At 43.8% G+C, this 110,017-nt stretch overlaps 3 protein-coding genes and 1 long non-coding RNA gene across 8 annotated transcripts; 2 read left to right on the forward strand and 2 right to left on the reverse strand.

The window, feature by feature from the left end:
- Nucleotides 1-4,175: 4,175 nt before the first annotated feature.
- NCKAP1L (NCK associated protein 1 like) lies at nucleotides 4,176-46,058 on the reverse strand. The gene is made up of 31 exons (XM_047741672.1): nucleotides 45,880-46,058; nucleotides 44,731-44,841; nucleotides 43,718-43,810; nucleotides 36,962-37,018; nucleotides 36,361-36,503; nucleotides 35,275-35,365; nucleotides 35,047-35,184; nucleotides 34,195-34,243; nucleotides 33,940-34,096; nucleotides 30,595-30,651; nucleotides 30,230-30,326; nucleotides 29,550-29,659; nucleotides 29,050-29,182; nucleotides 28,579-28,660; nucleotides 28,339-28,397; nucleotides 27,705-27,850; nucleotides 26,469-26,601; nucleotides 26,065-26,184; nucleotides 23,381-23,526; nucleotides 22,923-23,054; nucleotides 21,588-21,806; nucleotides 19,381-19,511; nucleotides 16,149-16,246; nucleotides 15,934-16,027; nucleotides 15,687-15,769; nucleotides 15,307-15,387; nucleotides 12,656-12,749; nucleotides 11,662-11,778; nucleotides 11,172-11,281; nucleotides 9,083-9,172; nucleotides 4,176-5,590 (listed from the first exon to the last, which is right to left on the reverse strand). The coding sequence occupies exons 1-31, from the start codon at nucleotides 45,979-45,981 to the stop codon at nucleotides 5,459-5,461; spliced, it is 3,405 nt and encodes a 1,134-aa protein (XP_047597628.1). The 5' UTR covers nucleotides 45,982-46,058; the 3' UTR covers nucleotides 4,176-5,458.
- A 4,168-nt stretch (nucleotides 46,059-50,226) lies between these two features.
- LOC125107444 (gametocyte-specific factor 1-like) lies at nucleotides 50,227-55,535 on the forward strand. 3 transcript variants are annotated; one of them, XM_047742561.1, is made up of 8 exons: nucleotides 50,227-50,421; nucleotides 50,503-50,552; nucleotides 51,835-51,946; nucleotides 52,193-52,313; nucleotides 52,478-52,579; nucleotides 53,531-53,597; nucleotides 54,384-54,454; nucleotides 55,393-55,535. In XM_047742561.1, the coding sequence occupies exons 3-8, from the start codon at nucleotides 51,854-51,856 to the stop codon at nucleotides 55,404-55,406; spliced, it is 468 nt and encodes a 155-aa protein (XP_047598517.1). In that variant the 5' UTR covers nucleotides 50,227-50,421; nucleotides 50,503-50,552; nucleotides 51,835-51,853; the 3' UTR covers nucleotides 55,407-55,535. The 3 variants fall into 3 exon arrangements, with proteins under 3 accessions (XP_047598517.1, XP_047598516.1, XP_047598515.1); XM_047742560.1 differs by lacking the exon at nucleotides 50,503-50,552; XM_047742559.1 differs by having other exon boundaries at nucleotides 50,227-50,552; nucleotides 55,393-55,534.
- An 8,800-nt stretch (nucleotides 55,536-64,335) lies between these two features.
- On the forward strand, nucleotides 64,336-81,189 carry GTSF1 (gametocyte specific factor 1). 3 transcript variants are annotated; one of them, XM_047741916.1, is made up of 11 exons: nucleotides 64,355-64,425; nucleotides 64,696-64,832; nucleotides 64,950-65,065; nucleotides 66,280-66,324; nucleotides 72,014-72,114; nucleotides 74,369-74,495; nucleotides 74,937-75,020; nucleotides 75,480-75,543; nucleotides 77,159-77,253; nucleotides 78,619-78,651; nucleotides 80,968-81,189. In XM_047741916.1, exons 3-10 carry the CDS (start codon nucleotides 65,062-65,064, stop codon nucleotides 78,633-78,635), a joined length of 537 nt encoding a protein of 178 aa, XP_047597872.1. In that variant the 5' UTR covers nucleotides 64,355-64,425; nucleotides 64,696-64,832; nucleotides 64,950-65,061; the 3' UTR covers nucleotides 78,636-78,651; nucleotides 80,968-81,189. The 3 variants fall into 3 exon arrangements, with proteins under 3 accessions (XP_047597873.1, XP_047597872.1, XP_047597874.1); XM_047741918.1 differs by lacking the exon at nucleotides 64,950-65,065; XM_047741917.1 differs by lacking the exons at nucleotides 64,696-64,832; nucleotides 64,950-65,065 and having other exon boundaries at nucleotides 64,336-64,425; nucleotides 80,968-81,187.
- Nucleotides 81,190-84,172: 2,983 nt separating this feature from the next.
- On the reverse strand, nucleotides 84,173-109,585 carry LOC125106597 (uncharacterized). The gene is made up of 3 exons (XR_007129362.1): nucleotides 109,461-109,585; nucleotides 108,709-108,811; nucleotides 84,173-84,496 (listed from the first exon to the last, which is right to left on the reverse strand). It is a non-coding gene; the product is annotated as an uncharacterized LOC125106597 (long non-coding RNA).
- Nucleotides 109,586-110,017: the final 432 nt, after the last annotated feature.

A 110,017-nucleotide genomic window follows, 5' to 3' on the forward strand; every position in this document is an offset into this window, starting at 1 on the left:
GGCTGGACAGAGAGGTATCAGCAGAACCAGCTCCCAGCAAGCGCCCAGGAAGAAGGAGACGGCAGAGTTAGAGATGGACAGAAAGCGGAAAGAGTGTGGGACTCCCCTGTCTCTGTCCACCTAGCTTCTGCGTCCCTTTCCCCTCCATGCCTAAGAACCCCAGCCAAGACAAAGCTGCAGCCAGACCCCAGTCAGACTCCTCCTACACAATCCAGGTCTCAAACTCTTGAGAGCAACCACCTCCCTTAACAACTGAGAAAGAATGGGCTGGAAACTACAAAAGAATTGCAAATTAGAATCAAAGCTAATGAGCTGCCCAAATTAGGTAGGCATTTAAACAAAAAGAGGTGGAAAAGAGGCGGGAGATGTACTTCCAGAGGGATCTCGACAGGTCTTGTCAACACGGTGGCATATCCCACCCTAATCTCCCAGGCCCCCAACTCCTAACCCATCTTAAGGGAAGGAAAATTCACCGAAACAAAAGTTATTCATGAAAGATACTTTGGAGTCCCTCTAGTCTGACCCCCTCCATTTAACGAGTGGGAAAACTAAGCCCAGAAAAACGATGTGGTCCCCGCAGAGAATAAGCAGCAAAGCCAGAGCCAAGCCTCCTAACCTTTTTCTTGTGCTTTTCCATCCTGTGGCTCTCTTTCTCCTTCTTTAGTCACCAGTCCTGGTGTTTAACCTCAACCTCATCCTTCTTGCAGCAATTTAATCCCATGTCTGCTTTACCCTACCTCTACACAGATAAAAACCAGATATGTCTGCTCCATCCATAGGCTCAAAAGACCACGATTTTTCTCTCCCTGTTCTCTGGTCCCAACTCCCTCTCTCTTCCAGGCGGCTTCTGGCAGCCTCGTTGGTCTCCTTTTCGCCTTCCAAACTGCCCCTGCCCCTTGGAGACCCTTCCGTCTTCACTCCCCCAGCCCCACAATTCCTCCCAACTAGCTTTTGAGTTTGATAGGGACCAAAAATGATGCTTTGGCAGCAGTGACGGATGGATGTGATGTGCCTCCCACGGGAATGCTATTTAAAGGGGCGGCCTCACAATCCTCTCCTTCCAAAGTGACAAGAGAAAAAGCCTGCTCCTCAATCTCTCCAGAGCTGCAAACTCAGCTCAAGTTAACTTCTGACTTCCTCAACCCGCAGCCTGGCCTGTGCTCCCGCTTCCTATTCAGGTGGGAGGGAGAGGACTTGACAACTCACTGAGGTGTGGGGGCTGAGGGGGGATTCATCTTCGTTTCTTTTGATGACAGGTACTTAGGAGGAGCAGGAGGCCCTGTGGGGGGAGAACTGGAAGAACACTCCTCCCCCAACCTCGTGAGTGCATTTCAGCCATGTGCCTGCTTCTTCTCGGAGTCGAACTTTGTTGTAGAAGAACAGAGAGAGGCACAAGGACCTATGCGAGGGAAATCTTAGCCTTAGCTGGGACCTCGTTCCCTCTTGGGCCCCAGGGCTCAAATCAAAGCTGTTCTAGTCCTCCCAGGCAAAGGGCCACCAGGTAAGATCCCCTGGGCCTGGCCCAGCCCCACCTGCCCACGGAACTGAACACCATCATAAGAGGAGCAGTGTTTGCATTGCCTGCAGGAAAGGGAGCTCCTGGGCAAGCATCTCACCCCAGGCCTGGTGGGAGGGATAATTCCAGCTCATTGCCGCAAACAAGTTAATGGAGATTTTAATGAAAACACTGCACTAATGAAAATGCTGAGGCTAGAACTTACTCTCTGCCTGCAAGACAAAACAATTGGAGTCAGAATTTCTCCGATAGTCATTCCTCATTTCCTTTTAAGGCCTGAATAAAACAAGCTGGGGATCTGAGAGCCTGTTTATGGGTGATTGTGTCCCCAGCTGTCAGGGGTCAGAGATCAGGGAAGCGTACTGCCGAAAATGCCAATGGGTCCCATCACCACATCTGTCCCTTCAGCTCAAGACATTCACCTTTTGTTTCAGGTGGTAATGAAGCAGGAGAACTGAGGTTCTTGTCTCACGGAGTTGAAAAATGAATCTCACCTGACCAAGGAGAGGGAGTAAAGTGATAGGTTTTATTGAGTGAGGATACAGAGAGCTCTCAGGAGAGAGAAGGGTCCAGGCCACTGAGGGCTTTTAGGGTTGGTCTTTTATTGAAGGCTAACCAGGGAACTTCAATCCTTTTAACATCTCTACTGATAGCATCACCAAGTAAGGACTAGTGATAACACCTTCAATGGCTTACTTCCTTTTTAGGGTCTGGTAATTCTTTGTTGGTCACAAGTAGCTGTTATAAGAAGACCCCACCTCTGACAACTGGGACAGGATGGTCTGGTTTGTTCCCTTTAGCTTCCTTACAACTTCCACATTTGGGGGATTTTTCTGTAAGCCTGATTCCGTAGACCACTACCTATCTCTCCCTGCCTAGCCCCGCCTGTCCCTTACTCAGTAAAGCCACCATGCCCTCACCTTCTATTTGCTCATTCTAGAGTCTCTGGATTCTAACGACCAAGTCTTCCCAGATGAAGAGGCAGTCTGGTCAGGTAGAAAATGTCTAGGATTGAGATCAGGCTTGAGTCCCGGTTCTCGATGTACTGCTAAACATGTGACCTTCATTAAATCATTAAACATCTCTGAATCTATTTACTGGCCTAAAATAGGGAAGCCTTCCCCAGCTATCTTGCAGAATTGTCATAAAGGATGCGAGAACACTTTGAAAAAGTATACATAACAGAGAAATGTGTGTGTGATTACATATTTGTAAAAAGATATCAGGTCCAATGACAACATCTTAGAAAAGGAGAACAGATTTCTACTGCCAAGGGTTAGGGAAGGGGAAGGGGATGTGATTGTAAAAAAGCAACATGAGGGATCCTTGTGGCTCTTGACTGTGTTGGTGACAGATGCACAAACCTACATGGGAAAAGCTGTACAGGGATGCCTGGGTGGCTCAGTCATTTAAGCATCTGTCTTCAGCTTGGGTCGTGATCTCCGGGTCCTGGGATCGAACCCCACGATCAAGCCCCATATCCCCACACATCAGTGTCCCTGCTCTACCTCTCCCTCCCTCTCTGTCCCTCTCACTCTGTGCTCTCGCTCTCACTCATTCTCTCTCAAATAAATAAATAAATAAAATCTTTTAAAAAAGAAAAGAAAAAAAGAAAAAGCTGTACAGAACTAAATACATATACACAGAGGAATGAGTATAAGTAAAGCTGGGAAAATCTGTATTAGATCATGAATTGTATCAAAGTCAATATCCTGTTTATGATAGTATACTATAGTTATCCAAGAGGTTAACTACGGGAGAAACTGGTAAAGGTACATAAGATCTCTCTGTGTTCTTTTTCTTTTCTTTTCTTTTACGTTGAAGTATGGTTGACACGCAGTGTTTCTGTGTTATTTCTTACAAGTGCATGTGGGTTAGCCACCTCAATAAAAAAAAAAAATGTTTTGAAGTAAGTTTTATGCCCAACGTGGGGCTTGAACTCACAACCTTGAGATCAAGAGTCACAGGCACTATCCACTGAGCCAGCCAGGCACCCCCTCTCGATAAAAATTTTAATTAAAAAAAAAAAGTATCTGGGGCACCTGGGTGGCTCAGTGGGTTAAAGCCTCTGCCTTCGGCTCAGGTCATGGTCTCAGGATCCTGGGATTGAGCCCCGCATCAGGCTCTCTGCTCAGCAGGGAGCCTGCTTCCTCCTCTCTCTCTCTCTCTCTCTCTCTCTGCCTACTTGTGATCTCTGTCAAATAAATAAATAAAAATCTTTAAAAAAAAAAAAAAAAGGATCATATCTACCCTCTAGTCCCCTGCAGAAACTTATGCTATCCCCTGGGAGGCTTCTCTCAAGTAGCTTTCCATGTGCATGGAACAGAGGTCTCCATTTCCTCAAGAACAAGATCCCAGCAGAGAGGGGAGGGTCTAGGAGGAGTCGTTCAGATGCTTCTGAGCCTTCCCCTGCTCATCAACTTTGCCCTCGGTCTCAAAAGGCCTGACCCTGAATCACTCCTTTAGAACATAATGGCCTTTCCATAGCAAGGAAGGCCAACCAGCTGATGTCATGAAGCTGGATGCTCTGTTGTTTCTATCCTAAAGAGCAGACAATCGTTGCTAAGAAAAGCTTTGTGTATCGATTATGAGTCCCAAGTTTAAAAAGTATTGACTGAGCCTGGGTCTTGAGAAATAAAGATCAAACATGAATACAAAGTCCCAAAACAGCTATCAAATGGCTTTAATGAACCCTAGATGGTTTTGCTGAAAACAAACAATTGCTTCCTTTTTTATCATGCAAATATGGACATGACCCTAATTAATCAGCTAGTTAATTATATTTGCGCACTTCAACAACTCTCAACCTGTGACACAGGATCTGTTGCTCCAGTCCTCCCTGGCCATGAGTGCACCAAAATGATGGATGGGGCCACTGTTTCCTGCCATGGAGTTAACTAAATCAGCTTTAGTGCTATCTTGAATGCCCCAGGCATTGTGACACTTGAAATTCTAATTAGTGCAGAAAAGGGCCAAGTTGAAACAGCTTGTACTCCCTCAAGTATACCCACTTTCAGGGCCCTATAATCTAATGAGGTCTATAAAGTTTAAGATCTAGAAGAGAAATCCCTGCCTGGAGCAACAGCTGTACCCAGGATGACAAGGGGATTTGGGTTAAATTAGTGGCTCCAGATAGGAGGGAGAGTACCCCCAAATGATCTGGGAGGAAGACCCACATGACTCTGATCCAATTAGTTGTCATGTGACCTCGTATCAGCTAGACTGACCCTCTGCTCTGCGTTGTAGTGATGGCAAAGAAAAAGCAGACGGGGTTCCAGCGAAACAGATGGAAGAACTTACTGGTTCCCCACAAGGTGTGGGAGAGCAGGTGAGGGGGGGTGGGGCCAGTGATAACCTCTCACTGCCCATGGAGGCAGTAGAGCTGGGGGCAGAGGACAAGACCCACGACTCCTAAGAGCCCCACAAAGGAAAAAGGGAGTTCCTTTGCTGCTGCTTTGCAGTAGGAGCAAGCTGAATGTTTGCCGAACACATTTGGAAAAGGAAGAGAGGAGATAATCGTCCTAATGAATGTGCAGGAGACAATAGCAGCTCCAGTGGGAGGATTATAAGCTCATTATGGTTTAATATGATGATTGATCATCTCTGCCCGCCAGCATTAGCCTAGAATCGTGATGAAGGTCGAGAGACCCATGCCAGTCAGAGCTCAAGTGCTAGTCACCACAAGAGAAAACATACTTGCATGTCACTCGTGCTTTTCATGGTAAAAATTCACACACGTGGTCCCCAATTCCCTCACTTTTCCAATAAACTGTCCTTCACCCCCACCCCCAGCCCCACTCCCAGCCAGCCTGACCCATTTCTCTATGATTTCTCAGCCCTGGACTATTCCTCCATATGTCTATTCATCAGCTCTGACTCCTGAGCCCATCCCTTGAGAAAACAGATGTAGCTTCATGAGTCTAGGTAGGTCCAAAGGGTCCTTCAGTGGGTACTGGCTGCCACTCGGTTCAGATGGAAGGCCCGGGATACTTCCCTGTAGGCATTTCGAAGTAGGACATAAGGGAAACAGGACTCCAACATGTCCAGGGTCAGGAAGGAGGACTCCTCCACTACCTGGAAAAGAACAGGTCAAGAGATGAGAACCACAGCTAGCATATAACTCTGTGATACCCTGTTCCTTCACTCAGTTCCCTGGGCCCTTGGAGGACCTTAAAGTTATGAGTGAACAACGTTCTAAATCATACACCCCCTTCTTCCCACACTTGGTTTAGCTTTAGGAAAGCAATGTGGCCTCTTCAGCTTCATTATAATGGCCCCTGGGCCCCTTATCAGGGTTATATGAAGGACTCAGGAGCAGAAGGAAGGAAAGAATCACTTCTCTGCTGGCAGAAAGACTCCCATTCTCTCCCATTCTGGATGCCAAACCAAATGTGGCAGGCAGCAAGTAAGGTTGGATTAAAGTGCTAATAACAAAGCTTTGCAGAGAAGGAAACAATCACCATGGCAGGCCAAGAAAGAAGGGCCTGGAATCCACATGGGTCCTCTTGTGCTGGGTCTCAGTATCCTCCCTCCCTCAGTACGGTGCTTTGGGAGCAGTAAGGATGCTGCATAAAGGAGCAGGCATGATTAATTAGTTTAATTAGAAGCCTGTGTGCTGTGGTAATCCCAGCAGCCCCCACAGCCAAGCAGAAAGATAGCTAGAGATGCCTGGATAAGACTGAGAGTAGCAGTGGAGGGCAGGGGTTGGGGGACATATTAGCAAAGAGCCCCACAACCTAGCATTGTGCTAGAGGGTCCCATCCCTGAGGAAGGAACAGGGTGTGCTTCCCTCAGTGCCCTCCTCATCCACGCAGTTGTGGGACTAAAAAACACACACTGGAGAGAAATGTCCCATATCCTCTGGCAATTCACACAGATGGGCCCTCCCCAAAATGTCTGGTGTTTCAAATCCTGAAAATTCACTCAAAGAAAATTTACCTTATGGACTCTAACATGCTTGTCTCTCTTTCAAGTTTTAAAATGTCGGAGATTCTGCTATTCTCAAATACAGGCACACACGATACACACATCAGCCTCAGAGGAACAGGCACTGCAGACTGAAGGAAAAGTCTGCCAGGATGGGTAGCTCAGAACTTAGGCTGGTTAACAGAAGGAATTTCTGGCCAGGCAAGACTTTCAAACCTTAAGCCAGGAGAGAAATAAGGTCTGTTTTCTGGGATATGACCCTCAGGTACAAGGAAATGAGTGATGGCTTCAAGAAGAATCCACAGGCCCAAGACTTCCTAGTGTTTGCTCCATTAAGCACGGAAAATCACAAGGCTCCTAACTGGAGGAAATTCACAGCAGTGGAAACAGCCCTACAGCAAAAGCTGAGCAACTTAGGTTCTTGGCCCAAATCTGCCCACAGATTTTGGGGGAGACCTTGAATGTCGTCTTTCCTTCCCTCTCCTCAGTTCCTTCACCTATCAGTTGTAAGGACTGGACTAACAGCCAGGATCTGATCTCATCCTGACATCTAGGATTCCACAATTCTCAGAGAATCATCTCCTCTCCGGATGTAACCATGCCAGGAAGCAGCCGGCCGCCCTGGGGCATGGGCACTGCCCAGGCTTCACAGCCAAGACAGAAAGACCCCAGGGAGAAAAGGGCCTGGCCAGGAGCTGGTACTACATGAGTCGCCTCTTAACTCAGAATACAGTTCCTTCCCCTGTTTTTCTGTAAGAAAATATTTGCATTTAAATTGCTTTGCAGCAGCTAGTCTCCAGGTCTCTCCCTCTCACAAAAAATGCCTGGTCCTAGCTCTGTCCCAGCTACTCTGCAGCCTCACCATGATGCCACCAGGGGCAGATACCCTCCCACATGTGAGGGGGGAGGAGAGCGACAAAGGAGGAGGAGGCAGGCCTGAGCGGCAACACAGAATCACCACCTCCAACCTTACAGAGGTGAAAACTGCCCAAGGAAAGGAAGGAGCACAACTAAATCATCCAGAAACTAAAACGAGCAGCAGAGAGAAGGGACTAACATTCACTGAGCATCTATTACGTCCTAGGCACTTTCACATATATTTTCTTATGAATCCTAACCACTTCATCACAAGGATTATTGCCCACTTTTATGGATAAAAAACCAGAGTCTCAGGAAGGTTAATTAGCTTGCCCAAGACCATGCTGCTCCAAAGATTGTGCCCTATCTAGCATACTCCTGGCATTTGGCCTCATCTGTCTCCACTGTGTTCTCTCCCCTTACCGCACACCCCCACCCAGCCCTCACGTCCATTCTCCTCTTGTTTCCATTATAATCCTTAGTCAGTCCAATCACGGCCTTTCTCCAGCTGTGTCTAGCTGAGACACAGCTCCTACTCGATGCCTGCGCACTTACAGGAGACCCAGAGGGAGGCCCAGGCTTGCCTGTGCCTAACATCTGTGGGCCTGGCAGAGAGTGCAAATGGGAAGCCTACGTAGCATGGGACTAAATAAATCAGACAAACTAGTTTGTTCTTTTTCTTCACAATCTCCCTTTATAATTTCATGAAAGGCCAGGTTTGAATTCAGAATTCTTAGGACTCCTCAGAGTTCTCCGAGAACAAGATGGAGTGGACCAGCCCGGTTTGTGGGGCGTTTATGGACATATTCGGAATTCCCATCTGCACCTCTGAACTCCAGCCATAGGTCCCTTGGCACTAGGGGTACAGGCACCAGCAGCACTGCCTGCCTCAGCAGGATGGACTCGGGGAAGAAGCTCGGCACCAATTCTGTGTAAGCCCTGCAGATAGGCTGCAGCCACTTAGCGGAGAATTCCGAGGTCCTAGAAATCTTTAGTGTGGACTTCCGGGTGGAGCACCGGCTTCAGATGGGCATAGCCTGTCCCCGCAGGCCGGAGGAGGGCCTCTGAAACACAAGGGCGGGAGTCCCTCCTCACTGTATCTCAGTGCCGCACGAACCTGGAGACTCAGACTTCTAGAGCGAAAAAGTGAGTAAGCGTGTTGAAGAGGAAAACAGGGTCATGAGGAAAAGATTTTTTTAAGTTAACTGAGTCAGAGTTCCCAGAACTTTCTGCCAAAGTAGCAAAAAGCCCACAGCTTGGGAGGAAAGAGATAGCAGGAGCTGCCTGATTCACGGCCCACCTGGCTCTCTGTCTTGCAGCTCTTCACTGAAAATTCCTTCCCTCTTCTGAGCCCCCATCTCCCCTCCCCCAGTTCAGCTCTGTGTTATTCAGCACCATCTCTCCACAGTACTTTTTAAGGACAAGATATGCTGCGGTAGGGAGTGGTCAAGTAAAATCAAACACGAAGTGGACCAGCAGTCACCAATGAGGGACACAGCTGCCCCAGCAGGTCAGACTTGAGAAAAAAGGGCCCAGTCAGCCAGGGGCCAGGAAGGCCCTATACTGCAGAGAAAGTCATCGAAGACTCTACCTTGGGAGTATAGGACAAGTCTGGAATGTTAACCAGAATGTGAGGCCTAAACCCAGAGAGTCAGGTAGATTTCAGTTCTGACTTCATGATTTTGAGTGATGACAATGGCAGAGACCCAGAAACCCTCAAAAGGGGTCCCCCTCTGGCCTTTGCTCTCTCTGTTCCCAGACCAACTTAAACCAGATACATACCAAGCGCATGAGCAGAGAAATGGATTCCCGATTTCGGGTTTTAAGCTTGTCAGTCTCCTGGCCCAGCTGCAAGAGGCTGACAGAGGCCACCTGTAGGGGAAGAATTTGTAAGAAAGCAGATTTTTATGGAGGTCAGAGTAGGACAGCCTCTGGCTACAGGAAGTTAAGAAAAGATCAAGGAGGGGAGTTAAGAAGTGCGGGGATGTTCCTGGAAACTCCCAGTGGAAAAGGAGCAAACCCCTCAGCTTGAGAGCCACACATTGCCTGTAAACCAGGCAGGGCAGACAGCAGCAGGTTGCCACGGCTGCTGGGGGAGAGATCGGCTGCTGGGGGAGAGATCGAAAGGGCTGAGCACAGAACCTAGAGCAAAGGCAGGAGCTTAATCTCTTTTCCTAGGCAGCCTTCAGATAGCAGTGTCATCAAGCTGTTTACAGCTGACTCCCCACAGGACTAGAGACAGGGCTGAGCCTCTGATTCAAAAGCAGAGCTCTTCGAATTCTCCTCCTGTCAACTCCCAAGTGGCTGTCCCCCTCCCATTCACCTCCAGGCCCCCAACAGATCAAATAGGGAGGAAGAGACATGATTAACTGTACCCCAGGCTCAGGTTACTCTCATTTTGCAAACAAACAGGGCAAATGGGAAAAGGGAGAGGCGGGTCCCTTCTCAACCCATCTTAGAGATCTGCTGTGAATATTCTTCATATCTAAGAGGCTCAGAACCCATTCAGATTGGCTGGCTGGCCCCATTTAAATGGAGACCCTCTAACTCAGCTTCCAGCATAATGGTATGATTCCGGAGAGAATATGATCTAGTGTGTTTGCTCCTAAAAGGAGACAAAGGAGGCCCTAGTTCTTAAGTCAGTCCCATGCCTTGCAAAGGAGTAAGCTCCCCATTCTGAGAATGCTCAAGCTGGCAGTGGGTAATGGACCATGTATCAAAAGTGTATGGATGGAATTCCTCCATGGAGGACTAGGATGGAAAACTCCAGGGCCTCTTTCAACAATGGAAAGAGATTACTTATTCTGTGTTTTTCCAGAGGCAAAACTAAGATCAATGGTGATAGCTACAGGGAGTCAAACTTTGGCTAAAAATGTTTTTTAAAACAATTTTTTTCTCGAATAAATTGGACTGTGACCTACTGTAGAATCAGCTGCCTGTTTAAAAGCTCCAGTCCTAGAAATGGAGACCAGGGGTTCTCAAAGTAAGATCCCAGGATGAACAGTATCAGCATCCCCTGGGAACTTGGAAATCAAATTTTCCAGCCCCACCTCAAATCTACTGAATCAGAAATTCAGCAGTGATTCTGATTTATGCTCCAATTTGAGAATGTGGAAAAAGTTTGACTTTTCTGTCAAGATTAGAGTTGGAAAGGGCCTTAAAGGCTTTAAAACTCAGCGTCTCCAACTTGATCGTGCAGCTGATCTCTGGGAGACTTTATTAAAAACAGAGGCCTGGGGCACCTGGGTGGCTCAGTCGGTTAAGCCTCTGACTCTTCATCTTGGCTCAGGATCATGAGCTCGGGTCACGAATTTATTAATAAAAGTAAACAATTATCTATTTTTATTTAAAAATCAATTAATTTTTAGAAAAACAGAGGCCTGGACACCTTACCCTGGGATATTCTAATTCAGTACATCTGGCATAAGGATCAGGAATCTCTATTTCAACAAGCTCCCTGGGATAGTCTAAGGCACCCCAACGTAGTGAATCATAGATTCAGTTTAACCTCCCTATTTAATAAATGGGCAAAATGAGATCCCAAAAGTTTGGTTCTTCAGAGGTCACATGCATCTTAGCAGCAGATCCGGAACTAGAACTCAGATTCGCTGGCTCAGTCCAATGCTCTTTCCAAGTAGTCCGGCAAAGGCTGAAACACCAGCTCTCAGGGAATTTAGAAGAAACTCCGGCCTTTCACTGAGTGGCCACTCACTCACTGAATGAATTAGGTGGGAGGTTAGACTCCAAGACCCACTCAACAAGGGCTCTCTATGGACTGAAGTCACACCAGTTCCCGCTGGACTTTGCAATCTTCCATTTCATCCCCAAAGACTTTAGAACCTCCCATGCCTTATAGCCTAGGGCCACTCACCACCAGAAACTCCTTGAGGTGAGTTTCAATGTTCTTGTTGTAGAGTGTGAAGAGGGCAGCAGACACCTGGATGATGGCTTTGGTCAAGCAGTGAATATTGTTGTTGTAACCTAGGTTATGATTGACAGGAGAGAGAAACAAAAGGGAATACAGTGAGCTGCCCCAGGCTGAGCCCAGCTGGTCGTCTCTCTATTTTCCAGGCTAGGCCACCCCTGTTTGACACCAAAAGCACTAGGAGGAGTGTGGGGAATGATATACCTAAGAAATATGAGGACATGGTTAGGATATTAGAAGGATATTCCTAAAAATTTCCACTGGAATTGAATTTTACGGATAGTTCATTCTCAAGTATTTCTTGAAACAGAACTTTTTATACCCGAGTCAGAAGCCTAGATTCTCCAGGTAAATGTCTCCATCTCATCTCCCTACCCCAGGAGACTGACCTAAATAGTACTGGTCACTCAAACTACTCAGAGTCGTCCTTACTTACCATCTGTCTCAATACTGTAGAAGGAAGAGGGGTCAGTGGCCAGGAGTGGGAGGGAAACTGCAAGAAAGATCAAGAGCAGGCAGGCCACCTTATATTCTTCCTCAGGGGATGAAGTATCTGGTAAGATGGAAAAAAGAAAAGAGAGAAGTAAGGTCAGCAAACAGGAGTTATCTTCTACAGAGACCCTACTTACAGAACTGTGGGAGTCACATAAGGAAACATCTATGAAACACTTTCAAAAGCACTCCAGGCAAGTCATTGCTGAAGGGGACAGGATTAACCCACCACTTACCATGAGGGGCCCAATCCTAGAGGCCTCCTCTGGTGACTGGAGCAGAGCTCTTAGAGAAGGGCTCTGCGGACAAGCAGTCAGAGTTCACTGTCAGCTGCCGGATGGGGTGGAGGGAAAGGCAGAAAAGAGAGGAAAGAGGCTCACAAAACCAAGACAGAAGGGCTAGTCCAGCAGTTTAGAAAGGGCTTAATGCCAGCCCCTTGGTTTCATCCCATTCTGAGTGCGTGTAAGAAATGTGAAATGTCAGAGACAATGGGAGACCAGGGGAAGAAGTGAGTAGGGTCAGGGTGATTCTGTGGGAAGGGAGGGTACCAGATCACTCTGGGGAACCTAGATGTATACCACACAGCTCAGCCTGAAATCTTATGTGACTGCGGATGGCTTTCTCATGGTTTCATTTGCATTAACCTGATTTCCCCTACTAGATTATAAGTTCCTCTGAGGCCTTGTCGAGCATCAAAGAGACCTTCATTTAAAATTTTTTAGCCAACTGACAGGTCCATTGGTTGGAACCTGGCTAGGGGTCTAAATTGCCTCTCTAAGTATTTTCTGGGGGTTAGGGACTACATTTTCAGTCTTTCTTTAGCTCCCAGTTTATGTGCTCAGAATTCACAATCCTAAATAAAGGCTTCTTTGACATTGACATTTGCCCACCTAGAAATACAGCCCAAGCCCTCCCTTGCCCAGTTCCCCCAATTTTACCGGCTTTCAGATTGGCAATAGCAGCCACCAGGGCTGGGTCAATGTCACAGCCCACTCCTGCAGCAGAAGCCAGCTCAAAGACACTCAGGGTCACCTAGTAGAGAAGAAAACAACATTCTACACAGGATTCCCAGGAGAGAAGTGTTTCACAGAAGCTAGAGGGAGCTGGGGATTCCTGGATCACAGATCCTAGACTTCTGGTGTGCTATCATTTTATCTAGGTATTCCTTTCATGGCTTTCCATAACCTACAGCAGAAAGGCACAAATGCTTTTGTTCAGCATTGAGATACCCCATAGTACCCATTGACTTGCCATTTTTCCCTCAGATGCTTCCTACAATCCACCTGGCCCGGGTCACCGATGCACTGTCTTCAAACTACACCTTACTTCCTGACTTCCAGACTTTGGTTCATGTGCGTCCCTCTTCCACAGTGTCCCTTCCTGTCCTCTACTTATAGCTAGGTGACACCCGTCCTTTGAGGCTTAACTCAAATCTCATAGGGTCTGTGAAGCCCTCCTCGAACACCTCAGCCCAAACCCATCTCTCCCTCCTTTAGTGGCACCACTGGCTTAGCGTGGCTCACACAGTGGCCTGGTGTGAGCAGTTAGTTTTTCAGACAGGAGCAGAGACCTATGGCTCGTCTCACCACCTAGAAAACAATCCTTTAAAACCTCATGGCCGGGGCGCCTGGGTGGCTCAGTGGATTAAAGCCTCTGCCTTCACTTCAGCTCAGGTCATGATCCCAGGGTCCTGGGATTGAGTGCACTGGGCTCTCTGCTCAGCAGGGAGCCTGCTTCCCTCTCTCTCTCTGTCTGCCTCTCTGCCTACTTGTGATCTGTATTTGTCAAATAAATAAATAAAATCTTTAAAAAAACAAAAACAAAAACAAAAAAATCTCATGGCCTCCGAGGGGAGAAAAAGGCCTTGGAGTGAGAAGCTCTGGGTTCAAATCCCAGGAGGACCACTTTATAAATGTGTGAACTTAGCTAAAAATTACTTCACCTCTTTGAGCCTCAATTTTCTCATCTGTAAAACTGGGATGATAATCCCTCACAGAGTTGTTATAGAGATTAAACTAGACCACTTGTATAAAACATCTACCCTACACACTCAAAGTCACTAATAGACCAATAAACCTTATTCCTTTCCTCCATCTACACATAAAAGGCAAAGCTTTGCCACATTCCACACTGCCCTTTATTTTAAATTCCCTTTAGCTAAATGACCGTGCTCATGGTAACCGTGGCTGGGGAGATCAGGGATCTGATCCACAACCTGTGTGATGTTCTGAGAAAGAAAGGGATGACTGAAGGGGGTATTGTTTTCTCTTTCCCTGATCTTCACATTCCTCTCAGGCATAACAGAATCTCTGATGGACAGGCCACCATCCCCCCCTTCTCTGCTCCAACCTGCTTATTTTCACAAGCAGGCAGAGCCTAAAACTTAGTGCTGCCCAGGAGATATGGGTAGACAAGCTCTTGACAGTCTAGATCATTCGTTCCCAGCATCGGCAGCCGCCAGAAAGCCAGGTTCACCATGTCAGAAGGGGCAGCCATTCAAACCCACACAGCTCCCATGACTGCTTCACCCTTAACATCGGGCAGAGAGAGGGGGAGATTTCACAGATTTTTTGATCTCAAGGTAAAGAAGTTTTTCCTCAATACCTAATTTTTTTAAAAGATTTTATTTCTTTATTTGACAGAGAGATTGAGAGAGAGCGCAAGCAGGCAGAGCAGAAGGCAGAGGGAGAGGGAAAAGCAGGCCCTCTGCTGAGCAGGGAGCCCAATGTGGGGCTCAATCCCAGGACCCTGGGATCATGACCTGAGCCAAAGGCAGCCACTTAACCAACTGAGCCACCCAGGCACCCCTCTCAATATCTAATTTTAATTCTTTCTGCTAACCAGTTCCCTCTTAATCATAGGCCTCTCTCTGTTAAAGGAATCAGTTGTAAGAGAAGTGACCTGTTCTATGCCTTTGAACACTCTTGTTCCCAGCCTTTGGCTATATATCCTACCTAAAAGACTTGTTTGTTTGAGGTGATTCAAAAGACAGAAAGATACAGCAGATGTGTGGGAGGCACAGAAAAATGGTTGTTTACTCAGTGTGCCTGAAGAAGCCCTTCCTTCTTACATCTCTGTAGTAAAGGGGGCCTGAGCCAGGTGACCCTGATATAGAGGAACCAAAAGGTTTTAGAGCAAAGAGAAAGGAAGGGCCAGGAAAAAAGGCAACTCTGAGGGCAGGCAGGGTGGGTGGGGATGGAAGCAATACATCTTTTTACAAAGAAGTACCTAAGCTCCTCACTGAAGAGGGGGTTAGTATCTAATTTGCACACTTTAGGGGGAAACCTACAGATACTATCCTAGATCTTAGCTTTTTCCAGCAATGTTTCCCCACCTCCCACAGGTCAGCCAGGCTTCCACATCTCACCAACCCCTCATGTGTCCCCAGCTCTGGCCTCTCTCTCCAAGAATATTGTCTGACTAGTGCTCCTCACTCCACAAAATCTCTCCCAGTGCTTTCGTATTCAAATGCTGCCTCGTCTCCCTATAGTATCCCTCAGAGCCACCCCATGCCCTTACAAAAGCCCTGGATACATCCTTTTCAACAACAAAATCTCCTAAGTGGATCCTACCTCGCACTGTCCCGTACCTTGATGTCTGTGTCTGGAGTGACAAACTCCTTCAGGCATTCAATGGGACCCATAAGAAATGGGCAGTGGGAGGAGAACACCTGGAAGAGAGAGAAGATAAAGAGTCCCCAGGACAGGGCCCATACCTTCAGAGATAGATGGAAACAAACAAAAAAAGGGCCGAGACTTAGGTGAGGACCCCGCCAGCCTCCCACACTGTCCCTCTTAGCCTCCCGCTAGGTTTCTGCACTCGTCTATCCCAGGAGATCTTCTAGGACCTCTACCAAATTAAGTTCCTCCTTTCTCCTCAATGCTCACCATACATTTCCACGACTTGTCATACCAACCCCTCCCTCAGAGGCGTCTGTGATTCTGGGGTGGCCCCTTCTCCCCAGCTCACCTCCTGAAGTCCCTCTTGGGCCATGGCCCTAAAAGTAAGGATAACTCCAATGATGGTCATGCGCTTCAGCACGTTATCAGCCCCTGAGGAGAATGGAGAGCATTGGAAACGTAGAACTTAGAACTTAGAACTTAGAACTGATAGCTTTGCTTCTGCGGACCCAGCCCAGCCCCCAGATCTCCTCCCCAGACCCCTGTCATCTGCAATGCCATTCCACAGTTCCTTCTCCCATCAGGGAGGTGCTCACCTGTCAGCTGGGGCAGCAGAGAAGCCATCAAATCAGCCTTGCTGAAGTTGGATCTGATCTGAACAAGTACATCCATGTTTTCCACCACCAGCTTCTGCAGCCAGGACATAGAGACATTAAGCAGGAAAAGATGAAACCGTGATATCTCTTCTCACCCACCCCCCACCTCCATCTCCTACTCCTATCCCTTGCCCCAGGCCTGGCTTCCACAGTACCTTCAGTTCCACGATCTGAGAGGTCACATGCCACATCAGGTTTTCACTCAGGAACTTCATGCCATAGGGGCCCAGGAGTTCAGCCAAGGCCCGCATCTCTGCAAGAGAGTTACAGAGGTCCGGGAGGGGGGCTTCAGGGGGCACTGGGATGTTGACAACACAGGTAGAGAGTACTCTGAACATTGACAATGACTTTCATCCAGGAAAGAAAGTGGGAAGTTGGGGAGCAAAAGTGGCCTGAAGTCCTGCGAAATTATTCTGGTGACAGGTCTGGTCTGCCTGTGAGACGAATCAGCTTCTCCCCTCTGGTACTCACACAAAGATTTACCACAAGTGATATTTACTTTACATTCTTCCAGGAATCTACACTTTTCCAAGTCCCTTCCTGTGGTACCTGGGTTGCTCTTGCTGGGCTAGCTGTACTAACTTTATAAGTTGTAAGACCTTAAACAAGTCACTGACCCTATCTGAGCCTCAGTTTACTTCTCTGTAAAATGAAAAAGTTAGTATTTGCCCTGAATATTTCACAGAGTTGATATGAGAGTAAATAAGATACCATTATAAAAACCTTAGAAACTTATAGATAGGGCGTGTGGGTGGCTCAGTGGGTTAAGCTGCTGCCGTTGGCTCAGGTCATGATCTCAGGGTCCTGGGACAGATTCCCACATTGGGCTCTCTGCTCAGCGGGGAGCCTGCTTCCTCGTCTCTCTCTGCCTGCCTCTCTGCCTACTTGTGATCTCTCTCTCTGTCAAATAAATAAATAAAATCTTAAAAAAAAAAGAAACATAGATATTTATGATTAAAGGATTGTCATTATGATAATTATTGACAGCCCTCTGAAGTATATGGCACATCATTCTGGTTTAACAGACATGGGAGAGTTAATTAAGTGCTTGTCCAAGGTCACTTACCCAGGTTAAGGGCTGGTACCTGAAACCTACCGTGATGTCCTACTGCCCCTTACTGTAGATACCACAACTGGTTCCTTATCTAAAGTCTGGGGTCTTCGATATTCCCCACCTCTGCTTCCCTCACTGTCCAAATTTTCCTCTCCTTGAGCTACCTTTTCTTTTTTGTAATCAACACACATCTCCAGAATCCCAGTTGTTTTTTCCTCTGAATCCCTCCTCCTCTAGTCTGCCCAGATGTGTTATCTGTCCCTACCCACCCTGTCTCTGGCCGTTTGTGAATTAAATGAAACCTGCCTGGGGAAATCCCTTGTTAGAAACACTAGAGGGGCGCCTGGGTGGCTCAATGGGTTAAGCCTCTGCCTTCGGGCTCAGGTCATGATCTCAGGGTCCTGGGATGGAGCCCCGCATTGGGCTTCTGCTCAGCAGAGAGCCTACTTACCCTTCTCTCTCTGTCTCTCTGCCTACCTATGATCTCTCTCTCTCTCTCTGTCAAATAAATAAAATCTTTAAAAAAAAAAAGAAAAAAAAAGAAAGAAAGAAAGAAACACTAGAGACAAATCCAAATAGGAAGGAGCTCGTGGATGATCTTTGGCCGTGGGCCATCCCAGGAGAGAAAACCATAAGAGACCAAAAGTAACCTCAAGAGACCAGTAGCAGAAAAGTGAGTTTAATATAGTTAATGAGAGGTCAGAGGGGGAAGACATCAAGGCTCACCCTCTAGTCCTTGAAGTCAGGCCCAGTTGATCTTGGTCTCTACCAAGAACAGAGGAAGTGGAACTGGTGAGAGCCCTATCTGGATGAAATACTACCCATAGGCCTCTCCTATTTACAGTAGGAAGAACTGAGTTGAGAACTAGAAAAAACACTTCCCACCTGGTCAACTTGCTAATGTTAAAATGGCTGACAGAGAGGAAGAGGAGCAGAACTGCCTGCTCTAGAGAGAAGACACACGGATCCCCCAGCTCAGATCCACCAGTGTTCCTTACTCTAGTCTTCTCAACTCCAGGCTTGCAACCCTGGGGCATCCTTCTCTTTCCATCTATCTATTTTTACAGTAGCATTGCCCCATCACCATGGTAACTCAGGGAAATTGGGGTGGGGGTGGTAGAAGGGGGAACCAGCTTTACCTCCTGCTGCTCATCAGTTGTCAGCAAGACCTAAAGCTGATTTTAGATGCTGCCTACAGTTTGTGGGTGGAGTTGATGAGAGGGGACATCTGAAAGCTCCAACGGGCAAAGAGTAGGGTCTGCTTACTAATGGAGTCCGACTGAGGGTAAGAGGGTGACCGAGTTGGACAACAGAGCTGTGTACTCTTCCATAACACCTCCCCCCGACCAAGGAAGGGAAGAATGGAGAAGGCAGGGTCATGGAAACATCCCCCACATGCCCCAGACACCATGCAGGATCCATGACTTATATGGAGGTGAGAGGAAGGTGGAAGCAGTACAACAGTTCATCAATCAGTTGGTAAAACAAATCCATTGAAAGGGATTTTAAAGAGGGCTGCCAGCCCTCTTTAAAAAAGAGAACTCATTCACTCCACAATCCTTTCCCACTGGCCTTGAGACACCAAAGCACTTCTACACGTTGGGAGGCAGCACTACATATAACTAAGCACCCAGGTTCCAGAACTTGACTGCCTTGAGTTGAAATCCCAGTTCTACCATTTATGAATGGGTGACTTTAAGCAAACTCCTTCAGCTCTCTGGGTCTCCGTGTCCTCGTCTGTAAAATGACGGTAATGAGAGTACCTATCTCAAAGCCATTGTGAGGATTAAAGGAACTAACACATGTGAACCATTCAGAACTTAGCCCACAATGAACATCATCTATTATTTTATCATCATTGTTACACATTAGCAATCTAAGCTCTGGCTAAGTAAGGCCCTAAAATTTATCCCTAAGATAGAAGATGCCATGACCTCAGACCTCTATTTAATAATTCCAAATATCAGAATGTCCGCCTTAATTCATCCTTTACACCTCATTATATGCCCCACTCTTTATTCTGTGTAGAAATGGAAAATATTCACCACCCTTCTAAAAATAAACCCTTTCAGTGACTTGAGTGCCCTTGTCTAGCTCCTACACCTCCCCTCATTTTCCCTCTCCACATGCCACCCGCAGGCCACTCCTCAATTCTGGGTCTCACTTAGAATTCCCTTTATTGTCCCTAACATGTAATCTCACAGAGATGCCAAGGAGCATACAGAATGAGCCTCTGGGAAGGTAGGAGAATTTAGATGAGTTCTGTAGGCTGAGGTCCTGTACTGAGGGGAAAGGCTCAGCTCCTTGACAAGGAGACCAGGCCCTGGACTCACCAGAGATGTCAGAGAACTCCTCTGCGCTGAAGTTCTGCTCCCCCTCTCTGGGAAGGCTGATGAAGGCCTGCATGGCTGGGGAGAGGATGATGGTCCCACTGCTCGCCTGTCGAAGCAGACTTTCTAGGTACCTACAGGATTGGCCAAGAAAACACACAAGATTAGCATTCAATCCTTTCTCCATCGCTCCCTACCACTGTCACTGGGCTCAGGAAGAGAAACTCTGCCAAAGGCTGGGGTGGGGAGAAGAGACTCAAAGAAGACAGTAAAACACTCTAATTATCACCCCAAGCTATTGGCTCAAAAACAACTAGCAGTAATGTAATTCCGCTTCTCCTCCAATCTACAGGGTATTTCACTGGGCTGTCAAATGTAACAGTGGGCACTCCCTCCCTCAGCCCCTGCTCTTTTTCCAACTGTTCTCGCCCCTCACCCTTGGCCCTTTCTCTGTCAGGTAAGACAAGCCCAAACTGACCAAAAAAAAAAAAAAAAAAATCCTACTAATTGGGGTCCTTTGAAACATACTTAGCCTCAACCTCCCCAGTGAGAACATTGGACAGAGAACCTAGGATTCTGGAAGCAGATACTAAGTCAGACCTCCTGCACAGACAGAAGCCTCGTGAACACTGGGCATCTGGTCTCCAGATATTTCCCCCTGATCTCCAGGCAAGCTGAAACGCCCTTCAGACCCCAGGGGTTCGGGGTCATGATCCCAGGGTACTGGGCTCGAGCCCCACATCGGCCTCCCTGCTTCTCCCTCTCCCACTCCCCCTGCTTGCGCTCCCTCTCTGACTGTGTCTCTCTCTGTCAAATAAATAAATAAAATCTTTAAAATTAAAAAAAAAAAAAATGGAAAGGCCTCCAGCCACTGTCAGCAAAGGAGGGCATGGCCAACCAGGGCCACTCACCCAGCCACTAGCTCTGGGCCCAGGTCCTACAGAAGTCACAAGCTAACCAGGGGTGGGCCAAACCCAGCCATCAAAGGTGAGCTTATTTTTTCTTTTAATTTGAATTTGTTGTCGAAATTTTGAAACTGGGAGATTTTACATTACAAATAAGGTTTTAGTGGGGCAGTGATCAGGTGGAAGTAGGAGGTGGCCACCTGCCAGTCTTTCCCCAGCTCAGGGGGTTATCATCCGCTGGGCTCCTGCTGAGCTGATATTGGAATGAGAGCGCCACCCAGTGGCTTGGGAAGGTAGGACTCCAGCTCCTTTCCATCCTTAAAACCTCAAAGGAAATATTGCTAATTCCTACCTTCTCTCACTTTGGAGAGGAGGGCCCCTTCCTATTTTTTTTTTTAAGATTTTATTTATTCATTTGACAGACAGATATCACAAGTAGGCAGAAAGGCAGGCTGAGACAGAGGAGGAAGCAGGCTCCCTGCCGCGCAGAGAGCCCGATGTGGGGCTCGATCCCAGGACCCCGGGATCACGACCCGAACCGAAGGCAGAGGCTTTAACCCACTGAGCCACCCAGGTGCCCCGGCCCCTTCCTATTTTAAAAGCAATCTGTTAGACTTGACATGGTCATGTCAGAGGTGAGGCAATAGTATTCTGGAGATACGGTGTTAGATAGTCTTCAGGGAGAGAAGCTGAACAAAAAGAGAAATAAAAGAACTTCAGAAAGAGGAAGAGAGAGCATTTGAAATTAAAACAGTGAGAATCCAGAAAAGGAAGATTAGGAACTGGAGCTTAAGAGGAAAAAGGTCAGGGGCGCCTGGGTGGCTCCCGTCAGTTAAGCGTCCAGCTGTTGATTTCAGCTCAGGTCTTGATCTCAGGGTCATGATCTCAGGTCATGGGATCCAACACTGGATTGGACCACATGTTCAGCGGGGAGTCTGCTTGGGACTCTTCCCCTCTCCCTCTGCCCCTCCCCGCACTTGCACCAAAGTACTAGTGCACGTGCTCGCGCTCTCTCTCTCTCTCTCTCTCTGAAATAAATAAATAAATCTAAAAAAACGAGTGGGGGAGGACAAAGTTCAAATTTCTGCAGAGTAGATGAACGGATGTTACACGGAAGGTCCCCTGTGGACAGAAGGGGATCTGGGTTTGCCCTCCCGCTTATTGCTCTAGTCCTCAAGCAGAAAGAAGCCTATGTTTGGGGGCTGTGACCCTGGGAGCTAAAATGCCTGGACCAAGTTCTGACCATGTAATGAAAAAAGTGCTAACAAAGAGGTAAGGAGGTGGAAGAGGATAAGCAACACTGACCAGTTCGTGTAGAGAGTGGTGATCGTCTGTTCCCCACAAGAATCCAGTGGCTGTGTCTGCTGGAGGAGGGCATTGCGGATGACTCTGGAAACATCAACACCCACAAACTGGGCCAGTGTCTGTATGAAACTGATATATGCTTTGACTCCTGCCAGCAGCTCAGAAGGCCTTGCGATCTCCTGGGTCGTGGCGTTGTAGCCCGCCAGCCACACAATGGCTCTGGGTGACAAAAATCATAATCACAATCACAATATCAAACACGGTAACGGCACATTTCTGCTGCTTCCAGGCACGGTGCTGTGATTTAACTACAAATAGGATCTCCTTTAAATCTCATAGCAACCCAATAAGGTAGGCACTTTTATCATTCCTGCTCCACTCAAACCCTGCCCAGGTCCCCCCTCCCACTCAGAATAAAAGTCAAAGTACTTACGATGACACAGAAACACCTACACAGTGTGCCACTCTCCCAACCTCTTTAACCTCACATACGACCCATCTGCCCCTGGCTGCTTCTGCTCCAGGCCTACTGGCCTCCCCTGTGTCCCTGGAACATCCCAGGCAGGCTCCCACCTCAGAGCATTTGCACTGGCTAGTTCCTCTATCTAGAATGCTCTTTTCCCAGATAGTCACACACTTGGCTTCCTCAGTTCCTTCAGGAGTTTACTCAAATGTCACTTTCTCAAGCGGGCCTTCCCTGGCAGCTTGAGGGAATATACTACATATTTCAAAACAAAACATAGAAGACTAGGGGATTATTCAAAATAATTCTTCCACTCATTTCCCTAATTGCTAACTGTAGTGCTCAAATCCAGTATCAGAAATGTTCCTCCTACCTCAGGGAGGGTAGTGAAAAGGGAGGCACAGTGGAAGGAAGGGAATCTATTTTATCAAAATCTATATATGTCAGGAAATTTATACTCATTATGTATTACCTTTAATTTTATACCAATGCTCAATTACAAGGTAATTCTCATTATACGGTAAATATCATTATCCTTATTTACAAGGTTGGAAACTAAGGCTCAAACAAGTCAGAATCCTTTCTGCAGTGTCTTTCCCGAGGGCCAGGATGTCAACACAGTTCTGCTGACTGCAAAACCCCCTCTCACTCTACTAACCCAGTGGTGATCAGTTCTGGTTGTCCCCCAAAACCTCCTGTAGAAAGTCTCAGATGCTTTTTGTTAGTTGGATAAATATAGATAAATAAATAAAGATACTTGAGGCCTATGCCAGATCAGCCACATCAGAATGACCACCAAGATGAATCGAACAGAATCCAGCTTTCAGAATGATCCTACTAGGCCAGCATAGAAGACAAGGAAAGAATGGTACCTGTTGAGTCTGGCCTCCAGATGGCTGCTGAGATACTCAGAAGGGAAGATGGTATGTTCAAACACAGAGAAGCTGTGTACATGATTCATTGTCAGTGCCAATTCTGTCAAGTTTAAGTGTAGCTTGTCCATGCTGGGAAATTGAGAAAGTAAAATGAGCCTTGATTACGAAAGGCCCGTCAAAATGAGCCTTGATGAGCGCCAGGGTCTGGCACTACCTGCTTATATCTGGGAAGGATATGTGACCCTCAGACCCTTCCATCTTCTAGGACTCCTAGACCAGTACACACCGATACTGCCTTTAAAGGCAAAGGAGAAAATTCACATGTAAGTGCCTTCCCCTCTGTCTGTCGTTCCTCACCACCACCTCCACGTTCCCTTGCTGTACCTCCTTCCCTCTTCCTTGCTCTCCCTTCTTTGAGGAGAGCCACCTTGGCCCTCAAGGGTCCAGGTCCTCACTTGGTGACAATGCAGCGATTCTTCCGGTGACTCTCAGCTCCTGGCTTGTCCCTCTCAGGCTCTCCTTTCCTGGGGTTCTGTTTCTGCTTCATTGTTTTCTTATTCTTGGCCTTGCTGATGGTAGTAGCACAGTGCTTAGGTAGAAGCTGTAGGAACAGGCACAAGTGAGTAGAGAAATGAGATTCCTTCGTAGAACTGTCAAGAAGCCCATCTAACAGGCCCTCCACTAATCTCTCTTTTTTCATTTTTCTGCCTTTCTCTTTCTTTGCTTCCAGCATCTCTTCCTCCAAGGGGGGTCCATTTGAACTGCACACACTTCTTTCAGTTTTTCCTAAATATCCCTCATGGTTAGGGCTCAAAGGCTCAAAATGGCAGTGTCTTTTATGGATCAGATCATCAAGTCCCCACCCACATCCTGGAAGAGAGTCCTTCCTTATGGAAAAATTCAAGTAAAAGGATAGGATCTAAGAGCTCCACTCAACTGCACTTTCTCGGATCTTTCAACCTGAGGAGAGAGTTGTTTTGTTTGTATGGAATGACCATCTACATTTCCATATATTCCATCCCATGGAGTCAGCTACCCATTCTACCACAGTTCTCCAGAGACTCAAAGCTCACCACATGACCAGAACTCTTTTTCCATTTATTTATTTTTTTTTTTTTTTACAAGATAGCATATTTCTTGCTAGGCAGTTTTTTTTTTTTTAAGATTTTATTTATTTATTTGGCAGAGAGAGAGAGAGATCACAAGTAGGCAGAGAGGCAGGCAGAGAGAGAGGGGGAAACAGGCTCCCTGCTGAGCAGAGAGCCCGATGCGGGGCTCAGTCCCAGGACCCTGAGATCATAACCTGAGCCAAAGGCAGAGGCTTAACCTACTGAACCACCCAGACGCCCCTCTTGCTGGGTAGTTTAAACACCAATTCTGTATCCCTTCTCTTAACCAAGATACCCAGTCAGCTGCACAGAAAACGTAAGATAGAATTACATATTCCAGTATCTTTTTCAAGGTAATCATCTTAAACTCTCTCCATTTAACCCAATGCTGCTGAGCATGTGCAGAACATGTCTAGAAACTCCCCACTCAGGATTACTCACAGAACAGCATAAGAGCCATGAGAAAACTGGTTTTGTTACTTCACAGTCACACTAAAAGATGTGACACTAAAGATATGTCAACCCTGAAATGGTGCCAAAATATCTGCGGTCATTTCTGAACGTAGTAAAAGACATAACCCCATTAGTAATGGCAACATCACCAATTACTTATTGGAAATGATAACTATGGAGGGAGCAACACTCACTTGGTTGAAAAAGTTCTGGTGTGTGAGAAAATAATTACTCATATCATGTTTTCATCATCCTTGATGGAGCACTGAGCAAATCTCTTTAAGTGTGTCCCTTGCATGTAGTAGGTATTCAAATTGAGTGATGAATATACTCATAATCATACTTACTTGCCTATCTTCTTTGCATTCCTTATTTAAATTTCTTTCTTTTTTTTTTTTTAAAGATTTTATTTATTTATTTGACAGAGAGAGATCACAAGCAGGCAGAGAGGCAAGCAGAGAGACAGGAGGAAGCAGGCTCCCTGCTGAGCAGAGAGCCCGATGCGGGACTCGATCCCAGGACTCCGAGATCATGACCTGAGCCGAAGGCAGCGGCTCAACCCACTGAGCCACCCAGGCGCCCTTTAAATTTCTTTCTAATATGTATTTGTATTCCTTTTTCCCTTAAATCAGGACATTCCCCCAAGGGCACGGATTGTGTCACTTCCTTCTGGGGCCCATCCTAAAATCCAGCACAGAGCTTAGAGCCCAGTAAGTACCAAATAATATAGCAGCTAACATCTACTGAGAGCCGTGTACTAAATATTTAACATGCTCGACTTCATTTCATCTCTAGGATATCTCTATGAAGGTTCTATTTTTATGCACATTTTACATATGAGAAGATGGAAAGGTTATGTAAGTAATAATATTAACTGCCCATATGTATACACAACACGCATGCACACACACGCACACACACACACACATCCTGGCTCATCCTTCTCCCAAAGTTGCTACAAAGCCTGACTCAAACCCAGGAAGGGTGGGTAGTCTAGGAAACCTAGAAGACTCCAGGGCAATAGCAGAAGAAGCTCCTCGTTTTCAAATTTTCTGAAATTTAGATTGAGTTCATCATGACCAGGTGCTATGAGTCAGTCAAGGAAAGGGAGAGAGGGGAAAAGAAGCAGTTAAGGACCAGAAAGTAGTCCTGAGGATAAACACAGAGGAGGGGCCTGGAAATGTTCACAGGGCCCCAGATTAGGGTACAGATGGACAGAAAGGGGAGAGAAGATGTGATGTCAGGGGCCACTGTCCTAACTATGTGTACACAGGGCAGAGAGAGGAGGGGAATGAAGTCAGAACGTTAACTCATCTCCCAGAAGTCTTCAAATGAGAGCACAGATTTTGCTGGTGTATAGCTGTTCAAATAAGAGTATTTTTAGACACCTCTATCTAGTCCTGAGGGAGTAAAGGAGTAAAGACTGAAGGGTTACACCAAGAAAAGAAACCTGCCATAAACTCAAGTACACAAAAGCCCTAGCCCTACTTGGGAGACAGGGCTAGAGAACTTGGTGTTTGAGAAGAAGACAAGGGAAACAGAGGGAAACTGAAATAGAGACAGAACTCTGAGCCTACCTGCTCACTCAGGTTTCGTTGTTCAGCACAGATCTCCAGGACACAGTTGCTGGTCTGCTTGGCCAGCTCTTCCAGGAAGGAGTTGCAGTGATGAAGGCCGTGGTTCTTCAGGTGGGGGTACTTTGAGAAAGAGGAAGCAAGGAAGAAATTGTCATCACCAAAACAGCCACTTCTTCCTCATAATCTGCTCTCATCCCCTGGCCTGAGCTGCCACTCCTTCTACAGAAGAAGAAACTCAGACGCAGATAGGACACATTCTACATCAAGCTGAGATATTTAGGGACACATTTCACATACCTATGTACCCTTCTTATGACCAAAACCAGCATTTGGAATTATGTTTTTGGGAATAAGGATGAAATGTGATTAGAGGGATGGTAGAGCTTGGATTCCAGGGAACCCACCTCCTCTGGGCACATCTCGTGAGTGCAGTGGACAAAATGAGCGCAAATCAGGGGGAAAGCAATGGCATAACGCAACATGGTAGGCTCCTCCAGGGTCATGGCAAACATCTTCTCAAAGGTGCGGAGATGGAAGCTGCAGAGAAAGGGGAAGGAGACTTAGAACCAGGGGTTAGGTGCTGATCCCTTCCAGGTGGAAAGAATATTCATTCTTTCAGCAAATATTTACTGATCTTTACCCCTCCCTCTTTCATTTCCATACTCTTTGTTTTTTCTAAGTAAGGTCTATGCCCACCATGGGATTTGAACTCATGAACCGGAGAACAAGAGTCATATGCTCTACTGACTGAGCCAGCCAGGTGCCCTACATTTCCCTACTCTTAACATAGACATGAAACCAAGAAACCTAACAGTTTTAGACCTTTATTCTGGACCCCATGGCAGTTTGGAGCGGATCTTCGCTCCCCTATACAAAATTTGCTATTCTTCCCTCAGAACCTCTCTACCATTTGGGCCATTCTTCCTAATTTAGAAATCCTTCAGTAATAATAATCCACATCCCTCCCAAAAATTGCCCACTCAGGCTTCAGAAAACTTTCTCAGGTTAATTCCATGATACTAATCTTTCCTCAACCCTATATCCTCTCTACATCATGCACTCTTTATATACTTTCTTATGTTTGCAATTAATATGTTGATGTCCTTTTCACATGTGAGTGTTGTATCTCCCCACCTACACTGCAGAAAGCAGAGTCAACATATTGTGCTGCTTGTTTGATCTGCCAAAGGATACAGTTATGTACAACAGTGGACACTTGATAAATGCTGAATGATACCTAAGAAGACAAACTAAGTTTCATCCTCCAAAGGCCCTATTCTCCAGCTCTCTCAATTATTTTCAGCTCTCTCTACTAAAATTCCACATTTTCCATGTCTCTTTTAAATCACAATGTCCCAAGAATAAAAAGAAGCTGAAGAAGTTTCCAAAGATAATAATGTGGGAAAAGCCACACTAATGAATTATCCCAAGTAATTATCCTAAAGAAAGCCAAAACAAAAAGAAGCCATCCTCAAATTCCTATCACTTAGTAGAAGCTGGAATGAGAGAGTTGGAGCATCTGTCTGTAAGGAGACCCCAAAGATAAAAGGTTTTCCCATCTATAGGAAGGAACGCTATTCTCCACAGAGGCCAGGGAAGAGATCAGGTCAAATGATAAAGAGCTTGGAGGAAGGACATACCAGAAAGTAGACAAGTCAGAAGTTTCCACCAGTGTGTTCTCTACTGAGTCCAGCATTCGGGAGTGAAAAACAATGAGGTTCATCACCTTGGCTAAATCAGCGTTCTCGTGCAGGTGCAAGGGAGCCTTAGCCACACTGGTATATGCCTATGGTTGGTGTTAGGAAAAGAATGGAGAAGAACAACATCAATGAAAAGAACTGTCCACTTGGAACCACAGTTTGGCTAGGGTTTGTCCTGCCAATCAGCAGTTTTCTTTCTTTCTTTCTTTCTTTCTTTCTTTCTTTCTTTCTTTCTTTCTTTCTTTCTTTCTTTCTTTTTAGATTTTATTTATTTATTTGAAATGGAGGGAGAGAGAGTGAAGGAGAGCATAAACAGGGGTAGTGGCAGGCAGAGGCAGAGGGAAAAGCAGGCTCCCCACTGAGCCGAGAACCTGATGTAGGGCTTGATCTTGGGACCCTAGGATCATGACCAGAGCCAAACGCAGATGCTTAATCAACTGAACAAGGTGCCCTTCAACCAGCAGTTTTCAATGTTGAATCACTCTATACAGTAGAGATTAGGAAATAAAATAGAAGGGATTGTTGGGGAGGGAGAACTCTCAGAATGGAGAACCATTAACAAGAATAGACCTACCTGTAGACGGAACCAGTCCAGCCTCAAACCAGAGAATTCAAATTTCTCTCCACTCTCAACTGCAAGAAAAACAGAAGTTCAAAAGAAAATAAGAAAACAGCACCCTATATCCAACTCCACAGAATGGTAGGTCCTTTTCAAAGTCATCTTGTCCCTTTCCCTGGCTTGGGATCAATATTTCTAGAACAATAGATGTTTGCTCTTATATAGACCTCTCCTCCTCCACGACCCTCCAGTTACCTTGTTTGAGATTCAGGGAGGAGAGAGTACTGACGAATGAGGACATTATAATGGACTCCTCCTCAGGACACACAGACAGGTTCTAAAAGAGAAGTTGGAGTTGCCATCAAGCAGGTAGAGTTTCCACCAGGATAGAATCAAGGACCAGAATTCTCACTCCGTGCATGAAGATACAAGAGCTGCTAAGCACCACAGAGAAAGAGCTAAGCAAGAGGCTTCCCCGTCTTGCTAAACCCAATTTCTCTTTATTTTTCTCTCCTATTTCTATGTAGCTTCATGTAGGAGGGGAAAAAAAAGACTGCGGAGATTATTCGTGGTTTTTTTTTTTTTTCTCTTTTACCAAATGTAGAGAAGAAAATCGGGCTTTTTGACACACAATCTACAGAGCATGAGACTCAGCCAGGGTGGACCCCAAGGGGAAATGACTGGGCATCACCCTGACCTTTCCAAAGTAGAGGCAACTGAACTTACTTGAATGACATCGCTCAGCACAAGAGCATCAAATCTAGCCAGGTACTGAAGGTGGTATTGCTGTATCACTTTGATGTGTCTTCGGACCAGAGCCCTGATCTCCTCCAACAGGAAAAGCAGTTCTGCAATGCTCCTACGAAGTCAAAGGTGAGAACAGGGAGATTAAGAGACTAGAAATATCGGGCGCCTGGGTGGCTCAGCGGGTTGAGCCGCTGCCTTCTGCTCAGGTCATGATCTCAGGGTCCTGGGATCGAGTCCCGCATCGGGCTCTCTGCTCAGCAGGGAGCCTGCTTCCCTTCCTCTCTCTCTGCCTGCCTCTCTGCCTGCTTGTGATCTTGTCTGTCAAATAAATAAATAAAATCTTAAAAAAAAAAAAAGAGAGACTAGAAATATCAACTGAGACAAAGGCAATGCAGACACTGAGACCTCCCAGGTCATTTGATGTCTCCCTTTCCCTGGGCCATCTAAGGTCAAGATTCTTAACCATGTTGAGTACTAACGAGTCAGCATAGTCCTCAGGGGTCTTTGTCTTGGTGACGTTTTCTGTGTGGCGAACCAGCCAGGTTACCTCATCACGGATGAAGGACAGGGCCATGAAAACATAAAGGGCCTAAGGAGAGGACAGGGACTATGAGAATTTTCAACCTGAAAAACAGATTTCAAAGCACAAAGAACTATCATGACAAAACATGGATGGATACTATTGTGTAGCCAACCCCAGCAATAGTGTCCAATAATGAACACAGAGACCCGCAAAAAAAAAACATAGGAAACAGAATCAGATATGGTCATATGTTGACATTAGTGCACAGTCGATTCTTTTTCATCCCTATTAAATCTTAGAAATATTTACTAGGCATTTAGGTGATTTGAAAAAAAAAAAAAAGCAGCAAGCTCTGTCTTCAATTAGTTCATGTTCAAATAGAGGATAAGACAAGTACACAAATAGCTATGATATACTACCCCCTGATTGTGCCCAAAAAAGAGATCCTAGAACTTTCAGGGGGACTCCCAGAAGATTCAAAGGAATCAGCATATACATATACAAACAGATCACGAAAGCCTCAGAAATACAAAAACTCCTGAATACCAAGTCATTCCACACCGCCACCCACTCCACACACACACAGAGACTTTTATCATTGGCCGTTATCCCCCAGTCAACATTTCTCTTTCTTGCCTTGGGACCCAGCAGTCCTGGCTCATCGGTTAACACACTCTCCAGCTCCTTCACAGCCATCCGCAGAAACTGGCGTCGTTGACAGTGAAACTGGCCACTAAGAAAAGAAAGTGGAAGCTAGAGACTAATGCCTCTCCCATCCTTAAAAATCCTCCTAAGGCATTTAGGAAGGGGGGTCAGGTAGGAAGAACGTTCAGTGCCACAGTTAGACTTGGTAAGAAAACATAAGAATCTGTGGGGCAGCAGCAAGTTCTTGGGTTGAAGCAATAAAGCTGTACAGAACCCGGGGGTGGCTTACGTGAGAACAAAGGTCCAGAGAGATTCCTATTCCATCCCCTCTTGGAGGGCCCATTCCCCACCTTTACCTGTTCGCAATTACATGTTCCTTGCTTTCCTTGATGTCTGCCACTCTCTTGCCATACCTGAGGATTGACACAAACACAGCAGCGTGGGCCACACTACTGATTAGAGGCCTTGTCCCACCTTCCCAGTCCTAAGAGATTCCAAATCACAGCCTATGTAGGGCAAGCAAGGGCAGCCCTCACTGACAGGATCTGTGCAAACCCAGCTGTCCCCCCAGCCCCTTGTTAAGAGACTCACAGAGCTTAGAGATTATCCTATTCTCTACACTGTTTTGTAGATAAGAAAATAACCTCTAGGAAAGAGAAATGACTTGCCAGAAGTTACACAGGGTTTTAGTGGCAAAGCTGGGACTGGACTTCTAGTCCCGTGCTCCTGCCTTATTGTCAGGCCAAAGTCCTCTTCCAGGTTTGAGGGAAATAAAAGAGGCAGAGCATAAATATGACATAGGCCCTGCCCTTAAGGAAGAGAAGTTACTCCAGCTCTCCGCTGGGTCCCATCCATCTCCTCCTAGAATTTTCCCTTATCAGTGATCTCTTTGACACTTTAATCTCTCCGTCTTGGCTGGTTGATCCTCTTCTTCCAACACAGGAGTTCAAAGCCTCCCTCATCCTGAAAGACCCTCACTTGACCCCGACCATCTCCTGAACTTTCCCATTCTCCCACACTACCAAACTCCTCCAAAGAGATCCCTAAATGCTTTTTACTTCGTCACCCTTCACTGACTCCTGAATCCCACGAGGCCTTTGACACTAAAAAACTGCTCTCTCTAAAGTCCATGTGAACAGCTGAATCACTAAATGGCCTTTACGTTGTTTGCTGTTTGTCTGTTATGTTTGACTCTCCTGACCATGTCTCTTTTTTCTCCTAGTGATCCTGCTCAAAACTCCCACATTACCTTAGGCTCTGTGTGCTCCCTATGTTCCTTCTATCTGTCTCCTCTTGTGGGCATCACTGTTGCCAGTGCATTAGTCAAACTTCATAACCTGTCTTTTCCCTTCTCCAAACTACTCCCTATTGACCTTGGCACAGAATCAAAGAAATGTAGGGTTGGAAAGTATCTTAATTAAATCAGGATTCAACTCCATGGCATTCCTGGGAGATAGTTATTTCAACCTCTACATGGTATGATGGAAAGCAACAGGATTAAGAGTCAAAAAATCTGGAGTTATTTCCTAGTTCCATATTAACTGAGTGACATTGAGATTGAGCTCCATTGTCTCATCTACTAAATAAAATTTAATACTTATACCTGAATATAAGTAACATGAACATCAAATTAGATCATTTATGCCAAACAACTCCCGATGCTATGAATCTTAACATGTTAGTTGTCGTTCTTCAAACATGTCTTCCATTCCTTAAAAGCAATAATCATTAGAAAGTGTTTTAGGTATGGGGCACCTGGGTGGCTCAGTGGGTTAAGCCTCTGCCTTCGGCTCAGGTCATGATCTCAGGTTCCTGGGATCGAGCCCCGCATCGGGCTCTCTGCTCAGTGGGGAGCCTGCTTGCCCCTCTCTTTCTGTTTGCCTCTCTGCCTACTTGTCATCTGTCTCTCTCTCTGTCAAATAAATAAATAAAATCTTTTAAAAAAAAAGTTTTATAGGGCACCTGGGCGGCTCAGTGGGTTAAGCCGCTGCCTTCAGCTCAGGTCATGATCTCAGGGTCCTGGAATCGAGGTCCGCATCGGGCTCTCTGCTCAGCAGAGAGCCTGCTTCCCTTCCTCTCTCTCTGCCTGCCTCTCTGCCTACTTGTGATCTCTGTCTGTCAAATAAATAAATAAAATCTTAAAAAAAAATAAAATAAAAATAAAAAAATTAAAAAATTAAAAAAAGTTTTATAGGTATGTAGTTATGGATACAGATATAGACCCAAATCCACTCCTGTAACTTCTAATTATTAATCCTAGATTTACTCTCTCTTAACACTGACAATGGTTTATTTAATGATTATACCCAGCTGTTGAGTGTATGAGGAATAAGTATTCTCACAGACTATAGATAATACATCTGTTTGGAAGGCAATTTGGTAGGAGCTATTAGAATTTGAAATATGACTGGGTGGCTCAGTCAGGTAAGTGTCTGACTTCAGCTCAGGTCATGATGTTGAGGTTCTGGGATTGAGCCCCACACCAGACTCCCTGCTCAGTGGGGAGTCTGCTTGTCCCTCTGCCCCTCCCCCTGCTTGTACATGCGCTCTCTCTCTCTCTCTCAAATAAATGGAATCTTTTTTAAAAAATAAAATAAAATTGGGGCGCCTGGGTGGCTCAGTGGGTTAAGCCACTGCCTTCGGCTCAGGTCATGATCTCAGGGTCCTGGGATCGAGTCCCGCATCAGGCTCTCTGCTCAGCAGGGAGCCTGCTTCCCTCTCTCTCTGCCTGCTTCTCTGTCTACTTGTGATCTCTCTCTGTCAAATAAATAAATAAAATATTTAAAAAATAAAATAAAATTTGAAATATGCATACCCTTTACCCTAGCAATTCCACTTCTGAGAATCTACCTAATAGAAATGTTCACAAAGATACATGTCTAAGAATGTTCATTACAGCATTTTTTGTAACGATATTTTTAAAAAAGGAAACAATCTCAACTATGTCTCAATTTAAAAACAAAGAAAGAAAAGTGGAAATAGTTCAAATGTGCATCATAGGGGATTAGGTAAATAAATTATGCTTCAACCTCATAACAGAATACTATGCAACTGTTAAAAAGAATAAGATAATTGTCTACAGACTGATATGCACAGATATCCAAAATAGAGTAAGTGAAAAAAATCAAACTGCAGAATGTAACACAGAGCGTGGATCCTCTCCTCTTTAAATATTGCTTCTATAAGGTTGAAAACACATGCACAGCTTTACATGTGTATATATACACAGAAGCATCTGGAGGACATATGCCAAACTATTCTGGGAGATGAGACTATAGACAACTTCCACTTTGTATTTTGTACACGTTTGAATTTTAGTTTACAACTATAAAAAAACAATAAAGGTATTTGACCCCTTCCTCAATCCAACACCTTTCTCTTTATAGTTCCCTATTCTTCCTTACACAAACTTCTTCAAAGAGTTATTTGCTAAATTTGTTATCTCCCATTTGCTTCTAAACCCACCACAACCCAGCTTTCAGTACTCAACTGAAGTCCACAGGAGGGACACTAAGACCAACTTTATAGCCAGATCCAATGAACATTTTTCAGCCCTCTTTTTCTTTTTTCTGACCTGTCAATGTTATGTAACATAAATAACTAATCCTTCCTCCTAAGAATGCTTTCTTCCCTTAATTTCTGTCTTCCCTCTTCTCAAGACCCCTAAAAAATCTTAAGATTAGTTGGCTCCCACATCTCACCCTTTCCAGCTGCTAAACAAGTCCTCAGTGACCTTGTGCACCTGAAGCACGTCCTCCCGGATGAGGGTGATGTACAGGGAGCCCTGCAGACACAGCTTCCACAGCTTCTGGCACTGGCTGTTGGAGTTGAGGCAGCCATTACAAAGAAGAAACCCAACTGCAGGTGGGTAAAACAGTGCAGAGGAAGACTTTTAGAATTTTCTATCCATGTAATGTGCTGCTACATTGATTCCCAACTCATCCCATAAAACTTACTGATAATCCAGCGCTCCATCACTTCCACAGACAGGTATTCACAGGCCATCTATAAGAAGAGAGGCAGAGATGGTCAAGCCATTATTGAACTCGGTCTTCCCCTAAAGACTGAGGCTGTAAAGATAAGGGCAGTCAAACTAGAATTTAAGTACCAAAACCAACTTTTTTTTTACCAGACTGGATCAGGGTACTTTGATAAGCCAGTAGCTGGGGAACCTCCCAATAATGGAAGTGAGGCAACCAGAAGCAAAAACAAATACAGTTGAGAAAAAAAAGAGGAGGTTGGGCTGGAAGTCAGGACAAATAAAAGGTTTAACATAACTTCTCTTCAACAGTTCATAAAAGCAATACTCAAAACATTCACATGATTTCTCCCTCTTATGGATTCTTTTACCCCTTCAAGTAGAAATCACTCATTTGACATTTCTCATTCATCTTGTACCATCCCTTGTCTTTTTATGACTGTATGGCATATGTTCCCCTACAAGACACTAAGTTCTTTAAGCACGGCTGTTGGGCCCATAGTAATTGAACAAAACTATGTGTTAATTGATGCCTATGTTTAAGTTCCTGCTAGGCTGAATAGTGTCTAATGACTCACTTTCATCTACCCATTCAGTCTATGATTAGGTATTAAATTCTTTCCATGGACAAGCACACACTAATCCCTGTCCAAACAAAAGCTCTAACCCAACCATGACTTTTAGCTACAAGAGGTGATCAACTTAGATACACATCCTAGAAGAGGTTTAAAGCACTCTTAGAGGTGATATTTCCTGAAAGAAGCACCCTCTACAGAGATGGCCTTGGCAAAAAGAATGTCATCCCTGACAAGAGGAGAAGGGAATCTACCGTGTCTGAATTAGCAGGGTTGATCATGGCCGGGGGGGTGCTGATAAGACTCAGAAGCTGGGCACTGCGCCATTGCTCAGCCCCCTGGTTCCTCCGGACGAAAAGGAAATGCAAAGAGAGGAGGGCTTCACTCACAGCCTGTGGGGAGAAACCAATGAATCCTTAGTGTCAATGATGAGGACGATATACTTCCACCAGAGGAATTCCCCCCTCTCTTAGGGAACTTGCCTTTGTGTGAGGCCCAAACTCCTCTGTCAGCTTCTTCAGAGGTTGGTCATACTCTAAGACCATCTGCCCCAGACGGGCAAAACTGGGGTCACTGGAAGAAAGCATAGGAAAGAAGAGTTACAGGTCTCCTTTAACCATGATGTAAACTCTCGTGTTTGCATGTAGGATAAAGATGCATACCTGGGCTAACATTCCCCTCTACCTCCAAAGATATATATACTGAACTGTGAATTACATATATAGATATGTATATGTAATATACATATATAGATAACCCATTCCAGGCCCAGGTGCATTAAGCTATTCGAGAGAACTATATAACGTGGGACAGGTCCATGAAAGTTTCTTCCTTGTAAGCACCCAAAATGGTGTTGAACATAGGATAGGTACTCTATAAATTCATGTTGATTAGTTGTAATTCAAGTGATATGCCTAGACCCAAATTTGTATACAACCCAAAAAGATATATATTCGTTCAAGCTAATGGGTAAGGCATGTGCCTAGGTTTTCATGTAGACACATGGGAATACACATCATACATAGAACAAGGTGTCACAGCCTCCTCTGATCCCTCTAGTTTTCATTTTTTCAGCCCTTAAGTACTTTTATTTGCACTAATGGAGGGGCACAGAATTTCAGATAATCCAAAATCCATTTATACTTGGCTTCAAATGTATTATCATATATTACTTACCTCTAATGGCCTTACCTTGTTGATATTATTCCTACCAATACTAAAAACAAAAAACAGAACAACAAAAAACAACTTTCATTTCCTTTTGCAATAACCTGAAAAGCATGGTGGAAGCCAGACCAGGATTAAAAATTGATCAGAGACAATGCAAATTGAATAATCCACTAACAGATATTCAAGAGTTAACTATATGTAAACGGGCAGTGCATTTGTTGAAGTATGCCTTTAAAAGTATTTTAAGTGGTTTTTTGTTGTTGTTGTTGTTGTTGCCTGGGTCATCACGTAGATTACAGGTTCTCAAATGAGAAAACATGGCTTCCATTTCCTTTGCATCCTTGTACCTCATACCACCATGTACGAGATTCTTCATCTCCTGTACCCCCTTCACTCACCTGTGCCCATGCAGCATCTCGTGGGCACAGTTGTACATGCCAATGAGGACTCGGCGGTCCTCGATCCGTGACAGAAGTAAAATAACTGAGGTGTAAGTCACAATCAAGTCCAGGTAACTCCGAGTGAGGTCAAAGTTGAGATTCTACAAGGAAAATACATAGGAACCCAAGAACAGCAATGCCAATTAATCCCTAATTCACCAACCATTCCAGATAGTGCCAAAGAGACTCTGAGAGGGTCTCTTTAGAAGGAGAACAGGCAGGATGAGAAGGAGAAAATCAGAACATCAGTCAAGGGTTAAAAGTGAGCTCAAGATACAAAAAGGCCAGGAGATATGGTAGCATCTGGAGGTTAGAAGAAGGGCAATAAGAACATTTTTGTCATTTTTATATTAAATCATATGGCTGATTTACTTAATACACACAAATATACTTTAGCTTTAACACTTGATATAAAAGAATTACAATCCTAGTATGAATAATACAGTATATTATAATCCTGAAGGAATAGCCATTCCTCCAGTCCCTTCCCAACCCACACTGTCCCAACCAAGACCTTTTCTATGGCTCTGAGGATAGGAGAGAATGAAAAGAATCTTACAATATCAAAATGGCACTGGCAGGCATCAATGGTGTTGAGAAGTTCATATACATGATCCTGGGGGTAGAATTGGAGAAGAGAATGAATAAAGAATAAAGAGAAGATGACATGTAATACTAGAATTTTAAGGGAAAGTTTCTTCCCTTATATAGGTCCCAAACAGCCACCAAATAACATAAGGAAGCATTGCTGAATAGAAGGAACTCCTTCTCAGAAAGCCAGAAGTGGACCCCTATCAAACTTACCATACCAAATGCTCATGTTTCCACAGGCACAGTTCATCACTAGATTATGGACACTCTGACTTTATCATCCCAATGTCCCCTTCCTCCACAAAAGAGGATTACAAAATGAAGATCATCTCATGGGCTCTTTTATTTAAACTCAGTTAATTAACAACAGTGTATTCTTAGTTTCAGAGGTAGAGATCAGTGATGCATCAGTTGTATATAGCACCCAGTGCTCATTACATCACAAGCCCTCCTTAAAGTTCATCACGCGGTTCCCCATCCTCCCACCCTTCTCACCTCCAGCAACCCTCAGTTTGTTTCCTATGGTTAAGAGTCACGGGACGCCTGGGTGGCTCAGTTGGTTAAGCAGCTGCCTTCGGCTCAGGTCATGATCCCAGCATCCTGGGATCGAGTCCCGCATCGGGCTCCTTGCTCGTCAGGGAGCCTGCTTCTTCCTCTGCCTCTGCCTGCCATTCTGTCTGCCTGTGCTCGCTCTCTCTCCCTCTCTCTCTCTGACAAATAAATAAATAAAATCTTAAAAAAAAAAAAAGAGTCACATATGGTTTGTCTCCCTCTCTGATTTCATCTTGCTTTATTTTTCCATCCCTTCCTCTATGCTGCTCTGTTTTGTTTCTTAAATTCCACATATGAGTGAAATCTTTGATAACTGTCTCTGATGGACTTATTTCACTTAACATAATACCCTGTAGTTCCATCCATATTGTTGCAAATGGCAAGATTTCATTTTTTGATGGTTGAGTAATATTCCATTGTGTATATAACCCACATCTTTTGGGGGGGGCTGCTTTAAGTTGTTTTTGTTGTTGTTTTTACTAATATATAATGTATTGTTTCAGGGGTACAGCTCTGTGATTCATCAGTCTTACACAATACACAGTGCTCTCCACAACACATACCCTCCCCAGTGTCCGCAATCCAGCCATCCCGTTCCTCCCATCCCTCTTCCCTCCAGCAACCCTCAGTTTGTTTCCTGAGATTAGGAGTCTCTTATGGTTCGTCTCCCTCTCCGGTTTCGTCTTGTTTCATTTTTAATTCTCTTCCACTATAATCCTCTGCCTTATTTCTCAAATTCCACATATCAGTGAGATCATATGATAATTGTCTTTCTCTGATTGACTTATTTCACTTAGCATAATACCCTCTAGTTCCATCCACATTGTTGCAAGTGGCAAGATTTCATTTTTTTGGTGGCTGCAAAATATTCCATCAAATATATATATATATATACATATATATATATATACCATACCTTCTTTATCCATTCACCTGTCAATGGACATCTGGGTTCTTTCTATAGTTTGGCTATTGTGAACATTGCTGCTATAAACATTGGGGTGCAGGTGCCCTTTCAGATCACTACATTTGTATCTTTGGGGTAAATACCTAGTAGTGCAATTGCTGGGTCATAGGGTAGCTCTATTTTTTACTTTTTGAGGAACCTCCACACTACTTTCCAGAGTGGCTGCACCAGCTTCATTCCCACCAGCCGGGTAAGAGGGTTCCCGTTTCTCCCCATTCTCTGATAGGCTCTTTCTAAGATACCAGAAATCAGACCCAGTTTTTTCTTGGATTCCATCTCCTGTTCTCATTAATCATTATCAAATGGAACTACTACCCAATTCTCTACGTGTTTCTATTTACAGACCACCTCCCATGTGCTAAGTACTTACTAGGTAATTTATATATACTTCATTTAATCCTCATCCCAGTGTTACAGGGATTCTTTTTCTTTCCATACATAATTTTACCTAAATAAATATGCAGTTTTACTGTGGACACCTCCCTCCCCCTGACATTAGCACCCACCCTCCATCCTGTACCAACCCCCAGCTAAGCAAGTTTAACAACCCAGTATGGCCTTTCTTAATTTTCTCCCTATTTATACAATCCTATTCAGACGGCGGGGGGAGGGAGGGAGAAATAGAGTGAGAAAGACAGCTTTTTTGATCATTTGTGTTACAAAATTGAGATAATATTGTACTATTCTTGCCATTTTGCTTTTCTCATTCAACCTTACCTGATGACAGTCCTCCAAGCTATCTGGTAGAACAATAGCACACTTCTTTTTAATGACCACATAATACCCCATGGCATGGCCAATTAATTCAGCCTTTCTCACTGATGGACATTTGCTTTGTTCCCAATACCTGGCCTATTCTTTGTTCCCTATTCTTGCCATATTGGTACTTTCATTTCTACAAAGGTAGAACTCCTAGATCTAAGAGTATATATATTTTTATTTTAAAAATACATTGTCAGCAGTGCCTGGGTGGCTCAGTGGGTTAAGCCTCTGCCTTCAGCTTGGGTCATGATCTCGGGGACCTGGGATCGAGCCCCGCGTCGGGCTCTCTGCTCGGTGGGGAGCCTGCTCCCCCCGCCCCCGCCTGCCTCTCTGCCTACTTGTGATCTCTGTCTGTCAAATAAATAAATAAATAAATCTTAAAAAAAAAATACATTGTCAAAGACTTGAGCAGATACTTTACCATAACAAATACACAAATGGCCAATAAGCAAATGAAAAGATGTTCAACAAGATTAGTCATCAGGGAAATGCAAATTAAAACAAGATATCATCATATATCTATGAGAATGGCTAAAATTTAAGTCTGATAATAGTAAGTGCTGATGAAAACGGGGAACAACTGGAGCATTAGTATATTGCTGACAAGAGGAGAAAATGGAACAATGACTTTGGGAAAAAATTTGGCAGTTTCCTATAAAATCAAATGCATGCATACCATTTGATTTAGCAATTCAACTTCTAAATTATTTACCCAAGTGAAATGAAAAATACGTTCCCAAAATGATTTGTACTCAAATATGTATAGCATCTTCTGCATAATAGCCAAATATATGCATAATGGACAAAACCCAAATGTCCATCAGGTAAATGGATAAATTGTATCCAAACAATGGAATAGTATTCAACAAAAATAGGAAATGAATTGTAGTTACATGAAACAGCATTGATAAATCTCAAAAACATTATACTGAATGAAAGAAGCCAGACATAAAGGAAGGCAAACTGTATAAATTCTAATTATATGAACCTCTAGAAAAGAGAAGAAAATTATAATCTAGAAAGCATATTAATGGTTGCCTGGGGCCAGGGGTTGGGAAGGGAGGGACTGACTAGGGAAAAAAGGCTCAGGAAACATTTGGAAACTTTTCCTTTTTTTTTTTTTTTTAAGATTTTATCTACTTCATGAGACACAGAGAGAGGGAGGCAGAGGGAGAAGCAGGCTCCCCACTGAGCAAGGAGCCTGATGCAGGACTCGATCCCAGGACCCTGAGATCATGACCTGAGCCAAAAGCAGTTGCTTAATGGACTGAGCCACCCAGGCGCCTGATGGAAATTTTCTATATGTCATTGCGGTGGTTGTTACACAGGTAACATTTGTCAAACTTTCTAAAATGGGGAAAAAATATTTCCATATTATCTTCCCCAAAAGGCCTTATCTAAATGAACATGTGGAGAAACCAAAGCTAAGAGCTGTTAAGATACTTGCGCATGATCACAAACTAGTAAGGGATAGTATCAGAATTAGAACATGGAGCCCATGATCTCCCCTCTATACTACATGACTTCTGAACCTGTGTAGCTCTATGTGGCCTCAATTACTAGGAGGGCCTTTCTGCAACTTCTTGCAGCTCAATTCCCACAAGTTAATGTTAATGATATTAACATTTCTTGGCCTCTAACCTTATTATATGCTCAATACTGAGCTAGATGTTTTCCACGCATTATCTCATTTAATTCTCACAAATACCTCTCATAGTAAATCTTAATCCATTTTACAAAGAAACTGAGATTCAAAGAGTTTCTTGTCTAAGGTCATATATCTGGTAAGTGTTTTGTTTTGTTTTGTTTTTTTAAGATTTTACTTATTTGTCAGAGAAAAAGAGAGAACAAGCAGGGGGAACAGCACCCAGAGGGAGAGGGAGAAGCAGGCTCCCTCAGCAGGGAGCCCAACACAGAGCTTGATCCCAGGACCCCGGGATCATGACTTGAGCTGAAGGCAAAGGCTTAACCTACTGAGCCACCCAGGCTCCCTCTAGTAAGTATTAAAGCTAAAATTCAAAAAAAATAAAAAAAATAAAAAAAAAAATAAAAATAAAAATAAAATTCAAAACCAGGTCTGTCTGATAATTCAGAGCCTATCTACTTTACAATGCACAACACCTCAGTGTCTCTATTATCCTTCTTGCCCTAAATGAGCCAAACCATACACCTTGGGCTCAGAACTTTACCAATGCAACAGCTAGCAGTGTCCTAAAATCCCCTCTGGACTCCAGCTTTTCTTAATGAGACTTCTTCATATGAATCCAGCCTTCTTTCAACCACCCCCACCAATGCCTACCTTCTTCCTAACCACTACTCTCAATTCCAAGATTAATAACCTCTGACCTGGGGTACATGGGCGGCTCAGTGGGTTAAGCCTCTGCCTTTGGCTCAGGTCATGGTCTCAGGGTCTGGAATCAAGCCCCACATCAGGCTCTCTGTTCAGCGGGGAGTCTGCTTCCCCTCTCTCTCTGCCTACTTGTGATCTCTCTCTCTCTCTGTCAAATAAATAAATTTAAAAAAGAAATAACTTCTGACCTGAACTTCCTTCAGGTTTTACAGTTTTCTGTGGCCCCACTTTTCTTTTCATTATGTGTTGAGTGGCCTGGATTAGCCCCCTCAGGTAGATACAGGGCATCCAAAGCTGGGTTCCATACTCTTGCATCATTGAAGAAATACTATGATACCATCACAAACTTGGATTGCTCAAATGGCTAAAATTTGTGTCATTTCTTAAATGCAGAAATAATACATGCTCGCAGAAAAATTAGAAAATACAAACAGGCATAATTTTAATTAATGTTTAAAACCATTCAAAATTCCATCAATTAGAAGTTCAAATTTTCTTTATATGCATGTTTATCCAGGTAAATATACATATTAGGGACATCTTATGTCTTACTGTATTATAATTTGCTTTTACATTAAAGAACATATGAAGAATAAAAAACGAATATACAAAGAACATTTTTCTATGCCAATTGACATAAATATATATTATCATCTTACACAGCTGTATATTCATTTATAGGCATATACTCTATATATTGGATACATCAATTATTAACTTGTCATTATTTTTTTTTAATTTATTTATTAGTGAGAGAGAGAGAGATAACGTGTTTGTGTGTATGCATGCATGCACATGTACAAGTGGGGGGAGGGGCAGAGGGAGAGAATTCCCAAGCTGACTCCCTACTGAACCAAAGCCATACTCAATCCCAGGGCTCATGAGATCAAGACCTGAGCCAAAATCAAGAGTCAGAAGCCCAACCGATGATGCTACCCAGGTACCCCTCAACTTGTCCCTATTGTAATGTAGCAGAATACATTCTTTTTTTTTTAAGAGTACATTCTTTTACATATCTTTGCACTTCTGATTGTTTCTCTAAGAATAATTTCTAGAAAAAAAAAAGAATTTCTAGAAGTAAAATTGGTACATCAAAAGTATGTTTTGGGGCACCTAGGTGGCTCAGTGGGTTAAGCCTCTGCCTTTGGCTCAGGTCATGATCTCAGGGTCCTGGGATCAAGTCCCACATCGGGCTCTCTGCTCAGCAGGGAGCCTGGTTGCACCTCTCTCTCTGCCTGCCTCTCTGCCTACTTGTGATCTCTGTCAAATAAATAAATAAAATCTTTAAAAAAAATACTAATGATTAGGAACTCTAGAAGAAGAGTAGAATAATATGCATTGTAATACTCTTGAAATTTTTCAGTAGATTTATAATAAAATATTGGGGAATCATACTTAAAATACATGAATACTTAATAATACTTAAAAATGTATAGTTTAATAAATTAAAGCTGATCATAATTTCACCCCAAAAGTAGTTATTTCTAACAGTTTAATGTATAAAGTTCCAAATCTTTCCTATGTACATTCTAATACTACATGTACAAGCCTGCATATCCTTTTAAATGAAGTATAATTATATCAGACACAATTGTATAACTTGCAACACAAATGAACATCTAATAAGGGCATCTGGGTGGTTCAGTTGGTTCAATGTCCGACTCTTGGTTTCAGCTCAAGTCAGGATCTCAGGGTCATGAGATGGAGCCCTACATTGGGCTCCTGCTTAAAGAGTCCTTCTCTCTCTCTCCCTCTGCCCGTCCCCTTACTCATGTGCTATAAATACATAAAGAAGTAAAATCTTTTTTAAAAAATGAACATCTAGGGGCGCCTGGGTGGCTCAGTGGGTTGAGCCTCTGCTTTCGGCTCAGGTCATGATCTCAGGGTCCTGGTATTGAGTCCCACATTGGGCTCTCTGCTCAGCAGGGAGCCTGCTTCCCTTCCTCTCTCTCTGCCTGCCTCTCTGCCTACTTGTGATCACTCTCTGTCAAATAAATAAATAAAATCTTAATTAAAAAATGAACATCTACTAAAGAAGGAGTAACCTCTGAAGGATAATGCCTACACTGGGGACCTGGAGTGGTAGAGCTCACCCGAAATTCCATGACATCCACAAATGACTGGTAGTAGTTGGTAAGGAATCTAATTATCTCAGCTTTTTCCCGATGTACTGGTCCTAAATGTTGCTGAGAGAAACACAAAACAAAAATTTTAAAACACAAAATAAGAAGACAATTGATCAAAGTAACCCAAGAAGAATAGGAGTTATACCTAAAACACTTTTTAAAAAAGATTTTATTTGTTCGACAGAAAGAGAGAGAGCACAAGCAGGGGAAATGGCAGAAGGAGAGGGAGAAGCAGACTCCCTGCTGAGCAGGGAGCCTGATTCAGGGCTCAATCCCAGGATCCAGAATCGAGACCTGAGCAAAAGGCAGACGCTCAATTGACTGAGCCACCGAGGCGCCCCTACAGAAAGCGTCTTGAAGAGGCTTGAAATATACTTACAAAGTTGGAAAATATCTGATGCTCTGAAGGTTTTGAACAGGGGAGATTCTCTAGAAAGAATGGTGCATGTGATCCTGACTAGATACAGAGTGCTGAAAGAGAGGAAATTTCAAAGTCCCTTTCAGTCAAGGAGGCTTACCATATATTAAAGTCAAAAGAGGCAGAGTGAGAAGATGCTACAGGTACAATGGTAAGAAATGTAGAGCTTTTAGTAAGGGAGAAGTAAGGGATATTTCAAGAGAGGCATAACTCTAAGATAATTAGCAAAGAAACACTGAGTTGGAAACAGGAACAGCAGAAAATATATGCACCCTGCTGGGTTGATCAAACTGTCTTCTTCTATAAGAACAAAGTGTTCTCATGAATCTTGCAATGGAGAAAGGGGAAATGCTTTGCTCTAGCTTACCCTGCAAGAATCCCAACTTATCTCAGAATTCTCAAGACTACAAGAACCTGAAGCTCTGTGACTGAGCCCAAGAAAATTGAAAGAAGGCTACTCTATCCCTTGCCAACTTCTAAGAAAGGCAGTCAAGAGGCAAGTTTAAGCCACCCAAGTGTAGAGTTATTTCAGAGAAAGGGGCAGGGGGAACCATGTTCTCACCGTGCTGTTTCGGACATCTATGTTGGGAAATTTCTTGTTGATGTACTTGAGAGAAGATTCCATGGACTTTTCCAGTAAGAAAGGTGGCTTGGATTTGGGGTCTGAACAAGTCTGTACCAATAAAACACACCTTATTTTTACTCTTTCTCCCTCCCCCAAACATACTTCTTCCTGATGCATTCATTTTCACACAGTCTCTCTTACGGAAAGAGAATCTGGGAATTCATTACAAAAGCATAACAGTACAGGAAAAACAAGTATCAGGACATGAAGCCAACTATCAGTAGAGCTAAACAACCTGGGTATCTTGTCTTACCAAGAGGAGTTCAGTGTCTGCTCGGCCCCAGTGCTAAGAGGAAGCTCTCTCCCCACCCCTCAGCTAAAGCCGGAAGGAGTGAGAAAAGCAGCTGCTTGGGAGTTAGACTTCACGGGTGAGTGTGTCACAATGTCCATATGTAAGTATCTCATCCCAAATGGCATTTGTGGGGGATGTTGGGTCACAGAAACCAAGTTCCTGGTGATTTTTATTACAAAATGCACAAAAGTTCCCTCTCTCTATTTTCTCTTCCAGAAACTGCCTATTCTTGCCCATCTTTATCTCTTTACTTCCCTAGGCCAGCCCCTTGCCCCCTAGCCTGATCCTGTCCCCAGCATCTCTCAATTCCAGAATTCCTATCCTAAACACACACACACACTACAGCATGAACTCTCAGACACTGTGTACCTCAGAAGGCACCAACCCATATTTTATTGAAATATTGTATCTATTTTTTCCTTGTAGGAAAGTCCATGGAAAAGTTTTTGCCATAGACCCAACTTTGGATATCTTCAGAGTATGGGGGATCAGCAATAAACAATAAGACCCAGACTTCTAGACCCCAAACCTTTATTAAGTGACTCAGAACAAAATTATTTCCTATCCCCATATACCCAGCAGAAAGCAGACTCTCACTGGGGCAAGAATTATACCTAGAAAAAGCCTCCCCTTCTGCTTCATAGCACTGGCTGGCTTACATAATCCGAGTGACTGAAGGCCAGTTAAACCAGTGGGGAAAGAAGAGGGTGTCTAACCCCTGAACTGCCGGCCTCAGAGTCTCCTGCCCTACTATTGCTGGAATAAATGGCACTAGTCCAGTTGCTCATGCTTACCTTCTTGATGTTATACATGCGGATGAGAACCCCCTGACCTCGATCATTCAGGATAGTGAGCTTCTCGGCTAATTTATGCTGGTAGGCAGACGTCAAAGACATGATGGCCTCCGAGAGAGAGGAGTATCCGGACAGCAATGTCGAATCTCCCCAAACACTTTCAGCTTGGGTGGTGACACCCCCTGGGCGGAGGGACACAGCCTGGTTGGTGCGCTGGTTTTCCTGTTGCCTCTACAATTGGCTCATGGGTAAAAGCAGTCATTACAGCTCACAGACCTTCAGAATCTTCTTGTGCTTCCTCTTGCACACTCAGCAGCAGACATTTCCTCTTTTTAGCGGTGCAGCACTTTTGGTAAGACTATGAAGCAGGTGGAGGCAGGGGAAAGGGACAGGCGTTGAAGGCTCTTGCACAGCCTGGTACAAACCTTTTTGGCCTTAACCCTTCACTAGTGTCCTATAAAAAGCTCAACACCGGACAAAAAAACTATCGACCACCCCACGCCCATTCACCTTTATACTACTTCCTCTTTTATATACCCCCATTGAAATTGCCTGTTATTCTCAGCTGAACCTTAGGCCTAACCATCTTTTAAGGCCCAGATTAAATCCTAACTCTTCCTCATTGCCCCATCTAGTGTCAATTATTATACAGAACACCATATTCTTCACTATATCCTCAAGTATATATCTTATCTCCCCCTACTACATCATAAGCTCCTTAATGATAGGAATTGTATCTAGTACTTCTTAATATCTTTCACAATACTCTAGTACAGTGATTCTTAAAGTGTAGTCATATCAGCATCACCTTGAAACTTGTTAGACATGCACATTCTCAGGACCCACCCCAGACCAACTGAATCCAAAACTCTAGGGTAGGGTCCAGCATTCTGTGTTTCAGCAAGCCTTATAGGTAATTCCAATGCATTCTCAAGTTTGAGAACCACTGCTCTAATACAATAGTTCTTTTTTTTTTTTTTTTTTTTTTAATTTGAGAGAGAGCACGAGCAGGGGTGGGCGGGGGGGCAGAGGGAGAGGGAGAAGCAGACTGCTCACTGAGCAGGGAGCCCGATGCAGGGCTCAATCCCAGTACCCTGAGATCATTACTTGAGCCTGAGCCGAAGGCAGACACTTAACTGACTGAACCACCCAGGCACCCATCTGACAAATGGGTGCCTGACCTTCTTAAAGGTGCTTAAGAAACTGAGATCAATCCCTATCCTCTGAGATTCAGAATTGGGAGGTTTGCAGTGGGGCCTAGAAATCTGCATTTGTAAGTACCCTGGAAAGTTTTGAGACAAATGTTCTATCAGAAACATGCTGAGAAACACTTACCTCCTGGAGCCAGTAACCACTCAGTAAATATGCTGATTTATTTGTTGAATTATTAAGACTAACTTGGGAAATAGGCCCCATGAAGAACCAAATTAACTGAGATTAACAAGGGGAAATTAATAGCAGACTTTAAATGTTAGGAGACTGAATGAATTTTTTTTAAAGATTTTATTTATTTATTTGACAGAGAGAGATCACAAGTAGACAGAGAGGCAGGCAGAGAGAGAGGAGGAAGCAGGCTCCCTGCTGAGCAGAGAGCCCGATGCGGGGCTCGATCCCAGGATCCTGAGATCATGACCTGAGCTGAAGGCAGAGGCTTAACCCACTGAGCCACCCAGGTGCCCCAGGAGACTGAATGAATTTTAACACTAAAATATTCTTGCCATTCCAACCGGGCCTTAACTCTCTAACTCAAGAAAATAGACTCACTTTCAAGTTTCTTTCAAGGCAAAAAGCAGAAGGTCTTCAGAAAAATTCTACATTGAGTTGTATCATGTCTTCCTCCTTTCCAGTGCCTTTTTCCACTTTTCAATCATTCTCATTTGCCATATCCCGGGCTCTTACATTGTCCCAGTAAATCCTGGGGTGGAGGGATGGGGGGGAGCTGATTATTATTATTATATACAGAAACCTAAATAAACTTAAATACATAAACTTAATATGTTTGTTCCCAAGAAAATATACTTTTTATTTCTTTTAAAGATTTTATTTATTTATTTGACAGTCAGAGATCACAAGTAGGCAGAGAGGCAGGCAGAGAGAGAGAGATGGGGAAGCAGTCTCCCTGCTGAGAGGAGAGCCCAATGTGGGGCTCGATCCCAGGACCCTGGGATCATAACCTGAGCTGAAAGCAGAGGCTTAACCCACTGAGCCACCCAGCTGCCCCAAAAATATATTTTTTTTATTTTTTTTTAAAGATTTTATTTATTTATTTGACAGAGAGAGATCACAAGTAGACGGAGAGGAAGGCAGAGAGAGAGAGAGAGAGAGAGGGAAGCAGGCTTCCTGCTGAGCAGAGAGCCCGATGCGGGACTCGATCCCAGGACCCTGAGATCATGACCTGAGCCGAAGGCAGCGGCTCAACCCACTGAGCCACCCAGGCGCCCCCCAAAAATATATTTTTTAAAGAAGCAAAAAGACAGCAGTGCTTAACACATGAAATTTCAAACATCTCTAATGGAAACTTTACAATTTGGAAAATAGAATCTGCCTTTCAGTTTATTGACTGGTTAGAGTCCCTAGAAGGCTAGAGACCCGGCATAAGGTACTACTGGCCCCCTGGGAAGATTTGAATCACCTGCTGTTATCAAAGAAACCCAGGTTCTACTAGAGTAATTTGCAGGATCTCTATTGGTCTTTCACCTTGATGGGAGAGATTAAGAGCAGGCTGTGGGGTACCAAAGCATAGGAAGCTGAGCCCTAGGATAGCAGCAGCCTTCTTACAGGTTAGTATAGTTCTACTGGATCTTTTTCACTCACATGCCTTACCCTCTTGAAAATTTTGTCGAAGACTCTCCCTACAAAGTTGATCGAGTTTTCTCCTGTTCCCTATTATATACTCCCCAGCCTAGCAGGGACCAACCCAGTAGTCTACTGTGCATGTGCCATGTTCATTTCTACCTTTCACACTTTTGTATGTTTCCCCTCTTGCTGATCCAAATCCTAGTCAATCTTCTGAATCTGGCTCAAAGAGTCCTAAGTTGAGCCCTTGCTGAACTCCAACTTGGTCTCTACTGTGTATTTCACATCTAAATTAGGTCCCACCTTTATATGCCTGTTTCATATTACCCTGCCACTTCAGCTAACTCTAAGATTGCTGCATCCTGGAAATCACTCATTTCCTTGTACTTGGTATATGAGAAAAGCCTACATCAGACAGAATTTTGGGCTTGAATATTGTTGAGTCCAGTGGCCTAAGCCTTATGACCTACAGGCAAAGACCCCAGGTCTGGAGCCAGAAAGCTTGAGTCCACATCCCAATTCTATCACTCAGCAGCTCTGATCCAGTCTCCCTGCCTGCCAAGTGGAGAGGATATTAAGAATCATTCATATCACAGGTAGATATTGTGTGTATTAAAGAAGTTACTACATGTGAAGCAATGACCTCATTCTTTACTATGTACCAGGTACTTTAAGGGCTTTACATGTATTACCTCAAATAATATTAATTATATCAACCAAACATGCACTAGCTTTGTAACTTTAGGATATCTATCACCACTGAGTTGGTTTCCTGATCTATAAAACAGTGGTCATCCCTCATAGAACTGTAGAAGTGGTTATATGCTATGGTGGTGTTTGTAAATATTTGGCTCAAGACCTGGTACACTGGATTAAGGAGGCCAGAAAGAAACTAAAACTCCGGGTTTTTTAAGATATAGTGAGCTTATGTACTTTCTGTGAAATTCTACTTGGCACCCCATAAAGAAAAAGGCCAGTTTTTTTGTTTTTTTTTTTAAAGATTTTATTTATTTATTTGACAGAGAGAGCTCGAAAGTAGACAGAGAGGCAGGCAGAGAGTCGGGGGGAAGCAGGCTCTCTGCTGAGCAGAGAGCCCGACGTAGGGCTCGAACCCAGGACCCTGGGATCATGACCCAAGCTGAAAGCAGAAGCTTTAACCCACTGAGCCACCCAGGAGCCCCGAAAAATGTCAAGTTTAAAGATGGGACCAATTGGATCGAGCCCCGCATCGGGCTCTCTGCTCAGCGGGGAGCCTGCTTCCTCCTCTCTCTCTCTGCCTGCCTCTCTGCCTACTGTGATCTCTCTCTGTCAAATAAATAAATAAAATCTTAAAAAAAAAAAAAAGATGGGACCAATCATTCCAACTGGTAGTCCTGAGAGAAACTTCACTGGAAAAGCTATGCAGCAGCTCCTCCTGGAAACTGAAAGAACCCTCCTGAGGACAGCTTAGTTACCCCAGAGCACGGCCTGGTAACCCTGGCTACAAATCAGAATCCCCTGTGGAACTCTTTTAAAGCCACAGTTAGCCAGACCCCATTTGTGAAAATTCTGGTCCAAGAGTTCTGGCAGCTCTGTCACTTTAAAACTACTCTGATTCTCTTGCACAACCAAGATTGAAAACCACTTCTTCAAGACTTAACTATGACATCAAAAACTTCCAAAACTCTGAGAAACCATCAACCATATGGTAGGAGAAGAGGAGTTGAGTAGTTTGAACAGAAAGTTGATTCACATCACTTGACAAAGGTACTCACTCTGCTTTCCCTCTCCCCAAACTTCAGCTGTTTGCCTTGTTTTGACCTCCAGAAGGACTGTTTGCCTCTTCAGATTCAGACAGGTCCCTTCAGATTCTTGAGAGTCACTGCTTCAAGAATAAGGTAGGACTCAAGAGCGTTTAGACTCGGCTTAACTGTCAAGGTAGCATCGAGGCTGGAATCCTCTTGCAAATCCAACATGTATTAAACCAAATTGGCCTCCATTATAATATTGGCCTCCCAACATAGGATATTCAGCTATCAAAGTTAGGTATCAGTATTAAAGTTCTTCTTCCACTATCTTTAAGAATCTAAAGATAACTACACAATAATGGATTATACTGCAACCTTTATTTCCCAGAAAGCCAATTTACTTTACAGTAAGTGTTCATGGCTCTAATATTATCATTAATATGCAGTGTAAGCTTTAAAGAGCCACACTGGCTTGTGTTCCTGAAAGGTACTGAGTCTAAATCCCTAGACTTAATCATCTAAATGCCCTCAGGAAAATCTGACATTTAACAGTCTATCTCTGTGCCCTTTGTCTATGCCCTAGGCATGATACAAAGCAGAATTGAAATGAGCTCTTCCAGGCACTTTTCTATCCTTACTGCTTCTGCCAGTCTGCCTTGATCCCCCACCCCCATCAGACTAGTCTGTCCCTGCTTTGCAGAAATCTCAGCTATAGCTGTTGCCTGGAAACTTGGGAGTCCTTGAAGTGAATGTCTGCTGGATAGCTAAAGACAGCTAGCCATAAGGGAAAGTAGGCCTCCTATTGGCAGTGAAATGTGGCAGATTCGAAATGGTATATTCTTAGTTTTCTTCTAAGAGTCTTCATATGTTAATACCTACAACTTTAGAGATTTCAGACTGGCATTCTCAGATAATTATAAAGTAGCCTGAACTTGAACATGGTACTGTTCATTCTTCCAAGCCCCACTCCCCCAAAGTGGCTACACTGATCTGACAAGTAGCATCCTTGCCTAACAAAGAGCTTAATTTAGATAGATTTGGCAAAGAGATGTGAGGGAGCAGTGCTGAACAGTAAAAGAACCAGCTGCCCCAGGCTTGCTTTCTCAACACTCAAGCTGATGGTGTTAAACTTCATCATACCCCAGTACTCTGAGCTTTGCAAGGAGCCCTGCCTGTATAATACTCTCTTTGAGGGCAAAGGATTCTATTCAAAACAACCTAGAAGACTAAAATATTTGTGCAAACATTAATTTTTGGTTTTCCAAGGCATGTAAGAAGTTCTCCTATTATCTAACTGTTGAGGCTATTGCTTTAGTCATCCCAAACTTTCGTAGCAAGATACCCACATCTCTCACTCTTCTGAGAACAGAAAGTAGGCCTATGTCAAAATTACCTGATCTTAAATGTCAATATTTTCTTTTCCAACTCATAGTTCTTACTATTTAGGCCTCATGGAGCCAGAAGACTTAGAAATATGTCCTTATGACCCGAACCACAGGATGCCAGCCAGCAGGTTACAGTACCACCTGGCATCATGTAGAAAGGTAACTTTTTTTTTTTTAATCAGGAAAACTTAAGTCAGTGGAGGGAGAAAAATAAGCTCAGAATATAAAATTTAAAGTTTTTGTTGGTTTGTTCATTTGTTTTCAAGAACAATCTTCTGACTATATGTAGCACTTAGCAGTTCTTAATGTTGGAAATTGTTTGTCTTAAGCATTTCCAGAAGAGAATGGAGGGTGGAATACAGGCATTGTATAATAGGCATTTAACAAGAGCTTTTTTTCTTTTAGAAAAATCCAAAGATAGCTAAAAAGATGGCTAACTGCAAATATAATGCTTGCCATGTGGTCCCAATCAAAAGGCTCAAGGAACATGAGGCTAACTGTGTCAATAGAACTGCTGTAGATGATGGTAAGTTTTGTTTTTAATTTGAGGGGTAGATAAGTTACATCATCTGCTATTGCCCCCTGCCCCCCATATTTCATATGTACAGAAGTCTCAGCCAAATGAGAGGAAGGAAAAACAAAAGGAAGTTTCTACTCTGTTTCTATAACTTCTGGTCTTTTTTATTTCAGAGCCATTTAATCTTCCAAAGGTTATTTCTCCAAGTTTGGAACCAAATGAAAAACTTTCTAATGCTGCCAATCAGATTCTTGACCCTGATGTCTGGAACATAGGTGAGCATGAGTGAATCAGTGAACCCAGTTTTAAATGAAGGCTTAGATCCTAAGTTCTTGGTAGCTAAGTACTGTAGTCCTGGGTAAGTTAAGTCTTAATACTCCTCCCACAAAATCTTTCAGAACAATCAAATAAATCTGAGAATTTCCTCTGTCTCTGAAGAGGCAACCCAGCAAAAAGGGAGTCTAATTAAACCTGAGATCACTTATAACAGTTTAAAGAATCTTATCTTACTACTATCTGGCCACTTGCCACAGAAAAAAAGTATTGGTATAAATTGAAACTTGTAGTCTGAAAGGTTTGGATTTATCCTATCTCAAGTGATATCTTTTCTCTAAAATGTAGCATGTTATAACAGAGAATTCAATAGTTCTTCTGTCAGATCGAGGTTCAACTATATGCTCAGTCCTTAAGGAAAGTTACTTCTTAAACACCTCTTCCTCACCTATAAAAGGAATAACACCTACCTCACAAGATAGATTAATATTAAATAAAGATGTATATGTGTATTAGGGTAATGCAAGTTCCTTTAACAAAGTTCAAATTGTATTGATATCATGGTTTAACACAACAGATGTTTCCTTATATATAAGCCTAGTGCAAGAATTCCATGGGGATTGTGCCTTGAGAACACAGGCTTTTTTCATCCTGTGACTGTCACCTTCCACACTTGGCTTCCCAAACTGCAACAAAAAGAGAACGGAGGTCCAGGTCCCCCTTAAGCATCTTGGCCCAGAAGAAAATACTTCTAGTCACATTCTATTGGCCAAAACCAGTCATATGACCATACTCAGTCAAGTTGGTAAGAATGCAGTCCTAGCAAAGCATCCAATTCCCAGCAACAACTATGGATGGGAGATTCAAATCTCTACTGCCAATGGCTTTCTCTGCAGCAATATAAAAATGCTTAGTACTGGTATCACATCTCCATCATCTCTCTTTCTTTCTAGATAACACACATCATTCTCCTTCATTTGTTCTTAAGACATTTGCTCCAAAAACGCTGGTCTGTGAAAGGTAAGATAACTCATCTTATAGAAGTTATCGGAATAGGGCGCCTGGGTGGCTCAGTGGGTTAAGCCACTGCCTTCGGCTCAGGTCATGATCTCGGAGTCCTGGGATCGAGCCCCGCATTGGGCTCTCTGCTCAACAGGGAGCCTGCTTCCTCCTCTCTCTCTGCCTGCCTCTCTGCCTGCTTGTGATCTCTCTGTCAAATAAATAAATAAAATCTTTAAAAAAAAAAAAAAAAAAAGAAGAAGTTATCGGAATAGAGAGCAAAATACCTTTAAGTTTGACTCTTAAAGTGAAATGGCCACTAGGCCATAGCCGTGGCAAATGCCTAAACTTCAGTCTTGAATTTCAAAAGATCTGCATTCATGGGATCTGAGTACTTCCATTCCCTCCATAAGACTCCCTTCGGACTTTAATCCATTAAGGACTTGATTACATAAGATTCTTAATTCTATGTAAGAGTTTCAAGGAATAAAAAACCAATTCCTAAAACTTTGAAGGGAAAATAATTACTACACTCTACATGAAATAACCTAACAAGACTGAAGGTTACATCTAAGGGTTAGAGAAGCCATCAGTGGAGTTTCCCACCACATACATAGGGGGATAGGAAGTACAAAGGAACTATATAAAACAGAAGCTTGCACAAAATCAATAATTCCTACTCTGACCTTTAATAATGTCAACTATTTTTGGTAAAGTAATTTAAATCTCCTAGATAGAATGGTTATCTAGACTAAATCTCTAGTTCTGGTCTCGAACTAACTTTTCTTTTTTGGTCATCTCCTACAGTGACTCAAGAGACATAAAAAAACAGCCTATGGATGGCAAACATCCTAACAACTACAAGTCCTGGAGAAAAGGTTGAGTAACTTTTTAAAATGAATATCCTAGTTTTATAATATTAACATAGCTTTAACTAATACCACTAATGTATTCTTTTTTTTTTCAAAGATTTTATTTATTTGACACAGAGAGATCACAAGTAGGCAGAGAGGCAGGCAGAGAGAGAGAAAGAGAGGAGGGGAAGCAGGCTCCCTGCTGAGCAGACAGCCTGATGCGGGGCTCCATCCCAGGACCCTGGGATCATGACCTGAGTGGAAGGAAGAGGCTTTAACCCACTGAGCCACCCAGGTGCTCCCAACCACTAATGTATTCTAAATCTTCAAAGATTCTTAGACAAAGTTTTATTCTTTAAAAAAATAAACCTATTTAATGGGTGCCAGAGTGGCTCAGTCGATTGAGCAACTGCCTGTGGCTCAGGTCACGATCCCAGAGTCCCGGGATCGAGTCCCGCATTGGGCTCCCAGCTCCATGGGGAGTCTACTTCTCCCTCTCACCTTCTCCTCTCTCATGCTCTTTCTCTCTCAAATAAATAAAATCTTTAAAAATAAATAAATTAAGGGACGCCTGGGTGGCTCAGTTGGTTAAGCAGCTGCCTTCGGCTCAGGTCATGATCCCAACGTCCTGGGATCGGCCGCATCGGGCTCCTTGCTTGGCGGGGAGCCTGCTTCTCCCTCTGCCTCTGCCTGCCATTCTGTCTGCCTGTGCTTGCTCTCTCTCCCTCTCTCTCTGACCAAAAAAAGTAAATTAATTAATTAATTAATTAATAATAAGTCTATTTTCTATTCTAAGTTCTTCTAATAGAAAGCAGGGAAAGTCCCAGAGGCTTTAAGTCAGACTGTGGAGAAAAACCTTTCTAGAACTCTATTTGAAATGCAACTAATGCTCATCAAGCTTAGGGCTTCCAATAAAACACTTACAAAATGACATTACCTTGATGTTCTTTTTCCACCCATAGGTCAGAAAAACTGATGGAGAAGCTGTGGATTAAAGAGCCAGCAGGCAGAAAATTAATTGTCTTTTTTTAAACTTTGGGGAAATCTTAACTGTCATGTTTTAGGTAACAACTCCAGTCATTGTTGACATCTTAAAATGTTTTTATTTATTTAAATAAAGAATATTTTTCCTATGACAAGCTGCATTGGATTTTATTCTTCCTTGTTTTCATATCCTCATTTGTCAATCAAAAGCCTAGAGGAATTATTTGCCTATTTCCCTTATTAGTAGAGGAAATACAGCTATAATGTAAGCTATGCTATTCCTTAATCAGGTTTTTTATCCTCCAATTATCTTTCTCCTACTCCAAGTCATGTACTATGTGACCATCAGATCAACCTTCTTCAATCAGTTTTGTACAAATCTCCCATGCTTAAAAGATACAGTTTGGGGGGGGGGGGCACCTGGCTGGATCAGTCAATAGAACATATGACTCTTGATTTCAGGGTCGTGAGTAGAAGCCCCACGTTGGATGGGGAGTCTATTTAAAAAACAACAACAACAACAAAAAAAAAAAAAAAAGAACAAAAGCTATAGTTTTTATGAGAAGCTGAGTTTAGAGCCTGTCTCCAAATATCCCTTCTTAATTCTGCAGCAGTCAGTTTATTCCCATCTTAAATATACCTTACTTTTTTTTTTCACTCTGTTCATTTAAAAATGTCATCCCTTGCCCTTCAACCATTAAAATCCCTTTCTAGGGATTTCACAAACCTTCCCAAGAGAAGCTGGAATCACATGCTACTTCATATTTACTATACCATATACCACTAGCCCAGTGCTATGCATGTAGTAGATATTCACATACGTGGTACTTAAACTGAACCAAGACCCAACTTACAACAGGCCAAAATTTGTTCCACTTTAGCTGTAATTTTTTTTCAGCTAGCTAATTTTAATGACCTTGGTTTTTTGCTAGTTTACTGACTGGTTCAGGTATATTTAGACTTATAATTAAAAGTAGAACTTACGGGGCGCCTGGGTGGCTCAGTGGGTTAAGCCGCTGCCTTCGGCTCAGGTCATGATCTCAGGGTCCTGGGATCGAGCCCCACATCGGGCTCTCTGCTCAGCAAGAAGCCTGCTTCCCTCTCTCTCTCTCTCTCTGCCTGCCTCTCCGTCTACTTGTGATCTCTCTCTGTCAAATAAATAAATAAAAAATCTTTAAAAAAAAAAAAAAAGTAGAACTTACAACCAAATGGATATTTTCTGCCCTTAGAAGTCTTATCCCTAAGTATTTTCTAGATGCTTTTCAAATAATCTTTTTTCCCCCCCTTCAATTAAAGTAGAAAACAGAAGGGAGAAAAACTAGATACTTTTAGTATCTAACACATTCTAGTATACTTTTACAAAGGAGGGCTACTGACTTGTTCCCTTATATTTATATAATATAAAAAAGATTTTTATCTCCTGACTAAGGCCTTACATATATTTTGAATTTTTAAAATTAACTTTGGTATATTAATACCAAACAATATGAAAATTAAAAGGTATCCAAGTAAAAATGGCCCAAAATGATAAAGATGTCTTCCATATTCATATTTTCAGGATATGGAATCTTCCCCTCAAAAAGTCTTAATTGGGGTGACTACATAATTTTTCCTTCAAACCAGGATACTCTTGACCATGAAAGGGGGGATAATAATTATCCTCAGAAAAACAAAAAACCAGGTTGGCCATCCTAGTCTTAAGAGATAAAACATCACTAATTAGGCAGTTGTCATTCAAAATACGGGTGCCAGATCCATTCATAACTCATTTTTAGAAGTTTTAAGGGATCCCTGGGGGACATAGTTGGTTAAACATCCAACTCTTTGTTTCGACTCGGGTCCTGGTCTCAGGGAGGTGAGATCAAGAAAAAAAAAAGTTTTGAGCCCCTTAGAAGAAGGCACAATAGTAACTAAAATATCACTTTTTTTTGGCCTTTGACATAACATTTGGTCAAAGCTTCAAAAACAAAAACAAAAAAACTTATAGAAAATACTTAATTAGGGCGCCTGGGTGGCTCAGTGGGTTAAGCCTCTGCCTTCAGCTCGGGTCATGATCTCAGGGTCCTGGGATCGAGTCCCATGTCGGGCTCTCTGCTCAGCGGAGAGCCTGCTTCCTCCTCTATCTCTCTCTCTGCCTGCCTCTCTGCCTACTTGTGATCTCTCTCTGTGAAATAAATAAATAAAATCTTTAAAAAAAAAAAAAGAAAGAAGAAAATACTTAATTAAAAAAAACAAAAACAAAAACAAAGTTTCAAAGTTACTGCCTCAAAGCCTGCCTAGATTCCCCAAAGTCTTAACTATTCCTCCCATACTCCCATAACAGGTAGTTTATGTCTCCATTTAAAATCCCTTCATTGTGATTTACTATTAATAAACTATAAGATGTTTTAGGAAAGGCATGATCTTGACTATGTTATAGTCCTGTGCCCACCAAAAAAAAAAAAAATCAAAGTTGCTGAATGTGAAGAATCTACATAGACATGGGGTAAAAAGAACCTCTGTGGGCACCTGGGTGGCTCAGTTGGTTAAGCAACTGCTTTCAGCTTAGATCATGATCCTGGAGTCCTGGGATCGAGTCCCACATCAGGCTCCCAGCTCAGCAGGGAGTCTGCTTCTTCCTCTGACCTCTCCCCTCTCATGCTCTCTCTCTCAAATAAAATCTTTTTAAAAAAAGGATAATTAAGAAAAAAAAAGAAACTCAGTAACCTGGCTTAAATATTTATACTGAATAAATCAACCTTTCAAAAACCTTGGTAACCAAATTCACTGATCTTCACCAAAAAGTCCTATCAAAGCAATTTAAATTATATTTGTGTAATAGTAATAAGACTTTATAGCTATAAAGGTTCTTCCCTATGATCAAGTTTAAGATTTCCACTTTTACATTCACAGTATGATGAACCATGGGGAAAAAATCACTAGGGCTCATTACTCATATCATAAATAACATACCAAAACATAACTCATTGGCTCCCCAGATCTATCCTATTGTTGTTCCATACTACATGGCCTTTTTGTGCAGGCTTCCCAAGCAGCTGTGGTATAAAATGATGAAAGGAAAAAACCTCCAATATTTTAGTCTCTTTAAAAATTGTAGCAGCTATGGTCCATTATAAAGGAGCAGTGTTGACAACTATAGTATAAGGCAATGGTTTTCAAACTTTGGTGCGTATTAAAATCACTTGAAGGCTGGGATGCCTGGGTGGTTTAGTCGATTAAGGTCTGCCTTTGACTCAGGTCATGATCCCAGGATTCTGGGATCAAGTCACATCAGGCTCCTTGCTCAGCAGGGAGTCTGCTTCTCCATCTGCCTGCCATTCCCTCTGCTTGGGCACTCGTACTCTCTCTCTCTCTGACAAATAAAATATTTTTAAAAAATTAAAATCACTTGGGGGCACCTGGGTGGCTCAGTCGTTAAGCGCCTGCCTTTGGCTCAGGTCATGATGCCAGGATCCTGGGTTCGAGCCCCGCATCGGGCTACCAGCTCGGCAGGAGGCCTGCTTCTCCTTCTCCCATTCCGTCTGCTTATGTTCCCTCTCTCACTGTGTTTCTCTCTGTCAAATAAAATCTTTAAAAAAAAAAATTTTTTTTTTAATTAAAATCACTTGAAGGCCTTGTTAAAACAGATGATAGGCCATCTCAACGCTGAGTTTCTGATTCAGCAGGACTGTGGTAATGCCTAAGAATTGACATTTTCTCAAGTTCCCAAGTGATGCTGCGGTCTGTGACCACACTTTGAGAACCACTGGCCTGAACACAGTTTAAGTGCTAGGAGGGAAGGAGGATGATAAGAGATTACAAGAAAACATAAGAACCTAATCTCAGACATAGGTTAGAAAACCTTTTTTTTTTTTTAAGATTTTATTTATTTATTTGACAGAGATCACAAGTAGGCAGAGAGGCAGGCAAAGAAAGAGGGGGAAGCCAACTTCCCACCAAGCAGAGAGCCTGATGAGGGGCTCGATCCCAGGATCCCAGGCTTGAATTCAGGACCCTGAGATCAAGATCTGAGCTGAGACTGAGTTGGAGGCCTAAACCACTGAGCCACCCAGGCACCCATTAACATTTTTTTAAATAACAGAAGAATGGCAGTTTTATAATTTTAGAACTGTTCTGTGCAAGACTAGTCTTTTGCATAATTTTTAGTAGGTAAAATTTCTTTAGTATTATTCTGCCATTCTACCATCTTTTCAACAATCTTCTTTCAATAAATTTCGTTTCTTCACCTATTTGTTCATAAAGCCTTGCCAACATGACACTAACAATGATTTGAAAACTCTGACTTAACAATTTACATTTTAGATATCAACACCAGAAAGAGAGTGAAGGGTTGTTTGTTGCTGACTTCTGGAAAAAGGAACTAGCTAGAAGTCAAGGAAAAACACAGAAAACAGATTTCTCAAGCCCACTCATAACTGTTACAGGCGATATGGATTACACAGGTATATAACATTTACATATTAAGACACAGAAATGGGGCGCCTGGGTGGCTCAGTGGGTTAAGCCGCTGCCTTGGGCTCGGGTCATGATCTCAGGGTCCTGGGATCGAGCCCCGCGTCGGGCTCTCTGCTCAGCAGGGAGCCTGCTTCCTCCTCTCTCTCTGCCTGCCTCTCTGCCTGCTTGTGATCTCTCTCTGTCAAATAAATAAATAAAATCTTTAAAAAAAAAAAAGACACAGAAATAATTTAAAGTATAAATTTTTAAAAATCACTATTAGTTTTTTCATTCATCTTGTATTAGCCTGTGTTTCTAGAGCTAAATGTTGACTATTCATTCCAAACTCCCATTAAGGACTCTTTTTTTAAACATAAATTTATTTCCTTTGGTTTCCTGGTGGCAGCACCTATCCCTGCTACTTTGCCTGAAAAATTACAACCAGCACCAACTTTTCACCCTCCTCTAAAGCAGTACTTCCCAATCTATCCTCATCAGTAACACTATCCATTACAATCCCCTAGATCTTTCAATTTGAAATATTTTGCTACTGTGTTTATTGAATAATTTTCCTATTTTTAATTACGCATTTAACTACCAATCAGAATTTATAATTAGGTCAGAGAATCAGAACTTTGCTGATGACGTTCAAACCAGAAATAACGAAATTTAACATTTTAGTCTTCTGGTGAGCAAAGTTTAAGTTTTATTGGCTATCTAAAACACAGAAAATCCCTAAGGAATCTCATAGACTACTGGAATTCCTTCAATCCTAAAAGCTGGGAAAACTCATTTTCTAACAAAGATCTTTGAGGGGGCACAGGGTTGGGGGATATGCCTGAGGCCTCAGTTGGTTAAGCACCAGACTCTTGGTTTTGACTCAGATCACGATTTCATGGGTCAGCAGGGAATCTGCTTGAAGATTCTCTTCCTCTGCTCCTCTCCACACATTCTCCCTCTCAAGTAAATAAACCATTTTTTTGAAGTTTTTTTTTTTAAGGGTGCCTAGGTGGCTCAGTCATTAAGCGTCTGCCTTTGGCTCGGGTCATGATCTCAGGGTTCTGGGACATCAGGCTCCCCGCTCTGCAGGAAGCCTGCTTTCTCCTCTCCCACTTCCCCTGCTTGTGTTCCCTCTCTTGCTATGTCTCTCTCTGTCAAATAAATAAGTAAAATCTTAAAAAAAAAAAAAAAAAAAGGTGTTTGTTTTTTAATCACTAGGGCACTGGTCTGTCTTTTTACTCGTTAGTCCAGAGTCTCTGTTTTTAACTTACAATTATTAATTCAAAAATACAATCTATAATTTAGGGATAAATGCTAGCATATCCTCAGATAGAGCCAGCAAGGATCAGATTCAGTCCAGGGTATTAATCCTGGCTAGTGCCTAGATTGACTCTTTATAAATGCCTTGGTCTCTCATTGTTTTTTCCCTTTTCAAATATATTCATCCTGGCTGAAAAGCCAGGCAGAAAGAAAGCTCAGCAGGGATCTTAGATAAAGCAGGAACTTTCCTGGTTGGAGATGAACGAACAAAGCATTTAAGAATAGAAAGAATAGATACGTGGTGCGTTTTTCTTTTTCTTTTTTTTGCACATTTTTATTTTAAAGTCTCCACTGAAAGACAGTTTGGGGTTTTTGTTTGTTTACTTATTTAAAAGCTGGTGGGCATGGGTGCCTGGGTGCTCAGTCAGTCAAGCATCTACCTTCGGCTCAGGTCATGATCCCAGGGTCCTGGGATGGAGCCCAACATCAGAATTCCCTGCCCAGTTGGGGGGAAGTCTGCTTGTCCCTCTCCGTCTGCATCTCCTTCTGCCCATCCCTCCGCTCATGCTATCTCTCCCAAATAAATAAAATCTTTAAAAAATAAATAAATAAATAAATAAATAAATAAAAGTTGGTGGGCTTGTTCCCTCGTGCTAAATGGAACAGCTTTTTCAAATGAGGATCCTGTCACCCTGACAAGGCATTACTGAATGCAGTGAAGCCTGACTTTGGGTTCTAGTTTGGTACCCACCCCCTCCATCCTCTCAAGCCCAGAAATTTCAATCTGCAGGTATCTGAAAAGTACCTATGGGTCACAGTAATAGTGTCAACAATTTCACCAGCCTACTGCAATTTAAAGCCTGAAAAATCACATTTCACTTCAAATCACATTGGCTGCACCAATCTGCATGAATGATGTGATAAATTCAGAGGCTTAGGATTTCAGAAAGATTACTTTAAGATATTCCTAACAATCTGAAACTGATTTACCAAAACAGCAGCTTTCTTTAAAATGCTTTGTGCTAAGCTTGCAATGAAGCTTTCGTACTTAGCTATTATCTTTCAAGAAGCACTTTAACAGCTTGATCCTCCTTCACAGGAATTATCCAGGCTACTCGAGTGAAAGAATAGATTTCCTAAATTCAAAACAGTGCCTAGGTCAGTGGTTCTCAACCCTGACTGCATATTAGAATCATCTGGGAAGCTTTTTAAAAATAACTATGCTCAGCCCTTTCTGATTAATTGGTCTGGAAAGGGAACTTGGCATAGTATGCCTTAAAAGCTCCCCAGATGATTCTAATGTACAGACAAGATTAAAAACCACTAGCCTACAAGAATGGCTTGGGCAGGGCGTCTAACAACACATTTCTTTTTAGGGTCTTAATGTGAGCCAAAGACTATTATGAAGCACACTCTCTTCAGCCCAAGGGCTGATAATCTTTAAAAACAACCACCAACAACAACTGGGTAGGGACACCTGGGTGGCTCAGAAGTGTCTGTCTTTGGCTCAGGTCATGATCTCAGGATCCTGGAACCCAGGAGAGCCCTGGGACAAGGCTGGCTCCCTGCTCAGCAGATAGTCTGCTTCTTCTTCCTCTGCCCCTTCCCCCACTACCACCCCCCCCCATGCCCTCCCATGTGCATGCCCTCAAATAAATAAATAAAATATTTTTTAATATAATTTTTTTTTTAAGATTTTATTTATTCATTTGACAGAGAGAGAGAGATCACAAGTAGGCAGAGAGGCAGGCCGAGAGAGGAGGAAGCAGGCTCACCGCCGAGCAGGGAGCCCGATGCGGGGCTCAATCCCAGGACCCTGAGATCATGACCTGAGCCGAAGGCAGAGGCTTAACCCACTGAGCCACCCAGGCGCCCCTTTAATATAATTTTTTAAAGAGTTTATTTGACAGAGAAAAAGACAGCAAGAGAAAGCCAGGGGAGAGGGGAGGGAGAAGCAGCCTGCCCGCTGAGCAGGGAGCCTGAGGTGGGATTTGATCCCAGGACTCCCGGATCATGACCTGAGCCAAAGGCAGATGCTTAACCACGGAGCCAATGAGGTGCCCCTAAATAAATAAAATCTTAAAAAAAGAAAAAGAAAAGGTAACAATCTATGTTTACTAAGTAGTCTCATATAAGTTATATTCAGTTCTTGCTATCAGGACAAGTTCTCCGAAGTCACATTTAGGCTCTAGAAACCACTGAAATGTTCCAAAAGTCTCAATCTAATTGAGCACTCAGACTGATCTCCCATACTGCCTTGGACTGCACCTTGGATAGTACAAAAATTTATCCTATTTTATTGTTTTCATATTTTGTTATATTTTATTTTCTTGGTTTTGAAAAACAGTATCACCAGATCTATCTGTAGTTCAACACCTTCCTTTTTTTTTTTCTGTCTAGCTTTCAAAGGACACAGTCCCTTTTTTCTATAAATCCTTCCCAGCTCATCGTGGGGCCCCACTGATTTCTTCCTAATGTAAATTTCCAGTCGTGACCACATTTTTGGCATGTTATACTGCCATTTCGCCTTTCATCCACTTTAGGCCTAGTTTCCTAAGCACCTCAGGGACAAGACTGTTTATACGTGTATGTGTCACCGTTTCCACAAGACTCGCAATCTATATTTGGGTTTACATTATCAAGTTATAACTTTTTGGCCCTCTTCACCTCTCCTAACTCTTTACTGAGCATTGAGCTCTCTCCTCAACTCTGACTCCCTTTAATCTACTAGGGCATCCTTCCTCCAAGCATTCTTAGATACTACTACTGACGTTTGGATTTTAAGATTCTACAATGTTTGCTAAATGAAACCTAGCTTCCCCTCCTTGGTTATTTTGGCTCTTCTACAAAGAGCTTCTTCCCTCCCCTCAAAATCCAAATTACACTTCCAGCTAGACAACTTCCACAAACAAGGCTTCCTCCCAGCCAGCAGCCGACCCCAGCCAGTCCTCTTCCCCTGCCCTGTGCCCGTATCTAAGCCCTCATTCTCTTTCCTAAGATGGCGGCCACAAAGCGCAGGGAAGACTTTGCGTGAGTTCTACCCACGCAAGGCCACTATCATTCCGGAGACTCAACGAGCAGGGGCTGAAGAAGAGAATGGCCCAAGCAGGTGGAGCGGGAAGAGTGATAACTGGTCAAGGGGCCGTGGCCCGGGAAGGCCTGGGAGGGAGGGCCCAGGGACCCACGCTCCCGCGAAGCCAAGACCAGCGTCATAGGAAGTGGGAGCCCCACCCCCTAACGTCAGGGGCGGAAGTGAGCGTTGCTGGGGCGCGGATGCGGGGAGAAAGCGGCTGTGGAGAGAACGTGTCTCGACCGAGGTAAGAAAGGCGTCCCAGCCTGGTTCGGGGCCTCCACAAACACTCACCTTTACGGTCCTGGGATACCTTCACCACCTAATGTCTTCCCTTTCCGCTAGCTTGTAGCCTTGGGCCTTGTGGGTTCTCAGCGCTGCTAAGGGTGGTCCAGCCACCGCCTGCCCCCTCGAGGGCCTCCCTGCCTCCTTTGTGTACATTGTTTTAAGTTAACTACCTTCCCCACCTCCTGTTTAGTCCCATTGCTTAAATCTCCTCTGATTGTTTTATTTGAAGGAAGAAAAAAGGATTGTTTTACCGAGACCCCAGCTCTGTTAAGAGTTTAACCAGTTGCTTCAGACTACAGCCAGCCCCTAAACTTGACTGCATCGCGTAATTTATCCGTTTCACCGCGGTCTAGTACTAGGTAAAAGGTAAAGAATCGCCTGTTAACAGTATGGTACGGGAGATACTTCAGTGGACACGGCTGAATGATAAAGCTGTGGATTTCAGTGCCCTGAATCTACTGTAATTAGTCTTTTTGCCCCCAGAGTTTAGGCTGGCTTTCCGTAAGTTGTTGAATCTCGTGCTGATTGTTCCTCTAAATACCTTAAAATCAAGGAACATAATACTTGGTTCTTCCTTCCAAACCTCTTATATTTAATGAAAAAGTGTAAAGTATAAGTAAAAGTTGTCAAAAGGAAGGTCAGAATTTTTTAATCCAGACATGAAAAAAAATTTTTTTACAGCAGTTTCGTTAGTAAATGTCATTAACAAATGGGCTGTGTGGCCAATTACCAAACTAGAGTTCCAGCTGATCACTTGTATTTCCTACCGCAGATTCCAGGGCTGCTTATGTCATAGAATGGGGGGGAAGGGGTGTGGAACTGTAAGATGGGCCAAAGGAAAGCTTGCCCTAGAGACAACAACTGTAAACCTAGCTAATTTTCAGAAGTTTCCTATGAGAACGGTTTTATATAAATTCAGTTTTTTCCCATAATGATTAGTTTATTTAATCAGTGCTAAATGGGGGGAGATCTTCGGTAGAAGAGGATTCAAACTACAGGATCATTTCTTGTCTTTTATCTTCCACATTTCTGTTACAGACTTGTTCTTTTATTACTGTATTATCCATAAAATGGATAGTCTTTAAATCCTAACAATCAGAAGTTTTCCCTCAGTGCTTAGAGGAAGTGAGTACTAACTGGAGAGATTTAACCTAAAGTCTGTACATTTTTGTATATGGGATTGGTGGAGGAGAGGGGAAGTGAAGCATCACTGGAGTAAGTGTGACACTTCCTGATCATATTTAGAAAAGTCATAGAACTAGTAAGCTAGGGGCACCTGGGTGGCTCAGTCAGGCGACTACCTTCAGCTCAGGTTATGATCTAAGAGTCCTGGCATGGGGCCCCCACATCAAGCTCCCTACTCAGCGGGGAGTCTGCTTCTCCCACTCCCTACTCCCCACTGCTCACGCTCTCACTCTCTTTCTCAAATAAATAAAATCTTTTTCAAAAAACAGTAAGCCAGCAATGTCTCTGGGCTTATTGGATGGACTAAGTGCATACTGGTGGACCTAGACTTCCAGCATTCCCAGGTTCCAGGAGAGAGCAAGACTGGCAGCCTGCCCATCCTGTATTTTTAAGAACTTCAGAGGAAAGCTTTAAAACAGTACCTTATTCCTATGTTTATCCTAAAGTTTAAATAGTAGTACTCTTGTGTTCTTGACTTGCCCCCTTTAATGTTAAATACCAACCCTAATGGATGGTAAACAGTGACAGGTTGTTGTAATGACACTTAAAGTACACTATCTTATCACCTGAATACACTTTAAATTAGTAGTCCTATTTACTGAACCATTGCTTTTTTTCCCCCCCTCAGTGCTTGGATTCAGCTTCTTCACTTCCAACATGGAAGAAACTTACAGTATGTACTTCTTACTGTTTTTAGAGAATAAGTTAAATTCCTTACATATAGTTTTATGTCTGACAAGACTCTTAGTGTGTTTGGAAAGATTCACATTTCTCCGTCAACTGCTGAGGTTGTCTGTGTGGTGGTAGAGAAGTTCCGAAATTTGAAATAAAACACTTGAAATTTATCAAGCTTTGAAAAGGCTACAGCTGGGTCATCGGTGTTAAACTATATTTTTATTAAATGAAACATAATTTCTCAGAACTTCAGTTTCTCCTATTAAAGACAAGGGGATGGATAGTAACTAAAACCTCTGTTTTCTATTATGAGGGACAATATGATATTCATAATAATGCTGATATACATTGAGTTCTTGGGGTTAAAGAAATCCTACGAAGAGTTCTTATTTCTCAAGTGATCCAGGAATCTTAGATGGCCCAAGAAGTCAGAAGGAAGCTAGCATCTAGAATAATACAAATGTAGAAACAAAAGAGGCTGAAAAAATCATTTCATTTAATGTTTGGATTTTACATCTGAGAAAACAGAACCTGGATTAACTGATTTGCCCAAGGTGACATAGTTAGGGAGAGAGTCATACGTTATTCATAAGCAGTGCCACACTGGATACCATAAGGCACTATGGTTTCTAGACCCTAACCAAGTTTAAGGAACAATGGCATCAGTGAATGGATGAAACTTGACAACAGGGCCTACTTTGTTTCTTACTTTGCTCTATTGTTCAGAGTCTCTTTGGAGTTAATAAGTTCCAACTAAAGGGTATTTTTTTTTTTAAAGATTATTTATTTGACGGAGAGAGATCACAAGTAGACGGAGAGGCAGGCAGAGAGAGAGAGAGAGAGGGAAGCAGGTTCCCTGCTGAGCAGAGAGCAGAGATGTGGGCCTCGATCCCAGGACCCTGAGATCATGACCTGAGCTGAAGGCAGCGGCTTAACCCACTGAGCCACCCAGGCGCCCTAAAGGGTATTTTTTAGTTCCATTCTACCTTCAAAGAATCTTAATCACCGATATTTATATGGAAATAGTCTTCATTAAACATCTACATCAGAGATTCTCAAACTTGAGCATGCAGCAAGATCACCTCGGGAGTTTGTTAAAACTAGCTTGCTGGACTTAACCCAGAATTTATTTGTTTGGTTGGTTGGTTGGTTTGGGGTTTTTTGTGTGTTTTTTTGTTGTTTTTGTTTACCCCCAGAATTTCTGATTTAGAAGGTCTGGGGCCCAGGAATTTGCAATTCTAACATGTTCTCAGTTGAGGCTACTGATCTGAGGACCACACTTTGAGAATCATTGATCTAGAAGACTGATTCTCCTTGGTCTGCCTTAGGGCTCCCTCCCCTACCTCCTTAGTTTTTCTTAAGATATATTAATGTAGGCCACCTGGATGGCTCAATCGGTTAGGTGTCTGCCTTCAGCTTTGGTCATTATCCTGGAGTCCTGGGATTGAGCCCTGTGTGGGGCTCTCTGCTTGGTGGGGAGCCTGCTTCTCCCTCTGCCCCTCTCCTTGCTTGTGTGCTCTTTCACTTTCTCTCTCAAATAAATAGGAAAAATGTTTTGTTTTGTTTTTAAGAATTTTTTTAAGGTGTTATTTATTCACTTAACAGAGAGGGAGAGTACAAGCAGGGAGAGCAGCAGGCAGAGTGGGAGGGAGAAGCAAGCTCTCTGCTGAGCCAGGAGCCGGGTGTGGAACTCGATCCCAGGACCCTGGAATCACGACCTGAGCCGAAGGCAGCCACTTAACAAACTGAGCCACCCAGGTGTCCCAATAGGCAAAATATTTTAAAAAGATACTTTAATGGGGGTACCTGGGTGGCTCACTGGGTTAAAGCCTCTGCCTTCGGCTCAGGTCATGATCCCAGGGTCCTGGGATCAAGCCCCGCATCCGGCTCTCTGCTCAGCAGGGAGCCTGCTTCCCCCTCTCTGCCTGCCTCTCTGCCTACTTGTGACCCCTCTCTCTCTCTCTCTGTCAAATAAATAAAAAATATCTTTAAAAATTTTTAAAAAAAAGATACTTTAGTGTAAACCTGGAATTCCATGTGACATAGGTAGATTTATATTTATTCCTAGAAGCTTACTACTCTGTATTAAATTAGAAAGCAACAACTCCCCTTTATGTCTCTCATTCTTTACTTTTTTCAGCCATAATTTTTTTTTCTTAGAAAAATATCACCTGGGAGTTGTTAGAAATGCCCGGTCTCTGGGCCCGTCCCAGACCTTTTGAATCAGAATCTGCATTTTAACACAGTCCCCAAGTAATTTAACACTGCCTTAGGATATACTTGACCTTCTTCCCAAATTGACCTTAAATTATAATCTTTTTTTTCTTTTTAAGATTTTGTTTATCTATTTGAGAGAGAGAGAGAGAGAGAACATGAGATGGGAGAAGGTCAGAGGAAGAAGCAGACTACCCACGGAGCTGGGAGCCCGGTGTGGGACTCTATCCGAGCACTTCCGGGATCATGAACTGAGCCGAAGGCACTTGCCTAACCAACTGAGCCACCCAGGCGTCCTTCAACTATAATCTTAATCTGATCTAAAGCTCTCCAGCTTCTGTTTGGGACCGTACCTCTTAACTGATGAAACTTTTGTCAGGTCTCCTTTCCTATTTCTATGAAGTTTCCTCCATTTCTCCCCCTGGGTTTCAGGCCCTATCAAGGTGTGAGAAGCATCTGAGTCTGTGGTTTTGGAGAGAGCTTCTCCACGGGGCCTACTCTGTTTCCGCAATTAAGTTGTATTCCCAAAAAGCCAGATAGAATTTTTGATGAGCATTTTGATAGTATTTATTACAAGTACAAAGTATTTGTTACTTTAAATGCACATAGACCTCAATGCAGCGCTTTTGGGTATCAGCCCAAGAGAAATACTCCTAGAACACAAGTATTTACCAGATTGTTAGTCACAGCATTTTATATAACAGTAAAAAACTGGAAATGACCTCTAAATGTCCATCAGTAAGAGAAATGATTAAGAATCCATGGCGCATGGGCACCTGGGTGGCTCAGTTGGTTAAGCAATTGCCTTCAGCTCTGGTTATGATCCTGGAGTTCCAGGATCAAGTCCTGCATCGGGCTCCCTGCTCAGTGGGGAATCTGCTTCTCCCTCTGACCCTCTCCCCTCTGATACTCACTCTCTCTCTCTCATTCTCAAATAAAATCTAAAAAAAAAAGAAAAAGAATCCATGGCACATCCATATGCAGCACTGAAGTATTCCTGTTTGGTTTGGTTTGGGGTTTTTGGTTTGTTTGGTTTTTTAATATTCTTTTTATATCCTGACATAGAAGGAGCTCCAAAATATATGAAGTTTAAAAAAAAAAAAAAAAAGGCAGGCACCTGGCTGGCTCAGTTGAAGGCAGAATACAGCTCTTGATCTCAGGGTCATGAGATCAAGCCCTACACTGTGGGTGGAGATTACTAAAAAATATAAATAAAAACTTAAAGAAAAAAAGCAAATAGCAAAATAGATACAGGAAATCCTGTCACATGCTACAATATGGTTGAACTTTGAGAACATTATGCTAAATGAAATAAGTCAGTCAAAAAAAGACCTACACTGTGATTTTACTTATATGAAGTATGTGAAATAGTCAGACTCATAGAAACAAGATGTGGAATTAGTGGTTGCCAGGGATTGGGGAGAGGAGAAAATGGGGAATTACTGCTTAATGGGTATTGAGTTTCAGTTTTGCAAGATGAAGAAGTCTGGAAACTGGTTGCGTAACAATGTGACTATACTTAACACTGTCAGACCATGCACTTAAAATTGATTAAGATATTAAGTTATATGTTACGTATATTTTTATCACCATTAAAAATTTTTTTAATTAAAAATCAAATAAAATTTTTTTAATCTAGAAAAACCGTTTAGAGCTAACCTAAATTACCAGAAGCTAAGAAATAAAACATTATGGTAGGAAGTCATCATTACCAACTCTGATATATGTCACTGTATGGGCAGCATAATGTGTATGAATCATAAGGTATGTCTAGTCTCTCAGCTGCTGACATGGCCTAACATTTGCTCATGATGGAAAGGATTAAATGAAGGGAAAGTAATAAGAATTTTATCTGTAAACTGTCCCTGGGTGTCCTGAAGCTTCAGAAATGTGAAAAAATTGCTGGTCAGGATGAGCCTGGTTGGCATAATAAACTTGCTTGTCCTCTAAGACTTTTCCTTCCTGTTCATTCTGTCCTTCAGATCACCTTTCTGGCTCATTTGCATCACGGTCATGGTTAGCAATTTATTCCATGTTTACCACTCCTCCAGTGAAACTGTCTGTTTCAATTCCCCACTGGCTTCTGATTCTCATAGCAGTCTCCTGGTTTATAAGCTCCTTATCAAGTGTGAATTGTTTATCTTATTTCACTTTTATCTTTGCCTTCAATGATGGTAACAGCATTTTATTAGGTCACCTTTTGTCCCCATAATCTATTGAGAATGTGTTTAACCATTTAATTTCCCTTCCTTAATCAAGCTAGCTAAAATTTATAAAGCCTACATGTAGCTTTACACATTTAAAGAAACTTGTTTAGTAACTACAGAGATGATTTCTGAAAGTATAGTCTTTTTTTTTTTTTTTTTTTTTTTTTTTTGACAGATAGAGATCACAGGTAGGCAGCGAGGCAGGCAGAGAGAGAGAGGAGGAAGCGGGCTCCCTGCCGAGCAGAGAGCCCAATGTGGGGCTCGATCCCAGGATCCTGGGATCATGACCTGAGCTGAAGGCAGAGGCTTTAACCCACTGAGCCACCCAGGCGCCCCTGAAAGTATAGTCTTCTAAGGGAAGTTTTAAGTAGAATGATCTAGGTTAGAGGCTTTCTTTCACAGAGCATCCCCATATGTCTGCAGTTGTCTTAAACTTAGCACATTCTGTTTTTGCAGATTATTTTTTCATCTGTCCAACTTGATAATCACTAGATTAAAGAATTCTCTGATTTTTTTCTCATCTGTGTGCCAAACTATGAAAAATAAAACCACCCTATCTGATAAAGGCATTGGTTTCTTTTGAGAGGTATCTAGAGTAATCAAGATCAAGAACTACTTACAATAATAAGTCCAAGCAGACCGATGAAAAAGAAATCCTCTATCAAGCTTCCATAGAGCTTATAACTGATCTTTTTTCATGTCATAACATACTGGTAAATAGGCAAGAATGCTGGCAAAGGGGATTAATTGCCCTTAACATGCCCTAGAAGTGACTGGTGGGGGACAGGAGGCACGTGTGCAGAGGTACCCCACATCAATATATGGGCACACCATCCATTCTAACTTTAGCATACTGGTTGAGAGGCTTTGGTTAGGCTAGCTAGAGATAAGAATGACCCTGAATTAGCACTTCTAGGAAGAAAAAGAGGATATCATTTCATGTAACTTTATTTTTCTTTTCATTGTTGGTTACCTTTAGTGTAAAATGAATTTATATACAACTAAATATGAACCAAGATCCTATCCCATGATAGTTTGTTTTGCTATACTTATGAAAATTTGTTGGTAATACAGTTTTATCTTGGAGTTACGTTTTCATGTTTAAATGTTTAGTCACCCTTTTTTTTTTTAATTCCAAGTTGTTGTTAAGACTGTCTTGTTCTATTCTTGTAGATTCTGTTGAAAAATCCAGTGTGCCTGGAATACTGTGGTTTTACAAAGGCTTAAAGCTTAAGCTGTATGTTCATCCTACCCTCTCTCTTTCAGTCGATTCCCTGGACCCTGAAAAGCTATTACAATGCCCCTATGATAAAAACCACCAGATCAGGGCCTGCAGGTTTCCTTATCATCTTATCAAGTGCAGAAAGGTAAGACATTATTTTCATAATTTGCCTTGTAATGACCTCTTGAGTTCTTTTAAAAAGCCATATTTTGTCGGTATCATATAATTTTAGCAAAAATGTTTTAATTTAATGCCGGACTTGGTTTGGGCATTAACACTTCTGTGTTAAATGCCGAATTTATAGAAATGAGTTCATTTCTTTGGGTACATGCGTGTTTTCTTGTTTCTGTTTTTTTCTACCTAACTAGTGACAGAGCGCCCTCTATATACTCTTCTCACACTTTATAAAACAGAGGAAACACTAATGTTGGCTAGCAATGAGAAATCCCTTTTGCCTTGTGAATTCGATGTGTTCGTTGTCCTGATAAGGGTTGAGTGCCATAATACATTTATCTTTAATTTATTTTTGCTTGGAATTTTTAGAGAAGTTGAGCAGCTAGAGGTTAGATTATTCGTAAAAATAATGGTTTCTCCAAGTTTCAGTCTTTATTTAGTTGAAGCATCTTTTGGTGGGGGTGGGAGACAACTAAGCAGATTTTTTTTTTCCTGGTCACTCTTTTGTGGTCTTAGATGACATAAACTACTTTAAAGCTGGTAGACTAATTGAGGCACTTTGTAAGGACTGTTAGAATACAGATGTCAGATACAAAGGCCAAAGGTCTGCAGGATTTATGCTTGGACAGCATTTTTGGTATTTAATCCAAACTGCATACAATTCATGTATGCATTAACATCCTTTAAAGTGTGTTCTTTTGCAGTCCTAATGACATGATTATCATGCCATTGTTGATCATTTCTCCAGCTCTTTTAAATCTCTAGAGCAAAGATCCCTTAAATTTGAACCTGCATAATGTGGGCCAGCAGTTCCCACCACAACTTCTTCCCCTAGGATTGCAAACATGTCCCCAAGGACAAAGGTTGGGGAAAAAAAAACAAGCAATAAAAAGACATTTTCTTTAACTCACTTTTTTTCCTTTGTTGAGAGAGCAAGAAAGCACATGCACTTTGGGGGGGTGGGGGGTAGGAGGAGCAGAGGGAGAAGGAGAGAGAAAGAGAATCTTAGGTAGTCCCCATGCCCAGCTCAGAGCCCAATCCAGGGCTTCATCTCAGGACCATGAGATATGACCTTAGCTGAAATCAAGAGTCAGATGCTTAACCAATTGAGCCACCCAGGCACCCCTTTCACTCCCCTTTTCTAAACCTCTTAATCTTTGACCACAAAACTCTCTGCACTGGAAAGCTCAGTATCCCTTAAGAAAATCATGGAGGTAACTGCCCTCATAATTTTCTTCATCCTCTGTTTTTTCTTAGCGTCCTCCCACTTCACATTATTTTTACTCCTTTGAGTATAATTTGTGATAAATGTTTTGTTCCTTCTAATAAATCAACTTCTTAATACCTGATATGCTTCCTGTAGGATTTGGGTGATATTAAGCACTTTGGGTTTTTTTGTTTTGTCTTAAAATAAAGAACTTGATCAGCAAGCAGCCTCTCCCATTTGGGCTTTTCCTTAATGAAATAGCTGAAGTAAAGGTCAAATTTTCCACAGCACCATTTCAGGCACCATTACTTTAAATAAGCATCCCTGTGTTAATCTGAAAACTCCTCAGCCGGCTGCTTCTAGGGCTCCCTCCCCACAGCTGTTTGCCAGCACTGTTGCGTGGCAGTAGCAGGGCTGGACTGCAGTACGGACTAAGAGTAGGTTTTCTTATTACTGTTTCCTGAATATCACCCTTCAGAGACATCCAGAGAGTTCCACCATTACAGGCTGTTCTGCCAGTCTTGGGACCCTGAGAAATGTGGTTCAAATACCCAGTCCTGGGGTGCCTGGCTGGCTCAGTCATTAAGCATCTGCTGCCTTCAGCTCAGGTCAAGATCCCTTCTCCCTCTCCCACTCCCCCTGCTTGTGTTCCCTCTCTCACTGTCCCTCTCTCTGTCAAATAAGTAAATAAAATCTTAAAATAAATAAATAAATAACCAATCTTAAATTCACTATTTACTCCCTTATAAAAGCCACTGTAAACTCAGTATCTGTGTTGTCAGTCTCTACGAGCATAAGAAGCTTACATTTTGATGAGTTTGAGGTCATCTGTACAGTCTGTGTGAGTGAGAAATAATTCATTCCCTCTTAATTTTCTACTGTGAGTTTACCTACCACAGTTAAGTGGCAAGTTTATTGCATGATTTTAGGGGAGTCATTTATAGAGTAAGGCTAGGCCACTCCCTTTGAATCTGAAGAGAATCAAAGAATTGACAGACCCCTTAATTTTTTTCCACAGAATCATCCTGATGTCGCAAACAAATTGGCTACTTGTCCCTTCAATGCTCGTCACCAGGTTCCTCGGGCCGAAATCAGTCATCATATCTCAAGCTGTGATGATAAAAGTTGTATTGAGCAGGATGTTGGTAAGACTAGCTGAAAGGTTTCCATCCTACAGGTTAGCCCCTTCCGATTTGTATTATGCTGTGCTGTCAGCTTGATTTTTGGCTTTCATCATTTCAGAAGAATAGTACCTTTCTGCCCTTGAGTATTTTATCTCATCAGTAAAAGGTTGTCAGGCTGTGTTTATCAGACTGCTTTCTCTTCTGAACAACCTGATCCATCTTACCAATTTATCTAAAAATAAAAATCCTTTTATTGCCATAAATATAGTAAACATCCTTGTTTCTGCTTCTTTTTCTTCTGTCAGCAAGGGGATAAGACCTCTGTTTAGCTTTCATAGTATCCGTTTTTCAGAAACAAAGACTTATTAGGCTACCCTGAAACCTTTTAAGCCACTTAACCCCTTTAAAAATAATAACCTGATGATGTCCCCTTCTTACATCAGCATCTTTATTATCTTGCAGTCAACCAAACCAGGAACCTTGGACAAGAGACTCTGGCTGAGAGCACATGGCAGTGCCCTCCTTGCGATGAAGACTGGGATAAAGGTGGAATGTATCTACATCTTTTTTTTTCACAGTGTCTAAATCTCAAGTCATTTAGTTTAGGCAGAAGGAAGATTTTCCTTTTTTATGAGCATCCCATGTTCACAACGCCTTATTATTTTTATTGGGCCCCAAAATGAGCACATTTGTATCACTGTGCAAGCATGTGGAACAGCCTATCCCTCTCGACTGGAAAAAGCACTTCTTTACAACTGCCTTTTTCTATAAATTGTGTTGTACCATCTGTGTTTGGTTGTTACTGGGCACGTTTATTATTATTTATGTTGCTTACATTTATATCCTTCAGTTAAATTCCTGCTACTGTGTCACTTCAGCAGGGTACTTGATCAATTTTTACTTCTCTAAGCTTAGGTGTATTATTTCCCAACTTGCAGATTCAACTAGCATAAACTGGTGTTTTACCTAGGGATGCCACAAACTATGTCTTGCTTTCTTTGGCAGATCTGTGGGAACAGACCAGCACCCCATTTGTCTGGGGCACAGCCAACTACTGTGGCAACAACAGGTAAATGAAATAGGCTCATTCCCAGCACTGCCTCCCAAAATCTAAGTGCTCTGGTACCAAAAGAAGCCACCAAAGCATGGTTTGGTTTCTTTCCTTAATGATGTTACTTGGTGGTAACTTAGTTTTGATGGGTTATTTTTTTTCTTTATTCCTCGATTCATAAAAAGGTCACATGGTTTGTGTTAATCCCTGTGGGAGCACAGAAATACTAGTTTACAGTCTAGCAAGGGAGACCGTGGCACCAGACATTCTTATGTCTAAGTTGGTTTTTTTGCTGAGTTGGCTTTTTTTTTTTTTTTTAATTTATTTATTGGACAGACAGAGATCACCAGTAGGCAGAGAGGCAGGCAGCGAGAGAGAGGGAAGCAGGCTCCCTGCTGAGCAGAGAGCCTGATGCGGGGCTCGATCCCAGGACCCTGGGATCATGACCTGAGCCAAAGGCAGAGGCTTTAACCCACTGAGCCACCCAGGTGCCCCAAGTTGGCATTATTTTAATGCTTTGAAAAAATTCTCCAATGACACCTCTCTGGGTAATTAGTGTCTAAGGAAAAATAATCTTAAAAGTTCTTAGTTTGAAATTGGGCAAGCCAGAGTACCTATTGGGTAGGGAAGAAAATGCATCTCCTCTGATTTTGTATCTAATTTGTATCTAAGTGTGGGGCTTGAACTCATAACCCAGAGATCAAAACCTGATCTGAGATCAGGAGTCAGATACTTAACCACTTAACCGACTGAGCCACCCAGGCACCCCTCTATCTAACTTAAATCTATGAGATTTCTCATTACTACTTCATCTTCAAACCTTAAAAGATCAAGTTTCAGGGATGCCTGGGTGGCTCAGTCGCTTAAGCCGCTGCCTTCAGCTCAGGTCATGATCCCAGGGTCCTGGGGTCCAGTGCCGAATCAGGATCCTTGCTTGGCAGGGAGCCTGCTTCTCTCTCCACCTCTGCCTGCTGGTGCGCGTGTGCACGCACGCGCACTTTCTCTCTTTCTCTCTCTCTCTGACAAATAAATAAAATCTTTAAAAAAAGATCAAGTTTCAGATATTCAGAAATGTAAATATTTATGGATCAGAAAACAAAGGAATGAGATGTGAGACTTCATTTTTTTCCCCAAATAGAATACTTAGCAATTTTTATTTCTTAGCTCCAAAGATGAGTTAGTAATTTTACATGTACCTTATTTTGTGTGTGCACTAAGATGGAAAAACTTAAAGATGAATTTTAATAGTACAGTATTAATTTTACCTCAGTTCTGTGAGATTTGTTGCCTTTGGCTTGGTTGTCTTGGCATTTTATTTTGTCTCTTACATTTATTGAGTGAGCTGATGAGCCTGTCATACAGTTGAACAGTAGATGGCATTGCTGTTTATCTCAATTTCTGGAAAATGAAAATGGTGAGACCCATCTTAATGCTTGTACAAAACAGTGAGCTTTTCAGAGAAGTAGTAATCATTCTAATTGCAAGAATGTTTTGATGGAAATGTGTTTACATTTCAGAATGTAGTTTGCTGTTTTCCCCCAAATTACAAAAAACACATTTTGATTGTCTTGTGTGTGCCTGCCTGAGGAATATAGATATGCTGGCATAGGCAAATTTGTCTTTTTTTTTGCAGCCCTGCAAGCAACATAGTTGTGGAACATAAGAGTAACCTGGCTTCAGGCATGCGTGTTCCCAAGTCTCTGCCATATGTTCTGCCATGGAAAAACAGTAAGTGAAATAAAGGCAACATGCTTTTACTCTTTTCATTGTGCTGAATACAGTTGGTCTTGATTCTTCAAAGACATATTCAGTGTGAACTCATTACCTCACATGACCCCGAGAGTGAGTACCTCCTCAAATTTTGCATTCTGAGCACCTCACTCACTTCACCCTAGTCCCTGCCCTGGTTAGTAACAGGAAATTATGAATAAGAAAATACAAAAAAAAATTCCAAAAGAATATTTTCAAACTGGGACGGCCACTGACATCAAATACCTTGGGTAAATTTGGAGACCGTGAAAACTCTACTGATATCGGGTAGTAGGAATTCATCCCTGACACTCAAGGTATAATATCAGTAGAAACTGGGATTAGAAATTGTATTGCAGGGGCGCCTGGGTGGCTCAGTGGGTTGAGCCGCTGCCTTCGGCTCGGGTCATGGTCTCAGAGTCCTGGGATCGAGCCCCGCATCCGGCTCTCTGCTCAGCAGGGGGCCTGCTTCCTCCTCTCTCTCTGCCTGCCTCTCTGCCTGCTTGTGATCTCTCTGTCAAGTAAATAAATAAAATCTTTAAAAAATAAAAATAAAAAAAGATTTAAAAAAAAAAAGAAAGAAATTGTATTGCAGAGAGCTAAAAGGAAATGAGTAGAAAGAAAATGAAAGTAACAAGTTATAGAAACTAGCATAAGAAATTTCTAATGTCTTCCCTGGATATCAGAGGCTGTGCCGAGTAAATAGGTACTAAATTCATATCATATCACCCTGATAAATTCCCACATATGGAACACCCAAAATACTATCATTTTTATTTAATACAAACTTTCCTAATGTTGTCCTCAAATTCCGATTCCCTTGATTCAGTCTGTGCTACTGTTTGAGCTAATTTTTTAGGTGACTAGAGGATTTCCTTTAAAATATTTTCCTTGGGGCACTTGGTTGGCTCAGTGGGTTAAGCCTCTGCCTTCAGCTCAGGTCATGATCCCAGGGTCCTGGAATCAAGCCCCACATCAGGCTCTCTGCTCAGCGGGGAGCCTGCTTCCTCCCCCCCACCTGTCTCTCTGCCTATTTGTGATTTCTGTCTGCCAAATAAATAAATAAAATCTTTTAAAAAAATAAATAAAATAAAATATTTTCCTTTGGGTACTTGAATTTCCCTAAAAATGAGATCACCAAATCATATGCCTAAAGGCTTGATAGGTAATAAACTATTCTTTTCCATGCTCTTGAACAGAATCCAATCACTAATTTTAAATTCTTTCATTTTTATATTGTAATTCAGTATACCCCAAGAATAAGTCATTTGTGTTTAGTAAGAATAGGAGGAGTGAATTTCAATTGTTATGGTGTATTTATTTTGAAATATTTCTACTCCATAGATGGAAATGCACAGTAACTGAATATCTCATCAAGTAAGTGTTTCAGTTTTATTTCACTATCTCTTCAGATAGTAGCAAGATTTAACTGGACATAAAGCAATTTGGGTCCAATTTTCTTTCAGATTATGGTATCAAATTAAAGCTTTGTGTGTGCCTGTGTTTTTTAAGTATATAGCTTCTGTTATGGCTCTACATGCTAATGAATAGGCATTTACTGGTTAAATTAGAATTCTGTTAACATGCCAAGTTGTTTTCCCTAACGTTAGTACACACTGCCTTTTTCCTTTTTCTTTTTCTTTTTTTTTTAATCAAAGTTGCATTCTAGATCTATCATGCCTTTTTAATGGACTGAGATTAATCAGACAGCTGTGCTTCACTGCTCTGCAATTCTTCCCCTGTGCAGTACAGTTTAACACTCAGCAAAAAATTCATACTCTTTTTAATGAGCAGTTAAAAGTTTGAGGTCTCTAAGAAGCTTGCACTGTTGATCTTATCTGAATATTTGATTTCGCAAGATCTTACAAAATCTGTATGAAGAGACTAAAATCTTTCACTTTCTAAAGATGAAACCTTTCCTTGAGGTAACCCTATGTGACTATGGAAGAGCCAAATTTGATTCTTCCAATGCTTTTTTGGCTGAGGTTGCTCAGCCATATTGTTCCTGCCAAAAGGAATATTGTTAGGCTAGGAAAGAGACTATGTCCTCACTGTCTTGCAGATAGTAAGCCCTCTGTGAATATTTATTTAAGGAGTGAGTAATTGGCCTCTTGCCTTCCAGTTCATTCACTTCCTCTGGACAGTGAAGCAGATGGATCTTCAGTGACTTAGGGTTCATTTTATACCTAAACTGATGTTTCTCCTGGTGAGAAGCAGAAAAGAGATTCTAAAAGCAAATACCCCTTAACTATGGACGATGATATTTATCGGTTGCTTCTAGGTGCTAGCCATTTTTCTTGGTACATTTTGTCAAATTGTTAAATACATGTAGAACCAGAAAATTGGATTTGGCCCCAGAATGGGAAGAGACAGGACAGCACTGGGGTGTGTCAGGAAAGCACACAGCACCTGGATAAATGGTGAACTTTGAATCCTTCTCCAACACACTGCCCAAGATGCTTGGTTCTCATATAGTACAGATTACTACCTGATACAAAACAGTCTGGGGGCATCTCGCTGGCTCACTCAAGAAGCATGCAACTCTTAATCTTGGGGTCGTGAGTTTGAGCCCCACCCACATTGGGTGTAGAGATTACAAGAAAAAAATATTCTAGGGGCACCTGGATGGCTCAGTCAGTTAAGCAGCCAGCTCTTGATTTGGGCTCAGGTCATGATCTCAGGTTTCTGGGATCAAGCCCCACATCGGGCTCTCTGCTCAGTGAGAAGGCAGCTTCCTTCTCCCTCTGCCCCTGTCCCCACTCACACATGTGCACATGGTGTCTCTCTCTCTCACTCTCAAATCTTTTTAAAAAAATTAAGATGAAAGCCTAGGAGAAGCTTCTATCTCTAATACCTAAGACTAGACATCTTCTCTCCTTAGGAACTTTTCACTATTAAACCCCTTACATGCTAAAAATGCATTTTTCTCTATAATCTCTGAGGAATCAGGAGAGAAAAATGATCCTAGGTTAGGTAACAATCCTTAAACAGCCACAGAATTTTTTATCCTCTTAATAAAAATAAAGTATCATTTTTTTGAATGCCAGTTGTTACAGAATTCTCTAGCTTCTTTGGAAAGATACAAAAGAAATAGAAGATAGGATTTATCCCCTTAAGGAATTTAAGTGTTGGTGGAGATTTTGTTGAATGCACATACATGAAGAGGGTTTGTTCACCTTGCACTTGATATGCTTTATCTCATTGTGTTTTTTATCAACAAATCTACTTTTTACTAGATAAATGTCTTAAAGCAGGTGATGTCATATTAATTTTTATTCCCCTAATGTATGTTGTAACAGCTCAAAAAATGTTACTGAATTAATGAGTAGATAGAGCATATGAGAAGAGAAAAAGATCAATATACGTTAGCTGAAATTAATCCACAGTTGTCTGGAGAAGTCAATTGTATGGATAGTCCTGATTTTCTTCTCAGTTGTGAAACTGTTGACACAGGATTGTACAGTGATCTCTTTGTAGAATGTTTTTGATTCAATTAACAAGTTTCTGTGTGCTTAGTGGTACTGAAGAGCCAAGCGTCAGAAGGTACTTACTGTTCTGCCATTAGCAATGTCAGATTCTTCAGCTAAGAGATGTAAATTGGGTTGTAGTTATATGGCCTATTATCAGATGTGGTTGGTGTTTTTATCACTGAAAGGAACTAAGAACTTTTTTTTTTCTCTCATTTCCTTGCAGATGCCAGACCCTAGAAGACTCTTGCTTCTTCCTGCTACCAATGGGTTCTTCGTGGTTTTTCCTCCTAATCTAATTATAGAAAGATAAACTGTGACTTTCAAACTGACAAGTACCTTTTTTTTTTTCTTCCCTGCTTTGAGTCTTCACTCATTTGATGCAAGAAAAGAAGCCTCAAACTCAGAACTGTTTCAAATAAAGCATCAGTATAGATAGCTTGATAGTTTGGTTAAGTACCTGCAGCCCCAAGATCAGAAATCACATCCCATTTCACAGAAGCATAATTATTTAAAGTTATTTGAAGGATCCAGCTAAAGCAGGCAAGAAACTTGGGTTGGAAAAAGTAACTATGTATTTGTGTTACACATAGATTCTTTTAAAATTTATAGGAATGGTCCTTTTTTGATCAGTACATCTCCTTATCCAGAGTCTTCAAGACGCTGATAGCATTTAGATAGGAAAACACCCCATTCTTGTTTAGAATCTTTAGAACACCTTGCTCCCTGCATATTTCCAACCTAGAGCAGGTTTCTTTTCTTTCTTTCGTCTCTCCCACATTCCAGCTAGAAATTGTGCTAGCTGTCAAACCAGATGTAGATTATGTAGGAGTGAAGATTGGAATGGAGGAGAGGAACAGTGTATTTGTGGAGGATAGGCTTTCCACCTATGTGTAAAATTTGATTAAGCTTCAAACTTTTAATGTGTGATGGCTCTGCTGACTCTCCTGGATTGTGTGTGTAAGAAGTTAGATTTCTGAAACACCCAAGGCTCTGCTAGCCTCGGGTTTAGTTGGCCCTTACAAGGAAACCTCATAATCTCTCCAGACCAAGTTTTTTGTTGTTGTTGTTTGTTTGGATTATCTGTGCATTTTTGTGTTTTTGTTTTGGTTGGTTGGTTGGTTGTTTTTTTCAGGTTTGGTTTGGTTCTAAATCTGTCTTTCAGGGAGAGGGATTGGGTATCTGGTATAGATACGGGCTCGGATGAAGGACACTGATAATTTCAAATGTAGCATTTTGGGGAGTAACAGATAAGGGAGAGTGGACTCCTGTGGAATGCCTTCTTTCATGATACTCACACAACACAGGGTTCTCTCCTAACAGAAGCAGAACTGTTTATTTAGTTGCAGGCCGTAAAAATGGTTTCAGGATAGCCCAGGGACAATGGTATTTCTGCTTCTAGCTGTGTGATCTTAAGTGAATACCTAAACCATTTCCTCTGAAGAGGGTGATAATGTATTGAGGGAGGGAAAAAAAATACCCAATATGCCACTAATTCTGGTTATTTGTGTATCAGTCAATACCTCAAACCAACTTAAGGTTATTTAATAGTCTCACTACTGGAAAAAACAAAACCCTTTAGATTTCATTTGTTTGGGTGATGATGGAACAAAACTATTGCACTACACTTGTAAACCAGAACTCCTACCTAGTTTAGGGAAAAACAAGCAGGGTTGTGAGTCTCATTGCAAAGAATTAGCAGCTTGAATACAACTCAACAAAGGAATCAAATAGAAATCACAAAATCACAAAAGGTCTGACCTTTTTGAGTGGCAGTAGCATTCACTGTAGGTGAAGGCCTACCTGTGTTAATTTTGTTAGCTCACAAAATAAACAGTCCTGTGGTTTCTTCAGTAAACTAATGATTAAAGCAGCCAGTTTGGTCCAGGAGCTGTCAGAGACCGCGTAGGATGTTTATTGGGCCTAGAATTCACTAGTCTGGATTTAATTTGCTGGCGATTTTTGGATTCCCAAAAACTAGAAAAATTGGGGAGGAGAAACTTACTTACCTGTGAGACCCTCTTTTTCAGAGAATGCCCTCCCTTTGGAATGAGGACAGGTAAGCAGCTGAATATTGTTTTAATTTCAGTTAGTTAAGTCAAGTGTTAATGGTTAAAAGGTTAAATGCAGAGGTGTTTTTCAAAAGCTCAGCCCAGAGAGCCTTTGAGGACTGCATTTCGATCTTATCCAGGGCCTCCATACTCTACCCCAAGGAGAGAATTTGCTTTTTTGGAAGATTGCCTTTCTCTGTAGGGGTTCTGGAAGTGCCATTGTGGTTTGCAAATGTTCTCACCAGGAATAAACATGTATAGGTAAAGATGATGCTGAGCTCTCTGGGTAGCTGTACCTAGCTAAACTTGGAGAGTATCTGGATTTAATTTCAAATAATGCACTGCAGTACTCTTTCATTGTGGAGGCATACTGGTAGCTCCTTGTGTTAGTCCTGACCTCAGACAAAACATATATATATATAATACCGGCATTCCTGGGGTCCTGTAGTTTGTACTGTGCCCAGCTCGTATTAAGCGCCAAAGTTGGCAGAAACTGAGGAGATAACATTATGTTTATTGTTGCCATTTTTTAGAGAGGCAGGTTATAAAAATCAAGGTGATTTGTATCCTAAATTTTAAATGATTGAAGCAGGACTGGCCTTGGAAAGGAGACCTGTAAGAAAATGTTTACTTTCTTGTGCCAATTCCATGGGTAGAAGAAAGAGAACTACCTAAATACCAGGAGAAAAATACTGTAGTGACCACTCATTGCTTTGATCACTGTCTTTCTGGTACCATCAAGGTTCGGAACGTATTCACATCCTACTTTACAGTCATGGCCTCTTGAGAGGCCCCTGAAGACACATGAACCTGTTACCCATACCCACAGTCTCAGGTGACTTTCTTTTCCATCTGTACCATGATCAATGCAGACATGTGTACGAATAGGGCATTTGCCCTTTCCACAGCAACTCCTCTGCCTGGTGCAACTCACTTAACTCATAAACTTGGTAACTGGAGAGACCAATATAAAATTTTAGAATGCTAATAGCTAGGAAAAATAGCATCCTAGGCTAGACAGTAACCCTGGATAACAACCATATGGTCAGGAGATTTGCATTTGTGTTTACCTTATTTAAAGACTGTTTCATATAAAAACTAAAATAGCATAAGAATCTTTGAAGAAACATGAAGAAGACAAGTTTAGTTTTATTTTATACGGGCACACACACATTTTTTTTTTTTAATTTATTTATTTGACAGACAGCGATCACAGGCAGAGAGGCAGGCAGGGAAAGAGGAGGAAGCAGGCTCCCCGCTGAGCAGAGAGCCTGATGCGGGGCTCGATCCCAGGACCCTGAGATCATGACCTGAGCCGAAGGCAGAGGCTTAACCCACTGAGCCACCCAGGCGCCCCTACACACACATTTTTATGGGGGAAATAAATCCAGGTTGTATGAAAAATGGCAGACGAACCCAGCCATGCCTCTTACTTTTATTAAAATACTTGTCATTGAAATAAATTTGCTTTCTTAGTTCAACTGTTTCAGTTCTATTTCCTCAGTCTTGATAGGGTTTTCATAGGGTCAGGGTCTTAGATTATTTAGCTCCTTGTGTTGGTTTTCTCTAGAGTAGAAGTTTCTAGCAGAGGTGCAAATTGAAAGTGATGGAAAGTCTTGATCTTGAGATTAGAAACTCCATTGAGATACCCTTCTGTTGAATTGGAGATTTCAGCAAAAGCGTCCGTTTTAGCTCCTGAAAACCCTTGAAAAATAAGCATTTATTATATGATTCCACTAGGTATGTAATTTTGATGCTCACCCATCATATCTCATATACCCTTCGACCTGGAAAGGAGCTTAGAGAGTACCTAATCCAAAGCTTCATCTTACATATGAAGAAACAGGCCCTGTACAAATGTGGGACATAACATTTGGAAAAAAAAAAAAAAAGGAAAGTGATAAATGCAGAATTCAAGCCAGTGTTTATCTTCAGGGGAGAAGTCGATGGGGATGGGATCAGGAAAAAAACAGTGTATTAATATTCTGTTCAATAAGTTGGGTGGTAGGTTTCCTGGTGTTTATTTTTTTCAAGATTTATTTATTTGACAGAGCGCACAAGCAGGCAGAGAGGGTTCCGTTCGATCCCAGGACCCCAGGATCATGACCCAAGCCAAAGGCCATCACTTAACCTTCTGTGCCTCCCAGGTGCCCTTCCTGGTATTTATCTTATTACATTTCCTTCATATGTGTATATTAACCGTATATAATTTTAAAACATTAGCAGCAATTAATTTATAGTTAGAGTGCTTAGAATAGGCAAGCCACTGTTAGTTGGCATTTTCCATACTTTAACCCAGAGTAGAGGGGGAAAAAAAGGCCTCAAAAATGTTATCTTAGCCAAGGATCCATGGTTTGTTAGTACTAGCTGTGACCATATCCTGGCACTTTTAATTTCTAATTTACTGCTTTTGGCTTCTCGACCCATCCTGCTTCCCTAAATGGTAATTTTCACTCAAGCTGTCATTCTCCCAGGTTAAGAGCTTCCTCCTGAGCTCATTTCCATGTCTGTCAGCTTGGACTTCATGGTCAGACCCTTCAGTGGCCTAAATCAGCACCCTGATTTTTCTTGACCCCGTTGTTTTACCATCTCTCCTCACCAATTCCCAAGTCAGGTAAAAACCCACCCACCGTCTCTTGAATTCCATTTCTTCTCGGTTATTGAGCATAGTGGTAGAAAATCACAGAAGTATGCCAGCTGCCTCCACTGCAGATACATGACTTCTTAACTCAGATACTCATTCCTGTTTGGCTTTTTCAGATTGACCTGATGACACTGCACCTTTTTTTTTTTTTTTTTTTTTTAATTTATTTGACAAAGAGTGAGAGAAGGAGAGAGAGCACAAGCAGGGGGAGCAGCAGAGGGAGAGGGGGAAGCAGGCTCTCCGCTGAGCAGGGAGCCTGATGCAGGACTCGATCCCAGGACCCTGAGATCATGACCTGAGCTGAAAGCAGAGCCTCAACCCACTGAGCCACCCAGGCGCTCCACTGCACCCTTTTTATTACTCTCAACTTTATGGTTCCCACCTCCCATATTGAGCAGACAGCCTTGCCTCTTATTCTCTAGAGAAAATACTGGTCATCAAACTTAACTTCCTCTTTTTCCCATCCCTAGACTAAACTCTTAAAGCATCTACTTTCCCTTTATTTCAGGGGTATGCTTCCTCTCCAAGGCTACCCTCATCCTCATTACCTATACTGTTTCCTGGTGTATTTAAGTTATCTGTTGATGCATAACAAATTTCCCCAAAGCACAGTGAATGAAAACAATAATAAGCCTCTGTTACCTCACAGTTTCTGTGGCTAGGGAATTCGGGAGTGACTTAGATGGGTAATCCGGGCTTGGGTTTTTCGTGTGATTGCAGTCAAGATGTCAACCTGTCAGCGGGCGCTGCAGTTTACTGCAGGCTTGCCTGAGGCTGAAGGATTTGCTCCTAAGGTGGCTCACTTACTTGCTTGGCATGTCTGTGTTGGCTGTTGGCAGAAATTCCAGTGTCTTCACATGTCAACTGCCTTCCTCCAGAGTAAGTTAAGAGCAAGATGGAAATGGTAAATTCTTCTATGACCTAACTTCAGAAGTCATATGACATCATTTCCACAATATGCTTTTGGTTACACAGCTGAGCCCTCATCAGCATGGGAGGGGATTTAACAGGAGCTTGAATACCAGGAGACAAGGATCACTGGGGGGCTTTCTTGGAGGCTGGCTGTCACACCACTTCTATCCTCCACTGTGTTCCGTAAGTTATTCCCTCTTTTCTCTTTACCTTAATTTTGTTTCTCTAACTCTTTATATGTATTGTACTTTTCATTAATAGTCTAATCTTAAAACTGTGTAAGCTACAAAAATAAGGTTACATTTGTTCTTTAAAACACACGCACACTTTCCCAGCCCCATGCACCAAATAAATTAATAAATGTAAACATAGGAACGCCTGGCTGGCTCAGTCAGTGAAGCATGAGATTCTTGATCTCGAGGTGGTAGGTTTGAGCCCACATTGGGTGTAGAGATTACCTAAAATCTTTTAAAAATATATCAATAAGGGGCACCTGGGTGGCTCAGTGGGTTAAAGCCTCTGCCTTCAGCTCGGGTCATGGTCCCAGGGTCTGGGATCGAGCCCCGAATCGGGCTCTCTGCTCAGCGGGGAACCTGCTTCTCCCTCTCTCTCTGCCTGCCTCTCTGTCTACTTGTGATCTCTGTCTGCCAAATAAATAAAATCTTTTTTTATTTTATTTATTTATTTGATAGAGATCACAGGTAGGCAGAGAAGAGATCACAGGTAGGCAGAGAGGCAGGCAGGGGGCGGGGGGGTGGGGAAGCAGACTCCCCGCTGAGCAGAGAGCCCCGATGCAGGGCTCCATCTCAGGACCCTGAGATGATCTGAGCCGAAGGCAGAGGCTTAACCCACTGAGCCACCCAGGCACCCCAAGTACTGAGCATTATTAAGTGCTTACAAAATCATCTGACTAGCTGGAGAAGCAGACTAAGATGGCGTGATTCCCAGAACAGTAGTGAACTGACTCACAAGGGAACTACAGTTCTGATGTTCTGATGGCCCCTCGAGTACTGAGTTTGGGAACATAGCACTGTGGCTGCAATCCAGGGATGAGGAAGCTGCCACGAACAATCCCACAACATACATAGTATTAGATTTTTACAGAGCTACTGACCAATGTAAACATCCAAATGCATAGTCAGTGGTGGAAGGAAAAAGGAAACTAGATAATCAGTACCTGAAGTTTTGAGAGTTTGGTCTAGGGTGTGTTGAGGTTTTGAATATTTGTTTTATAATAAAATTAATTTTTTTAAAAGGAAATCAGTTACCTTCAAAGTTCCAGGGAAAAAATACCATATGCCAACCTGCCCCCTCTCCCCCTTAAAAAAAAGAAGAAATGTGTTGCTACGGTATTGAGTACTGTGTGGGCAGGGGCAGGCAAAAACTACTTGAGAACAATAGCTATTAAGGCATTTGGAAGAGGTAACATTGGACTAAGAGTCAGTACAAACTTATCTTCCATCTAAGACCAGCCCTGCTATCCTGGAATCATCAGTTAAACTTTCTGTGCCTCATTCCTGTCTCCCATAAAGTAAGATTGAACTAGATGACCTCCAAGGTTCAGTCCAACTCTACAGTTTTGTTTTCTTTGTTATCAATTGAAAAACATGTTTAAAGAGGAAGATTATACAAGCATTTCTAGGGCTTGCTTTACTTTTGATTATTCTTTAAAATGTTCCTGTCAACCTTAAAATATTCCCTGAGGCTATCTAGCTGAGGTGAGAGAAGCAGTGGGAAGAAAGTAACCTAGAAAGTGAAGGTTTTTTGCCTTCACCATACTGAATCACATATAGTGTGTTAAAACCTCACCAGAGCAACTGGGGAGTTCCCTAATTTCCCAATTTGGAGTTTTGGTTAATCTGCCCCCAGATGTCAAGGGGAAAAGAAATTATCTTTTTTAACCTTAAACATCCTCTACTTTTTATTTATTGAAATCCAATTAGCCAACATAGAGTAACTCATTAGTTTTTTTTGTTTTTTTTTTTTTTTAAGATTTTATTTATTTGTCAGAGAGAGAGAGGAGAGCGAGCGAGCACAGGCAGACAGAATGGCAGGCAGAGGCAGAGGGAGAAGCAGGCTCCCCGACGAGCAAGGAGCCCGATGCGGGACTCGATCCCAGGACGCTGGGATCATGACCCGAGCCGAAGGCAGCTGCTTAACCAACTGAGCCACCCAGGCGTCCCAACTCATTAGTTTTTGATGTAGTGTTCAATGATTCATCAGTTGTGTATAACACCCAGTGCTCATCACATCACGTGCCCTCCTTAATATCCATCACCCGGTCACCCCATCCTGCCACCCACCTCCCTTCCAGGGACCCTGTCTGTTTAAGTCAGTCAAAGAAAGACAATTATCATATGGTTTCACTCATATATGGACCATAAGAAATAGCACAGAGAATCACAGGGGAAGGGAGCGAAAGCTGAATGGGAAGAAATCAGAGAGGGAGACAAATTATGAGAGACTCGTGACTCTGGGAAAGGAAATTCTTTAAAGAACCATCATTCACTCTAGGAGCTAGAAAGAGTCCTTACAACCTCCAAAGCCAGGCTTATCATAAAAAGGGCTGAAAACGCGGCCTCTAGGCTGCGTCAGACCAGAGATGAAACAGAGCTTTCCCCATGTCCCTGCAACCTCTCTGGGGCAATTTGTGGTGCTTACTGTCGTTTTTTGGCCTAATTTCTTTTCCTTCAAGATTTGCCCTTCATTCTCTTGCTTCTCTGATGTAAACTTCTTTTCAAAACACAATTTCCAGGCAAACCTTCAGTGGTAGCCAAGGGTCGGTTTGCCAGTACTGTTTCTAGTTATTTCCTTCGAAACAGGAGACATCCGGCAGGGACTGGCGCTTTCTTCAGAGAATGCTGCTGTTTCCCACGCAGCCCTTCATTTCTCCCCTGCTAAGGTGCTTTCTTAGTTTGCTTCAAAGCTTGTTTACCAACTAGAGCTTAGTCCCTCGGCTCTCCTCCCTTCACCCCAGCCCCTGCATTGTGCATTTCAAAATGTAGAGAAAAATGACAGCTTCTTCTCAAGCCTCTCCAGTGAAGACTATAGAATCACCAGGGCCAGTATGTCAAAGTATACAGCCTTCACCAAACCTTTGCACAGAGAGATTGCAGATAAGCAAAAGAAAAAGCCTCTTAATGTATAACACGGCCTCTTTTCCAAGGGCGTCTAACAGGGAGGCCGCAGGGCTGCCTCTTCTTGGAGCAGGAAATAAGATGAGCATGAGCGAGCAGAGTGTAGTCTGTAGCCAAAGAGGACACAAACTCCGATGTCCCATCTATTGCTACATGCAGCAAATTAAATGGGATGCACACAGGAAGATCTGTTATACTTATAGCCCTGTCCTCGGGCCATTTAAAGTCAAAGGCACTGTTTCCCAAAGAATAATCCAAATACCACCTACATCATAAATTACTTGGGTGCTTATTTTAAAATGCAGATTCCTGGGCTTTGGTCCCGCCTTCTTGAATCAGAATATCTGGAAGCAGCCCCCAGGAACCCATTTTTCACAATACACCTCCTATCATTCTTATATACAGTCAACTTTCTCAAACCACATATTACTTTGAGTAAAGGGTTTTTAGGAATTTACAAGGAAGATAACACTACTTGAGTGTTTCAGGACCGAGGTCCTTCATGGATCCTTAAAAACTCCACACACTAATCACAAACAGTATAGCAAAATAAAGATTAAGAACATGAAGATAGTAAAGGAATAGTACCTAAGTCAAAATCATTTAAACGTATAAATGGGAAAAAAGGTACAAAAGTTTTTGGCAGCGTTAACAGTAAGCACTCAATACATTTTAGCTGCAGTGACTAAACTGTGGGTCCCTAATACACAGATGGTGGGAAGTACAGACAGCACAGCATTATCTCCATGCACTGTGTTTACTTACTCCTTGATTGCTTCCTTTTGAATGTTTTTTAAAGATTTTATTTATGGGGGCACCTGGGTGGCTCGGTAGGTTAGGCATCTGCCTTCGACTGAGGTCATGATCCCAGGGTCCTGAGATGGAGCCCTGAATTGGGCTCCCTGCTCAGCGGAGAGCGTGCTTCTCCCTCTCCCTCTGCCTGCCTCTCTGCCTACTTGTGATCTCTCTCTCTGTGTGTCAGATAAATAATTAAAATACTAAAAAAAAAAAAAAAAAAAAAAGATTTCATGTATTTGAGAGAGCACAGAGGGCAGCAGGAGGGGGTGCAGAAGGGGAAAGAGAGGGAGATGGAGAGAAACTCAGGCCCATTCTATGCCGAGCATAGAACCTGATGGGGGGCTCATTTCATGACCCTGCGACCAGGACCTGAGCCAAAACCAAAAGTCCCACACTTAACTGACTATACCACCCAGGTGTCCCAATTTCTAACTTTAAGTAAAAAAAATTTGAGGGGTGGGGCACGTGGGTGGTTCAGTTGATTAAGTGTCTGCCTTCAGCTCAGGTCATGTTTCCAGGGTCCTGGGATGGAGCCCCACATTAGGTTCCCTGCTGAGCGGGGAGCCTGCTTCTCCCTCTCCCTCTACTGCTCTGCCTTTCTCGCTCTGTCAAATAAATAAATAAAACTTAAAAAAAAAATTTTTGAGGGGTACCTGAGTGTCTCAGTTGGTTAAGCACTGGACTCTTGGTTTCAGCTCAGGTCATGATCTCAGGGTCATGCGATGAGACCCCTATCAGGCTCCATGCTCAGTACGGAGTCTATCTGAGATTCTCTCCCTCTGCCACTCTCCCATCACCCCTCCACACCAGCCCATGCGCACCCACCCACCCTCTTTCTCTAAAAAAAATAATTTGAAAGACAAAGGGCACCCTTTCAGTCAAGGTCAGGCATCCAAAAAATAAAAAAGAAATATCTGCATAGAGCACGTTGTAGTCTGGGAAAGGAGAGTAGATTTCAGGATCTAATGTCATTTGTTTTCCTAGCCCTATACCCTCAATGGATTGATATTATTATTGTATGTCCTAATTTATTTTAAGGGTATTTATTGACATTGTCCCATTTCACCAATCAAAGATCCATTTGAGAGTTTTCACTACTTATAAATGACCTTCACTTCTGAAGATGTAGCCCAGGTCCTTCAGGGATTAGCCAGCCCATGGTTTCAACATGGACTGAAGGATTGATAATGGGTTTAAAACGAGTTTTCTTTGCTAGTATGAATGGAAAGAGAACAGCCATGAATATGAAGAGAACAGTAGAGAGGACACACACCTTGTATCTCAATCAGGTAGAGGACATGGAGACAATCAGGGCAATTCCTTATTTTTCTTTTTCCCTGCCCCTAAGGCCTAACAGGGGCCATGTGATCTTTGCCTAAGTATAACGCACCTATCTGCTGCTTTCTCTTTGTGGGCAGAGTTAACAGATGTGAAAAAGGGCATAGATTTCGACCACCCCACACCTAGGACAACTGATGCAAGGAGGGGAGGCTCTTTATAAGGCCTCTGAGAGAAATTTTTTGATAGGGAGAGGACAGCGAATGGGGGAAATTGTACCCAGCTCTCCCTAGAATCCAGTCTTCTGAAAAGGCAGTCTTCCAAGAGAAAAATGTGGCCTTAACAGATTCTGAGAAGGAAGAATTTAACCTTGGAATAAAGGTGGAATGTTGGTGAAGTTTTAGTCTATGTTGTAAAGAAAAAGCTGAGACAGGGTTGTTGATTCCCTTGGCGTCCAGCAGGTGGAGATACAGTCTAAGGCTCTCCCGGACTGCCATGGAAAATACTAGGCAATAGGTAGCTTCTAGAGTCTTCTGAATCCTGAGGAACAGAATAAGCAAGGTACCATTTCCTCTTCTCAACCCCCACGTGCCCTAACCTACTTACACCCTATTTCTCTTCCTTCCCTTTTTTGGAGACTTTGACCTCAGACTAAGACCTGTGGGGTCTTTCTTTCTTTCTTTCTTTCTTTCTTTCTTTTTTTAAGTTTTTTCGGTTGTTTACTTATTTATAAAGATTTTATTTATTTATTGGAGAGAGAGAGGGAGAGAGTGAGGGTGCGAATGGAGGGAGGAGCAGAGGGGAAGAGAGAGAAGGAGAAGGGAGAGAGAGAATCCCGAGCACGGAGCCCAGTTCAGGGCTCCATCCCAGGACCCTGAAATCATGACCTGAGCTGGTATGAAACCAATAGTACTGACTGAACCAGCCAGGCACCCCTTATTTACTTATTTTAAGTAGTCTCTATATCCAGCATGGGGCTCAAACTCCCAAGCCCAAGAACAAGAATAGCACATTCATCTGACTGAGCCAGCCAGGCCCCCAAGAGTTGTCAGTTTGATATGAGGCTAGGAAGGCAGGTTACAAAAAACTCTACAGTGGGGGGAAGACAGGAAGAGGGAAATCAAAGAGACATAAAACATTTGAAGCAGTTTCCTGAAGTCCAGGTCTGTGCTGTTTAGCACAGATTCTAGGCTGGCAGTGAGGTGTCCTTCCTGCTAATCTGGAGATGCCAGTATCTTAAATCCATGGAGAGACCATCCTTATAAAATTCCCATACATCTACAAACCTAAAAGTGACACAAACCAGGACCAGCAGAGCGGCCAAGAGGTAGCATAGGTGTCCAGCCAGCCATCTGGCATCTCTAGATGCCAGGCACCAAGTTAATGCATGGGTGGTCACTCTCCCTGCCAGTGGGCATTAAGCCATGACCATTAGTTGGTTACAGTGAGCCTGCCAAAGTAGAGGGCATCCCAGGGCATCGTGCCCATCAGCTTCCCCTGCCACAAACTGAATGAAGCCCAGAACTTCTGCAAGCCCTCGTGCATATGGAGAAATAGACTCTGTTCCTCACTTGAGAGCAACAGGAGAAATGGAGGCAGGGAAAGGGGATAACATTCTATCTAAAAGCAGTAGCAGGGGCACCTGGGTGGCTCAGTGGGTTAAGCCTCTGCCTTCGGCTCATGTCGTGACCTCAGGATCCTGGGATCGAGTTCCGCATCGGGCTCCCTGCTCAGCGGGGAGCCTGCTTCCCCCTCTCCCTCTGCTGCTCCCCCCACTTGTGCTCTCTCTCCTTCTCTCACTCTCTGTCAAATAAATAAATTCTTTAAAAGCAGTAGCAGAGGTTCTTCCATCTCAACCCCTCCACTGGAAAAGAAAAGCTTGGAAATGGAACTTTCTGAATGTGACCTAGAACTTGAAGTTGGGAGTTAGTAGGATAAATGGAGTGAAGGCAAATGTGACATGACGAAAAGACCTTAGTATAAAGATACCTGGATTCTATCCCACATTAGCTCTATGACCTTGGGCAAGTCATTTTATTTCTCTGGGCCTCGGTTTCCTTATCTGTAAAATAAGGACATTGGCTAGATGGTATCTAGAATATCTTCCTCCTTCAGTATCTTGTATATAATTTTGAGAAGTGATCGACTCTCCCTTGTTGAGGGTGACAAATAAAGCACCCACAGAACCCTGGGTGACCCCAGGCATAAGCTTTGTCTAAACTAAGAGAACCATGTACTGGAGGAGTGGGTGGAAGTGAAAGTTCTGAGTTCCCAGTGTCCCTGCCCCGGCTAACTCAATTCCCACACTGGGCATCCACCACCACAGAGATCTGAAGACCACAGGTCCAGACCTTCTAATCTGTGTACTCTGGAGGCTCTAGTCAACCTTGTAACTAAAAGAATGGAAAACTGCTGTGCAGAAATAAAGTGATGCTCATTTGGGCAACATCCATTGCACAGGAGCCCCTCCCCCAGCCCACTTCTCTGCAGTTTCCGTTTCTGCAGTTTGAGCTACTTGCGGTCAACCATGGTCCAGAAGCGAGTCTCTCACAATATGTCAGAAGATCAGTAGTAACCTATGTCACATACCTCAGTTCATCTCATCACGAAGGCATTTTATTTTCTCACATCATCCTAAGAAGGTTGAGTGTGGTACAGTCAGATATTTTGAGAGAGAAGCCACATTTATAACTTGTATTACAGTACATTTTATAATTATCCTATTTTATGACTTGTTAATCTGTTACTGTACCTAATTTATAAGTTAAATTTTATCACTGATATGTATATATAGGAAAACATAGTACAAATAGGACTCAGTGCCATCTCGGTTTCGGGTATCCAGTGGGGGGGGTCTTAGAATGTGTTCTCCGCAGATGAAGGGAGACTACTGCGTTAATCATGTTGAATTTGGGGCTGAAGCAGGTCTGTCTCCAATCAATTGCTATATCGCCCACAGAGCTGCCCTTCCTCACTCAGGCCTGTTCCTGCCCATTCAGATTCACAGTGTGCTGAGTCTGTCCGTTCTGGCTGTCTCTGTAGTGTTCCCCTGGTCCCTGGGAAAGGACCTGTACCTGAATTTATCCTGTGAAGAGAGGCAACCCTTTCCTTTACCTCCAGGCATTGTCTTACTTCCTTTGTCCAGGTGAGTTACCACAGGATACTGGAAACTCCCCATTTACCAAAGCTTCCCCATATACCCAGGCATAAGAACATATTCCACTTAAGAATTGAGAACAGAGAATTCGGGGAGATTCCAGAATGACAAATACCAATACTCACCCTGAGACCTGAGTTCTACCCCTTTGTCCTCAACTCCACCCTAGGGAATCCTAAATTCCCTCAGAAAATTAAAAATGGTCAAAATAGATTGACTGACAGCTTGTTTTTCCTCATTCAGATACATTATGTTGAATTTCAAGGGGAATGTCATTTTCAGCTCTCACATTTCACCAGATATTTTACTATATCCCAGTCTCCCAGGCAAAGTGGGGAGGTAGTTGATGCAGTAAATTGAAGTAGAATAGGTTTAACTCATGAATCCTACTTTCCAGGAGTTTATAATCCATAGTGGATATCTATTACAACAAATTACATCTAACAAATTATATCTATTATAACAAATTGCCCCCAAAATATAGTGACTTAAAACAACAACAAACGTTTACTGTCTCACATAGTTTCTGTGGGTCAGGAACTCACTCATGAGCCGCTCAGATGGACGGCTCTGGCTGGATGTGTCTCATGAGGTTACAGTCAAGATGTCAATTGGGACCTCAGTTTTCTAAAAGCTTGACTAGGATTGGCCACCTACTGTGAGGTGACTCACATGAATGAACTCAAATTCTGGCAAGTCAATGCTGGGTTTTGGGGAGGACCCAAGTTCCTCTCCATAGGGCTGCTTGAGCGTCCCCATGACCTGCAGCTGGCTTCCCTCGGAGCAAGTGATCCAAGCAATAAACCAAGTTGGAAACTGCAATGTCTTTTTATGACTTAGCCTTGCAAGTTGCACCTCACTTTCATAGTACTGTGTTGGTCACACAAGCCAGCCATGATTCAGTGTAGGAAGGGAACACAGAAAGGGCCTGAACACCGTGAGATGAAGATCACTAAACTATCTCAGAGGCTGACTATACCATAATCCGTCTAGGACTTCAGAGTTATCATAAATAATATATTATGCTAAATAGAAGAGATAGGATGTTTACACACCTGCAAGAAATTTGAATATGCTCATGATAGAGCAAATTCCATAGTTTTTCACAAAATGCCGTTAAGTAAACTAGATGTCAGCAAATCCTATTTTCTTTGAAACTGGCTCAATTTTATTTTTGAACTCCTTGATAACATTCTTCAAAGTAGGCTGAGATTTCATGATATCATGGTGATCTTAATCTTTTTTCTTTTTTTTCTAAAGACTTAATTCATTTTTTTAAGAGAGTGTACAAGCAGCGGGGGGAGGAGCATAGGGAGAGGGAAAAGCAGACTCCCCACTTGACATGGGGCTCAAACCCAGGACCCTAAGATCATGGCCTGAGCCAAAGGCAGCCAATTAACCGACTGAGCCACCCAGGCAGCCTTAATCTTTTTTCAAAGAATGTAGGCCATGCTGCTATAACAAAGAGACCCACAAGCAGAATAGTTCAAATAATAGACCAGAAGGACATGAGTAGACAGTCCTTGACTGCTGGAGAAGGCTTGTATGGCTTGGTCAAATGAGGCTATAGTGTGTCACTGTGTCTCAGCAAGCAGAAGGAAGAAGGAGGAAGTAGAGGGCAATCAGCTTTCCTTTTTAAGAACATGACCCAGAAGTTACACACATTGCTTCATTCACATTCCATTAACCAGAACTCAGTTCTGTGGCCACCCCTACTACAAGAGAGGCTGGACAGAGTAGTATCAGGCTGGCAGACTCCTACTGTGCTAAAATTCAGTGTGTGGGTGACAGGGGGGAGGGGTCTTATTACTAAAAGAAGAGGAAACTGGAAGCTGGGTGACAGCGGTCTCAGCCACACCTACAAAATATAGTTCTGTGGGGGAGAGCTCAGGTCGACTAAGTTAACAAGCAGGTGGACCATGTCTCCAGATACAGCTCAAGAATTGTGTATACATCAAAAGCACACTACTAAGAAATGTTATCTTGCTAGAAGATTATCTTATTAAAAAATTATTAATCATACAGTTCAAAAATTTTGTAATATCACAGTTATGTTTACATTTGCTTTTTTTTTTTTTTTAAGTAAACTCTATCCCCCTCCCCCTTGTGGGACTCAAACTCACACCTCTGAGATCAAAGTCACATGCTCTACCTAGCCAGGGGCCCTGACCATTGCTTTTTTAAAAAGGCTTAATTTAGGGGCGCCTGGGTGGCTCAGTCATTAACATCTGCCTTCCGCTCAGGTCATGATCTCAGGGTCCTGGGATCCAGCCCTGCATTGGGCTCCCTGCTCCGAGGAAAGCCTGCTTCTCCCTCTCCCACTCCCCCTGCTTGTGTTCCCTCTCTCGCTGTGTGTCTCTCTGTCATAAATCTCTTAAAAAAATAAAAAGCTTAATTTATTAAAATACTATTTACTGATCTAAACAACGTGCTAGGCAATGGAAAAACTGAAGTTAAGGAGAGACCCTGATCTCACAGAACTGAGTGTAGTGGGGGAGATAAACAAGAAAATAAGTGCAGAGACTAGAAACCTGAGGAACTGGGTGGGGGATTAAGGAAAGCTTCTTGGAAGAAGTAACATCTGTGCTGAGAACTGACCAATAAAATACATTCCACTTCATTCAAAGAGCTTATCAGACTTTGAAAAGATTTCAGATTCATCAGCTGGATTGAATGAGGTTTTACTATTTGCAGTCAAGCACTGTGGCAGGTAATTGTGCAAACACTATATTCATTTAATTCTCCCAACAAATCAAGGAAGGTATGAGCTCTGCTTTACAGTACTGGGACTGAAAGTACTGGGACCCAGGGACGTCAAGAAACTTGCCAAGGTCACATATCTGTTAAGTGAAGGAGGCAGCATCCAAACCCAGATCATCTCTCCAGTATAACATATGCCTTTCTTGTGCAGATTAGAAGCACGTTAACAAAAAGCAAACATTAGCATTAAAAATTCTATGGAATATGCTTTCGTAAGATATTTACAGTTGCTTCTATCATATATACATCCAAATGTCTTCACTTGCTAAACTGCACAAGGGCTTTAGAAATACCCTGCATGATTAAGTGCTAGATTGTGTAGTCCGGACTGTGAGTGCAAGGACTCAGAAGAGTGGGGTGTTACTGAGAGTTAGAATAAGCTGGGGAAACATGCGCTGGCCTTGACGAATGATACAGAGCCCAGTGCATCCCAGACCCTAAAATCACAGGTGATAACTAAAGATAAATTGGGCTCACAGTGAAACAATACTGAAGCATTGAGCCTCCAGTGACTGACAGAGGTTTTACTAGGAAGAGGCTTTTTCTGCTCCTCATCGGTGGGGGAGGAAGGAGGCTTTAATGTCAATTTATGCCTCATTTAAGAGGCCCTGGGAACTGTGGCCCCACCCCCTCCCCTTTACTAGGAAAAAATACATTCCAGGGGCACCTGGGTGGCTCAGTCCATTGAGCGTCTGCTGTCGGCTCAGGTCACCAACCCAGGGTCCTGGGATCAAGCCCCATGGCAGGCTCTCTGCTCAGCAAGGACTCTGCTTCTCCCTCTCCCTCTGCCTGCTACTCCCCCTGCTTGCTCGCGCTCTCTCTCTCTCTCTCTGACAAATACATGAATAAAAAGTCTAAAAAAAAAAATGTTGCATGCTCTGCTGACTGAGCCAGCTATGCACCCCATAATCATTCCCCCAGCTGTATGTTATACCATAGAAGGGTAATGGCAAACTCCTCTACATGGAAGAGAACACCAGGCCTGGATGGGATGGTCCCAGGCTGGACAAGGTTATTTATGCCCCCAAATCCCTGATCTATCCACAACAGTCACCTGGAAAAGAGCTGACAGAAAGGAAAAGGCCCTTCCTCCCATGGAACTCTGCCTCTCCTATCCCCCCACAAATGAGCACTGAGTGGGAAGCTGACCAAAGGAAGAGGTAGGAGGTGCTGTTGGGGTCAGACAGAACCCAGCAACCCGGCCCCCAGCCAGCGGAAAACGCCATTGTCTGAGTTGCTCTCTCAACTTCCTGCCCTTAAACATCTACTTCGCCCAAGAGGCCTACTCCATGTGGTGCCTCCTGCGCCACCTCCTGGTTAGCAGGCACAGCATACCAAGAGGACAGGAGACCCCTGGGTCCTCCGTGAGAGGGAAGAGCAGCCAGACCTGTCCCCTGTGGGGAAGGGCCAAAGAGACAAGAAGCACAAGTCTTTGGATCGCTATAGGAGGATGTTTCCAGATCTTAATGAAGATCCAGGATACTCATCTCTCGCACCCCCTACTTCTTTCTCCTAGTGGAGGTCACGGGAAGATCTGGAGTGTTCTGACAAAAGTGAGCAACAGCGGATGGGAAAAGAGAGGGGATGTGTCTACGTAGGTGTCTGTGCCTTGAGGCAGGTCACCGTGGTTTGGTAGTGGGAGAGGAGAAAACTTCAGAAGACTGAGTGTGACTGTGGGTGTGTCCCGAGTCGCAGGAGGGATCTACAACCCAGTTCTGTCAAAGTCCCCAGGCTCCCTGCCCTAACAGCCCTCACCCTACGCCCATTTCAAGACTCTGATGAGACCAAATGCTCATTGCCAGCTGATTCCCATTCCCAACCACCGACTCCCAGCTTCTTGGTCCCTCCCCCATCCCCACACTCACTCCTCCGCTGGCAGGATCTCTGGGCTTTTGGCTGGGAACCCAGCTCAAAGCGGAAACGGGCAGCTGGGAGGTGTGATTTATGTCTCTGACTTCACCCCAGGCTGGAGCCCAACACAAGGACCCTCCCCTCAAAGTGCCCTTTCGGCAAATTTCCTCCTCCTCTTCTTCAGAAATCTCAGACTCTTCTAACTGGTCAGAGGCCATCTAGGGGAACCACTCCATCTCCGCTATCATCCCCCCTCCCCACCACCACTACCACTCATACTGCCACCTCCTGCTGACTGGAGATGGAAGAATCTATTAACTTTACAATCACCCACAGGAGGCAAGATTCCCCTATCAAGCCAAACAATAGGGAAGTCCCTCCGTATATCTAATGTCCTTCTGTCCTGCTCTTGAGCCAGTAGCTGGTGAAACAAAGGGCAGCTACTTCACTCTGAATTCAGCCTCTGGCATCTCAAGCTCCTTTGGCAGATTTAAAGAACTTCTCCAACTCTCTAATTGTTTCTCTCTCTAAAGACTTCTCAGAAACAAATCCAAGGTATCAGGGTGCCATTTTCTCATTTCTAACCAGTAACATGTCAGGCAACATCGTGCATAACTCTATCTCCTGTCTGTCAAGGGCTGGAAAGCGCACTCCGCCTTTCTTCAGTTTAAGCCAATCCTGAAATCCAGAGTGGAAAAGATCTTCACAGGAGGTGATAATTCCCATAACTCCTTCCAGGGTGTCCCACCTTTACCAATTAGTAAAGTTCTATTAGAAATCTCTTTTCGCCTTTTCCTGCTTTTTCAGAGTCCTCGTCAGTCAAATGGTTTTGTTAACTTTAGAGGGTTATTGGGAAGATGAAATAGGGAAAGGGATTTGGAAGATATAAAGGGCTGCCTCTTCAGATTATTTTGAGGTCAAATGAGATAATGCAGACTTAAGGCTTAGATCTGTACCTGGTACTTGGTAACTTAGCTGATTTTCACCATGATAACCTCAAAAATTGGAGAGGGACCTGAAAGTTTGCCCTTCCTAGACATTTAGAGCTCATAGTCTCATTACAGCCTCCTTGGATGGGAAGCTCAGATTCCTAGGTTTTAATTTCTGAAAGTACATGATCGAATGAATGAGTGAGTCTGTCCTCCATTCACTCTTCTGGGATCTGGCCTTGCCTGGCCTGGCTTCCTTCCCACCACCCCCTGCAGAGCCTCTCCCTCAGAGCCCTGAGCTCATCCTAGTTACCAAGTGTTTGTTTAGTCCTGTCCCCCTCGCCCCCCCCACACACAAGGACTCCAGCCCCCATGCTGGTTTTCCCCAGTGAGTTCTTTTCTTTCCCCCACTGATTCTTACATAGGAATCTGAATATGTTGGAGATGGAAACTCAGGGGCCATCTCATTCAACTCCTTCGGTTCAGGAAAGACAAAACTGACAACCAGAGAAGGGCAGAGTCGTACTGGAGGCAGAACTACCAAGTCAAATACCTGCATCCATCCCAGGGGGTCCCTGTCTGCTGTCAGGGATAGGAGAATTCTCAGCCTCCTCTTCTTTTCTCCACCTCAGTAGGTAGAATAAATCACTATTTTTAAATGCCTGGAACACAAGCAAAGGCTGGAAAAGGGCTCACGAAAGCCCCTCCACACAGACCCTGGGTTTTTTTTCCTTTATTCCTCCAACTTACCCCCAGTTCTTATTTCGGCCCCTTTTGGCCTCCCCACCCCACCCCCAACCCTCCAGTCACACTTGTTTGGCTTCTGTGCTAACCTGCCTATCATTTGCGTGTCCCTCAACAAATACATTTTCTGTTTTTTGTTTTTTTAAAAAACGGACCAGTGGCTCTCTGGGAGTGTTTAGTCTGAATCTATGCAAATACCCAAGGCTCCACAACGGGTCATATCTGACTGGCAGCTCCTGAGGGCAGGAGCTCCCTGGCCATTCCTTCTGCCCCTGCCAGTGAGGCTCAAGTATACTCCAGACAAAGACAGTGGGTTGGTTTCTCCTAAAGTGAAGCCAGATTGCTTGGGTTTAAATCCCGGCTCTTCCACGGACACTGGAACAAGTGACTTAAACTCTGTGCCTCAGTTCCCTCATCTTAACAGAGAGATCTGCGGTAGCTCTCTCATACGGCGGCACCAAGGAAATGAGTTCATACACCTAAAGCTCTCAGAACACATAGTATGTATTATAATATGTATAATCGTAGATACTGTGTAGTATGTATAATAATACCATAGGCCGTTATTATAGGAAAAGACAGGGACTCAAGAAAGCTGTGTCTCTACCCCCACTCCTATATATAGTGGGTCATGAGGTCTGGGATGCCATTACCTTTCTCCAAACCTGTTCCTCTGGCCCCTAAGCAGTCATTACCCTTCCCTAGCCCCCTTCTCTCCCCTGGGGCCCAAACCTGGATGTGGGGGAGGGAAGGAGGAAAGGAGGGAAAAACGTGGCCATTTTAGGGCAGAGGAGCTGTTAGAGGGGAGAGGGAGTGGGGGCAGCAAGGGAGTAGACCCAGAGTTGGGAGGCTCCTTATTGGGAAAGGCCCCTGTCTGATTCTGGGAGACAGAGGCCAGGCCTGGGCACTCGGCCAAGTCCAAAGAGCAGGCCCCAGGCCCTGTCCTGGCCCCGAAGCCAACACCGGTGAAGAGAAGACTAGATGCTCATTTGCTTTGGGCCCTTCTCCACATGGTCACAGCACACAGTCCCCTACCCCAGTCCTACCCCTTTCTGCCTAAACCCCCGTGGCCATTACAGTGATCAGAGCCAGGAGGAGGACCCCCCCCTGCACAAGTGTGTTGGGGAGCAGGCGGGGCTCCTGCTTTGGCTGTCTCTAGGACCCTGCCCACCATCCGCAATCCCCACTACCTCCGTTCCTTGTCCAACACTGTGAGCTCCTCCTATAGGAACTCAGCCAGTTCTGGGGAGACCACTGCCAGTGAGGGGGGGCCCAAGGGTGAGTAACGGTTCCCGTGGGGATCGGGGTGCCCATGACTAATCAATGAGAGAGTGAGAGAGGAAACTTACATTCCTTGACTTGTAGGGCAGTGGATGGAGGTGGGAGGTGGGGCAGGGCAGACTGAGGCAAGGACAGCCAAGTAGGGACACAGAGAAGGAAGCGAGGCTGCAGTGGGGGTGGGGTGTCTCATCAGCCCTGCTCTCTCCACATCCCAGGCTGCAGGAGGGGCAGGCCTTAGGTAAACAAATACCTGGGTCCCTGCTCTGTTCAGAGGCTCCCCATCTTCTGGCCAATGAGGCCCTCCCACAGTTCATTCAAGTGGGGCTACTGATCTTGAACGTGTTGAGAGGGACAGACTGGCATCTCATTTGCATTCCTTAGCCCCTATTCCATTCATCTAGGGGTCCCCATTCCCCGAAGACTCAGCTTGGAAAACCTCCCCTGTTCCAGGCTGAGGGCATACTAGAGGAAGCGAGCTGGGAGCCAAGGTGCCCTGGAAAGGAAGGAAGCCAGTCTGCCGCCACAAAGGAGTCAGGAAAAGAGGGAACAAACAGCCAAGTGCTTCCTGCCCACTCTCTTTCCTACCTCCCCACCTAACACTCCCCACCAGCCTCCTCCAGACGGTCCCCACATCTCAGGGCGTGGGGGAGAGGGAAGAAAGGGATGCGGAGACCCACGCTGGATATCACCTACAGCTTCCAGTTGAGAAGGCTTCCTGGCAGGGGGCCCAGGGCTACTCTCACAGCACCCCCTGCTTCCCCTGCCTAGTGATCACCTCCACCTCAGCCAGTCCCTGAAGACCCTCGCCCCAGTTTTCTCCACTTGGGGAAGAAAGTGACCCATTCCTCTTTCTGTTTTATGGTTTGCTTTCCCTGGCCCTCCAGAGAGGTTGAAAGAGAAGGCCATGAGCTAGAGAAGAGATGGGATGGTGGGGAAAGCAGGCAGCCCTCATCCCTCAGGCCACTAGCTCACCACCCCCCTCAACCCTGCACTGGCAAGAGATCATGCCCCAGGGGCGCCTGGGTGGCTCAGTCAGTTAAGTGGCTGCCTTCCGCTCAGATCATGATTCCAGGGTCCTAGGATCGAGCCCTACATCAGGCTCCCTGCTCAGCAGAGAGCCTGCTTCTCTCTCTCTCCCTCTGCCTCCTGCCCTGCATACTTGTGCTCTCTCTGTCAAATAAATAAATAAATAAATAAATAAATAAATAAATAAATAAATAAAGTCTTTAAAGAGATCACGCCCCAGCTGTGGCCTGTTGACCACTCAGGACACAGATGCCCCCACCTGTGCACATGTGCACACCGACACAAGCCTGTTCAGGTGTTCAGACCACACACACACACACACACACAGTCTTCACCTCAGATCAACATTCACCGCACACAGGATCTTCTTCCCCGCCCAACTGGCACAAACGGTGAACATCCGTGCAGGGATACAAAAACCTGGACCAACTTGGGCCAAAAATCTATCCCACCTTTGACTCTTCCCCAGGCCTCTTTCTCATCTTCTTTGGCCCCAGGGCTTTCCCTACAGAGCACAGCAGGGGAGGGGTGAAGGCACCTGAGGGTGCTCCTTCCCCAAGCCTGCTGGTTGTGAAACTCAGCTCTGTCTGGGTTTCTGGAACCCAGCCCCCATCCCTGAGGTGATCACATGGAAAATGTCCAGCTGTGGTTGCTTGGAGAGATGAGCTCAGCCCGTCTGAGTGGGGCTGGGGGCCTGGACTCAGCATCAGACTTTCCATCTCGGACCTTACCCCTCCTCCTACCACCAAATACCACCCCAGGGATTCAGGAGCAGGAAGGGGGCCAAAGGGACTTCTGACACAAACATCTCAGGCCGAGACGGGTTTGGCAGAGGAGTGGGGACACTGAGTGGAGAGCAGGCCAGAGCTGGAAGCACCTCCAGGTCTGCTTCACCCCTGCCCACCCACTTCAGGGAAAGAAACCCAGAGAAGAGGGACACAGGAGACACAGCATGATGAGTGTGGAGGAAGTTGACTTCAGAAATCAGTACCCAAGAGGTGGAGGTGAGGAGGACAGGGAACCACTGAAAGAATTGTCACTTCAAGGACCCCAAAATGGCGAGGGACAGAGAAAGCTGCGTCCTAAATGGGAAGCAGGCAGGGCGCGGACCAGAATGCCTACAGGCTCCCACCCACTCCAAAGCACCTCTTGGTGACCAGCAGAGTTCCCGACCCAGCCAGAAGAAAGGATGGTCCCCCAATTCTAGCATCTTCCACTCACCATGCCTCCACACACCTCCCTCCACATCCTCCCTCTTCCCCCTACTTCTTTTCTTCCTTTCCCCTTCCTTTCCCCTTCCCTCCTTTCATCCATCTTTCCAGGACCCTCCCTCCTGCTGCCTCCACCCCTTCCCTTTCATCCTCTGGGCTCTACCTCGGCCTTATCTCTCTCTCTTTTTTTTTTTTTTTAAAGATTTTATTTATTTATTTGACAGACAGAGATCACAAGTAGGCAGAGGCAGGCAGAGAGAGAGGAAGGGAAGCAGGCTCCCTGCTGAGCAGAGAGCCCGATGTGGGGCTTGATCCCAGGACCCTGGGACCCTGGGACCATGACCTGAGCCGAAGGCAGAGGCTTTAACCCACTGAGCCACCCAGGCGCCCCCTTATCTCTCTTTCTGTAGCCTCTCCCTGTCCACCCCTTTGCCCCTTTCTATCCCCATCATAGCCCGATTCCCCCTCCTCCTTCTTCTCCCACATTATCTCCCACCCACCCCCACCCCCTCCTCCCACCGACCCAGCATGGCCCACTGAACTTCATATATAGTTAGCATTCAAAATGTGTACTGACTTGGGCCAACCACACTTCCTATGTGTCTTGCATGGTTCTCAGCATTTTCAAGTAGACAGAGCTCTACTGCTTAAAAGGCTGGAGCTGTGGAAGGTTTTGAGCTGCGAAGTAGCATCATCAAGAGCCTTGGTTTAAGGAGATTAATTTGCCTGCAGTGAGTAGAGCAAATTGCAGGGGGGGATGAGACCCTCTTTTCTCCTTTTCCCTTTCCCTCTCCAGCTGTTTCCTTCTGACTCTTCCTCATCTTCACAGGCTCCCCACATGACCACAATGTCTCCCTCTCTCCCTTCCATGAATCTTCCCTCCTTTCTTCAGCTTCCCTTCCCTGCACCCCCAACCACACAAGCTCCTTCCTCCACCACCCCACTTCGTGGCACATCTGTAAGCCATCGGCTTATGGAGGGGGGTAGGGTTGTGATCTCTTCCCAGCCAGCTGTGGGGGTGTGGCCAGCCACGGCAGGCTGGGTGTGAGGGTGTGAGGATGTGAGGGTGTGGTCTGAAGGAAGGGCTGATCTCCCCAAGGTGAAAGCTTAGAGCTCCATCCCACCTTTCCCTCCCCCAGCCACTCAGTGATCTACCAAACCCCATTTCCCTTCTTCCCAGGTCAATCTCTATCACACATCCTTCTATCTTAGGGATCTGAGGGCCTTAGCCCTACCCCCACCCCATAGTTCTGTCCTCTGGGACCCCCTAGGCAAGCCTAGATAGAGATGGAGACAGGGAGGTCTCCGTCCCCAGCCTCTGAGCAGCTGGATAAGCTATTGAAAGGGATCTGAGCCAACAGGTCGGGGAACGGGAACCACCTCCCTTTGGCTTCTCCCCTGGGACTTTGAAGTCCAATCAAGGGTTGAGGCCAGAGGTGAGAAGGGGCAGAGGCTCAAAGGGCAAAGCCCATTCAACCTTTGCTGCAGGTAAGGCAGGAAGCCCCCATATATATTTGCACTCATAAATTGTATAGAACACTTCGTTCTATTATATTATTATCTCAACTCAGGAAGCCACAATCTTGGAGTCCAGAGGTTGTTTAAGAATCTTTCAAGGTTTGGTTCCCCATCGAGCTGTAGCTGCAGGAGAAACGGAGAGGGCTGTACTCCCCAGGAGTGTTCTATATCACTGAACCCCTTAGTCTTGGCCCCACAGATTGTCCATTCTACCCTTAGGGGCTGGCTGCTGGCCACACCTGGACCCCTTGCTGGGGTCACTGTACACCCCACTTACCCCCAAATTCAGGACCCCAATGGTTTGATCTCCTAAGGGGAAGGGCAAGGCAACAGACCTATCTTAGCCCTTGTACATGATCCCTGGAAAACAAATGTGCTCATTACAAGGTGATGATGGACAGGGAGGAATTTGCAGCCAAGGAAGGAGTGTGTGTTTGTTTGGGGGTGGAGAGGTGAGGAGTGCAAAAGGTCCAGAGACTCATGGGTAGGACTTCTGTACTTTCCTGAGAAGCAAGCAGGAAGGACATGCAGTCCCCCATCCCAATCTCTCACCAGGGCAAATTTATTATTTTGTTAAGGACAAATGGCATACCTATGCTATACACACAGACACACAGACATACACGCACACACGCCTGCAGACACACACACAAACCCTGATTCCTTCCAGATCAAAGAAGTTGTCATCTCTGTATAGCCAGAAGAAGCTAAAGCTAATGAAACCGTCTGTCTGGGTTTGGGTGTAATTCCTGCTCCCAGCCCCTTCCGATGCCCTAACTTCCCGTCTGGGATTGGTAATCCTTCCCAGGAGAGGGCTAGAAATGGCAGGCAAACTTATGGGGGTGGGAGGGAATGCCTGGCTCATCTTCAGCCCCTCACAGCCCCAGTCGGATGTGTATTGGGAATCCTGGTGTTCCAGGTCCCTCCCTGATGGGCTCCAGATGTGCTTACATCTGGGAAGGCCATCCCAGGAAACTGATGCTCCCGCCCACAGCTCCCACCCCGGATGGATCTCTTCTCCAGCCCCCAGGTTTTGGAGCACAGAAGCTTCAGGCACTCCTTTCCTCTCCAGAGGTAGGTACAGGGCAGCAAGGGGGAGAAAAAGGATGGAAAGTAATGGGGGTGGGGTGGGTGAGCGAATAAAATGAGGTCAACATTTAGAACACCCCAGAGAATCGTATTTCCCTTTTAACTTCCTATCTGGGGTTGTTATATTTTGCTGTAGGAGTCTGTTCCAGAGAAAAAGAACAGAAAAACTGAAGAGGGTTTGGAAGCAAAGACTCTAGCTGTAATGGAGGAAATTCCTTCTCATTGATTTGCTTGTTTTGCACCCCTGGGTCTTTTTTTTTTTTTTTTAACCCCAGTGTCTCCTTAGCCCTGCCCCTCTCCCATCAGTGTCCTTCCCCTAATTCCTGTCCTTTTGTCGTTCCCCAACCTGGCCAGCTTGGGAAATTTCCCAGTTTGGCTCCTACAGAGATATCTGGTCATAGTCTCAATCCCTAGGTTCTGAGCCCCGGAGCACCCAGAGAACTTGGGCATCCTGCCTTCCAGGACTGGTCTTGTCACCCCAGCAAATGTCACCCACCCCTCCTGTGCTCTGAGCTAAGTGGGGGTGGAAGGGAGAGAGTAGTCTGGGTTTACTTTAGGTCTAGGACATGGGGGAGGGGGTTCTCCCCACCAGACAGGGAGTGGGGGTGGGGGGTGGTGACTCACAGATGATGGAGCCATCAGTTCCTCTAGGCTGAGACCTGAGTCAGGGCAGTGACAAAACCCAGTGGTTCCCATGACTTGCTCCTGGACTTTCCAATTACCCTCTCTTAGACACACATGCTGAGAGCAATGTCTCAGTGTTAGCCGGCTCTGGACCCAGACTCCGGGGATAACTGGGCTCCTACTCTACTTCCAGAGACCCCCCTGCAGCTCCATAAGTTTCCTAAGTATCCCTTCTTTCTTCCCTCTCTGAAAATGACTCCCACTTGCCACCCCACCATAGGGCAGAAGGAGTGGGACCCCCTCCCCCCGGCCAAAGCCAGGAGCCACAGACCACCTAACCCCTCGGGCCCCTTTGTCCAGCAAACTCTTCCCCGTCTTACGTGTATGAAGTGACACTGAGAACATGGTATTTGCACAGTCCCCCCCAAGAGTAAGCGAGAGCCGCCAGCCCAGGGTTTCCAGCTGTCCCAGGTCTCTCTAGGCTACAAGGGGTGAGGGAAACGGGATCTGTCTCAGCACACCTACAACCCACTTCTGTGTGCTACCACATGCCAGTGAGGAAGTTTTGTTTCATGAAGACCTCACTCAGCCCAAACCACCCAACCAGGCTTCTTACAGACCTGACAAGCCTTGAGTCTATTCCTTGAAATCAGGACATCCAGCCTCAGTGTTCTTAGAATTTCCAGGCATTTGAGAATTGGAAAGAAAACAACCGGGTTTCAGTCCAGAGAAATCACATGCATACACACAAAAACTTCCACCCAGTTTCAGAGCACTAATGGATTGGGCACGCAGTGTTTCCCCCCACTCCAGCCTGGGGACAGTGGACCTAAGTTAAAGATCCCTGCTCCAGAACCTTCCCCCTAAAGAAACCCAGCCCAGTTTAGAGGGCTAAACCGACAGTACAGTGGAAAAGTAATGACTTTGGAATCAGTTGGGATTGAATCTGGATTCTACCTTGGCCCCTTTCTTTCTGTCAATCTTGGCATTGTCACTTCACTCCGTGGGCCTCTGTTTCTCACAGTAAAATGACGATCCTGATACATTCAATGCTGGACAGCTGGGAAGATTACATTGGATAAAGGTAGGTTAAAGGTCAAGCGCAGGACCAGACACACAGCACATGCAAAATAAACCACCAATACTCCGCATCCCACCCTAGTGAAACTAAGCATGGCCTCTGGCTTTACAATGTGCACCTCTATCCTGACCATCTCTGGAAATTTCTTCCTCTTTTTTTAAGGCTCCAGCCTTCAGGACAGGCAGGCTGGTGACAGCAGGAGCCTGGTGAGTGTCCTGCCCTTGCCCTTCACTCCTTCTGCCCCTCCATCAAGCAGACTGTGATTAATAATAGCCAATCATCACAGCAAATCATTCCTACTGAGCCATGAAGGGACAGAGGGCACCAGAGAGGTCAGATCTGAGAGACAAAACAGAGACACTTGGAGACATACAGGCTGGACCAGAGACAAGCTGAGAGATACACAGAAGAGAGAAAGCTGAGAGGAGATGGGAGTATTTAGAGATCAGCTGGCTAAGAAGAAAGGGCATTGGGTTTAGAGAGTCAAAACACTTGAGTTCTAGCGTCACCACTGACTGGCTAGCCGCGTGTGACCTTGGATAAGTCACTTCAGCTGTCTACACCCATTTCCTCTTCTGAAAGAGAGGGTTGGGCTGATAACCTCTAGGTTAACCTCCTCCTGGCTGACCTTTTTAGGCCAGCTTCCAGACCTGGAGGGCTGTGCCAAAGCAGCTCCAAGTAGGAGGGAACCCCAAGCCAGGCCTGACCCGGAAGCAGAGGAAAGCAGAGCTGGGCAAAGGCAGCCGTGGTGAGAGGAAAGGCAGGAGGTGTTGGGGCCACTGGGAGAGGACTTATAAGGGCAGAGAGAGCCAAGAGAGGAGGGATATTGGGGAGAGTAGAAAAGCCAGCCAGAGAATGACTAAGGGGCTCCCGGTATAAACAGGAGCCGGGAATGGACAGGGAGGGGGCCCGTTTGAGTTGGCCAAGGCTGGGGGTGTGGAGTGAGGAGGAGGACTGGGGCAGGACACTATGTCCCCTGTCCCCCACCAAGGCTCCTGGGAGGAGCTGAGTCACACACCTCCCTCCCTCTGCCCCTCCCCACCCCCACCCCAAGCTCCCAAATCCTGGGAAAATCTAAAGTGTTTGTGCCTGGGCTGAAAGAAAACGAGAGACCTGGTTCGTACACTCGTGCTTTGCTGGGCTATACAGTGGTCAAGCCACAGGCCCTCTGCCCCCAAAAGGGGT

Source organism: Lutra lutra, chromosome 8 (genome assembly GCF_902655055.1).
Source record: "Lutra lutra chromosome 8, mLutLut1.2, whole genome shotgun sequence".
Taxonomy (NCBI): Eukaryota; Metazoa; Chordata; class Mammalia; order Carnivora; family Mustelidae; genus Lutra; species Lutra lutra.

Coding starts and splice junctions, on each gene's coding strand:
- GTSF1 (XM_047741916.1), top strand. Junction 72,115..74,368: donor ATCTTATCAAGTGCAGAAAG/GTAAGACATTAT, acceptor TTTTTTCCACAG/AATCATCCTGATGTCGCAAA. Junction 74,496..74,936: donor TTGTATTGAGCAGGATGTTG/GTAAGACTAGCT, acceptor ATTATCTTGCAG/TCAACCAAACCAGGAACCTT.
- LOC125107444 (XM_047742561.1), top strand. CDS start 51,854: ATGGAGCCAGAAGACTTAGAAATATGTCCTTATGACCCGAACCACAGG. Junction 51,947..52,192: donor ACCTGGCATCATGTAGAAAG/GTAACTTTTTTT, acceptor TTTTTCTTTTAG/AAAAATCCAAAGATAGCTAA. Junction 52,580..53,530: donor CCCTGATGTCTGGAACATAG/GTGAGCATGAGT, acceptor CTTTCTTTCTAG/ATAACACACATCATTCTCCT.
- NCKAP1L (XM_047741672.1), bottom strand. CDS start 45,981: ATGTCTTTGACGTCTGCCTACCAGCATAAATTAGCCGAGAAGCTCACT. Junction 35,185..35,274: donor AGTTTGGGCCTCACACAAAG/GCAAGTTCCCTA, acceptor TTCTCCCCACAG/GCTGTGAGTGAAGCCCTCCT. Junction 26,602..27,704: donor TCTGACTTGTCTACTTTCTG/GTATGTCCTTCC, acceptor CTTTCTCTGCAG/CTTCCATCTCCGCACCTTTG.